Source organism: Lactuca virosa, chromosome 6, assembly GCF_052849685.1.
Source record: "Lactuca virosa cultivar CGN04683 chromosome 6, Lactuca_virosa_CGN04683_v6, whole genome shotgun sequence".
Taxonomy (NCBI): Eukaryota; Viridiplantae; Streptophyta; class Magnoliopsida; order Asterales; family Asteraceae; genus Lactuca; species Lactuca virosa.
In genome coordinates, this window is record NC_136431.1 from 92507956 (window position 1) to 92652134 (window position 144179).

The window sequence follows — 144179 nt, forward strand, 5'->3', positions numbered from 1 at the left end:
TCAAGAAAAACAGTTCAAGGAATATGTCATTTTTTATAAAAAGGACTAAAATTGCCAACTTTACCAAAATAAGGGGTTGAATAGGTCAAACTAATATTTTTGGTCAATTATGTTAATAATAAAATAATTGGGTCAAAATATACAAAACTTTAAAACTTATGGGTTTTAAATAGAAAAAAATAACTATTTTTATAAATCTATGAATCATTATAAAACAAATTCGTGATTTTTACGACATATCGATTAAACAACTCGCAACATTAATACTATACAAAACAAGTAAACATTCTAATGGTTAGGCTTGAGAGATTCTAATCATGCTTATTGGGCCTTCGTGACTCATTAACATGACTTTTGGGCCCAACATAAATAATACATGTTATTGGGCCTCCTGTGACCCAATTACATGCTTAAGGGACCCTCAATGGTTTTTACATGCTATTCGGCCTCAGTGGCCCATTAGCATTACTAGTAAGGTCCAAATAAATCATATGCGAAATGGGCCAACGCGCTTTTCGTATACTCGACAGCCTCAAATAACATACGAAATTAGTAGGGCCTAGTAGTCCTCTTCTCCTCGTCTGTTAGGCTTACCTTCTCTTCAAGTAAACTAAAATCAGGTCATTAATCAAGGTTAATCAAATTCATGCGGATTAAGTGAGTAATAACGGGTGACACCAATAAGTGTCGGTCATAGTCTGTAGTTGTAATCAAAGTCTCCTGGAGGGAGAGCGAGAGTTTGTGTATAGATCTATACGGGGGTGACTCCCCCACACCTAAGCTGTTCGCTACAGTTAGACTCGGCCAGTCTAGGGTGACAAAATCTTAAGATCAAATTTCGGTGTTCATTAGAATGCCAAGACAGACGAACTATTCATTATCCTGCATGGTTATAACGACTCACGTAGAAATCCGATATCATTTAAGTAATCAAGGGAAATCATATTCATTCGATGTAACGATACAATAATGCAAAACGATCAAAACTTTTTATCGGACGGGTGTTCCGGGGGAAACCAATCTTACTCATTTGTACTTTCAAAGACTATAATGCAAAACCTCTCATTTATTCACGTTTTGAAATCATTCACGCATATACTTACAGGATCATCACAACATTTTCAAGAAAAGCCTTAATACAAAAAATATCGGATTTTCTGGGTTTTACGAACGACATAAACTATTTTACATCAAACACACTTATGAACTCACCAACATTATACATGTTGACCGTTTTTAAAATAACTTGTATTCTCAGGTAATCGTTAGAACGAGGAAGCATCCAGTGTGTTGAAAGTTTCTTTTGTAGTAGCTAATCACCAAACACTTTATATTTTGGGATCATGTGATGTAAACCATGTACTTGATGTAAACAATGCCAGTTGTACTATGTAATGTTGGGTGATGAATGTGTTATGTTTCATGTATATTCATTGTGATGATATTTCAATTTAAGTCACGCGAGCCCTCGGACTTTTCCGCCGTCTGGTTCGGGGGTGTGACACAAGTAGTTTTGAAAAAGTGTTAACAATTAAGTTGGTGAGTTCATAAGCGTTTTTGTATTAGAATTGTATGCCTTTCTGTATAAAATAACTGTATTTGTTTCTAGAAAATCCAATATTTTCCATAAATGTGAGGTAGTTTGAGAAGTTCCAAAGACTGAAATGCATAAGTATTTTCCGTACTGAAAGTAGTATAAGTAGATTTATATATGTATATATAATCACTAAGGCGTTTGATAGCCCCGTAAATCAAAATGTTTTAATACTCCATGTGAGTTTTATTACCATGCTATTGACCCAGACTGCCTGTAACAACGTTCTTCAGGCGTTGGAGTGTTATGACGTTTGTCACCCCAGACCTGCCGGTCTAACTGTAGCTAACAGTTTAGGTGCGGGATTGTCAATCCCGTATAGATCTATACACAAGTATCACGCTCTCCCTACAAGAGATTATGGTTTATAATACAGGACTTGAAATGCGTACTTGAAAGTACGGTGAAGTCAAATGTCTCACGAAACTTAGTATTAATAGATTTACGAAACGAAAAGTCCATTTTTCTTGTAAATGTAAGTATTTCCTCTTTACAGTGTTTATAGTATGTAACATGTCATGAATAACTCGTAAACCATACCTATTATAGTTTTTCGAAAATGTGTTCCATTAGAGTGATAAAACTTGGTGTATTACTAACTTTGCATGTAAAGTGTAACATTAGTAGTAATATTGTTTAACATTCATAAACAAAAATGTAGATGAAGCATTTGAAAACATATGTAACGATTTGTATTTTAACATAAGTTTATCTTGTGTTTTACTTGTATTCCCCCCCCCCTAAAACATGGAAAAGACGTGAAAATGTAGGGGTATGAACTCACCTGGAAAGTGTGATGATTTGATGAAAACGAGACTTTACTCGGGCAGCACTTCGACCGGAAAGTGGTAAATTTCTCGGGAGTTTCGGAGTTTCGGGCCTTCGTCGAAGCTTGGATATGTAACCGGGGTGTCGGGGTAGTCTCGGGGTGCTTAACGCAGAGTAAAAGTGGGAGAGAGGATAGAAATGAGCAACTAAAACCGAAACCCTGAGTTTCTATTTATAGGGTGCAATTTCAGGACTCACGTCGTGAGCATGGGATGGCTCACGTCGTGAGCTTGGTTCTTATCTCTTCCGTAGACGCAACGCCTGGTAGCCTGACTCTGGCACACATCAGTCACAGGTTCACGTCGTGAGTTCCTGGCTCACGTCGTGAGTCTTCTGACAGTGTCGGTTTTTGTGCCCCGAACTTCAGAAATTCATATCTCTCGCTTACGAGCTCCGCTTTCGATGTTCATTATATCCACACATAGGTGAGATTATGCTCTACAACTTTCGTTTAGACTCCGTCGGCTAATTTTGAATTAAATTTTAATATTATATTTTTAACAAGCCGGGACAGGAAAAGTCCGTTAAAAATTCATATCTTCTTCATCTGACGTCCGTTTTCGTCTGTCTTTTTACCGTTGTAATACTATTGTCGGGATCTTTGATTCTCGTTAAGGTTGCATTGGCTAAAAGCCGCTCGATCTCTATTTTGAGTTTTTAGTTGTCTACTGTTGTATCTGAAACTTAGAAAAATCATAACTTCCTCATACGAAGTCAGATTTGGACGTTCTTTTTATGCACGTTTACGGTTTAACATAATCTACGACTTTCGTTTAGATACCTAAGGATAAAAAGTATTTTATTGAAATTTCACTTTTTACACTTAACAGGGTTTTACCGGTTTTGTCGCGATCTTTGATTGGTCATAACTTCTTCATTATAACTCAGATTTTTGTGTTTTTTGTATTTATGAAAATCATGATACGATATCTAACATATTATGTACCTCAACCAAGACTTTTGAACTTTTCATTTTAGACGCTATTTCTTTATTATATCAAAAATAGATTACAATACTTGACATTAGCACATTACATTGTCTTGAAATATCGGGTTGTCACACTAACGTCCAAACTTCAGATTCAAGTTTTAAAAAAAAACATCTAAGGCCATAACGTTGCAACCTTTATGCATTTGCATGGATACGATGTAACAAATCGTTATTTCAAACTTATGTAATAATATAGGTCAATGAGTATTTCTTTTTATAATAATAAAGAGAAATTTTAGCATAATGTGCATATTTACATAATTGACCCTCAAAAATAAATTATTTAACAATCTTGATTGGGATGAACCAAGTAATAGAGATTGTAACAAGGTTTCCAAAAACATAAAGAACACTAAAATCCGAGTTATAACGAAGAAGTTATGACCGATCGAAAATCCGCGACAAAACCGGCAAAACACTGTTCAGTGTAAAAACTGAATTTTCAATAAAAGGCATTTTAGCCTTAACAATCTACATGAAAGTTATAGTTTATGTTAAACCGAGAACTTTCATAAAAAGAACGGAAAAATCTGACTTCGTATGAGGAAGTTATGATTTTTCTAAGTTTCAGTATAGCTGTGTACAACTAAAAACTCAAAATAAAGATCGAGCAATTTTTATCCGACACAACCTAAAAGGGAATTGAAGGTCTCGTCGGTAGTAGTACAACGGTAAAAAGACAGACAAAAACTGACGTCGAATGAAGAAGTTATGAATTTTTAACGGATTCCTGTCCCGGTCTGTTTAGAATAACAATATTAAAAATAAATTCAAAATTAGCCGACGAAGTCTAAACAAAAGTCGTAGAGTATGCTTTTACCTACGCGTGCATATAAAGAACGCCAAAAACGGAGCTCGTATGCGAAAGTTATGATTTTCGCAAGTTTTGGCACAAAAATAAAGAAAAATAGGAAAAACCGGGGAATTCCGCATGCCACGTCAGCCTCGCACGTGGCGGCTGCTGATTGGACCGAGGCCATGCGTGGCACCTCCTGATTCGACCAACTCCACGGTCCAATCCCACTCGGACAGCCTCGCATGAGACACACCGGACCTCACCCTCGCACGCTCCTCGGATGCCCCCTTCACACGTGCTCTTCTCTTACTGGACCGAAGTTTGGTCCAATCCGAGCCTGCCACTGCGAGCCTGATGTCCGAAGCTTCGCCCCGTGGACCTCGCTGCTGATGACACGCGCCTAAGCTGACTCACCTTCGGACCGAGGCCTCGTCTTATAAAAGCCATGCGAGGGCTTCCGAGAAATGTTCACTTTTCACCCCAAATTTCATTCTCTTTCATATTTTCCACTTCGACAAACTCATATACAACCCCTAAAGCCCCGGTACCAAGTCTCGAACCCTAAGCAAGCCTCGAAGCCCCGATATTCCCGAGAAGTAACCTCTCTCCTGTCGAAACTCTGCCCGATTTGAGCCGGTTTCTCGACAAATAAACCCCTTTTCGTGAAACGAAACTCTGTCCGATTCACCATCTATCAAGTGAGTACATACCCCCGTATTTTCATAATTTCTACTGTTTTAAGGGGGCGGGGAATACAAGCATAACACAAGAACTTTGTGTTATAAAATCATGATTTCAAATCATGATAAAACAACATTAAATCATTAAAAATACTCAAAACATTAAACTCTTTTATAAACTTATATTTTTCCTCAAAAGTCATATTTGTCTATATATATATATATATATATATATATATAAATGAGATTTAAAAGACTTAGGACTGAGAACTCATTATGGGTCATTTTCCTTGTTTGGATGTGGGCTTAAAGTACCGGTTATTTGTCCGAGTGTCGTTTAAATTTTACTTATATATAAAATTGTATATGTATATAAATATAATAGTTATTTCATCAGCTTAACTACCTTTGTAACATGCTGAGCAAGGGATTACATGCAAACATGGTTAAATACACATTCAGAAAGTACATATAAATTATAATAGGTATAATTTATACATAGAACAATAATTCATGATACAAGTATACTAGAATACACAGTCTTACAAGAAACTAGGGTTTTGATACAGAACAAATCAAGGTTTACACTTATCAAATACATGTTTGGAATACTAATTCGAGAACATACTGTCAATCATTATTTCAGAATGATTGGGTTTTGATTCAAGAACATATTGTCAATCATTATTTCAGAATGATTGGGTTTGAAAACTAATATTAATGTAACGTTTATATGCTTTTTATGAGACACTCTATTCAGGTTGTTTAATTCACTTTAGACAACATAGGAAAAGTCCTCACATTATAACCAGAATCTCCAGCCGGGGATCGAAACAAGTGTGTGTAGATCTATATCGGGATTGACAACCCCGCACTCAGGCTGCTAGCTACAGTCAGATGAGTGGCAATTGTTATCACCAGTTTAAACGCCCACAAAGCGTTTGTTTCAGGCCATCAGTCATAGTATGGTTATAATAACTCATTAAAAAGATATTAACAACACGTTAGTGTATAAATAACTAAACGAAAGTACACCTTCAAAGTACCAGTTTACAGAATACAAAATACAAAGGTTCAATACAGTGTTCAACAACAGCTGGTGGAGCCAGGTACACTCTCAGTTACAAGTTTTCATAAGTAATACAAATACAAAACATTAATACACAGAGAACAGTTTTATGGGAATAAAACTACTTTTTATATACAACAGAAAATATAGGATTTTCTGGAACAAGTTACATATATAAGACACAGAGACATCCTTTAAACATAAACACTTATGCACTCACTCAACTTTATGTTGATACTCTCTTTTCAAATTACTTGTATTCTCAGGGAAATAATACACAGGTACTCCCCGAGCTTTTGAGAAGATGGAGCTATGTTGAGTCATATCTTCTTTTGTATAACTATATTTTGGTTCAATATACAATGATTGAACACATGTAAATACTTATACCTTTTAAATACAATGGTTGTTTGTACTTTGATTACTATGATGCATGTGTTGTGATACTGCAATTGAATTCCTCCACCCCCAGACGTTTCCGCCGTCTGGTTTGGGGGTGTGACAGATTGGTATCAGAGCATTGTTTATAGTGAACTCAGTATATCAATCCATAAAAGATATATACAAACTATAAATACATCGGGGCAAGGAGCTCTGACTACAAGTATACTTTTTAAAGATTTAAGTATTTTTATAAGAAGTATACTAACACTCATACCTACAAGTACAGTATCACAGTCATAAGAACACACTCATACTTACAAGTACAATATCACAATCATAAGAACTTAAAAGTATTTGGATGTTGAACACTATAGTCAAACCTGGGCAGTTATGTAATCATATCTGGAATTAATATAGCCTGATCAACTATATTGATTTGAGATATGACCAACATGTGTTTGGGAGTGATAGTGGTGTTGCGACATGTCTAAAACTTACCATACACCTACAGAAGAACTATAGAACATAAAACACAGACTAAAATACTACGGAAAGTATTTTACTAACCTTACTTCTAATACAAAACCTATGGCTGCACCCAATTTACCGGGAGACCCCTACAATCTACAGAATGCATGCTGGATCATAGACTCAGATGAAGAACCCTTTGAGGACAGCGAATCAAGTGGTACGGATACAGAGCCACAAGTTTGCAACCCTGGGGAGCGTCCCCTGAGGTAAGAGGAAGCAGAACCCATACCCGAGTGGGGCCAATACATAAACCATTGGAGTCGACAAGACGGCCAACGCCCTCCTTACGGAATGAAACGAGGTTTCTATAACGTCTCTAGAGGAGGAACCGCTGACAGAGCTCTTCCAGTTATAGTAAACAGAATAGCCCGACAGTTCGATCAATCAAGGATGTCGATCAACCGAATCCTAGAGGTGAATGTTGCTGCACAGGCTAACACTGCAGATATCCTAGTCTAAGACCGCGTTTAGAACTCGTTATGGTCATTACGAGTTTATAGTGATGCCATTCGGATTGACGAATGCACCTGCTGTGTTCATGGATCTAATGAACAGAGTGTGTCGTCCATTCCTGGACAAATTCGTCATAGTCTTCATCGACGACATTCTTATCTACTCAAGGAGCAAGGAGGAACATAGTCAACATCTTCGTCTAGTATTACAAACCCTTAGGACAGAAAAACTCTATGCGAAGTTTTCAAAGTGCGAGTTTTGGATTAAGAATGTTGAATTCCTAGGTCACGTGGTCAGTTCAGAAGGAATACACGTGGACCCTTCCAAAATCAAAGCAATTGAAAACTGGCCAGCACCCAAAACACCTACAGAAATCCGTCAATTCTTAGGTCTTGCTGGCTACTATCTCAGATTCATCCAAAATTTCTCCCGAATCGCTAAACCGCTTACCACCCTGACGCAAAAAGGTGTAACTTTCAGTTGGGAAGAGAAGCAAGAAGCAGCATTTCAAACGCTCAAACTAGCCTTGTGCAGTGCACCGATCTTGTCTCTACCCGAAGGGACAGAAGACTTTGTAGTGTACTGTGATGCTTCAAATCAAGGGCTTGGGTGTATACTTATGCAAAGAGGAAAGGTTATCTCCTACGCCTCACGACAACTTAAGGCGCATGAAGTCAACTATACAACACACGACCTTGAACTAGGAGCGGTGATATTTGCTCTGAAGATCTGGAGACATTACTTATATGGCACGAAATGCACAATATTCACGGACCATAAAAGTCTCCAGCACATATTCGATCAGAAAGAGCTGAACATGAGACAACGACGATGGGTGGAGCTACTGAACGACTACGAATGTGAAATTCTTTATCACCCTGGTAAAGCAAACGTAGTAGCTGACGCCCTTAGCAGAAAAGAATACTCGGGTCGCCGAGTAAAGTCGTTGACCATGACAATCCATTCACATCTGTCCACACAGATCAAAGAAGCTCAACTTGAAGCCTTGAAACCCGAAAACGTGGCAGGTGAAACTCTGAGAGGAATGGATAAGAACTTCGAAGTCAGGGATGATGGAGTCTATTATTTCATGAACCGTATCTGGACACCAAATTTCGGTGGTTACAGAGACGTGGTTATGAATGAAGCACACAAAACCCGATACTCCATTCATCCAGGTTCAGACAAGATGTATATGGACCTTAAGAAACTATACTGGTGGCCTAACATGAAGGCCGAAATCGCTACCTTTGTGGGCAAGTGCCTTACTTGTGCCAAAGTCAAGGTAGAGTACCAGAAACCTTCAGGTTTATTACAACAACCTGAAATCCCTGACTGTAAGTGGGAGCGGATTACAATGGATTTCATAACCAAATTACCCAAGACTTCGGGTGGTTATGATACTATTTGGGTAATCGTCGACAGATTAACCAAATCCGCACACTTCTTCTCAATAAAAGAAACCGACAAGATGGAGAAACTAACCAGAACTTACCTCAGGGATATTGTTAGACTGCATGGTGTACCAATATCTATTATTTCGGACCGAGATAGTAGATTCACCTCGCGTTTCTGGCAGTCTTTACAAAACTCTTTGGGAACTAGGCTGGACATGAGTACAGCCTACCATCCACAAACCGACAGGCAAAGTGAGAGGACGATTCAAACACTAGAAGACATGTTGCGAGCTTGCGTGATAGACTTTGGAAAAGCATGGGATATTCATTTACCCCTTGTCGAATTCTCTTATAACAATAGTTATCACACTAGCATAAAGGCTGCTCCATTCGAAGCCCTCTATGGCCGCAAGTGCAGATCTCCTCTGTGCTGGGCTGAAGTGGGTGACACACAGCTAGCTAGAGGTCAAACTCCTGACAGTCCTCTCACTGGTCCGGAAATCATTCGAGAAACCACCGACAAAATCGTACACATTCGGGAGCGACTTAAAGCTTCCAGAGATAGACAGAAAAGCTACGCTGACAAACGGAGAAAACCCTTGGAATTCCAGGTTGGTGACCGCGTCTTGTTAAAGGTCTCACCCTGGAAGGGCATGATACGCTTTGGAAAGCGTGACAAATTGAGTCCAAGGTACATAGGACCCTTCGAAATTCTTGCTAGAATTGGTCCTGTAGCTTACAAACTTCGACTACCCCAAGAACTAAATAACATTCATCCTACCTTCCACGTTTCAAACTTGAAAAAGTGTCTATCTGATGAGACTCTTGTAATCCCACTCGAGGAAATCGAGTTAAACGAGAGTCTCAACTTTGTGGAAGAACCCGTAGAGATTCTAGACAGGGAAGTTAAGAAAACCAAACAAAGTCGTATCCTGATAGTGAAGGTTCGTTGGAATGCAAAACGGGGACCTTAATTCACTTGGGAACGGGAGGATCAAATGAAACAAAAATATCCACATCTTTTTCCCTAGTCTATCTGAAATACTAATTTCGGGATGAAATTCTCTCTAACGGGGGGATAATGTAACAAATCGTTATTTCAAACCTATGTAATAATATAGGTCAATGTGTATTTCTTTTTATAATAATTAAGAGAAATTTTAGCATAATGTGCATATTTACATAATTGACCCTCAAAAATAAATTATTTAACAATCTCGATTGGGATGAACCAAGTAATAGAGATTGTAACAAGGTTTCCAAAAACATAAAGAACACTAAAATCCGAGTTATAACGAAGAAGTTATGACCAATCGAAAATCCGCGACAAAACCGGCAAAACACTGTTCAATGTAAAAACTGAATTTTCAATAAAAGGCTTTTTAGCCTTATCAATCTAAATGAAAGTTATAGTTTATGTTAAACCGAGAACTTTCATAAAAAGAACGGAAAAATCTGACTTCGTATGAGGAAGTTATGATTTTTCTAAGTTTCAGTATAGTAGTGCACAGCTAAAAACTCGAAATAAAGATCGAGCGATTTTTAGGCGAAACAACCTAAACGAGAATTGAAGGTCTTGTTGGTAGTAGTACAACGGTAAAAAGACAGACAAAAACGGACGTCAAATGAAGAAGTTATGAATATTTAACGGATTCCCGTCCCGGTCTGTTTAGAATAATAATATTAAAAATAAAGTCAAAATTAGCCGACGAAGTCTAAACGAAAGTCGTACAGTATTATTTTACCTACGCGTGCATATAAAGAACGCCAAAAACGGAGCTCGTATGCGAAAGTTATGATTTTTGCAAGTTTTGGCACAAAAATAAAGAAAAATAGGAAAAACCGGGCAATTTCGCATGCCACGTCACCCTCGCACGTGGCGGCTGCTGATTGGACCTAAGCCATGCGTGGTACCTCCTGATTCGACCAACTCCGCGGTCCAATCCCACTCGGACAGCCTCGCATGAGACACACCGGACCTCACCCTCGCACGCTCCTCGGATGCCCCCTTCGCACGTGCTCTTCTCTTACTGGACCGAAGTTTGGTCCAATCCGAGCCTGCCACTGCGTGCCTGATGTCCGAAGCTTCGCCCCGTGGACCTCGCTGCTGATGACACGCACCTAAGCTGACTCACCTTCCGACCGAGGCCTCGGCCTATAAAAGCCATGCGAGGGCTTCCGAGAAATGTTCACTTTTCACCCCAAATTTCATTATCTTTCATATTTTCCGCTTCCACAAACTCATATACAACCGCTAAAGCCCCGGTATAAAGTCTCGAACCCTAAGCAAGCCTCGAAGCCCAGAGATTCCCGAGAAGTAACCTCTCTCCTGTCGAAACTCTGCCCGATTTGAGCCGGTTTCTCGACAAATAAACCCCTTTTCGTGAAACGAAACTCTGTTCGATTCACCATCTATCAAGTGAGTACATACCCCCGTATTTTCATAATTTCTATTGTTTTAAGGGGGAAATACAAGCATAACACAAGAACTTTGTGTTATAAAATCATGATTTCAAATCATGATAAAACAACATTAAATCATTAAAAATACTCAAAACATTAAACTCTTTTATAAACTTATATTTTTCCCCAAAAGTCATATTTGTGTATATATATATATATATATATATATATATATATATATATATATATATATATATATATATATGTATATATAAATGAGATTTAAAAGACTTAGGACTGATAACTCATTATGGGTCCTTTTCCTTGTTTGGATGTGGGCTTAAAGTACCGGTTATTTGTCCGAGTGTCGTTTAAATTTTACTTATACATAAAATTGTATATGTATATAAATATAATAGTTATTTCATCAGCTTAACTACCTTTGTAACATGCTGAGCAAGGGATTACATGCAAACATGGTTAAATACACATTTAGAAAGTACATATAAATTATAATAGGTATAATTTATACATAGAACAATAATTCATGATACAAGTATACTAGAATACACAGTCTTACAAGAAACTAGGGTTTTGATACAGAACAAATCAAGGTTTACACTTATCAAATACATGTTTGGAATACTAATTCGAGAACATACTGTCAATCATTATTTCAGAATGATTGGGTTTTGATTCAAGAACATACTGTCAATCATTATTTCAGAATGATTGGGTTTGAAAACTAATATTAATGTAACGTTTATATGCTTTTTATGAGACACTCTATTCAGGTTGTTTAATTCACTTTAGACAACATAGGAAAAGTCCTCACATTATAACCAGAATCTCCAGCCGGGGATCGAAACAAGTGTGTGTAGATCTATATCGGGATTGACAACCCCGCACTCAGGCTGCTAGCTACAGTCAGATGAGTGGCAATTGTTATCACCAGTTTAAACGCCCACAAAGCGTTTGTTTCAGGCCATCAGTCATAGTATGGTTATAATAACTCATTAAAAAGATATTAACAACACGTTAGTGTATAAATAACTAAACAAAAGTACACCTTCAAAGTACCAGTTTACAGAATACAAAATACAAAGGTTCAATACAGTGTTCAACAACAGCTGGTGGAGCCAGGCACACTCTCAGTTACAAGTTTTCATAAGTAATACAAATACAAAACATTAATACACAGAGAACAGTTTTATGGGAATAAAACTACTTTTCATATACAACAGAAAATATAGGATTTTCTGGAACAAGTTACATATACAAGATACAGAGACATCCTTTAAACATAAACACTTATGCACTCACTCAACTTTATGTTGATACTCTCTTTCCAAATTACTTGTATTCTCATGGAAATAATACACATGTACTCCCCGAGCTTTTGAGAAGATGGAGCTATGTTGAGTCATATCTTCTTTTGTATAACTATATTTTGGTTCAATATACAATGATTGAACACATGTAAATACTTATACCTTTTAAATACAATGGTTGTTTGTACTTTGATTACTGTGATGCATGTGTTGTGATACTACAATTCAAGTCATCCACCCCCAGACGTTTCCTCCGTCTGGTTTGGGGGTGTGACATACGAGGAGCCCAACATCGAAAACCTAACTCATTCAACCATTTATAAATACATAACTCTTGCATGGAAAAAAACAAAGGTCCAAGCTTGCATGTTTATGACATAAAATATCATAAAACGTCTGAAATGATAGCTTAAAAGCTTTGGAGTATTCCATACTCACAAAGATCTAGGCTTTAGGAAAAAAATAGTGTAAATCTAAGCTTAAATAAGATCAAAAGAAATATGCATCACGGTTGGAGCTTTATACCTCCAAAAGATGCACAAGGATGAGAAATTATTGGATCTAAAGACATGAGAGAAAAAACACTTCTTTGATGATCTTCCCTCACAAACAAGAATACACAAAGCTCACTCAAAAGCTTCAAATTTCACTCCCAAGGCTAGGGTTTTCGATCCTAGGGGTTGGTGCTAACAACAAGTTTGAGGTCATAATGATCTTTAAAAAGGATCTAAACCCAAAAAATTAGGGTTTTTCCCCTGTTTGCGTACGCCCTGCGTACATGCACGAATGCCCAACGTACATGAGAGGCTCCCAATGACATTCAAGGTTCCTATGCCCGGCGTACCTGACTCATACGCCAACATAGGGATCAATTTGCCAACTTTTAAGAACTATTGCTAAAATGGAAAATTAGTTGGAACAATGGCTTTACAATATATTTTTCCTTGTTGGAGTCCTTCATGATGTCATTACAAAGGGCCTTTGTTTCTTCATGGTTATGCAAATTTCCAAAAAATGAGTTAAGGTCCATAGAGTTTATTTTCTCCTTGTTCTTGATGACATCAGTGTCAGATTCCCAACTTTTTCCCAGGGGTCGAAGAACTTTCGCAGCAACTGAGATGAGTGTTTAGTGGTGCCCAACATGCGCATATCATTCACTAAACAGTTAAACATGTCAATGGTTTGGGTTACTGTCTCGCCTTGTTGAGCAAAAAAATGCTCATATCTCTGGTTCAAGTTGTTGCTAGTTGTTGCTTGAAATTCTACAGTGCCTTTGTGAGCCACTGTCAGCGTTTCCATCATTTCTTATGTAGAGTCACAATTTTGAAATAGATGATAAAGGTGGTAAGGAAGATAAATTCCTATGATAGCCCTTGCCTTAACATCAAGACTTATGAGTCTTTTTTCTTCCTCGGTATAGCTCGATTTCGTCTTCTGCTTCATCCCACCAAAGGGTGCATATCAACCATAGGTTGATACATGGGGACGTGTGGACCAGGATTGATAATGTCAAGTATGTGATAGTCCATGGTTTCAAGAACAACCATGGCTTTTTCCTTCCAAATGTCAAAATTATTTTCATCAAACAATGGAATTTTGTTTGCCGCAGAGGATTTTGGATTCTATTGGGATGAAGAAGACATGATAAGTTGAATGTATAAGAAAACCTGCTCTGATATCACTTAAAGGTTCGTAGATTGGATACAAACATGTAAACGAACAATAACAATTAACACAGTGTTATCACAAAGATGATTGTACTAAAAAATGATTCTCACAAAGAGAATCAACATAAACCGGCGATTAGGGTTACAATGAGAGCAGCCCAATTACAAGAATATATACTTAAACTTTAAACAAGAAATCGCGTCATTAGGGGAATTGATTCTAATCTATGTATATAAATTGATCCTAATTACTAAGATTTTGGATCAGTTAGCTAAAAACTATAATTACATAACTTACAGAAACACTTTAGTACAAAAGATTACCCATTGAAGCTGAATCTTCTACGAACTTGCATTGGCGTTGGCGCTGGCATTGGTGTTGGTGTTGGCATTAGTGGACTGCATGTATTGGTACCAGGGTTCTAAATAACGTGCCATGGCGGCACCAAGGCATGTCATGGCGCCGAGGCATGGTAGAGCCGTCACGAATACGAACAAGGCATCTGGGTAAAGCTTGACGGTAAAAAAGCGTGGTAAGGCACGCCATTTTGAGATTTTTGGTATAACGCATTATGGGCCAGATGAATTTGGATTAAGCGTGGAGCCCAAATAATGTGTCAAGGCTCGCCTTATCGCGTTATGGCACGAGCTTTTTTCAAGGCGCATATTTTTTGTTTTTTTGTTTTTTCTTTGGGTTTTTTTGTTTTTTTCTGATTGGGCCTAAAATAATTAAGTAGTTGTTGATTTTTTTATATTAAATATTAATATAACACTTCTAAAAACTTGATATATTTGTTAAAATTCAATAATCATATGATTTATCTTTTTAATGTTTATAAAATACTCACGTCTTGAAAAACGTCATGGCTCGCCAAGGCTTGTTATGATTTAATTTTTACCTTGTCGTCAAGCCTATCCCTCAAGTTATTTAAAACCTTGATTAGTAGTTACATCATCAGATTATGGACTTTACAATTCTAAATTAATTTTTCCAAAATTTCCTTCATATTCCCCCAAAAGGATCTCACGTATGCACCAAAATAGGAATATATCTTTGTGACTCTATATTTTTATTAAAGATAATGAAATAATCGATACTATCTTCTTCCCCAACAGCGGATTATCCCTCCATTTATCTATCTTCTTTCTACCCAAAATTAGTCATCATATGCTACATATTTGGATCATTATACATCTGCACCAACCAGACATTTTTCTTCTATTCAACTTACGTTTTCTTTATATTTCATTGGCTTATGGTATTCAGAAGTTTGTTCGAAATATTTTCTTCTTGCCAACGATTTGTAGTTCTAGCTTTCTGAAATATTAGATAATATTAAATTAACACTTTGTATTTCTAACTTATGGTGTTAGCTAGTTCTAGTGTAACTTTCCTTTTTCTCTTGTTTTATCTTTAATAGATAGTTTAGGTGTGTATGTTCTAATTATGGTATTGTATCTTGCTTTCTGCTTTTATCTGGAGTTGTTTTTGTCTAACTCAGAGTTTAGGTGTGTATGTTCTAAAATTTGTTTATTATGTTTCGTCCTGATTGCTTCTTTTTCTTATTAAATGGATGTTCCATAGCAAAAAGAAACTAAAAATGTACAATCCTTTACACCTATGTGCAGTAATTATGTGCTCAAGATCGTTTAATAGTTCAAAAACAAGGTGCAGGTTGCAAAAAAAAAAAAGGCAATTAACACTAAAAACATACAATTTTAATTTATAATGGTTTTAAATATACTATTATTAAACAGAATACTAACATAGGGCGTGTTTAACACGGAACGTGTTTGAGAGCTTCTAACTTTTAGCGTTTGGTAAAACGCTCCGTTTTGAACAATAAAATCTTGTCGTCTGACACTACAAGCTTCTAACGTTTAGTTTAAAATAAACGTTTCAAATCTCAAGTGCTACTTCACATAGCGTTTAACAAAATGCTACCAGCTACCCGCTACCCACTACCAGTTATTTTTGCCGAACACGCCTATAACAAATTATTCAAGTTAAGATATCACATTCGGTACAAAAAAGAAACACTATTTATGAATACAGATGACGTTTTATCAACACATATTTCATCATCAGTTAACTACAATTTAAAAATTATAGATTTTATAAGAAAAAAAACATGACTTTTCTCTATCAATAAATTATGTTGTGATAAAAAAATATATCGGATATTACTCTTCTCCTCCATTAAAAAAGAAATGATAAATTTAAATGGACACAAAAATATAAGTTTTGTTTCTTGTAAAATACTATAAATCTTTTTCTCTTTAATGTACTTTTAGTTAAATAAAAACATTTTGGTAAATTTTGTTTGGGGTAAAGAGGGCACCAGCGGCCGATCTTTATTAGCGCTAGGGGTTGTGCCCCCCTCCCTTTGATAAATTTTGTTTGGGGTAAAGAGGGCACCAGCGGCCGATCTTTATTAGCGCTAGGGGGTTGTGCCCCCCTCCCCCCTATTTTTTGGTTAGAAGTAGCCCTTATAATTTAATCTTATACATATTAGGCCTCAAAATATAAAATTTAGGTTGTGCCTTCCTGCTCTCCGATTTTTATACATATTATATATCCGGTCCTCAAATCAAATGTTGAAGCTCTGCCCCTGTAAGATACTATGGTATTATTTGACTATAGAGTTATTGTGTGTGGACTATGGATAAATATTGATGATTAAAGACTATAATTATTTAAAAAGTGTTAAAAGAAAACGACTATGTTGAAAAATAAGAAGCTAAATAAATGAGCAATCATGTAGCAATTTGTAGGTATTTAACTTTCAATTTCTGGCCTAATTTACTTGATTAAAATGGCCCACAACCCACGCATAATCTACGGTGCAGTAAAAGGTGTCAAGTTGTGAGAAACCATAAATGGAGGATGTACATTAATGTATCAGTTCTATTAGCATGAGATACAACTGCCCGAATGAGAATAAAATCATTCACATTTTTTTGACTCCTTTATGGTCTTTATGAAAAATGATATATATATATATATATATATATATATATATATATATATATATATATATATATATATATATATATATATATATATATATAGAGGTAAGTTCAATTGAGAAAATAAAAAAGGTTGAGAATCGGAGAATCATTCTCAGCCACTCATTTAATCTAAGCATAAAAAGACACGGTGGCAAACTTGTAAATATAATAATAACCTTCAATCTCAAATACGTAACTGCAGAGAATTAGATAACAGTTCGTTCATCATCAAAATTTCTCCTCCAACCTTCAACAATCATCCAAATTTCTTCAATTAAACCATCATTAATGTCATTCAGTGTTAATCAATCATCGATCTTCGTGGCTGGGAGGTTCGTCGTTCAAGACAGATTCGCAACCCAAATTCATCAATTTCATCGATTTCTTTGTTGAATACTCCGAATGTTCGTAGCTTGCAAGCATTTGTTAAAGTTCATAACTGATTTGGAATTGGAATTTCCCAAATTCGCAAACGAACTCAGTTGGAATCGGAATTTCTTCGTTGTTCATGAAATTAGAATCAGAGTTCTGGACTCGCAGTCACAGTCGACATTGAAGGACTCGGAATCGGTACTCACAGGTTCCCAATCGGATTTTCGGAAATCAAAATCAAAATGAGAAATCGATCAGACATAGGATGTCGCATCTGAAGTCGAAATCGAAAGTATATGATGATTTGGAATTGATAACTTGAATCGGAAGTATCATGTTTTTAACATTTTTCAAATAGTTAACTTGTATGCACTCCAATTGTTTGATGAAATGCATAAACTAAATTATCATGTTATATTCACATATGAATATGTTTTCTCACCTGAATCAGTATATGATTATTAAAAACACAAAACAAATATGCAAGTCTGTATGTTATTCATATGTGAATAACATATAAAAATTATATATATTTGCGAAAATACCTTGTAATATTCATATATGAATATACTGTGTAATATTCATAAGTGAATATATCATTTAATATTCACAAGTGAATATACTATGTAATATACCATGTTGTCACACCCCCAGCCATCGGCGGAAACACCGGGTGGTGTAACGTCATTCTTCGTATCACAGTTATATTACATACACTGAACAGTACTAAAGAAAATACATACCTTTATTGATGATTGGAAGTTACACTATTGTTTTTCTAGAACCTATTACATAATATCCGACTATGGCATACTTCTTAATGAACAGAAAGGTAATAGTAAAACTTCTCCTGTTCGAATACATACCAGCTTTTCAAGTTCCTGAAAACACATGCATTTTAAAATACGTCAACATAAAGTTTGTGAGTCCACAGGTTTTGACTCCATATAAAAATAATACATTTTCCAAGTTCAAAAGTATAGTTTTGAAAGTATCATTTTTACTCTCCAACATTTAGTAAGTATATTAGGTATAATAGTTTACTTATCAATTACGTATTATACCTAAACATTCCTTAAACCTAAGGTATAAGCAGGGGGAAACTTATACTTAAACATTAATACTTGTATGCGACAAAGTATAATGTTTCTAACAATTTGCTACCATGAGCCTGTAACCGCTGCTATGACATAATACCTCTGATAAAACACACTCATGATTTACCATGAGAAACAACACATTCATGATTTACCATGAGAAACAATACACTCATGATTTACCATGAGAACAACACTGTACGCTTCATCGACGCCGGAACAATAACAAGTAAAAGGATAGTTCGTCACTTGCTTATGGTTGACTGTAGCTAACAATCACAAGTGGGGTGGTGTGACATCCCCATTTTCACGGCCAGAAAAGACCGATTTTGTTTATGCTACTTAAAAATCAGAGTACTTCTTTTAATAAAAATGTTGCGGAATTTGTTCCCAGTAAAACATGCTAAAATACGTTATCAAAGCATTTCCGAAGAAATGTATTTTTATTCATTTTTAAAACATTTGGGATGTCATCGTCAATACAGAAACATAAACATAAACATAACTTACATTCATTTACACTAGTGATCTACATCTCTTTTAAATCTCTCAGTGTAATGTAACTTCAAATCGACACCTGTGATAGAAATAAGCTGGAGTGGGTCAGGTTCGGAAACCTGGTGAGTACATAGGGTTTTCAACCCACAATAATATAATTATTATGTTTAAACATCAAACAATCAACCCAATTACCCATCCCCATTATCTTCTTTACTCTTAAGGATCTACCCTAAGAATCAACTATTCCTCATTCATTCATTCCTAAGGATCATCCTAAGGAATCGACACGCAGTCCATCGTCACCAGGGTTTAGGCACTAAGTCTGCATAGTCGCCAGAATTTATACAACAGGCACTAAGTCCGCATAGTCGCCAGGGTTTAGGCACTAAGTCTGCATAGTCGCCAGGGTTTATACAACATGCACTAAGTCCGCATAGTCGCCAGGGTTTTGGCACCAAGTCTGCATGATCGCCAAAGTTTAGGCACCAAGCCTGCTTGATCGCCATGGTTTAGAGTACACCGGGTGAACACATCGTTCACAACACCTACAGGTTGCGAGCATGCTAGTGTTCCACTGGACTGTCTAGAATAGTCTGTGGTTGTCATCCATACTCTGCTAGATGACGGGGCCAGCACTTGGGAACAAGGCTTCTCTCATCGTCAACCTCTCACCCTTACCTCATGGTCTATATCACCTCTCAACTCATCATCCAACTCATATTTCATCTACCCATGTTTTACCCAACATATTATGTAGATAAAAATACATATACAGTTTAAATCATATAAAACTTGTATAAAATCGTTCATCCAGCATAGATAGCAAGTATACAGATAATATGCACACATAGCACGTAATTTATATAAAATACTTCATATCTATGTGTAAGATGAAAGTAACTATGCACTCACTTGAAAAAGTGGTGACTCGGTACTCGGACAGCACTTCGTTATCTCAAAACAATTTTCCCTTGAGAAAACCTAGTATCAATACCACTAGGGTTTAGTCTAACGTTAACCGCGACTAATTAATAGTCTAGCTATTATTATTATTATATAAGTGTTAAACAACACTCTATATAACTAATAATAATAGCCCAAATAATTATTTTAAGGACCTAATAACATTACTATAATTATTTAAAAGCTATATTAAAAATTTAATAGGCGTAGCTCACTTACAGCGGATTTTAAAGAAAACCGGGCTTCGCTTGGAGCAGCGTTTCCGAACCGAAAGACCCTTTTTCTCGGGACTCCGGGAGCCTCGGGGGTTCCTTCGGGTGCTAGGGGGCTTACCTAGGCTTAGGAGGGGTTTAGGAACCTTTAGAGAGAGAAAGAAGTTAGAGAGAGAGTGGATTTTGGGGTGAAGAGAATGGCAGCCTCGGCCCTCTATTTATAGTGCTGGAACTTCGGACTATGTTGGGCGTAGCCTTCGGTTACGCTGGGCGTAACTCGGATAAGGTTGCCAGCTTCGCACAGCTGGCTCGCACTTGCATCGGACCCGGATAAGACCGAGGTACGCTGGGCGTACCCAACCTCGGACGCGGGGCGTAGAGCGAAGGCGATATGTCTTCATCTGGTGCGAGGCCTGATCAGCGATGAACGGCCCTAATGCTGTCACATCATTAATCTCGCAACAGGCTTCGCAAATTTGAGTTCCAACTTTAAAAATTCGTATCTTCCTTATACGAGCTCCGTTTCGATGTTCTTTATATCCACGCGTAGGCAGGAACGTACTCTACAAGTTTCATAATAACACTTCGTCGGCTAATTTTGACTTTATTTTAAATTTATATTTTTAACAGGCCGGGACAGGGTTGGTCCGTTAAAAATTCATAACTTCTTCATCCGAAGTCCGTTTTCGTCTGTCTTTTTATCGTTACGCTACTATTAACAAGATCTTCGATTCTCTTTTAGGTTGTGTCGGCTAAAAATTGCTCGATCTAATATTCGAACTTCGGGTTGTACACCGCTAAGCCGAAACTTCGAAAAATCATAAATTCCTCATACGAAGTCAGATTTGGGCGTTCTTTTTATGGACGCTCTCGGTTTAACGTTTTCTATGACCTCCGTTTAGATCGCTAAGGCAAAAAGTCGCTCTATCGTAAATTCCTATTTATGTTTCCCGGTGTCGTGCCGGTTTTGCAATAAAACTTCGATGGACCATCACTTCTTCGTTATAACTCGGATTTCGGCGTTCTTTATATGTACGGAACCCTTGTAACATATACTACCACTTGGTTAAGATTATTCCTTCTAAATGATCTTCCATCAAAAACTCATTTTTGATGCTCATTGTCTCTAAATTGACTAGCCCGGATCTACGGGTGTTACAATTATCTCCCCCTTAGGATGATTACGTCCCGGAATCATCAACGAAACAGGGTTGTATAATGACTCCTTATGTTATCTCTTCATCCTAGGTAAGAACCGTAACTTCTATGTTGCTTTGAACGAGTATTTAACTCTTGGACTCCTTGACTGCAGGCGGTGCTCGATCTTGCACCTGCTGCGTTAGACTCCAAATTATGGCCTTCAAGTCACAATCTCGATCCTTACTGGAGACTCCTTCTTCTTCTTAAGATAAGTTCTTTTATTACTACAATGGATCAATGTGTCATATTCTAATGACCTATCATCGTAGGTTGCAACGCTTAGACTCAGTCTCTTAGAGTTAAATTCCAGAACAGACTATACCTTCCTTCATGATCTAATGTGATATAATCACATCTTAAAAGGTAGCATTCCTAGCTACAAGCAACTATCGCGATACCTCTACTGATCGATTTGATTGTCTTTCACTTCAAGTTTCTAGCTTAAGTCAGATGCTACATCGGACTTGATTCTCTGAACCATTTAACATACTCGTCTTAGTCGGACTCAATTTGATATGACCGCTCGGCTCGGAATAACAACAATCTTCTTAGTCATTACCGAAACAATGGTAACGACATACTTGAATAAAATGGTATCAATTACTAGCTTCTTGGTAACCTTGTGACTTTCCCTGATCCAAGCGTGAGTCATGTGCTTCCGGTAGTATAGGCCTCTACTACCATTCACACCTACTCATACTCGTCCCAAGTATTGTCTCGTAGTTTTCCAAGTTACCATACAAGAAGATCACATAACAATTTAACACACCAGTTAACAAAACGAAGGTTTTATATTATTCCTTGAAATGATTACATAGGTGTTCAAGTTTACCCTAAACTATGCCTCTAGTAGGCTACATCATATGATACTATGGCTACTCCATAACTCGATCTTCGGATACGAACTCCTCATCCTCGATTTCTCGCGTCGTTTTCTGCCTCGTCGAGGATCATGTGGAATGCCCTTGGCGTTGGTGGCGTTTCTGGCCTTGATGCCTCGTTTTTCTTCGGGCAGTCTTTAGAAACATGCCCTTCTTTGTTACATCTGTAGCACACCCTCTTGTTGGATGTACACTTGTTGGCGTAATGCCCTGTCTTTCCACATTTGTAACAAGTCACCTCCTCGCTACATTTCCCGAAGTGTTTCTTTTTACACTTCTCGCACCACTTAGCTTCACCTCCTCCTCCTCCTTCAGTCTTCGAGAATTTACTTTCTTTGTTGGATTTTGAAGATCCTTCGTACTTCCTTTTCTCGCCAACTTCAGCTCTCTCCAGACCTTTTTCCCTAATCTGGGTCTCAACATTCCTGGCTGCTCTAACGGCTGTTTTCAACGTAGTTGCCATTTTGACTGTTGGGCCAAAGTCTGTGGGTAGTCCGTTAGCAAACCTATCGATCTTGGAGAGTTCAGTAGGCACCAAGTAGGGGAATAGCTTCATCCTCTCGGTGAATGCGGTGGCATACTCATCCACACTCATCTTTCCTTTCTTCAGGTTCTGAAATTCGTTGTTTAGGTCTATCAGATCTATCTCTGAGCAGTATTGCATTTTCAACTGCTCCACGAATGCTTCCCAAGACATTCGCATGGCTTCTCCGCGTGGCATTGTATCTGCCAACAACTTCCACCAACTTAGCACTACAGTCTTTAGTTGTGTGACTGCAAAGACGGTCTTTTGCTTGTCGCTACAGTCACGACTCTCAAACACCATCTCCATTTTGGAGATCCAGTCCATAATCTCAACCGGCTTCGGGCTTCCAGAAAGTCTTGGTGGCTTGACACCCAAGAAATTCTTATACATCCGCCCATCCTTGTCGTTTCCCCTCTCCGGGCCATTCCTTCGTTCCCCTTGAGTCCCAACTTGACTCACATTGCGGCTATAGTTCCCTTCCTCCGATTGCTCGGGACTCAGCTCGAGTTGCTCAACGAGCATGGTAGGTTCGTCCCTATTCAACATCTGCCTCATTTCTTCCCTTTGTTCCGCTAACATGGCCCGAATCATGGCTTGTACTCCAGCCATAGTGATTGGCGCGGGTGCAACTTCTACTACAACAGGTATTTGTTGAATCACTGGGGGTTCATTCCTATTCCCATTCGCATTCCCAGCTCCACTGCGGGTTCTTACCATCTTGATCTATACACCGAAGAAGGTGAATTTAGATCCTTATTTAGGATAGACGTTTAAATCATCCTTATCTCTCCGAAACGTTTACATGCTAGTTCTAATATCGTAGTCGTACGTTTAGAATCCTAAACACATAAGGTTTCCAGATCCGGTCGGCAACAGACCATAGATCCGAACAAATAACAGCGTATAAGGCATAAATCATTTAGCACATAAAGCATATTAGGCATTTTCCTAAATAAGCTAGTGCTTGTGTCTATTCAGGTGTATTACCTAAATTTATTAGACGCACTCCTCATGATCATCACTTAGCATTCTAAGTTTAAGTCTAGAAATAAATCCATATTCCTAGTTCGCTTAAACTAATGCTCTGATACCAACTGTGACATCCCCATTTTGACGGCCAGAAAAGACTGATTTTGTTTATGCTTTATAAAAATCAGAGTACTTCTTTTATTAAAAATGTTGCGGAATTTGTTCCCAGTAAAACATGATAAATACGTTATCAAAGCATTTCCGAAGAAATGTATTTTTATTCATTTTTAAAACATTTGGGATGTCATCGTCAATACAGAAACATAAGCATAAACATAACTTACATTCATTTACACTAGTGATCTACATCTCTTTTAAATCTCTCAGTGTAATGTAACTTCAGATCGACACCTGTGATAGAAATAAGCTGGAGTGGGTCAGGTTGGGTAACCTGGTGAGTACATAGGGTTTTCAACCCACAATAATATAATTATTATGTTTAAACATCAAACAATCAACCCAATTACCCATCCCCATTATCTTCTTTACTCTTAAGGATCTACCCTAAGAATCAACTATTCCTCGTTCATTCATTCCTAAGGATCATCCTAAGGAATCGACACGAAGTCCAGCGTCACTAGGGTTTAGGCACTAAGTCTTCATAGTCGACAGGATTTATACAACAGGCACTAAGTCCGCATTGTCGCCAGGGTTTAGGCACTAAGTCTGCATAGTCGCCAGGGTTTATACAACATGCACTAAATCCGCATAGTCACCAGGGTTTTGGCACCAAGTCTGCATGATCGCCAAAGTTTAGGCACCAAGTCTGCATGATCGCCATGGTTTAGAGTACACCGGGTGAACACATCGTTCACAACACCTACAGGTTGTGAGCATGCTAGTGTTCCACTGGACTGTCTAGAATAGTCTGTGGTTGTCATCCATACTCTCCTAGATGACGGGGCCAGCACTTGGGAACAAGGCTTCTCTCATCGTCCACCTCTCACCCTTACCTCATGGTCTATATCACCTCTCAACTCATCATCCAACTCATATTTCATCTACCCATGTTTTACCCAACATATTATGTAGATAAAAATACATATACAGTTTAAATCATAAAAAACTTGTATAAAATCGTTCATCCAGCATAGATAGCAAGTATACAGATAATATGCACACATAGCACGTAATTTATATAAAATACTTCATATCTATGTGTAAGATGAAAGTAACTATGCACTCACTTAAAAAGGTGGTGACTCGGTACTCGGACAACACTTCGTTATCTCAAAACAATTTTCCCTTGAGAAAACCTAGTATCAATACCACTAGGGTTTAGTCTAACGTTAACCGCGACTAATTAATAGTCTAGCTATTATTATTATTATATAAGTGTTAAACAACACTCTATATAACTAATAATAATAGCCCAAATAATTATTTTAAGGACCTAATAACATTACTATAATTATTTAAAAGCTATATTAAAAATTTAATAAGCGTAGCTCACTTACAGCGGATTTTAAAGAAAACCGGGCTTCGCTTGGAGCAGCGTTTCCGAACCGAAATACCATTTTTCTCGGGACTCCAGGAGCCTCGGGGCTTCCTTCGGGTGCTAGGGGGCTTACCTAGGCTTAGGAGGGGTTTAGGAACCTTTAGAGAGAGAAAGAAGTTAGAGAGAGAGTGGATTTTGGGGTGAAGAGAATGGCAGCCTCGGCCCTCTATTTATTATGTTGGAACATCGGACTACGCTGGGCGTAGCCTTCGGTTACGCTGGGCGTAACTCGGATAAGGTTGCCAGCTTCGCACAGCTGGCTCGCACTTACATCGGACCCGGATAAGACCGAGGTACGCTGGGCGTACCCAACCTCGGACACGGGGCGTAGAGCGAAGGCGACGTGTCTTCATCTGGTGCGAGGCCTGATCAGCGATGAACGGCCCTGATGCTGCCACGTCATTAATCTCGCAACAGGCTTCGCAAATTTGAGTTCCAACTTCAAAAATCTGTATCTTCCTTATACGAGCTCCATTTTCGACGTTCTTTATATCCACGTGTAGGCGGGAACGTATTCTACAACTTTCGTTTAGACTCCATCGGCTAATTTTGAATTTATTTTAAATTTATATTTTTAATAGGTCGGGACAGGATTGGTCCGTTAAAAATTCATAACTTCTTCATCCGAAGTCCGTTTTCGTCTGTCTTTTTATCGTTACGCTACTATTAAAAAGACCTTTGATTCTCGTTTAGGTTGTGTCGGCGAAAAATTGCTCGATCTAATATTCGAACTTCGGGTTGTACACCGCTAAGCCGAAACTTCGAAAAATGATAACTTCCTCATACGAAGTCAAATTTGGGCGTTCTTTTTATGGACGCTCTCAGTTTAACGTTTTCTACGACTTTTGTTTAGATCGCTAAGGCTAAAAGTTGCTCTGTCATAAATTCAATATTTACGCTTCCCGGTGCCGTGCCGGTTTTGCCGTAAAACTTCGACGGGCCATCACTTCTTCGTTATAACTCGGATTTCGGCGTTCTTTATATGTACGGAACCCTTCTAACATATACTACCACTTTGTTAAGATTATTCCTTCTAAATAATCTTCCATCAAAAACTCATTTTTGATGCTCATTGTCTCTAAATTGACTAGCCCGGATCTACGGGCGTTACAGGTGGTCAACCCGTATACTAATTATACACGACTTCCTCGCTCACACGGGATTAACGGTTACAGTTCAGAGGATTTCCGCTAAGATCCCTAATCTTAGTTGATGAATACAATTACTCATGTAGACTTCGACGGCTTCCTATAGCTCTAACAACAAAAGCATTTTCATGTCTAAAACCCTAAGTTACTAGACTATGCTTTTAAACAGTACTCCTAACTTCATAACATTTAGGCAATATAACAACTTTAACTTGAAGTAAAACCAGGTTTCATCTTAACATAAAACCAATAACAACAACATATAACATACCAAGTTTTATCTTGACATAAAACCAATAATAACACATACTTTATAAATTAACATATAGAACTTCCGAATACAACTTCGGAACTATATCGCACACAACATATATATAGAATCCTAAGTATAACTCAAGATCTACATTAGTATAATAACATGCTAACAAGTTGATAATAGTTGTATATGTTCAAAATATTGTATTTAAACAACTATATCCCAGTTATTATAACTATCTACGTTGATACTAATATACTATCATATAGACATAATAATAATGTATATACAATATTTAGCATGCGTTTTCCCCCAAAATATTAGAAAGTGGGGACGTGAAACTCACCCTAGTAGCGTGATTTTATGTAATCTAAGCAGAAACGGTCAGCGTACGAGGTCGTCGGGGCTCGGGATGCAAGAGGGCTTCAGCAAAGGAGAGAAAGGAAAGAAGTTCAGGTGTAGGAATAGCTGAAGTCGGACCTGCTATTTATAGTAAGATTTTTGGGCCTCACGTTATGAGTTTTATAAGACTCACGTCGTGAGTCTAGCATGATCATCTCATAGACTTGCCATTTGCGTCCCTAGCTTCAGAAGGTGGCCAGATGAGTCCTTACGTCGTGAGTTTTATAAGACTCACGTCGTGAGTTTGGATCTTATCCCTCCGTAGCCTCGTCACACACCTTCTAGATTACGATATGTGGCAAAATGACTCCTCACCTCGTGAACATCTATGCTCACCTCGTGAGTTCAGTCAGATTAGGGTTTCTAACAGCTGAATCTTCGGAAGGTCGTAACTTTCACATACGAACTCCGTTTTTGACGTTCTTTATATGCACGCGTAGGTATTTACGAGTACTACAACTCTATTTTAGACTCCAATAGCTAATTCTAAGACTATTTTAAATTCCTCTTATTATAGAGATTTATAGTGTTCGGTTTATCATAACTTCTTCCTGCGAAGTCAGATTCAGATGTTCTCTATATTTTTGGAATCGTATGGACATATACTTTGAGTTGCATCATAAAGAAAGTTCATATTTGTATTAGAATTTATCATGAACTACATAGCACTCTTATCACATTACTAGTTTAACAAGATCACATTACATGATTGGCATAATCACATGTGATTGTCTATTGACCTATTTTGACTAGTGTTACACATGTAATACTATGTAATATTCACATATGAAAATATCATTTAATATTCATAAGTAAATATATCATCTAATATTCACAAGTGAATATACTATGTTAATATTCACAAGTGAATGCATCGTCTAATATTTAAATATGAATATACTATGTTTATTATACGTTATATTCATATATGAATGATACTTAAATTGTAAAAAAAATTAATCAAACTTTTTATTCGTGAATAACGAATGTACTGTAATAAAAACCTGATACATTTTTATTCACTTATGAATAACGATAGCTGAAAATATAAAAAAAAATTTATTTTATCTTAAAACTATATCGATATGGATGTCTATTTGTAGAGAATAAAAAATCATGAATTTTGGGATATTTAAAATCATTTTTCGATAAAAATAGCTTCTTAAAAATAAAAAAAAACGAAAAAACTATGTGTTTGTATATATTAAGGTAATGATTAGCATGGTTTAAGGAAACATGTTTTGTTGGAAAACACATGTCTATTCCTTTCCCATTTCCGCTGGTACGACGGAGGCTTTTGCGGCAAAAATAAATTAGTGCTGAGAATGATTCCCCCATTCTCAACCTTTTTTTTCTCAATTGAACCCTCCTCTCTCTATATATATATATATATATATATATATATATATATATATATATATATATATATATATATATATATATATATATATATATATATATAGGTTATAGTATTCAAAGTAATTATTTTATGCATGTAAGATTAAATGTGAGTCAATCAAAATTGTAATTTTTAATACAAAGTGGTTAATATTAAATTAAGATAAATAAACTAAAAAAGGCGTCACATTTAATGAGAACGGGTGAATAAGGGTATTTGTGTACATTTCTCATCTCCATTAAAATAGGAAACTGCCTCGATTGATCACAACCGCCCGCATAATCCCTATAACATCGCACAAACCCGGATTGACTCCCCTTTCTATCGGAACACAAAACCGAAGAATATTTACTTGAATCAACAAAAAAAATCGGTAGATTATGTTATTGGTTTTGTATATACTCATCGATTCTATAAGAGTTGTTTACAGAAGTTGCGTTGTGACATTTCAAAGAAGAAAAATTGGTGTATAATGAGGAGTACAAGGTCGACTGCTTTCAAATCGAAATTTAAGAACACACAAGCAACGATGTTGAATCTAGATGAAGACGATGATGATTTCGTTTCTACACCGATAGGTAATTTTTTTGTTTTTTTTTTATTAAATTTTTACGGTTGAATACATAAAATTATGCTTGAATGGTTGAACAATAGAGTATTTCCATGTGTTTTTTAAGTTGTATTAAACAAAGTTTACAACAAAAATGCAAAAAAGGTATATTTTTTTGTTAGGGTTTTCTCAAATCGAAAAAGAAAAATATGTCAGAATGTTTGAATTTTAGGGCATACGATTGTGGTTTTGTAATAATAGGGGTTGTGATTGTTGTTTTGTTATGTGTTTTTGAAGAATAAAAAGTTAGTTTTTTTTATTATGTTACCGATTCTGTAAGTAGTATTTGACATGCAATTATTTAAGAATAATTTATTTTTACAAAAATTTCATTTTCTCATAGTCTAATCATGCAAATTCTTGTATGTGCTTGTGTTTCTGTGATAATAGGGGATGTGATTGTTGTTTTGTTATGTATTTTTGAAATATAAGAAATTAGTTTTTTTATGTTTTATTTATGTGATTTTTGGGGGTTTCCTTTATTGGTTATGTTATGGATTCCATAAGTAGTATTTGAATTTAAATTTTGTAAGAATTAGTGATCGAACATGTATTGCATTCTTACAGAATGAAAACATACGAAGTCTATTTTGTGGTTCAAGGGATTGAAGTATGGATGGTTATTTTGGAAAATGTTACTAAGTAACTGTAATCATTTGATTCATTAGTTGTTGCAGAAGCTGAGCAGGAGCCAATTAATGTTGATACTACAAGTGAAAAAAAATGTGAAAATGAAATATTGTACCAGATCAACACCCATGAAAGACAATATCATTTCTCCACCTGCATGTATTTTTCTTTTTTTGGTTTATGAATTATAATACCAATTATTTTAGAATATGTTATAGAGTTAATAAATGGTATTCTTTAATAATTAGTGCAATTTTTTTTATCATTCTAACAGAATCAATCATATGATTTGTACACTCTATTCACTTATAATGTAATGTTGAAAAAAGATATTCTGTTAAAATATGTTGAGAATATGTCTCTTTTTTTATTTGATGAAGCAGTTGGTGTACAAGGTGAAACGATTCATATAAATATTGTTGGATCAAGTAAATCAAGGGACAACAAGAAAAAATCTTCAAGATCAGAACATGTAAAGAACAATATAGCTTTCTGAAAATTCAGGTATTTCCCTAATTAGGTTTATTTTCTTATTTGGTGCAGTAAAACTTGTAATTGTATAATATATTATTATTATATTAAAATTGGTGTATAATTAAGTGCTCTTACATACTGGTTTATAATATATAATTCTGACAGAACTAATATACAAATTAAACTTGTATACTAGTTCTAGTATAACTTGACTTGTAATTGTATAATATATTATTATTATATTAAAATTGGTGTACAATTAAGTTCTCTAACATACTGGTTTATAATATATAATTCTGACAGAACTAGTATACAAATTATACTTGTATACTAGTTCTAGTATAACTTGTAATATAAGTCTAGTATAATTGGTATACAATTAAATATTATAAACAACTTAATTAAAAAACTTCTATTGTATATTTAAATAACTGTTAATGATTTATTAAATAATTATTATGTAGTAACAATGAGTAGAGCATAACTAAGTATGTTTATGTGATTCAGCAGTTGATAACAAAGCTAAACAGGAGATGGTACATATTGGTAGTACAAGTGTAAAAAAAAGGTGAAAAGGAAGGATTCTACGAGAACAACAACTGAAAAGGATAATAAGAATTCAGTAGAAGCAAGGGGTGAAAGAAAAAACCAAGAAGTTTAAATGAATTACTTGTGGAGAGTATGAGTGGATCAAAGAGAAAAAATGAAAAGGTAGACATTCGTATGGATGTGGAAGACAAGGAAGTTGTTGGTAACGCTAAAAAGGTAGTGAATGATCCACAAGCAAAGAAATCTCCACAGATAAAAAAAGGGAAATAGAACGTGAGAATGTGAATGTCAGAAAGATGGAGGGCAAGGTTACAAAAGTGAGTAAGGAGCATCCAGAAGTTTTAAGAAGACTTGCAACCAGAATGACCCCTGGAAGGGTTAGTGCAGGTGTAAAAGTGATGTTCCATGCACAAAAAAATAGGATTGTGTCTATGGGTTTTGGTGCACTTCTGAATATTGACATGGACACTAGTCCGGGGTTACTTAACTACTGTCTCTTAGATCATTATGATCCACAAAGTAGCCGTCTAGTTTTAGAGAATTGTGTGATTAAAATTATGAAAGAGACGGTGCATGATATGTTGGGGTTACCAAATGATGGGGAAGACTTCATGAACATGACTAGTTGTGAGAAAGATAATGAAATTCTGCAAGAATGGAAAAGTCAATATGAGAAAAAAGGGTTTAATGGTGAAGAATACCTAAAAAGGATAAAAAAAAACTCAAAGCAAGACAATCTTATGTTTCAGCTGAATTTCCTTACCCTTTTCATTAACACATTTGTGGAATCAACTTTGAGTGGTACAAATCAAATACATGTTGTTAATAAGTTGGTGTTGGTAAAAGACTTCTCGAAGATTGATTGGTGTAAGTATATTCTAGATTATTTGGTTAGCAGAAAACAACTGTGGTGTGACAACCTGAAATTTTGTCCGTTTCCGTTACGCGATTTCCGTTAATAAAACTTCGAATTCATTAACTTTTCCGTCAAACTTCTTGGTTTAGAAAATAATCTAGTTATATAAAATTAAATTATTTACGAGTTGGAAACAAAAATCGCGCGGAAACCCGAAAATCTCGAAAAATCAAACCATTCCGGCCAAAGTGAGTTTACGACCATAAACTCGTTTACGGCCGTAAACTCGTTTACGACCGTATACCCGTTTACGGCCAGCAAAGAGTGGACCCCCACCACCGACCACAAAACCCCTATAAATATGAGACTTCCACCCTCATTTGAACACTTCTGGCCGAAATTCTCTCCTTCTCTCTCCAAAAACCTTGACCGTAAACGCCTAAAACACCTTCAAACTTCGGGAAAGCATCGAGAAACACCGTTTGGAGTCACTTCGGGACGTCTGGAGCACTTATCTCTTCGAAATCAGCACCATTGTTCTTGAGTTTACGGTCCACCTTCAAAGACCGTAAACCCTGTTCTTGAGTTTACGGTCCACCTTCAAAGACCGTAAACCCTGTTCTTGAGTTCACGACCGTAAACTCACCAAGCCTTCAGAAACCGTAAACTGTCTGTCGACCGTAAACTCTTGTTCACGGCCGTAAACACCTTTCTAAGTAGTGCTTTTGGCTGAAAACCCACTTTCCTCGATTCGATCAAGTCCCGGTAACATTCCTCAACCGAACATAAGTGTTCTTTTAACACTTTATCTAACAAAATCGCTAATTTAGATACATATACATATTTATTTGATAATAGGATTTTGTTAAGTGTCACGTGCAACAACTCGAGGATCTTCATTTCAGTCAGCACTTTCACGCAACAACTGTGAGTTCATACCCCTACATTTTCCGTATTTTTAATGTTTTCGGGGGGGGGGGGGGGAGTACAAGGTAAACATACATGTTTTCAAAACTTATGCAAATCTCATACTTTAACCCTTTTGTACTATGTCGAGCATAAGGGACGTTTTCACTAAAATTGCATGGTTTTCCGGACACGCTATTCACTATACATGCAAACTATAATCGGTATAGTTTGGGATTCTTCTAAACATAACAAGTACATAAACTTTCACTACTAAACATATGCGCTAAGACAGAAACAGTTTACAGTTACCTCACTACCTTATCATGGTTTTCATAACTATAATTATCACTACATACGGTATACATACGGATTTTCACTATGGTAGAACACTACCACACTACATGTAAACTAGATTGTACGATACTGTGAGGTGCTACTTCACTACTGTACCCTTAGGTGTACAGGGATAAATCCTATCATAGTATAACTAGAGTCTCCTGGAGGGAGAGCGTGATATTTGTGAATAGATCTATTCGGGACTGACAATCCCACACCTGAACTGCTAGCTACAGTTGGCCAGGCATGCCTAGGATGACAAATGTCATTTAACTCGACGCCTGAAGAACGTTGGAAAGGTCTCTAGTCATATCAAGCATGGTTATACAACTCACAATATGTATAAATCACTTTTAGTTTACTACTTGACACCCTTCAACAGTTTTATTTACACTAAATAGAACTAGGACACACTACAACTGGAAAAGTTTCAGAGTTTACAAATAGAACTGAACATACAATGGTTTCACGTACGAAATACTTATGCATCGTGATTAGCATTTGCCAGTCACATGAAGTATTACTTTCGCGCATCACTACAGTTTTCAGTATCAAACATTCACGATTTCATACAGAATTGAGAACACTATATCTTCATTAAAGAAAATATCGGATTTTCTTGAAACAATGCAAAACACTTTTACGAACTCGTCAACGATTTTTATTACAAACCACCGCTTATGAACTCACCAACTTTATGCTGATACCCTTTCAAAACTGCTTGTATTCTCAGGAAATCAGTAAACAGGTACTTGCGGGATTTTTGTGGAACTGGAGCCATAAGAGTTTTATGTTTTTACTATACGTAGCTATTGGATGTAATTCAAACAAAGTTTCAGAAAAAGTTTCAAACTGATGTAAACATTTTTATTCACTGTAATGGTTGAGTTGCTATGATTGCTATTATTCATTGGTTGTGATGCTACACCTGACGTCCTCCACCCCAGAACGTTTCCGCCATTCCGGTTTTGGGGTGTGACAGATTGGTATCAGAGCCCTTGTTTATAGCGAACTAGTATACTGAACCTTACGTGGTATACAACTATAAACACTAAGGGGCCTAAGTGCTCTACGCTAAAAGTATACTTTCAAAATATAAAGTATTTTTATAAAAAGTATACGAGCATGCATACATAACAAAATTCGTGTTGCTAGTAGAACAGAACAAAAGTATTTGGATGCTGGAACGCTGCGGTTAAACCTGGGCAGTTATGTAATCATGTCTAGGGTGAATATAGCCTGATCAACTATATTTAGTCGAGACATGACCAACATGTGCTTGGGAGTGACTGTGGTATTACAGCAGGCCTAAAAACTTACCAAAATCATTCCACATAAAATACTATAGGAGTATTTTAGCTAGAGCCAAACTCAGTATACAGATTCACTCTAAGCGTTGCTACCTCTTCTTCCTTAAGCGATAACTTACTTGTGTTAGTAACATTTCTATGCTTATCGCTCTGTAGTATACTTTTATTATCAGGATGAGATATATCTTGTTTTATATATCTCGAGGACTTACCATCCTCTTCTTCCTGATTGATTTCTAGAACGAGATGCCTCCCCGACCAAGACCCATCAGAAGAAACGACGACACTCCGCCACCACCACCACCCCCTCAGTTCGATCCCGTCATGTTCCAGGCAGCAGTTACCGCCGCCGTGACTACAACAATGGCACAAGTGAATGCTGGTGGGGCTGGAGGTGGAACCGACCCTCAGAGACAAGATGGAAGTCAGGGACAAGAAAAAGAATGTTCCTATAAGGACTTCATGACTGCGAAACCCAAGTCCTTCGACGGAAATGGAGGTGTCATCGCCATGACTCGATGGTTCGAGAAGATCGAATCCATCTTCGAAATTTGTGTCTGTGTTGAAGCAAACAAGGTGAAATTCGCCGCCTGCACCTTCACCGACAGAGCCTTGACCTGGTGGAATGGTCGAGTCAAAACCCTAACCCTGCCGGTGGCTAATGCCATGGGTTGGGAAAGACTGAAGAAGCTCATGCTCGCGGAGTACTGCCCGAGGGGCGAAGTGCAAAAGTGGGAGCACGAACTCTGGAACTTGAAGATGAAGGGTTCCGACATCGCTGCCTACACCGCTAGATTCTGTGATCTGGCTCTCCTCTGTCCGGGAATGGTCACCCCGGAAAGCAAGAAAATTGAAAGGTACATCTGGGGACTAACACAACCAACAAAAGGGAATGTCTTGGCTGCTAGACCGATTACTTTTGAAAGCGCCAAGGATCTGGCACAGACTCTGATTGAACATGGAATCGATTTGGATGAGGTGGCAGCTGTCTCCGATCCACAAAAGGAAAGCGGTGGGAAGAAGAAGAAGTTTGGTAACAAACGGAAGGGTCAGTCTTCGCAGGAGCCCTCCAAGAAACAACAAACAGTGGCAGTTCATGCTGTTACTGCTCCTGCTGCTGCTCCCACTGCTGTTCCAACCACCCAATCTCCTACCGGTGGTTATGATGGAAAACTACCCCTGTGCAACAAGTGTAACTTCCATCATCACGGGCCCTGCCGTGAGTTGAATTACAACAGCTGTGGAAAGAAGGGACACACAGCCCGATACTGCAAGACACCGGCTCAACCAACCAACCCGGCTCCGGGAGCGGGCGCTGGTCAAACTTGTTATGGATGTGGAGAGGCTGGGCACTTCAGGAGAAACTGCCCCAAGGCAACAACTGGTGGCAATACAGGAAGAGTTCTGGTGATGGGCCAGGAGGAAGCAGTTGTTGATCCTACTGTTGTTACGGGTACGTTCCTCCTTGATAACTCTCATGCATGCATTCTATTCGATTCTGGTGCGGAGAGGAGTTTTGTTATTCATGCATTCAAACACCTAATCAAATGTAAATCCCAACCTTTAACCGAAACATTTACCGTCGAGATGGCTAACGGAAAGAAGGAGAGCACTAACGACATATTCATAGGCTGTACTCTTACCCTACACAATTATTCTTTTCCCATCGATCTTATGCCTGTGTCCATCAAGAGCTTCGAGGTCATTATCGGCATGGATTGGTTGAGTTCCAATCGTGCTGATATTCTTTGCTTCGAGAAGGCTATCCGTCTCAATCTTCCCTCTAGCGAAACCCGTATGATTTATGGTGATAAGCTCAGTTCAAACCTTCGTATCATTTCGTGCATCAAAGCTCAGAAGTATCTGCGGAAGGAGTGCCATGTATTCCTAGCTCATGTTGTTGACGAGACGCAAAGAGTTAGAGACCTCGAGAGCATCCCCGAAGTCTGTAACTTTCCTGAGGTTTTCCCCGAAGATCTCCCAGGAATCCCTCCCGAGCGCCAAGTCGAGTTTCGTATCGACTTAATCCCCGGAGCTACTCCTGTAGCTAAATCTCCTTACCGTTTAGCGCCAGCGGAAATGCAGGAATTATCCAGCCAGCTCAATGAGCTGATCAACAAAGGATTCATAAGGCCGAGTTCCTCACCCTGGGGAGCTACGATCTTATTCGTGAAGAAGAAAGACGGATCCTTCCGGATGTGCATCGACTACCGAGAGCTGAACAAGCTTACCATCAAGAACCGATATCCCTTACCCAGAATCGACAATCTCTTCGACCAACTTCAGGGAGCCAGCTATTTTTCAAAGATAGATCTAAGATCAGGATACCATCAGCTGCGGGTTCATGAGAATGATGTGCCCAAAACAGCATTTCGAACTTGCTATGGACACTACGAGTTTGTAGTAATGCCCTTTGGTCTAACCAACGCACCGACAGTATTCATGGACCTGATGAATCGGGTGTGCCGCCCTTTCTTAGACAAATTCGTGATTGTGTTCATCGACGATATACTTGTCTATTCGCGGAGTGAGAATGATCATAAACAGCACTTAAGGTAGGTGTTGGAAACATTAAGGGCAGAAAAGCTATACGCGAAATTCTCGAAGTGCGAATTCTGGATCAGGAAGGTAAATTTCCTTGGACACGTGATTAGCAAGGAAGGAATACACGTGGACCCGTCCAAGATCAAAGCGATTGAGAATTGGTCTGCACCAAAGACACCCACAGAAATCCGTCAATTATTGGGTCTCGCTGGCTATTATCGTCGGTTTATTCAGAATTTCTCCAAAATCGCCAAACCTTTAACTACTCTGACACAAAAAGGTGTAACCTTTAGTTGGGGAGTTAAGCAAGACACTGCATTTCAAACCTTGAAACAGGCTCTATGCAGCGCACCTATCTTGTCCCTGCCCGAAGGGACGGAAGATTTTGTAGTCTATTGTGATGCATCTAATCAGGGCCTAGGGTGTGTGCTCATGCAGAGAGGAAAGGTCATCGCCTATGCCTCGAGGCAGTTGAAAACACACGAGGTCAATTACACAACTCATGATTTGGAGTTGGGAGCAGTGGTCTTTGCGTTAAAAATCTGGAGACACTATCTCTATGGAACCAAGTGCACTATCTTCACCGACCATAAGATTTTGCAGCATATTTTTGATCAAAAGGAGTTAAACATGAGACAACGGCGATGGGTTGAGCTACTCAGTGACTATGAGTGCGAAATTCGCTATCATCCCGGAAAGGACAATGTGGTAGCAGATCCCCTCATTCGAAAGGAGTATTCAGGACATAAGGTGAAGGAACTAACAATGAGCATCCATTCCCATTTGTCCGCGCAAATCAGAGAGGTTCAGGTGGAAGATTTGAAAGCAGAGAACGTGGCAAATGAGTCACTGTGAGGAATGGACAGGAACTTGGAGCTCAAGGGAAACGGAGTGTACTACTTCATAAACCGGATCTGGACCCCAAAGTACGGTGGTTACAGAGAAGTTGTCATGAACGAAGCTCACAACACTAAATACTCCGTTCACCCAGGTTCGGATAAGATGTATCTGGATCTCAAACAACTTTTTCGGTGGCCAAACATGAAAGCGGAAATTGCTACCTTCGTGGGCAAGTGCCTGACTTGCTCCAAGGTGAAGGTCGAATATCAGAAGCCCTCAGGTCTACTTAAGCAGCCGGAAATACCTGAGTGGAAGTGGGAAAGGATAACCATGGATTTTATCACCAAGTTACCTAGATCTCCGAGTGGGCATGACGCCATTTGGGTAATTGTCGATTGGTTGACAAAATCCGCCCACTTCCTACCAATCAAAGAAAACTTCAAGATGGAGAGACTCGCCCGAATATACCTTCGAGAAATAGTTCGCCTTCATGGTGTACCTGTATCCATTATCTCCGATCAAGATAACAGGTTTACATCCAGGTTCTGGCAGTCACTACAGTAGGCTCTTGGAAATAAGTTGGATATGAGCACGACTTATCATCCGCAGACTGATGGACAGAGTGAGAGAACAATTCAGACATTGGAAGACATGTTGAGAGCCTGCGTCATCGACTTCGGCGCGACATGGGACACTCATCTTCCTTTGGTTGAATTTTCTTACAACAACAGCTACCATACCAGCATCAAGGCTGCGCCGTTTGAAGCCCTCTATGGCCGTAAGTGCAGATCCTCTCTGTGCTGGGCTGAGGTGGGCGACACGCAGCTAGTCATGAGTCAAGACCCCGACAGTACTCTCACTGGTCCTGAGATCAACCGAGAGACAACTGAGAAGATAGTACGAATCCGGGAACGACTGAAAGCCTCACGAGATAAACAAAAGAGCTACGTCGATAAGAGACGAAAGCTCTTGGAGTTTCAAGTTGGTGACCGCGTCCTTCTGAAGGTTTCACCCTGGAAAGGCATGATACGCTTTGGGAAGCGTGGAAAGCTAAACCCAAGGTACACTGGACCGTTTGAGATCCTTGCTAGGATCGGTCCCGTAGCATTCAAACTTCAGTTACCGCGGGAGCTCAGCAACATCCATCCTGTCTTCCACATCGAACCTAAAGAAGTGTCTGTCTGATGAGACACTTGTGATCCCTCTCGTCGAGATCGAAATCAACGAGAACCTCAACTTCGTGGAAGAACCGGTCGAAATCATGGATAGAGAGATCAAACGAACGAAACAAAGTCACATCCCGATTGTGAAGGTTCGCTGGAACGCCAAGCGGGGACCTGAATACACTTGGGAGGGCGAAGATCAGATGAAACAGAAGTATCCGCATCTCTTTTCTGATCCATGATTTGTATTCTATGTTCGAATTTCGGGACGAAATTCCCTCTAACGGGGGGATGATGTGACAACCCGAAATTTTGTCCGTTTCCGTTACGCGATTTTCGTTAATAAAACTTCGAATTCATTAACTTTTTCGTCAAACTTCTTGGTTTAGAAAATAATCTAGTTATATAAAATTAAATTATTTAAGAGTTGGAACCAAAAATCGCGCAGAAACCCGAAAATATCGAAAAACCAAACCATTCCGGCCTAAGTGAGTTTACGACCATAAACTCGTTTACGGCCGTAAACCCGTTTACGGCCAGCAAAGAGTGGACCCCCACCACCGACCACAAAACCCCTATAAATATGAGACTTCCACCTTCATTTGAACACTTCTGGCCGAAAATTCTCTCCTTCTCTCTCTAAAAACCTTGACCGTAAACACCAAAAAACCTTCAAACTTCGAGAAAGCATCGAGAAACACCGTTTGGAGTCACTTCGGGACGTCTGGAGCACTTATCTCTTCGAAATCAGCACCATTGTTCTTGAGTTTATGGTCCACCTTCAAAGACCGTAAACCCTGTTCTTGAGTTTACGGTCCACCTTCAAAGACCGTAAACCCTGTTCTTGAGTTTACGGTCCACCTTCAAAGACCATAAACCCTGTTCTTGAGTTTACGGTCCACCTTCAAAGACCGTAAACCCTGTTCTTGAGTTTACGACCGTAAACTCACCAAGCCTTCAGAAACCGTAAACTGTCTGTCGACCGTAAACCCTTGTTCATGGCCGTAAACACCTTTCTAAGTAGTGCTTTTGGCTGAAAACCCACTTTCCTCGATTCGATCAAGTCCCGGTAACATTCCTCAACCGAACACAAGTGTTCTTTTAACACTTTATCTAACAAAATCGCTAATTTAGATACATATACGTATTTATTAGATAATAGGATTCCGTTAAGTGTCACGTGCAACAACTCGAGGATCTTCATTTCAGTCAGCACTTTCACGCAACAACTGTGAGTTCATACCCCTACATTTTCCATATTTTTAATGTTTTCGTGGGGGGGGGGGGGGGGAACAAGCTAAACATACATGTTTTCAAAACTTATGCAAATCTCATACTTTAACCCTTTTGTACTATGTCGAGCATAAGGGACGTTTTCACTAAAATTGCATGGTTTTCCGGATACGCTATTCACTATACATGCAAACTATAATCGGTATAGTTTGGGATTCTTATAAACATAACAAGTACAGAAACTTTCACTACTAAACATATGCGCTAAGACAGAAACAGTTTACAGTTACCTCACTACCTTATCATGGTTTTCATAACTATAATTATCACTACATACGGTATACATACAGATTTTCACTATGGTAGAACACTACCACACTACATGTAAACTAGATTGTACGATACTGTGAGGTGCTACTTCACTACTGTACCCTTAGGTGTACAGGGATAAATCCTATCATAGTATAACTAGAGTCTCCTGGAGGGAGAGCGTGAGATTTGTGAATAGATCTATTCGGGACTGACAATCCCACACCTGAACTGCTAGCTACAGTTGGCCAGGCATGCCTAGGATGACAAATGTCATTTAACTCGACGCCTGAAGAACGTTGGAAAGGTCTCTAGTCATATCAAGCATGGTTATACAACTCACAATATGTATAAATCACTTTTAGTTTACTACTTGACACCCTTCAACAGTTTTATTTACACTAAATAGAACTAGGACACACTACAACTGGAAAAGTTTCAGAGTTTACAAATAGAACTGAACATACAATGGTTTCACGTACGAAATACTTATGCATCGTGATTAGCATTTGCTAGTCACATGAAGTATTACTTTCACGTACGATTTCATATAGAATTGAGAACACTACAGCTTCATTAAAGAAAATATCGGATTTTCTTGAAACAATGCAAAACACTTTTACGAACTCATCAACGATTTTCATTACAAACCACCGCTTATGAACTCACCAGCTTTATGCTGATACCCTTTCAAAACTGCTTGTATTCTCAGAAAATCAGTAAACAGGTACTTGCTGGATTTTTGAGGAACTGGAGCCACAAGAGTTTTATGTTTTTACTATACATAGCTATTGGATGTAATTCAAACAAAGTTTCAACAAAGTTTCAAACTGATGTAAACATTTTTATTCACTGTAATGGTTGAGTTGCTATGATTGCTATTATTCATTGGTTGTGATGCTACACCTGACGTCCTCCACCCCAGAACATGTGGAGGTGGGATGATAAGACATGCTATTATAGTGGACCTTTACTCGTTTTGAAGGTAATATTGTTGTCTTGAGTAGATTTATACTTTAATGTATATTGAATTATATATATTGAATTAATAATTATACAATTTTTTTGTGATGTAGCTGGTGTATGTGTATAACATGAAGTTCTCAGGTTTGAAGATAGTGAAAAGGGTGTCGTTTGTCAGACATGTTACGGGTGATGTTCTTGAAAAAATAGAGAAGTTGGAGATTAGTATTGGAGGGTTTGGAAGGAAACTACGGGAGAACTTTGAAGATGTTGATGTTGATGATGAAATGATGGATGAAGATGAAATGTCGGATGGTCTTAAGCGAGATTATGGGGATGAGGAGGTAGAGGTAAAGTTATAATAAAAAATATGATACATTCATAATTTCCACTAAAATAGAATATCATTTTTAGGCAAAAGTTTAAAATAATGGGAACAATTATAATGTTGACAACTACTTCTATTAGAATTTTGTTACTCATAAGTTGGTATTAAATTTTCAGGCTTACGTGGCTGTTATCGAGCATAGCTATGGAATAATCTTGTCCGAAAAGAAGACTGTGGAATTGGATTTGAAAGCTGGAATGGAAAAATTCCCAGATAGCATGATGTTGAGGGAGTGGTACGAAAAAAACATGAATTGTTCAATGAAGTCAAGAATGAAGGAACTGGAGGAATGAAAGATAAAGAACATGGTTTTGATGCTGATAGTAACAAAGCAACGGTCGATGGTGGTAATGAAGGTGGAATCTCTTCGGTTAAAGGATTGGTGGTTTATGGGGATAAAAAGGATGATGGTGGAAGTTTTAATACGCCTAATGTGGAAAAGGTGGATAGTACGGACCATCTAACCTGTTCACAATTCTTGGAGCATCCAGAAGTGTTGGCAAAAGCCATAGAAATGACAGATGAGGCTGTGTTGAACAATTATAGAAAAGAAAAGAAAAAAGGAAAAGAAATCTTGGAAACAGTGGCAGTAGGTGTGGAAGATGATGAAAATGGAAAAAGAGGGAAAAGAGGACAAAAGTTACTTGTATATGAAAAATCACCCTTTTTTGAAAGGATTGTTAGAATGGGTGACAAGGTGAAGAAGGATGAGATGGCATTATACAATTCAATTTTTGCATCAAAACGAGATTATTGGTAATTGAGATAATATATTTTAGTGGTTTGCTTATAAAACATAGTTGTATAATTGATTTGATTAAAATTGTTGAGCTGGGACGAGATATGGAACATTGGGAGCGGTCATGTGTGCATCAAGAATTTGCATATCATTTTAAAAGAGACGCGTTTATACATGCTATAATCATTGACTGTTGGACATCATTACTCAACAAAATGTACGAACTAAGGGTTGTAGGATCGGTTGGTAGAGTTTTCTTTGATACAAACTTTTTGGTACGTAATAAAATTAAGTTTATTACTAAATAATAACATGTGTTATATGGTGAGTAATTCATTTTTTCATTTATGCATACAGGAAAATGAGATACTTGATGCATTTGTTGCATACGATAGAACCCAATCATTATTTGATTCGATGCTGAAACTCGACATTAGAAGTCTACCAATTAAACAAAGTCTCAAAGATGTTGGACTAGTAATTTGATTAATAATTGTGTTATATGTTATAATGGCATACTCTACAAATATAGCTTATTGTTATAAATTCTGTTGTATACCAGGTTTTCTTTCCAGTAGTTGTGGGGAGTAAATATTATTTAAGATGCTTTGATCTAAGGGTACCCACATACTACATTATAGACCATGTTAACCGAACAGGCACTGTTGAAGATATATATGGCAGGAAACCAATTCTTGTGGTAAGATTAAGAATTACATTTCAAAATTTTTATATGACTTGTTTTTGGTATTGTTACAAATGATGTATAATAAATGGATTCTATTGTATCTCAGAAAAAATTGCTTGGCAACTACTTAAAAACAGAGAATTACCAAAAATCAATTGCTTTCAACAAAATTAAACCTCGTGTAATGAAATTCACATGGAAAGTAGCAAAAGAAGGATCAGACTGTGGAGTGTATCTTATGAGGCATATGGAATCATATATGGGGGAAAGTGAAGGGCGTTGGGATTGCGGTTTTACAAGTAAAAAACAAAGTGATGTAATTGCTTTAAATAATTTAAGAATCAAATAGATGGCAAGGCTTATGAAATCCGACTACAACAAGTATAAAAGTATTTTGGAGAGAGATGCAAAAGCGCATGACAGGCTTGATCCATTAGAGAAAATGGTTCTGATGAGTGAAGTGAAGGAAACTTGGGAGAAGTAGATACGTGGAAGGCATCGTTATTAGGATGGACATTGTGTTTTGATTAATTAATTCTTGTAGAATGGTTTACGTTGGAACACTTATGGTAGCATGTTTTATTTTGGTCTAGATTTCTTTATTTAGGAAACTGTTGGAAGACTCATGGTAGCATGTTTTATTTTGTTCTAGTATTCTTTGTTTGGGAAACATTAGAAAGTGACTGATGTTGGAATGTGTTAATGGATATGAAATTTGTGAAATTAATTAGTGTTTTGAAGTTTAAATGTTTAAAGGTCATGTTCTTTAATGTTTGAGCAAAGTTTATAATTTCACTTTATTGTAATGAAAATATATCAACATCATGTTTGTGTGTTCTGTTATATTGTTTTTGTAGGGGTTTAAAAGTATAAAAAACAAAATGATATGCCATTGTTCTGAAAGAATGAAAATAATAAGAATACAATTAAAACATGGTTATTATCATGAGTTGTTTATGTTGTTATTTACCAACATTATTATTATACAGTTAAATTATGTTTTTGAATTATTAAATTCTGATATGCCATTGTTCTGGAAAAATGAAAATAATTATAATAAAGTTCAAATCAAGTTATGAATTGTCGTCATTCTGAAAGAATGACAATAATAAGAATAAATTTAACTTCTGCTGGAATGTTTAAAGGTTATGTTCTTTAATGTTTGAGCAAAGTTCATAATTTCAAATTATTATAATGAAAATATATTAAGATTATGTTTGTGTGTTCTGGTATAATGTTTTTGTATGGTTTTAAAAGTATAATTTTACTAAAATGATATGCGAGTGTTCTGAAAAAATGAAAATAATTATAATAAAGTTCAATTCAGGTTATGAATTGCCCTCATTCTGAAAGAATAAATTTAACTTCTGCTGGAATGTTTAAAGGTTATGTTCTTTAATGTTTGAGCAAATTTCATTATTTAAAATTATTATAATGAAAATATATTAAGATTATGTTTGTGTGTTCTGGTATAATGTTTTGATAGGGTTTTAAAAGTATAATTTTACTCAAATGATATGCCAGTGTTCTGAAAGAATGAACCTAATTAGAATACAATTAAATGATGGTTATTCACATTGATTGTTTATGTTGTTATTTATAAAAATTATTAGTATACAGTTGAATTGTGGTTATGAATTGTTAAATTATGATATGCCATTGTTCTGGATAGATGAAGATAATTAGAATACAGTTAAAATTTGGATATGAATTGTTAAATTATGATATGACATTGTTATGAAAGAATTGAAATAATTGGAATACAATAAAATTCTATTAGAATATACTATTGTGTTGTTGAATCAATGTTTGAGATATATTATGTTGTTGGTCTTACAAAATACTTGTGGAAATTAATGATTATAAATGACTCTAATGTTGGTGTAACAGGCTTGGATAATAAATGATAACAAAGTGTGCAATAGTGCATAACCATATTTAATACTTTAATAAAAGACACGCAAAATTGAAATCAATGTCACTAATATACGTGAAATAAAAATGTTACTGTAATATAACAATTTAAAAAACCTATATAAAAATTAAACTACTTCGGCACGTTTTTTAGAGGACAATTTCGTTTATCATGGTTAGCCATCTGTTTACATGAAGCGCACTTTCGCTTAGGCTTCAAACTTACTTTTTCCAGCATTTCTTTTTTTTATTTTAATCTCTTACCACGACTGCCAGTTCCCTTATTTCGAATATCTGATGGATTCTCAATGTCAGACACATCATTAGTTAAGTCCACAGCTATAATCTGGTTGCAGAATGATTCTCTTGATGGCATCTCGGGGGTTGGACAATCATCTATAATTTTTTTTTCAACTTATTCAGCTTTTCAAGGTATGACTTTAACTTAGCAGCATCATGACTCAAATATGAAACGCAATGGTCTACATTTGAAAAAATTTCAACAGAAGTCATGACAGAATTTGAGTCAACCAAAGAATTAGAGAAACGCCTCTTAAGTAATTTTGTTGGAATAACATCCCGATGCCAACGTCTCATAATGTATTCTTCAGGAATCTGTTCGATACTGTAAAACTTAAATACATAGAATATGTGCCTACACAAAAGACCGACATGTTCAAAATGCATGTGTAAGTCCCCAAAAACGCTTTGATGTATCAATTGGATTCACTTGATGGTGAGGAATCTCAATCAAGTGAATGAACCAATAAATAAGATGAATAAGAACAATATAATCAATCTTCAATGCACACTATTATAGATGAATAGTCGGGTACATAAGATTCATGATTTCACACAGTTTTCTCTTGTTTTCTCTCTAGATCTCGTTCCTAGAAATATGGCAGCCCCTAGAACGTCCAACACCATTTTCAAGGGTAAAATAAAGCTATTTATACCTAGAACTAATAACAAAGCCCAAGCCCAAAACCCAAACAAAACAATATTAAGCCTAACCAAAATCACATGTGATTTTGGTCCAAACAACACCAAAACATGGTGTTTTCAGTCCTAGACCGAGAACTCTAAAAGCTTATGAAAAGCAAAGTATAAACCACAATATATGACCTAACAATCTCCCCCTTGGTTTATAGCTTTCTTTTCACGTACAATAAACCATAATTTAGTCCTAACAATCTCCCCCTTAGTTTATTGCTTTCTTTTCTTTTCAGTCTTCGCTTTGTTCTTGGCTTCAGCTTTTGTCTTCGATTTCTTCACAACTTCAAGATGAACATATGAATATTCATGAATAAATTCATCTTTCGTAGTTGGGCTTTTCTTCAAAATTTGACTTTGAACGCACATTGGGTGTAGAGGCTTCTAGTAAGGATTCTTGAAAATCAGAACTTGCAGCTTTAAGAATCTTCAGAGAAAATAACAGAGAGACCAATTCTTCTGGATCACTTCAGCAAGTTCATATATAGCAGCAAATTGATTGAGGAGGCTTCAATGCAATCTGTCACATAACTTCAAATACAGCTTCACCTTGGTTCTGGGGTTGAAAGAATGAATGTTGAAAAATAATCTTCACTTCTTGTGCCTTCGAATGAGTATTCTTTAACGATCAACGTTGCGCCTTGAAAAGTTATCATGACTAAAAAGTCCCTGTGGATCACAGAATCATAAACACCCTTCTCACCACAGTTGTTCAAGGACCCAGCCTTGGCTCAGAAGGAGACTACTCGCAGTATTTGTGTGAACACGGAGGAACGCACTGTGATTTGTTGAGTATCGGAGAACTACTCATGGCTAGTTTTGATCTTAGCCCCTGTATATCCTAAATCAAAGATCTTAATACGGTTTCTCAAGTTAACAAGTTAACTTGGCTCATGGCGAGACATTCAGCGATATATGTTTCCCTGTTGGGTGAATCGCCCTGGTGCCATGACAGTTCTTAGGTAAAGAAAGCTGACAAGACCAATTTGACAATTTGTACAGTTCCAGGCTTTCAATTCCTTAAATACGACAGTTCTTATAAAGAAACTACCTAACTGACATTTTGTAGAGTGTCACACCAGGTATGAACCATTATCTGTCAATTTCATGGGTGAAAATATCTAGAACATTAAAATGTTCACCGTCAATTCAGAAATGGATGGATTTCGGATTTTGGGTTTCACTTAGAATCATGGTGACAATGACTTTTAAGATCATGAACACATAATTTTTGGTAACCGTCAGCCGAGTTGTTTTATACTCGGACCTCAAGGGGTACCGATACGTGGAAATGATTTAATGGAGAAAGTTTAGATATGGGTGAAGAATGGTTGGGTGTTTCACATTAGTCATGGTGAAAATGACCTTTGATCATTAACATTTGATGCGAAGACTCCTATTAAGAATGATATATGTCTCAATATGGAAGAGTCTATCATTCACATTTGAATCCTCCGTCAATTCCTTTCCAAGTTTCTTCTCATTGCTCAGAAAATTTCGATACAATCTCCTTGAGTCTCTTCTTCTTAAGAATTCACATTTCAAGACAAAAGAAATTTTGAGATAAAAACAAAAGTAAAAATAAACTTATCACACAATAGAAATAACTAAGAAAAGAAAATTAAAATTAAAATACACTCAAAAGTAAAAAAATAAAATATTTTTTTTATTTTTCTCAAGAAGAAATGAAAAACATAAGTAAACATATTTTGTAATTTTTGAATTTTATGAAAACAGAAAAAAAAACATATTTTTGTAATTTTTGATTTTTTAATTTTTTTTTAATTCTCCCCCTAAATTTGTGCATATAATAAAATATGAACAAATTTAACAAAAAAATAGAAATAAAATACAAAACGTACAAAACAAAAAACTTTTGGGATCAAAGTTGTCAAGCAATTTAACTTGCCATTTATCACTAAATCTCATATCACTTCCCAAAAGTACTTACAGGAGAAAACATCTTTTCGAATTTTTTTTTAATTTTTTAATTTCTCCCCCTAAATTTGTGCATAGGGGAGAAAGGAAATAAAAGCGCAAATATAAACAAACAAAGATAAAAATTTGTCTTTGAAACGAATCAGTTGAATAAAACTCAGGAGTATCGAAAGAATTCAAACCATATTTCAGCAATTTAAGACACATTCAGATGACTTAATAACAGCAAGCAGATGCAGCAACATGTTCAGCCTCTGTTATGTTTCAACTCCGGAACGAAGTTAGGATATTCAACACGCCTATAAACACGATCCCCATTTGTGATCCTTTCCTTTCTTCCTTCCCGCAAAGGAGACATGTTCTCAATTAAATCTCTGAATGTAATGTAGTTGAGAGATGTCTCCTATCATGTGCCTGGAACAGCCACTATCAACAAACCGAAGTCTGATAATATTCCTCCATAGTTGCCCCGACACATAGTGTAGGATTAGTTGGTCTTTGGAACCCAGTCCATTTTGAAGCTGGGTTGACCATTATCATCTACACAACGTACTATCTCCCATGACATATCCTGTTTGTCACATACAGAAGATGAAGAAGTATTAGAATCATTAGATGATTTGGGAGAGTGAACCTTTGGTACCCATATATAGTCGGGTTTAACCTATTTCCTGTTTGATCGGATGGATGCCTTATCACTTGCTTTACAACTTGAAACCGATCGCCGAGATGACTTCAAACTAACCGATCTTTGTCTAATAGAACCATCTTTTGAATATGGCTTCTTGTCCGACATTCCCTTCCTGTCCTTGGGAGTTTGATTCTTGCCCTTCTTAGCATTCCAGTCACCATTGCGCGATTGTGACCTCGAAGGATTTCTTTTGGAGGATCTCCCTCTTGGCGCGTTCTGACAACCTTGTTTGTATTAAGGAACGTATGCACGATGTGGGTAATTTCTAGCAATGTGTCTAGGTGTTCCACAGTGAAAACAAGTCTGTTTCTCCACGTAGAAGTTTTCTATGCCTGTCCTTGGTAGCATGCCCATGCCTTGTCTCTGATTGTTCCAACAAGCACACTTACACCAAGCAGTCTGTTTCGCTTGTTTTGGTGACCTATACTTACCAACAGTAGGTTTATTAGAATTAACTAAAGTAGAAGCAACATATTCAGAGTTCAAGGAGGTATTGGATTGACAATCAACAGAATCAACAGAATTAGAATTATTTCTGTTCTCCTTGTTCTCATCTTCCACTGCTTTACCTGCACATGAAGTAGAAGCATCATTATCCTTCACCTCAATATTTTCAGTTGGGCCTGATTGTTCAGTATTAACTAAAGCTGGCACAGGGGGCGAACCAAACTGAGCAGGTGTCTCTTCCTCATTGTGTCACACCCCCAAACCAGACGGCGAAAACGTTCGGGGGTGGATGACTTCATTTGTAGTATCACAGCACATGCATTATAGAAATCAAAGTACAAACAACCATTGCATTAATAAGTGTAAGTTATTTCATGTGTTCAATCATTGTATATTGACACCAAAAATAGTTATAACAAAGGATAGAAGACATTACTCAAAACAGCTCCATCTTCTCAAAAACTCGAAGAATACATGTCTACTGATTCCCTGAGAATACAAGTAATTTGAAAAGAGAGTATCAACATAAAGTTGAGTGAGTGCATAAGTATTTATGTCTGAAAGTATGTTTTCTGTTTCTTGAATATGTAAACTGTTCCAGAAAATCCTATATTTTCTGCTGTATATGAAAAGCAGTTTTAATCACATAAAACCGTTCTGTTTGTAAACCAGTATTCTGTATTTGTATTCTTTTTTATAATCTGTAAAAGTGGGTGTGCCTGGCTGATGGGTTTTGAGCATTCTAACACTCCTATGGTGTACATGCAACCCTAGAAACCTTGGATCTATGTTTGACAAAGATACATGCAAATAATTATTTTTCCAAGGTTCTTATCCTATCTAGCATGGCATGGGGAACTTGAATCAAATAAAGCTAGTAGAATTACTTACCTTGTAGTTGTAGTTGATTGCTTGGAGTTTTAGAGCCTAGCACCAATAGTGTGGATGCCTCAAATGGAAATCACAAATCACCACAAACTTGGAATTTTGAGAGAATAGTAATCACCTTTCTTGAAATCGGCCCTCTTACTTTACTCACCACAACTAGTGTGATTTCAAGAACCAAAGCCTCCTTTATATAGTGTGGTGGATTAGGGTTACATTCATGTAAACCCTAATACCCATGTCTTTTCATTTCCATGAGATCCATGGGTTAAAGCTCCATGGAGTATCCATGGACTTTCCATGCAAGCCTAGCCCATTCCAAATAAGCATTAGCCCACACTATATAAATACAAGAGCCCATATTTAATTAGTCATACTTTTGATCTCTAAATTAATTCTAGATTAATTATAGATCAATACTAATTAAATAATATGATTTTATATTAATATATTAGGACTTATAATATATTAATAAATCATAACTTATACTATTCTCAAACGATTATCCATAAATTGTTCGGGTGAAGTGCAACCCAAATGGACCATGCCGGGTCGGGTCAAGTACATACCAAATATAGTTATGGACTTAGACACTATATCCAACAGTCTCCCACTTGGATAAGTCTAATAACTATAGTTGAAAGTATGACTTCAGGAACCGATCAGCAATCGTAGCTCTTGAAACTCTGTTGAACTATGAAGCGCCATTTTAGATAAGTGATCATATAATCCTCTGTTCTAGATATCAGCCGGACAAATACATGGAACATGGTCTTGCTTATTGTCCAACATTTGTTTCCCGATTTCCGATTTGTTTGACATAGAACTTAACTGAACACATCAATTTAGTTCTGACCGGGCCCGGTACATAGGTCAAAACAAAATCATCGAGGGGCCCAGATATCGCTTCTAATCCTAGAAGGAACAGATAAACTTCGACTCATATGTTTGCTCTACTACTTTTTGAATTACACACAAAAGCACGGTTTATAACATCGAGTTACCAATGCGTTTATAACTCGAGATAAATTCCATGAAGTGATACAAGTGAGCGTGGGTTGAATCCAATACTCAGAACTTATGAGCACTCATGAGTGCTGTAGCCCCGCTTTGTCTAACATCTTAGACCTCTACAAGCCAACCCATGACAGTCTTGATTCATATCTACTTCCAACATATGACCGACTGTGGAGAGTTTGAATAATATGATATAAACCATAACATAATTATTCTGGAAGTCAAAACATGCAAAAAGAAATAATAGTAAACGATTGACAAGAGATAGCAACACTTTACTCATAAATAACAGCTTTTATTTATCATCAAATGTCAATTACATTTTACAAATTTCAAGATTATCTAACTACTAAAACTAATATCATCCTTCAGCCCTATGCTCCGAACATGCTGGAGATACTTAGCCCGAGTCAGTCCCTTCGTGAGGGGATCTGCTGGGTTCTCATCCGATGATACCCTCTTTGCCACGAGGATTCCTTCTTCTATTCGATGTCTAATGAAGTGATATTTTCTATCAATGTGTCTGGATCTCCCATGATCTCTTGGTTCCTTGGCTAAGGCAACCGCACTATTGCTGTCACAGAAAATCTCCATTGGCTCCTTTATAGCTGGTACAACTCTAAGGTCTCCGATGAAGTTCTTTAGCCATATAGCCTCCTTTGCTGCCTCGCTTGCTGCTATATACTCTGATTCACAAGTGGAATCAGCCACTGTCTCCTGCTTGGAACTTTTCCAAGTAATTGCCCCTCCGTTTAGAGTAAAGACCCAGTCCGACTGAGAGCGGAAATTATCCCTGTCAGTCTGAAAGCTAGCATCACTGTACCCTACAACTCTCAAGTCATCACTCCCACCGACGATAAGGACCCAGTCCTTAGTCCTTCGCAGGTACTTGAGGATATTCTTTACCGCAGTCCAGTGTGCCTTGCCATGGTTCCCCTGATACCTGCTAACCATGCTCAAAGCAAAGGCTACATCAGGTCGAGTACACGTCATAGCATACATGATCGATCCTATAGCTGAAGCATAAGGTATTCGACTCATTTCTGCTATCTCAGCCTCAATACTAGGGCTTTGTGTCTTACTCAATCTGGCGTTACTCTGGATGGGTAACTCTCCTTTCTTGGAATTATGCATGTTGAACCTTTTCAACACTTTGTCCACATAGGTGCTTTGACTAAGTCCAATTAGTCTTTTACTCCTATTTCTCAAAATCCTTATCCCTAGGATATAGGCAGCTTCTCCAAGGTCCTTCATAGCGAAACACTTCCCAAGCCAGGACTTTACTTCCTGCAGGGTTGGGATGTCATTTCCTATGAGTAGTATGTCGTCCACATACAGTACCAAAAAGCTGACTATACTCCCACTAGCCTTGATATAGACACAAGATTCATCTTCACTCCTTGAAAAGCCAAATTCTTTGATTTTCTCATCAAAGCAAAGATTCCATCTGCGAGATGCCTGTTTTAATCCATAAATGGATTTCTCGAGCTTACACACTCTACTGGGGTACTCTGTACTGACAAAACCCTCTGGCTGAACCATGTAAACATCTTCAGCCAACTTTCCATTAAGGAAAGCAGTTTTGACATCCATTTGCCATATTTCATAATCATGAAATGCAGCATTGGCTAACAGAACCCTAATAGACTTAATCTTGGCCACTGGTGAAAAGGTCTCATCATAATCAACTCCCGGAGTTTGAGAATAACCCTTTGCAACCAGTCGTGCCTTATAAGTGTGTACATTACCATCCATGTCGGTCTTCTTCTTGAAGATCCATTTGCACCCAACTATCTTACGATCAAGTACATTGTCAACCAAGTTCCAAACTTGATTGTCATACATGGACTGTATCTCGCTATCCATAGCCTCTTTCCATTTAGCAGCCTCAGGGCCTGCCATGGCTTCCGTGTAGCTGTTAGGCTCATCCAGATTTACCAATGTGTTATCACTGATAAGTGTCTCACCTTCTGCAGTAATATGAAAACCATAATAATGCTCAGGTGCATTCCTAACTCTGGTGGAACGCCTCAGAGGTATAGATTCTTCAGTCGGCTCAACAGGAGTTTCCTCCTCAGGTTGAGGGCTAGGGTTTGAGGTTCCTTCACCACTTGACTCTTGAATTTCCTCAAGGTCAATTTGCCTCCCACTGTCTCCTTGGCTCATGAATTCTCTCTCTCGAAAGAATCCTCTTCTTGCTACAAAGACCACATTATCATTGGGTCTGTAGAAGATGTAACCAAAGGATTTTTGTGGGTAGCCGATGAAAATACACCTTTCGCTTCGGGGTTCGAGCTTATCGTGAGTCTCGCGTCTCACGAAAGCCTCGCAACCCCAAATCTTGATGTGGTCTAGATTGGGAACTTTTCCAGTCCACACCTCGTGAGGTGTTTTGGCAACCTTCTTTGTAGGGACTAGATTAAGGATATGGGCGGCAGTCTCTAAGGCATACCCCCAAAATGAGATTGGTAGCGAAGCTCGACTCATCATGGAACGAACCATGTCCAACAAGGTCCGATTGCGCCTCTCAGCTACACCATTCAACTGTGGTGCCCTAGGAGGTGTCAATTGTGAGACAATCCCACATTCCTTAAGATAGTCAAGGAACTCAGTACTAAGATACTCACCACCACGATCGGATCGAAGCATCTTAATGTTCCTGCCCAACTGATTATCCACTTCTTGCTTAAACTCTTTGAATTTCTCAAAGGTTTCTGACTTATGCTTGATTAAGTAGACATATCCATATCTACTAAAATCATCAGTAAAAGTCACATAGAAACGATTAGCATCTCTTGTGGCAGTTCTGAAGGGTCCACACACATCCGTGTGTATGAGGTCCAACAAACCTTCACCCCTAGCACAAGTGCCAGTAAAAGGTGACTTTGTCATTTTACCAAGCAAACAAGATTCACAACTATCATCTGACTTTAGGTCAAATGACTCCAAGACTCCATCCTTTTGGAGTTGGCCTATGCGTTTCTTGCTTACATGTCCAAAACGACAATGCCATAAAGATGCTTTATCTAAGCTAGTGGAAGAGTCAATACACAATACATTATTTCCTAGATTATCTACAACAGATACAGTTTCATACACGCCATCACAAGGTAATGCTTTAAAATAAAGAACATTATTAAAGAAAGCATCAATACTACCATTATTATTATCAAAATAAAAGGTAAAACCTTGTTTATACAATGCATGAAAGGAAATAACATTTCTTGCCATTTCTGGCGAATAATAACATTTATTCAAATCTAATGTAAACCCACTATTTAGCACTAAGGAATAAACTCCTATCTTGGTGACAGGTGAAGCTTTCCTGTTTCCCATGATCAAGTTTATCTTTCCCTGCTCCACATTCTCACTTCTTTTGGTCCCTGCAAATCACAACATATGTGAATACCACAACCTATATCAAGGACCCAAGACTTAGAATGAGGTGAGTTATTAGACAATATAGTGTATATACCTGCATGGTTGGGTTTTACTTTCCCACCCTTCAAATCTTGCTGGTACTTTGGGCAGTTTCGCTTCCAGTGCGACTTTTCATGGCAATAGAAGCATTCAGCCTCATTAGGGCTAGCAGAAGGAGTGACAAAACCTTTCTTGGTTTTGCTTGAAGAGGAGCCTTCAAGGGTCTTACCCTTGGTACCCTTAGAAGGGTTCTTTCTCTTCTTCCCTTTGCCATGCCCGATTGCCAAGACATTGGCCGCAATTGGAGTAGGAGTAGGAGTAGTAACAATCGACTTACCCTTTAGACCACTTTCGGCGGTCTTCAAGAGTCCTTGAAGTTTGCTGAGGGTGACTTCTTCCTTGTTCATGTGATATTTCATGCGGAATTGATCATAACACGATGGCAAGGAGTGAAAAATGATGTCTATTGCTAACTCCTCAGGGAAGTTCACATTCAGCTTCAGTAAACGGTCCACATACCTTTGCATTTTCTGCATGTGGCCCGTGATGGGTTCACCATCCTTCATTCGGGTTGTTATCATGGAGGAGATTATTTCATATCGCTCTTGACGAGCACTTTGATGGTAGCGGTCCATCAAGTCCTGGTGCATCTCAAAAGGATAATAGTCCTCATAGGACTTTTGGAGCTCGGCTGTCATGGTGGCCATCATGATGCATGCCACTTTTGTAGCATCTCTTTCATGTACCTCATATTCAGCAAGCTCTTCAGGAGTAGCAGTTGGCTCGGGTACCTTCAGCTCCTTGTCGAGAACATATTCTTTGTTCTCATACCGAGTGACCATCCTGATGTTTCTGATCCAATCTGTAAAGTTGGACCCATCAAAGATGACTCTCCCACAAAGATTCATGAGAGAGAAGGAGCTAGTAGGGTTTGAGCCAGAAGCATTGTTATTGGAAGACATCTGAAAAGAAGAGGGAATATATTAGATTAGATATAGAGATAGTCCTTAACAAAACACCCAAATGTAATATTAAGGCTAGGACCCAACACAATATTTTATAACTTAGAAGAGGGATGCCGTAATCTAAGCTATAAGATATTTGAAGGTAGGTGAATGACGATTCACCAATTTCCACAATGAAAAACGAAATATTTAATTAGGTTTTAATTGGTTTAGAAACTCCTAGATTCTTTGAGATTCATTGAACTTTCTTCAATGGCATGTTTCAATCTCGAGTGTGCCCTTCAAGTTTTGTGACTGGGATGCCGAGGATCACAAAAAAGGTGTGAAGTAACCATGCAAATTACTTGGTACCCTTAATGTATTACCCCTCAATCGATGTGCCGGTTAACCACACACGCTCCATCGATACTATGATAAACATTAAGTCACCCTTTACCTACCTTGTTAAGTTCAAGTTAGTGTGCCGATTAACCACACACGCTCCACTAACGACTTAAACAAAGTGTAAAGTGTAATTTCATGGATTAGCACCTTATTCACATTTTCCTAAAATAACTAAGATTGGGAATTCAATAAAGTTTAGTTACTTTAGTATTATCATTATACTTTTAATGAGAATTTATAAGTCCTTGTCCTACCCGTTCGGCTAACGACCCTCCACCGATCAAGGAAGTGGTGGGTGAGAGTGGACACCCATTAAGTTGCCATTTTATAGGCAACAACCTTATACCCCCCTTATAGACCGGCTTCGTGAATGAGGCGTACTAGCGGTAAGACGACTTGATCTTATACATATATAAATATTATTAAACTTATAATATTATAAAGTATAAGGGTTGAATTTTAACTTTTAAAATTCTAGGGGTTGAAACTAAAGTTTTTAATATGACTTTACATGTTCCAAAACTTGAGGGCAAGTTTTGTAAACTTTCAAAACTTTTCATTTCTCATAACTTATGAGTTAATGGTTATTAAAAATGAAGACTCTTCATTTTTTGTAACCTATATGTTCTTTTAATGGTTATTTATAAATGTGACTTTTGGTTATCCATGACTTAAGAACTAGTTATGGACTCCATTAAAACACATAAAGATCAAGAATTAATCTAATCAATTATTAGCACATAATTTCAATGATCTTCTAAACTCATATGTTTATGAATGTTCATATCAAAAATTTCTAGAATCATAAGTACATATACAAAACTTGAAAATTTGATACGAGCTTTTGAACAAAACTTCGATTTTCAAGTTTTTTTTTTTTTTTTTTGCATCAAGTATCAAATAAACAAACCTGGCTCTGACACCACTGATGGGTTTTGAGCATTCTAACACTCCTATGGTGTACATGCAACCCTAGAAACCTTGGATCTATGTTTGACTAAGATACATGCAAATAATTATTTTTCCAAGGTTCTTATCCTATCTAGCATGGCATGGGGAACTTGAATCAAATAAAGCTAGTAGAATTACTTACCTTGTAGTTGTAGTTGATTGCTTGGAGTTTTAGAGCCTAGCACCAATAGTGTGGATGCCTCAAATGAAAATCACAAATCACCACAAACTTGGAATTTTGAGAGAATAGTAATCACCTTTCTTGAAATCGGCCCTCTTACTTTACTCACCACAACTAGTGTGATTTCAAGAACCAAAGCATCCTTTATATAGTGTGGTGGATTAGGGTTACATTCATGTAAACCCTAATACCCATGTCTTTTCATTTCCATGAAATCCATGGGTTAAAGCTCCATGGAGTAGCCATGGACTTTCCATGCAAGCCTAGCCCATTCCAAATAAGCATTAGCCCACACTATATAAATACAAGAGCCCATATTTAATTAGTCATACTTTTGATCTCTAAATTAATTCTAGATTAATTATAGATCAATATTAATTAAATAATATGATTTTATATTAATATATTAGGACTTGTAATATATTAATAAATCATAACTTATACTATTCTCAAACGATTATCCATAAATTGTTCGGGTGAAGTGCAACCGAAATGGACCATGCCGGGTCGGGTCAAGTACATACCAAATATAGTTATGGACTTAGACACTATATCCAACACTGGCTTCAACAGCTGTTATTGTAAACTGAGATGTAATACTGTAAAATTGTATTTTAGTAAACTGGTACTTTGAAAATGTACACATGTTTAGTTAATTATACACTAACCGTATTGTTAATATCTTTTTAATGAGTTATTATAACCATACTGAGACTAGATGGCCTGAAACAACGCTTTAAAGGCGTCAAAACTGTTGATAACAACTGTCACTTATAGGCGTGTATGCCCGGCTGTAGCTAGCAGTCTGAGTGCGGGGTTGTCAATCCCAATATAGATCTATACACACTTGTTTCGATCCCCGACTAGAAATTCTGGTTATAATGTCAGGACTTTAACTATGTTGTTTAAATGAATCAAACAACCTGAATCTATTGACTCATAAAAAGCATATAGACGTTACGTGTATAATAGAAGTGAAAACCCAATCATTCAGAAATAAATGATTGATAGTATGCTCCTGAATTAGTATTCTTAACATGTATTTGAAAGATGTATACCCTTGATTAGTTTTGAATCAAACCCTTGTTCTTGTAATATGGTGTACTCTAGTATACTTGAATCATGAATTAATGGTCTATGAATCATAAATTATACCTATTATAATTTATATGTACTTTCTGAATTGATACTAACTGTTCATGAATGCAACCCCTTACTCGACATGTTACAAAGGGTAATGAAACTGAATGAAATAACTTTTATATTTATATACATATACAAATATATATAACTAAAATTTAAACGACAGTCGGACAAACAACCGATACTCTAAGCCAACATCCAAACAAGGAAAAGGATATAAAGCGAGTTATCAGTCCTAAGCCCTTTAAATCTTATATATATATATATATATATATATATATATATATATATATATATATATATATATATATATAGGGCTATGTTATTTTGTTTCTTACATTTATTGTGTGCTAGAATGCAGCAATAGGAATTTTGTAAATAAATAATTATTTAATTAAATAAATATAGATATTAAATGATTTCCATAATTATATGTATATGAAATGATATCCATAATTATAATTCTCTTTTTATGGAAACTAATTAAATCTTTATTAATGTCAGCAATAACATTCTTTCACAATAAATTCGCATCTAGGTTTTTATATATGAGTTTGTATTTTGTTTCAGGACTCACTCAATTAAAATACAATAAAGTTTCATGGAATATGAAGAACGAGAGTGTATTCTACTAGAATACACTCTCATTCTGCTGGAATACACTCTCATTCTTCTAGATATGAATTCATTCTGAAAGAATATTAATGTTGACATTAATGACGAATTTAATTAGTTTCCATAAAAATGAATTATAAGTATGGATAACATTTAATATACATATAATTAATACTAAATTCTTATTGGTGCATTATAGCACACAATAGATGTGAGAAACATTTGAACCTACCTCTATATATATATATATATATATATATATATATATATATATATATATATATATATATATATGATTTTTGGGGAAAATATAAGTTTATAAAATTATTTAAAGAGTTTAACATTTTGAAATACTTTTGGTGACTTGATGTCATTTTAACACAATTTGAAACTATTTGATTTGATGATAATTGAAATCCATTTTGGTGAGATATTTGGAAACCATTTGTTTGTAACACAAAATCCTTGTGTTAGACTTGTATCCCCCCCCCCCTCTTAAAACTGTAAAAACTATGAAAATACAGGGGTATGAACTCACCTTTTAAAGGGTGATTCGATTGATGATTTGATATAGGATGTTTACTTCCACAAGTGTAAGCTCGTAGTAAAACAAGTCCTATATAGTGATTTGTATAGCATATATGTAACCAAGTAGCTAATATAATCATAAGAATGATTAGAAACTGAACTAATTTGTAAGTATAACTTACAAATAGGAGTGTTAGAAGCTAAAATGGAGGCTGAATGGAGTTCACGGCCAAGAGAGGTGTTCACGGCCCAAGAACATGAAAGGTTCACGACCATGTGTTCTTGATGAATGAACAACACCTGATGATCCTAAGCAAGTTTCTAAGAATATTCAAAGGTTTTCAGATGGGTATTCTTCATGTTCTTCACGTTTTCTTCGTGTTCTTCGTGTGTTCTTCGTGAAAACTAGGGAAATTAATGGATTTCAGCCTAGTATAAGAAGATTGAAGTATGTTCTTGAAGTGATAATAAGATCAAGAAATGATACCTGTTAGATGTTATGAAGAACTAGTGATTATTACTTGAATATGATGAGAAAGGATGAATTTAGTATGTTCTTTAGGAGAGAGGTTGTTCTTGGCTGATGATACTTGAGAGAAAAAGGTTGGAATTCAGTTTGAAAGTGTAGAAATGAGCTAAAAGTCGGCTGAAATCTATATATATGCGAGGGTTCACGGTTCGAAGGGGTTCACAGCCGTGAACCTCGTTTCGCGGCCTTATGGCGGTTTGCGAGATTGCGGTCCGAAGCCGTTCACGGCTCGAGGTTCTCGGTCCTGTTCACGGGTGCGAGGCTGATGTCCGAAGGGAAAAGAAAGAAAAGAATGCGAACGTTCTCGGATTTTACTTATTCCCTTCTTAACACTTATAAAACATTAATCTAATCCATTTAAGATAGAATAAGATTTAAGTTGACTTTAGTTGACCGATGTTTGACTTTGTTTGACTAGGGTTGACTTTACAAGAAGAAAATAACAGAATGTTACACATTGATTTCAATGGGTGGGGTATAGTTGTTATTGAAGTGAGGTGGAACACTATGATACCGTAGACCCTTATTCTGATTATCTTTAAATTTTAACTGCTTTTCAATCATGGACTCAACTTTCTTACTTGACACATCAAACTTTTTAAAATTAAAGTCTGCATTTACAAACTTATTTTTCAACGTGTCAAGCTCGACAGTTAGATTGGCAATCTCTACTTGAGCATAATTATATTATTCACATTTAATACTATATTCTTCCTTAATTCTTTTAAGGCCTTTGGTTTGGGCCTCTAATTGTACTTTTAAGGGGTTTTAGGCCTTTCTGAGAGTGTATCATTCATATTAAAGGTCCTCAACTTCCCTAATTAATAAATCAAGTTGATCACGATAAAGTTTAATTGTAGCTTCACAGGACTGAGAGCATGAAGCTTCATTAACCTTGGTGATTGAAGAACTCATTATTCACCAAAAAGAATGATTTACCCAAAAATAGAACTGATTGTGAAACCCCAAAAAAAATTCTTCTGACTTGAAGCCTTGAAAGTCAAACTTCAAAAATCAAACTTGAAAGTCAAACTTGAAAAATCAATTCTAAAAGTCAAAATTGAAACTCTAATTTGAAGGTCAAATGTGAAAACTTGAAGGTCAAAGGTCAAATTTGAAAGTCAAAAGTCAACTTTGGAAGTCAAAGGTGAAATTCAAAATTCTTTGTCCAAAAAGAATAACCTTGACTGAAAAAAAAAACTTTCTAAACCGAAAACGAAAATTTATAGACCAAAACCGTGAGTATTTGACCAAATACGAGCCTTTTTACCCAAAAACGAAGACTTAATATCGAAAACGAGGCTATAATGCCGAAAACTTGATTTTTGGACCAAAACTGTCAAAAATCCAAAATTAGCACCGAAATTGCGAGGGTTGAGGATCCATGTCACACCCCCAAACCGGAACGGAGGAAATGTTCGGGGGTGGATGACGTCATGTGTAGTATCACAACAGTTGTATCATAGCAATCATAGTAAACACAACCATTACATTAAATACATATATGAAAAGGGTTTACATCTGTTTAATTCTTGTTTTTATACATCAAAAGTATAATCAAAATAGAAAGACGTGACTCTATACGCTCCGTCTTCTCAAAACTCCAGGAGGCACCTGTCTACTGATTTCTTGAGAATACAAGCAGTTTTGAAAGAGTATCAGCATAAAGCTGGTGAGTTCATAAGCGATGTTTTTGTAAGGAAAACCTGTTGATGACTCTGTAAAAATGTTCGCATGGTTCCAAGAAAATCCAATATTTTCTTTAGTAAAAGTGAAATAATATCAGTTCTATCTATAACCACTTAGTTCATGCAAGCCACGTATAAACCAATATCGAACAGACAGTTGACTATGTCAATCTGCCCTAAATCCACAACCAAACAAGGAACGGGAAATGAGGCGGAAACCATACATCCCACAGTCTATCGAATATGCTCCATACGTAACTCTGATGCCTAAACTAAGGAATTATAGAATTAACTATGAATGTTTGTTACTGTATTCTGTTGTAGTATAGAAAAACGTTAGTTTGTATGTCTAGTTACTATCAACCGTAGTATGTGTGTATTCTTGTACAAAAACCTTTGTATAGTATGTTCTGTATGAAAACCCCGGCCTATTATCAGTATGTAAAAGTAGTTTCAGTACTTAAAATAAAACCAATGAAGAATGGAATCCTGTAAACAAATGATTAGTTTATACTATTGTGAATCGTAAAACCATGCTTGATATGACATAGTGACCTTTACGATGTTCTTCAAGTGTCGGTTACATGACATTTGTCACCTCAGCCATGCTTGCCTAACTATAGCTAGCAGTTTAGGTGTGGGATTGTCAGTCCCGAATAGATCTATTCACAAATCTCACGCTCTCCCTCCAAGAGACTCTAGTTATACTATGATAGGATTTAATTCAGTACACCCAAGGGTACAGTTTTTAAGTAGAGTCTCACAATTCTGTATAATCTAGTTTACGTGTAATTCTGTAGTGTTCTCTTGTATTTGGATCCGTTGTATAATGTTTAAAGAAATAATTATACTTAAATAATTATTAAATGTTGTACTCTTGTAGTAATGTATATCATAAACTAAATATGTCATAGTTTATATGTTTACCCATGTATGTAATCTGAATTGGTAAAAGTTGTGTATTGAATTCCCCAAACTATACCCATTATAGTTTACTTGAAATGTTATGTACTTGGTTTGTAAACTGTTCTGAAGACTATGAAATTGTGTTTCCAAAATAAAAGTGTCCCTTATGCTCAACATAGTACAAAAGGGATAAAATATCTAAATATTTTATAAAACGTGGAAATCGGTTGACTGTATCAATTGCATAAGTTTAAAACTTGTTAAAATCATTTGTATTTGGCTTGTATTCCCCCCTGAAAACATTAAAAATCGTAAAAGCGTAGGGGTATGAACTCACTGTTAGTAGTGTGCAAACGTCGAATCAACGAATTGGAATGAAGACCCTCGAGTTGTAGCGTGTGGCACTTAACGGAATCCTAATAACAATTAAATACATCTATGTATTTAAATTAGTGATTTCGCTAGATAAAGTGTAGAAAAACACTTGAGTTTGGTTAAGGAATGTTACCGGGACTTGATCGAATCGAGTAAAGTGGGTTTTCAGTCTAAATCACTGCTTAGGAAGTGTGTACGGCCGTGAACGGGGTTTACGGTCGTGAACAAGGTGTACGGCCGTGAACAGGGTGTACGGACGTGAACTGGTGTGCGGACTTTGAAGGTGTACGGCCGTAGACTGGTGTACGGTCAATGAACTTGAAGGTGTACGGCCGTACACTCAAGAACAAGGATGCTGATTTCGACGAGAAACGTGTTCTAGATGCTCTGAAATGACCCCCAATGGTGATTCTCGATGTTTTCCGGAAGGATAAGGGTGTTTTTAGGGGTGTACGGTCGATAGTCTAGAGAGAGAAGGAGAGAGTGTCCGGCCAGAAGAATGTAAATGAAGGGTAGGGTCTCATATTTATAGGGATTGTCGTTGGTCGGTGGTGGGGTCAGCCCGACGCCGGCCATAAATGAGTGTACGGCCGTACACGGGTGTACGGCCGTGAACTCAAGTCAGGCCGTGAACTCGGTCTTGTTCGAAGGAATTCCCGAAATTTCACGTGGTTTTGGTTCCGACTCGAATATAGAACTTAAAATATACAGTTAAATGATTTTCCAAAGCGAAGGAAGTTGACGGAACCCAATAAAATAAAATTTTATTAACGGAAATTAATTAACGGAAACTAGAAAAATGTTTGGGTTTTCACATCATCCCCCCGTTAGAGGGAATTTCGTCTCGAAATTCAGACACAGAATACAAATCATGGACTCGGAAATAGATGAGGGTACTTCTGTTTCATTGAATCTTCGCGCTCCCAAGTGAATTCAGGTCCCCGCTTGGCATTCCAGCGAACCTTCACTATCGGGATACGGCTTTGTTTTGTTTCCTTTACTTCCCTATCCATTATTTCTACGGGTTCCTCTACGAAGTGTAAGTTCTCATCTAGTTCGATCTCATCGAGGGGAATCACAAGTGTCTCATCAGACAGACACTTCTTCAGGTTCGAGACGTGAAAGACAGGATGAACGCTGCTAAGTTCTCGTGGTAGACGAAGTTTGTATGCTACGGGACCGATCCTAGCGAGGATCTCGAATGGTCCAATGTATCTCGGATTCAGCTTTCCACGCTTTCCGAAGCGTATCGTGCCTTTCCAGGGTGAGACCTTCAATAGAACACGGTCACCAACCTGGAACTCCAAGGGTTTTCGTCTCTTATCGGCGTAGCTCTTTTGTCTATCTCTTGAAGCCTTTAGTCATTCTCGGATTTGTATGATCTTCTCGGTAGTCTCGCGGATGATTTTTGGGTCTGTGAGAGTGCTGTCGGGGACTTAACCCTTGACTAGCTGCGTGTCACCCACCTCAGCCCAGCACAGAGGGGACCTGTACTTACGGCCATAGAGGGCTTTGAATTGCGCAGCCTTGATGCTGGTATGATAGATGTTGTTGTAGGAAAATTCGACCAAGGGCAAATGAATGTCCCACAACATGCCAAAGTCGATCACGCAGGCTCTCAACATATTTTCCAATGTTTGAATGGTTCTCTCACTCTGCCCATCGGTCTGTGGATGGTAAGTTGTGCTCATATCTAGCTTAGTTCCAAGAGCCTTCTGCAGTGACTGCCAAAATCTCGAGGTAAACCTGCTATCTCGGTCGGAGATAATGGATGCAGGTACACCATGAAGGCGGACTATCTCTCGAATGTAGATTCGTGTGAGTCTCTCCATTTTGAACTTTTTCTTGATTGGTAGGAAGTGGGTGGATTTAGTCAGCCGATCAACAATTAGCCAGATGACATCGTTCCCACGCGGAGACTTGGGCATCTTAGTAATGAAATCCATGGTAATCCTTTACCACTTCCACTCAGGTATTTCTGGCTGCTGAAGTAGACCAGAGGGCTTTTGATATTCCACCTTCACCTTGGCGCAATTCAGGCACTTGCCCACGAAGGTAGCAATCTCTGATTTCATGTTCGACCACCAATAGAGTTGTTTGAGATCTAGATACATCTTATCTGAACCTGGGTGAACGGAGTATCTAGTCTTGTGAGCTTCGTTCATGACAACCTCCCTGTACCCGCCGTACTTTGGGGTCCAGATCCGGTTCATGAAATAGTAGACTCCATCACCTTTGACCTCTAAGTTCTTTTCCATTACTCTCAAGGCTTCGTCCGTCATGTTCTCTGGTTTTAGGGCTTCCAGCTGAGCCTCTCTGATTTGTGCGGATAATTGGGAATGGATGGTCATTGTCAGTGCCTTCACTCTACGACCTGAATACTCCTTTCGGCTGAAGGCATCCGCTACCACATTGGCCTTGCCCGGATGGTAGCGTACTTCGCACTCGTAATCACTGAGTAGCTCTACCCATCGTCGCTGTCTCATGTTCAACTCTTTCTGATCGAAGATATGTTGTAGGCTCTTATGGACGGTGAAGACAGTGCACTTGGTTCCGTAGAGATAATGTATCCATATCTTTCATGCAAAGACCACTGGTCCCAACTCTAGATCATGAGCTGTATAATTAACTTTGTGTGTTTTCAGCTGTCTCGAGGCATAGGCAATAACTTTTCCTCACTGCATGAGCACACAGCCTAGGCCCTGATTGGATGCATCACAGTATACAACGAAGTCCTCCGTCCCTTCGGGCAGGGACAAGATAGGTGCGTTGCATAGGGCCTGCTTCAATGTTTGAAACACAGTGTCTTGCTTTTCTCCCCAACTAAAAGTTGCGCCTTTCTGTGTCAGGGTGGTTAAAGGCTTAGCAATTTTGGAAAAATTCTGGATAAACCTGCGATAGTAGCCAGCGAGACCGAAGAATTGACGGATTTCTGTGGGCGTCTTCGGTGCTGACCAATTCTCAATCGCTTTCATCTTGGAGGGGTCTACGTGTATGCCTTCCTCGCTAACCACGTGACCAAGGAAAGTTACTTTTCGGATCCAGAATTCTCACTTAGAGAATTTCGCATATAGCTTCTCCGCCCTTAAAGTTTCCAGCACTAGCCTCAAGTGCTGACTATGGTCTTCCTCGCTTCGGGAATAGACAAGTATATCATCAATGAATACTATCACGAACTTATCCAGGAAAGGGCGGCACACCCGATTCATCAGATCCATGAATATTGTCGGTGCGTTGGTTAGACCTAAAGGGCATTACTATAAACTCGTAGTATCCATAACGAGTTTGGAATGCTGTCTTGGGAACATCATTCTCATGAACTCGCAACTGATGGTACCCTGATCTTAGGTCTATTTTTAAGAAGTAACTGGCTCCCTGAAGTTGATCGAAGAGGTCGTCGATTCTGGGTAAGGGATAACGGTTCTTGATGGTAAGCTTGTTCAGTTCTCGATAATCAATGCACATCCGAAATTATCCGTCTTTCTTTTTCACGAATAAGATCGGGGCTCCCCAGGGTGAGGAACTTGGTCTGATGAATCCCTTGCTGAGCAACTCATTGAGCTGCCTGGATAACTCTTGCATTTCTGCCGACGCTACACGATATGGGGATTTACCTACGGGAGTAGGTCCGGGGATTAAGTCGATACGGAACTCGACTTGGCGCTCGGGAGGGATTCCTGGAAGATCTTCGGGAAAAACATCAGGAAAGTTGCAGACATCAGGGATGCTCTCACTTCCTGCTTTTCATTAACGACATGGGCTAGGAATGCATGGCACTCCTTTCGCAGATATTTCTGGGCTTGGATTCATGAAATGATACAAAGGTCTGAGCTGAGTTTATCACCGTAAACTATGAGAGCTTTGCCCGAGGGTAGATTGAGACGGATGGCTTTTTCGTAACAAATGATATCGGCACGATAGGGGCTCAACCAATCCATACCAATGATAACATCAAAGCTTTTTATAGAAACTGGCATAAGATCGATGGGGAAGGAATGATCGTTTAGGGTAAGGGTACAGCCTATGAATATGTCGTTAGTGCTCTATTTCTTTCCGTTAGCCATCTCGCGGTAAATGTTTCAGTTAAAGGTTGGGATTTACATCTGAGTAGGTGTTTGAATGCATGACTAACAAAACTCCTCTCTGCACCAGAATCGAAAAGAATACATGCATAAGAGTTGTCAAGGAGGAACGTACCCGTAACAACTGTGGGATCAACAACTGCCTCCTCATGGCCCATCGCCAGTACCCTCCTTGTTTTGCCAGCTGTTGTTGCCTTGGGGCAATTTCTCTTGAAGTGCCCAACCTCCCCACAGCCATAACAAGCTTGACCGGCGCCTGCCCCAGGAGCCTGATTGGTTGGTTGGACTGGTGCCTTAAAGAATCGAGCTGTATGTCCCTTCTTACCACAGCTGTTGCACAACAACTCCCGACACTGCCCATGATGATTGAACTTGCACTTATTGCACAGGGGTAGGTTTCCAGCATAGCGGTTGGGGGTTGTTTGAGTAGTGGGAACTGCAGCTGGAGTAGTAGCAGCGTGGACTACCACTGTTTGTTGTCTCTTGGAGGGCTCCTGTGAAGACTGGCCCTTACGCTTGTTCCATAATATCTTCTTCTTCCTACCACTCTCCTTTGGTGGTTCAGGAACAGTCATGGCTACATCAAGATCAACCCCGTGATTTATTAGGGTCTGCGCCAGACACTTGGCGCTGTCGAAAGTGGTAGGCTTAGCGGCCAAGACATTTCCTTGAGTTGGGGCGTCAATCCCCAAATGTATCTTTCTATTTTCTTGCTCTCCGGGGTGACCGTTCCCGGACAGAGAAGAGCCAGATTGTAGAATCTAGCTGTGTAAGCGGCAATGTCGGAACCCTTCATCTTCAGGTTCCAGAGCTCGTGCTCCAACTTCTGCATCTCGCCCCCCGGGCAGTACTCGGCGAGCATGAGTTCCTTTAAACTCTACCAACCCATTGCATTCGCTACCGGCAGGGTTAGGGATTTGACTCGACCATTCCACCAGGTCAATGCTCTGTCTGTGAAGGTGCAAGCGGCAAACTTTACTTTGTTTGTTTCGGAGCATGCACAGATCTCGAAGACCGATTCGATCTTCTCGATCCATCGAGTGAGGTCAATGACACCTCCATTGTCGTAGAAGGATTTGGGTTTCGCGTTCATGAAGTCCTTATAGGAACACTCCTTCTGGTGTCCCAAGCCTCCACCAAGATTTTGGGGTTCTAGTCCACCTCCTGATCCACCCGAGCCACCCAGCTTAATTTGCGCCATTACTGCAGTCACGGCGGCTGAAACTGCTGCCTGGAACATGGCAGGATCGAACTGAGGAGGTGGTGGCAGCGGAGGGTCGTTTTTCTTCCTGTTGGGTCTCTTTCTGGGAGGCATCTTGTTGCAAGTAAACTATCTCTAGGAAGAAATAAGTAGCAACACTTGGAATGAATCTCTATACTGTATTCGGCTCTAGCTAAAATACTCTTATAGTATTTTAAGTTGTATGTTCTGTTCTATTGATATCTTGATGAATATAGCTTGGTAAGTTTTAGACTTGCTGCAACACCACGATCACTCCCAAACACATGTTGGTCATGTCTCAAATAAATATAGTTGATCAGACTATATTGATCCCATACATGATTACATAACTACCCAGGTTTAACCGCAGTGTCCAACCTCCAAATACTTTTGTTTTGTTCTACTTATGATATTGTTTTCTGGTACTTATGGATACTTGTATACTCTTTATAAAATAGTTATGTTTTAAAAGTATACTTTTAGTTCAGAGCGCTTCGGCCCCTTAGTGTTTATAGTTGTATGCCATGTAAGGTTCGGTATACTTAGTTCACTATAAACAAAAGCTCTGATACAAATCTGTCACACCCCCAAACCGGAACGGCGGAACCGTTCGGGGGCGGATGACGTCATGTGTAGTATCACAACAATTGTATCATAGCAATCATAGTAAACACAACCATTACATTGAATACATTATGAAAAGGGTGTACATCTGTTTAATTCTTGTTTTTATACATAAAAAGTATAATCAAAATAGAAAGATGTGACTCTATACGCTCCGTCTTCTCAAAACTCCAGGAGGCACCTGTCTACTGATTTCTTGAGAATACAAGCAGTTTTGAAAGAGTATCAGCATAAAGCTGGTGAGTTCATAAGCGATGTTTTTGTAAGGAAAACCTGTTGATGACTCTGTAAAAATGTTCGCATGGTTCCAAGAAAATCCAATATTTTCTTTAGTAAAAGTGAAATAATATCAGTTCTATCTATAACCACTTAGTTCATGCTAGCCACGTATAAACCAATATCGAACAGACAGTTGACTATGTCAATCTGCCCTAAATCCACAACCAAACAAGGAACGGGAAATGAGGCGGAAACCATACATCCCACAGTCTATCGAATATGCTCCATACGTAACTCTGATGCCTAAACTAAGGAATTATAGAATTAACTATGAATGTTTGTTACTGTATTCTGTTGTAGTATAGAAAAACGTTAGTTTGTATGTCTAGTTACTATCAACCGTAGTATGTGTGTATTCTTGTACAAAAACCTTTGTATAGTATGTTCTGTATGAAAACCCCGGCCTATTATCAGTATGTAAAAGTAGTTTCATTACATAAAATAAAACCAATGAAGAATGAAATCCTGTAAACAAATGATTAGTTTATACTATTGTGAGTCGTACAACCATGCTTGATATGACATAGTGACCTTTACGACGTTCTTCAAGTGTCGGTTACATGACATTTGTCACCTCAACCATGCTTGCCTAACTATAACTAGAAGTTCAGGTGTGGGATTGTCAGTCCCGAATAGATCTATTCACAAATCTCACGCTCTCCCTCCAAGAGACTCTGGTTATACTATGATAGGATTTAATTCAGTACACCCAAGGGTACAGTTTTTAAGTAGAGTCTCACAATTCTGTATAATCTAGTTTACGTGTAATTCTGTAGTGTTCTCTTGTATTTGGATCCGTTGTATACTGTTTAAAGAAATAATTATACTTAAATAATTATTAAATGTTGTACTCTTGTAGTAATGTATATCATAAACTAAATATGTCATAGTTTATATGTTTACCCATGTATGTAATCTGAATTGGTAAAAGCTGTGTATTGAATTCCCCAAACTATACCCATTATAGTTTACTTGAAATGTTATGTACTTGGTTTATAAACTGTTCTGAAGACTATGAAATTATGTTTCCAAAATAAAAGTGTCCCTTATGCTCAACATAGTACAAAAGGGATAAAATATCTAAATATTTTATAAAACGTGGAAATCGGTTGACTGTATCAATTGCATAAGTTTAAAACTTGTTAAAATCATTTGTATTTGGCTTGTATTCCCCCCCTGAAAACATTAAAAATCGTAAAAGCGTAGGGGTATGAACTCACTGTTAGTAGTGTCCAAACGTCGAATCAACGAATTGGAATGAAGACCCTCGAGTTGTAGCGTGTGGCACTTAACGGAATCCTAATACCAATTAAATACATTTATGTATTTAAATTAGTGATTTCGCTAGTTAAAGTGTAGAAAAACACTTGAGTTCGGTTAAGGAATGTTACCGGGACTTGATCGAATCGAGTAAAATGGGTTTTCAGTCTAAATCACTGCTTAGTAAGTGTGTACGGCCGTGAACAGGGTGTACGGCTGTGAACAGGGTGTACGGCCGTGAACTGGTGTGCGGCCTTTGAAGGTGTACGGCCGTAGACTGGTGTGCGGTCAATGAACTTGAAGGTATACGGCCGTACACTCAAGAAAAAGGATGCTGATTTCGACGAGAAACATGTTCTAGATGCTCCGAAATGACCCCCAATGGTGATTCTCGATGTTTTCCGGAAGGATAAGGGTGTTTTTAGGGGTGTACGGTCGATAGTCTAGAGAGAGAGAAGGAGAGAGTGTCCGGCCAGAAGAGTGTAAATGAAGGGTAAGGTCTCATATTTATAGGGGTTGTCGTTGGTCGGTGGTGGGGTCCAACCGACGCCGGCCGTAAACGAGTGTACGGCCATAAACGAGTGTACGGCCGTACACTCGCGTACGACCGTGAACTCAAGTCAGGTCGTGAACTCGGTCTTGTTCGAAGGAATTCCTGAAATTTCGCGTGGTTTTGGTTCCGACTCGAATATAGAACTTAAAATATAGATTTAAATGATTTTCCAAACCGAAGGAAGTTGACGGAACCTAATAAAATAAAATTTTATTAACGGAAACTAGAAAAAGGTTCGGATTGTCACAATCCAAATCCGAGAGCAGGACCGAGAAGCTGAAGATCTGAACCGAGAAGAAAGAACCGAGTATCTGAAGATCCGAACCGAAAACATGAGGCCGAGAAGTTACGACTGAACTCTTGCGAACCGAACACCTGCGAGTCCGAAGTCTTCGAACCGAGAACCTCGCACCGACCGAGAACTAGTACTGCTGACCGAAGACCAAAGCTGGCCACCGAGAACCTCTTAGGGTTTGACCGAATGCGAGAATATCCACCTAGATTTCACAAATTTTGACCTAAAATGCCCAAAACTTGCCAAAAACACGGGATTGTCAAATTTTTAATGCCAAACTCGATCTAAACTCCAAAAATATGAAGAACAATGGCCAAAAATTCATAAAATATAAATCAAAAACACCTAGAAACTCCAAGAAAAACCGTTTGCAATGACCCGATTCATACCGATCCAAGCTCTGATACCACTTGTAAGCCCAAAAACGCTTTGATGTATCAATCGGATTCACTTGATGGTGCGGAATCCCAATCAATTGAACGAATCAATAAATAAGATAAATAAGAATAATATAATCAATCTTCAATGCACACTATTATAGCTGAATAGTCGGGTACATAAGATTCACGATTTCACACGGTTTTCTCTTGTTTTCTCTCTAGATCTCGTTCCTAGCAATATGGAAGCCCCTAGAACGTCCAGCTCCCTTTTCAAGGGTAAAATAAAGCTATTTATACCTAGACCTAATAACAAAGCCCAAGCCCAAAACCCAAACAAAACAATATTAATCCTAACCAAAATCACATGTGATTTTGGTCCAAACAACACCAAAACATGGTGTTTTCGGTCCTAGACCGAGAACTCTAAAAGCTTATGAAAAGAAAAGTATAAACCATAATTTATGACCTAACAATCTCCCCCTTGGTTTATAGCTTTCTTTTCACTTACAATAAACCATAATTTAGTCCTAACAGCATGCAGGTACACTTGAATGAACCCTCTATTTTTGAATGGGTAACCTGGAATATGTATGATAGTATATGACTATACATTAGAAAGTCTTATTATGTGATTAAAAAGAAATGATTATATAATGAAATCATAACATACCGTGTATTGGGTATCCTTTGTAAGATAATCGTAATGGTATTCCTCATGTTTGTCATCAACAACAGGACTTGTTGGTTACACTGTGCTTATGTTCCTTTGCTTCTCCAAAACAATAATAGTGTCAACACCATTGCAAGAAGTAACACTCATTTGGAAATAAGTATTTTCAGAATCTGAAATCTCTTTCTGAACCTGATAAAATATTTTACGAGTATAGACCTTTGAAACATGTGCTTCGTTTGGACTAGATGTGATGAATCTAGAACTGTTGTAGCAGTGTTAAAGTCATTGACAAATTGATTACTTCTTTGACGTTCCATTACACCCTCAAATGTCATCATAAACATTAAAAGATAAGAACCGCTAAGGGTGTTGTTCTGAAATGACCAATTTTGGCCTTCGGACAATGATGTAGTTCTCATAAGACCAAACATTGGTATGTCCTTGAAAAATGCAGGTACCCAAAGTCTCCGCAACCCATACATCTCTTTCATCCACTTGTTATTCAAAATGTTAAACTCATCTAAACAAGATTGTCATGCGTTATCAAAATCAAGTGGTTCCAGCTTAGAATTCCAAATTATAGAGTGAAAACGCTTCCGAAAATCTGAGTTTGTGGCTAGTTGGGATGTTATCTGAATAAATATACATATAAGCCATTTTAGTAAAAAATGAAATGTTGGTGTAAGTCGTATAAGGGAGACGAATATAAGATCACATGTATTCTGTTAGAATAATGGTCTAATGATTCTATCAGAATTACATTATAAAAATTCTATCTTAATACTGGTAGTTCTTATTCTAGCAGAATTTTATTCTGAAAGAAAGATATGTATTAAGAAAATAAAACTATTAACAGTATTTTGGTAAAAAAAATTCACCTTGTTTGGAAACTTTTTTGTAATATGCCACATACAAAACCTATGTGATGACATTGGAAAAACTTCATTTTGTTTAAAGCTAGATCTTGATCTGTAAGAACAAGCGTAGGTTTTTTTTTAATGCTTTCAAGAATGCTCTAAGGAGCCAAGAATAAGAACTACCATCTTCTCTACTCAAAAGTACATCACCAAAAGTTACACATTTCTTATGGTTATCTATCCCAGTGAACGGTACGAAAACCATATCATACCTGTTTTAAAAAATTAAAAGTAGTTACCATTATTGGAAGTAATAAAAAAATTGAAATAACATTACAAATTTAAAAAATACTTATTCATGTTGTATGTGGCATCAAGGGATACAACGTCTCCAAAAGCATTGTAGTTATACTTTGCGGTCTCGTCAGCCCAAAAAAGCGCATTCAATTTTTTTGCACGACTTTAAACTCGAAAGAAAAGGTAGGGATATATCTTTAATTTTCCAACATCTTGACTACAAGGAATTTTGCATCCCTAGAACCTATGTAAGAATTCAGATTTCTTGTACTGTTCTTGAAATCGGAAACCAAACCACCTCGAATGTCAGACCCACCCTAAAGTCCGATATACAATTTGTGTGCTCTTGAAGCACCAATATTTTTCTTTGACAAGTTGTGAATAAACATCTCCTGATAATAATCACGTTTCCTCTTTGTACGAGACAAAAACATGTTGTCCTTACCAAACAACTCATGAGTATGTTGTTCAACAAAATCATCAACAATATATTTATTAGTACCATGTAGTAGAATAAAACAATTTTTTCTTTGCATTCGCACCTAAATGAGTCTTTCCTTCTTTGAATCTTACTATGTTGAGGGTCTAGAGTATCCACTTTAACGGTTCTTGGTTTACCTTCCCGATTGCATAGCAAATGTTGTTGTGTGATAATGTCGGATTTGGTTGTTCTAATTGTTCCAAGCCTGACATCAAAACCTGCTTCTGATGCATAATTTTTATACATTGATAATGTTGCACCATATGAGTCAACATCCAATAAGGTGATTTTATACATTGATAATGCTGCTTCTGTTGAGTTGATTTTAGGTTTGATGTGGTCTGAAACAACAGGAATCCAATAAGGTGAGCCACCAGGAGAAACATAATCATGTGTAACATGTGATTGTTTTGCGTAAAAAAACATTAAATTATATACCACATAATACATACAGAGTGAAACAAATGAATGTCGTCGATGTGCAAATCGTAAACAATCGCAACGAATTAATCTAGTTTTCTAAAATATTTTGTTATTAGTGTACTAACCTTTCTGTAAGTTAATATTATCATCGGCTATAATATCATCTGACTCATCATCAATGAACTCGTTTTCGTTTTCTGCATCTTTTAAATAGAATTAGTGTAATGGATAATTATATATATACAAAACAAATAAATGATTACAATACATCACCTTGGTTATGATTACTACTTTCACCAAAATGATAGTCAGAATTGACATCGATATGATTTTGAATGTGTTCTAATGGATCCTCTGATGGGTTTTAGGTACAACAAATAAACTAGAAAAACAATTCCTAAGTTCACATGCAACCTACTTTGGATCTATGTTTTAACTATTGAACATACAACTTTGAATTGCAAAACAAGAACCCTAGAGGAGAGACGCTAATTTCGAAATTAAGAAACTAGGGTTTAGGATTTACATACCTTTCAATTGTTATAGCAAACAATTGATAATCCTCTTGATCTTGATCTTGATCTTCTTGGAAGCTTTAGCACCACAAGTGTAATGCCTCTAATGGAATCACACCCAATGACTAGCAAGAAGGAAAGTAGAAGAAGAGAGAGGGGAGGGAGTATGCAATTTCGGCCAAGGTATTCTTCCAAAGAATTCAGTGTACAAAATGTGAGCCAGGAGGCTCCTTAAATAGTTGAAGGAACTAGGGTTTAGGGAAAACCCTAGTTATCCTTTGCTTAGGGCCTAAGCAAGACCCAAGGCCTTATCTTGGACCCCTTGGACGAATTCTCTAGGGTTTCCCCTAGGGTTTTCGTCCACCCCCTTCCAAGGGAGTTCTGGATCCTTCCATTCAACTATCAGTTAATTGCAAACTAGTCCCTGCACTTTATAATTAATTCTTTTAACCCCAAAATCAATTCTGATTAATTTCTGGCTAACAATTAATTAAACATGATGATTTCTAATTAATATATTAATCCATTAACATATTAATAAATCATTTATATATATTAATTTATTAATCTTATAAATTAATATCTCTCCTTTCATAATTTCCTTGTCCAGTTGCTAGGTTGAGGGCAACCCAAAAGGACTGTGCTGCTATCAATTCAAGTACATACCAATTATAGTTATGGGCTTAGACACCTAATCCAACAGTCTCCCACTTGGATAAGTCTGTAACTATAATTGCTTGTATGCCTTCTAAATTTGACCAGCAAATTGTAGCTTCCAAAAGCTGTTGTCGAACTCTGACCCAGTCAGTTACGTGTCCTAAGATAAGTGATCATATAACCCTTCGTTCTGCTTGATATCCCCAGACAAAAGACATGGAATGTAATCAATCTCTTTGTCCAGAATCTATGTTTCCCGATTCCTGATTTGTGATGATGAAGGACTTCTAATCGAACACATCAATTTAGTCCTGGCTGGGCCCAGCACATAAGTCAACACCAAATCATCGAGGGGCCCACAGATATCGCTTTTCCTGTTAGGGCAAAAGGAACGAATAAACGTTGACTCATATGCTTGTATCTTTTACTCATCAAATTATGCATGACAATACATTTTATAACACCAAGTTACTGATGCGTTTTCGTATCACCAATGCACAACCGACTTGTAAATTACAACTCATATATCTTCGTTTCAAGATTATAAGATATTATCGTCTCAGTATTACTCGTGATGAATTCCATGAAGTAATACTCTGAGCGAGGGTTTATCCAATACTCAAATCTCAATTTCTGAGTACTCATGAACGTTGCAGCAATTCTATTGTCATGTCTATCCTTAGACAATCTGCAATCCAATTCATGACAGTCTTAATTCACTACTTACTTCCAAGAGTACGAGCGACTGTGGAGTTTGAATAATCTCATTATTCAGGAAGTAAAACATGCAAAAATCAAACACAATAATAAACCATTGACAAAAGGTAGTAGCCAAACTTATAAATAATACTTTATTATTTAATCACCAAAAGTCAATTACATTTGCTTTGTTACAAGTTTCAAAAACTAATCTAACTACTAAAACTAATATCATCTTTCAGTCCTATGCTCCGAGCATGCTGAATATGCTTAGCCCTACTCAGACCCTTTGTGAGAGGATATGCTGGGTTATCTTCAGATGACACCCTCTTTACTATAAGATGGCCTTCTTCTACTCTATGTCTGATGAAATGGTACTTTCTGTCGATATGTCTGGTCTTACCATGATCTCTCGGTTCCTTTGTCAAGGCAACCGCTCCTTCATTATCACAGAACAGTTCCATAGGCTCCTGGATGGTTGGAACAACTCCGAGATCTCCGATGAAGTTCCTCAACCAAGCTGCTTCTTTCGACGCTTCACTCGCTGCTATGTACTCTGATTCACAAGTAGAATCAGCCACCGTATCGTGCTTGGAACTTTTCCAAGTAACTGCTCCTCCATTCAGTAAAAATACCCAGCCTGATTGAGAACGGAAGTTATCCCTATCCGTCTGAAAGTTGGCATCACTATAACCATCTACTCTCAAAGTATCACTGCCACCAAGCACAAGAACCCAGTCCTTTGTCCTTCGCAAATACTTGAGTATATTCTTAACTGCTATCCAATGAGCTCTACCTGGGTTTCCCTGATAGCGACTCACCATGCTCAAAGCAAATGCCACATCAGGGCGAGTACATGTCATAGCGTACATGATCGATCCGACAGCGGAAGCATAAGGTACACGACTCATGTCATCTATTTCAACATCTGTACTCGGGCATTGAGTCTTACTCAATTTGGTATTGCTCTGGATAGGTAGCTCTCCCTTCTTGGAATTTTCCATACTAAACCTCTTTAGTACCTTATCCAAGTATGTGCTCTGACTAAGTCCAATTAGTCTCTTCTTTCTATCTCTCAATATTCTAATCCCAAGAATATAGGCAACTTCTCCAAGGTCTTTCATGGCAAAACACTTTCCAAGCCAAAACTTAACTTCTTTCAAGGTTGGAACGTCGTTACCAATGAGTAATATCTCATCGACATATTACACCAGAAAAGTTACTATACTCCCACTAGCCTTGATATACACACAAAACTCATCTTCACTTCTAGAGAAACCAAACTCTTTGACTTTCTCATGGAAGCAAAGATTCCAACTGTGAGATGCTTGTTTCAATCCATAAATGGATTTCTCAAGCTTGCACACTCTATTGGGGAACTTTGCATCAACAAAACCCTCTGGCTGACTCATGTAAACATCTTCAGCCAACTTCCCATTAAGGAAAGCAGTTTTGACATCCATCTGCCAGATTTCATAATCATGAAAGGCAGCTATGGCGAGCAATATCCTAATAGATTTAATCTTAGCTACTGGTGAGAAGGTCTCATCATAGTCAACCCCTAGGGTTTGAGTGAAACCTTTTGCAACCAGTCGAGCCTTGAATGTGTGCACATTTCCATCCATGTCTGTCTTCTTCTTGAAGATCCATTTGCACCCAACTGTCTTGCGACCTGGTGCACTATCAACCAAATTCCAAACTTGGTTGTCATACATGGACTTAATCTCGCTGTCCATTGCCTCTTTCCACTTGGAAGCCTCTGGGCCTGCCATTGCTTCCTTATAAGTGATTGGTTCATCTAAGTTTACCAGTGTTCTGTCACTTATGAATGTGTCACCATCTGAAGTAATATGAAAACCATACAACTCAGGTGGCACACTCACCCTAGTGGATCTTCTAAGAGGTAATGAGTTATCGATTGGTTCAACAGGAACTGTTTCCTCTGGTTGAGTGCTAGTGTCATCTAAGGTTCCTTCATTGGCTGACTCTTGAATTTCTTCAAGGTCAATAGTGCTCCCACTGTCCTCTTTGAATATGAGCTCTCTTTCAAGAAAGACTCCTCTTCGTGCTACAAAGACCACGTTCTCACTAGGCCTGTAGAACAAATATCCAAAAGACTGCTTTGGGTAACCAATGAAAACACATTTCTCACTTCTAGCTGCTAGCTTGTCGTGAGTCTCTCGTCTTACGAAAGCTTCACAACCCCAGACTTTAATATGTGCTAACGAGGGAACTTTCCATGTCCACATTTCGTGAGGTGTTTTGGCAACCTTCTTTGTAGGGACAAGATTGAGGATGTGGGCGGCTGTCTCTAAGGCATACCCCCAGAAGTGAATAGGAAGCGAAGCCCGACTCATCATAGAACGAACCATGTCTAACAAGGTTCGATTGCGCCTCTCAACTACACCATTTAACTGTGGTGTCCTAGGAGGAGTCAATTGTGAGACTATCCCACATTCTTTCAGATAGTCGTTAAACTCGATACTAAGATACTCCCCGCCTCTATCGGATCTAAGTATCTTTATCTTTCTGCCCAATTGATTTTCGACTTCATGCTTAAACTCTTTGAACTTTTCAAAAGTTTCTGACTTATGCTTGATCAAGTAGATATATCTATATCTGCTATAATCGTCAGTGAAAGTCACATAGAATCGATTAGCATCTCTTGTAGTTGATCTGAAGGGCCCACACACATCTGTGTGTATGAGATCCAACAGACCTTCACCTCTTTCACAAGACCCTGTGAATGGTGATTTTGTTATCTTTCCCAAAAGACAAGATTCACACATATCATCTGACTTTAGGTCAAATGATTCCAACACTCCATCCTTTTGGAGTTGGGCTATGCGTTTCTTGTTAATGTGTCCAAGACAACAATGCCACAAGCATGCCTTGTCTACACTATTAGACAAGTCAATATTAAGCACACTATTTCCTAGGCTATCAACACAAGTCACTGTTTCATACACACCATTACAAGGCAAAGCTTCAAACATAAAAACACCATTCTTATAAACAGAAATTGAACCATTCAAATCATTAAAAGAATATGTAAAACCTTGTCTGAACAATGCATGAAATGAAATAATGTTTCTCGTCATCTCATACGAATAGCAACAATTTATTAAATCTAATCTAACATCATTACTAAGCAGAAGCTGATAAACTCCGATCTTGGTTACTGGTGAAGACTTTCTGTTTCCCATGATCAGGTTTATCCTTCCTCGCTCTATCTCCTCACTTTCCTTTAGACCCTGCAAATCAGAACAGATATGAAAACCACATCCTGTATCAAGGACCCATGAACGAGAAGATAATGAGTTATTAGCAGAAATAGTGTAAATACCTGCCGAAGATGGCTTCACTTTGCCATCCTTGATATCTTGCAGATATTGTGGGCAATATCTCTTCCAATGCACCTTTTGGTTGCAGTAAAAGCAAACTGCCTCTTTTGGATCAGAAACATGGGGAGTGGAACCATTGGGCTTAGCCTTTGGGCCATTACTAGATGACCCAGCTTGAGCCTTGCTCTTCCAGCTTTGCTTGGGAGGACCTTTCCTCTTTTTCCCCTTTCCCTGTCCAATAGCCAAAACAGGGGCACTCGTAGGTGTGGAGGGTATACTTTTACCCTTCATCCCTGCCTCAGCTGTCTGCAACAAGTTGTGCAATTGGGCCAAGGTCTGCTCAGTATTGTTCAAATGGTAAGTTAGAATAAACTGACCATAACATTCAGGAAGTGAGTTCAAAACCATGTCAATGGCCAATTCCTCATCAAAGTGAATATTGAGCTTGACCAAACGCTCTATGTAGCGTTGCATTCTTTACACATGTGACACAACCGACTCCCCATCTTTCATCTTGCAAGCCATGAGTGACTTGACTACTTCGAACTTTTCTTGACGAGCTCGCTTATGGTACTTTTCCATAAGGTCCTTGTTCATCTCGAAAGGCCAGTAGTCCTCATAGTACCTCTGCAGTTCTGGGGACATAGTTGCCACCATGATGCATGCCACTTTGGTAGCATCATCGTAATGTTTCTTGTAGGCAGCAAGATCTTCAGGAGTAGCTTCATTCTCATCAAGCTCTTTGATCTCCTTTTCAAGAACATATTTTTTGTTCTCGAAACGAAGAGCCATCTTGATGTTGCGCATCCAATCGTTATAGTTTGAGCCATCCATAACGACTTTGGAGCAGATATTGAGCAAAGAGAAGTTTTGGTTGGAGGAGGACGAAGCAGAAGTGTTTCCAGGAGTAGACATCTGAAAAGAAAGAAAGTTTTAGTTAGATTTCAAGATACCTTAATAAAATAACCCAAAGATATAATATCAAGGTTAGGATCCAACTATGAAGATTCACAACTTAGAAATGGGATGCCGAGATCCAAGTGCAAATTTCATAAAGGTAGGTGAATGACGATTCACCAATTCCACCATTAGACGAAACAAACGAAGTGAAATTCCTAATTCTTTTGAGATACATTGAAACTATTCAATGGCATGTTTTGATCTCACATTATGCTCTTCTATTTGTGACTGGGATGCCGAGGATCACAAACAAGATGTGAATAACCATGCAAATGTGCTTGGTAACCTCATTGTCTTTATCATTAACTATTGATGTGCTAGTAAACCACACACGCTCCATCAAAATGACAATTATGAGATACCCATTACTACTCTTTATTGGTGCCTTTTAGTGTGTTGGTTAACCACACACGCTCCACTAACAACCAATAAAGCACAATGTGCAATTTCATGGATTAGCATACTTTTCACATTTTTTCTTAAAGTAACTAGAGTTGGGATTTTGTAAATTATGTTCTAGTACTTTCTTTAATATCATTATACTTTTAATGAGAAGTAGTTGTCCTTTCAAATCCGTTCTGCTAACGACCCTCCACTAATCAAGGAAGCGGTGGGTGAGAGTGGACACCCATTCAACTACCATTTTATAGGCAGTTTCCTTATACCCCCCTTATAGATTAGCTTCGTGAATGAGGCATACTAGCGATTTGACTGACCATATTCTTATACATATATAATATTAAACTTTTAATTATAATATATATATATAAGGTGTGTTTTAAAACATTTTAAAACTTCAAGGGTTTATAAATTTCGAAATTTAAGCTATTAAATTTAAATTTAAATAAACCAATTAACTAGATTTAATATTTATCTTTTAATTAACTATTAATCAAATTATTAAATCTTGTAAGGATTATCTAATTAAATTAATCCATTAATTTTATCCTAATCCTTATCCCTCTAAATTTCGAAAAATAGGGTAAGGATAATTATCCAATTAATCTAATTAAGTAACAATTATCCAAAACAAGAAACCCTAGTTATCCTCTAGCATATTTCGAAATTTACAAGGGAGGAGGCTAGGGTTTTCAAAACCCTAACCCTAATTTCGATTAGGGTTCTTTGGAGGCTAGGGTTTTCGAAAAAACCCTTTGATCCAAAACCCTAGAAATCGAAAATTTGGCCTTTAGGGTTTAATAGCTATAAACCCTAATTTGCAATTCAACAATTGTAGCAATTCAATTTAAAACAACAATGGCTCTGATACCACTGATGGGTTTTAGGTACAACAAATAAACTAGAAAAACAATTCCTAAGTTCACATGCAACCTACTTTGGATCTATGTTTTAACTATTGAACATACAACTTTGAATTGCAAAACAAGAACCCTAGAGGAGAGAGGGGAGGGAGTATGCAATTTAGCACCACAAGTGTAATGCCTCTAATGGAATCACACCCAATGACTAGCAAGAAGGAAAGTAGAAGAAGAGAGAGGGGAGGGAGTATGCAATTTCGGCCAAGGTATTCTTCCAAAGAATTCAGTGTACAAAATGTGAGTCAGGAGGCTCCTTAAATAGTTGAGGGAACTAGGGTTTAGGGAAAACCCTAGTTATCCTTTGCTTAGGGCCTAAGCAAGACCCAAGGCCTTATCTTGGACCCCTTGGACGAATTCTCTAGGGTTTACCCTAGGGTTTTCGTCCACCCCCTTCCAAGGGAGTTCTGGATCCTTCCATTCAACTATCAGTTAATTGCAAACTAGTCCCTGCACTTTATAATTAATTCTTTTAACCCCAAAATCAATTCTGATTAATTTCTGGCTAACAATTAATTAAACATGATGATTTCTAATTAATATATTAATCCATTAACATATTAATAAATCATTTATATATATTAATTTATTAATCTTATAAATTAATATCTCTCCTTTCATAATTTCCTTGTCCAGTTGCTAGGTTGAGGGCAACCCAAAAGGACTGTGTTGCTATCAATTCAAGTACATACCAATTATAGTTATGGGCTTAGACACCTAATCCAACATCCTCAACTTTGTAAGTTAAAGTTTCGACATAATGCAAATAACAATATACAAGTTCAACATTATTGTTATAAAAATAACAAGTAGAAAAACTTATAAAGGTAAATCACCTATATTTAGATTGCTATTATCGCCTATTTCAAAATTGATATTATGTAGAGAATCATGATCAGCCAACCCGGAATCTTCATCATGGTCTGCATAATCAATAGAATATTCATGTTGGTCATGACTATGATCGTCACCAGCTGATATTGTATCATCCATAAAATAATTTACAGCACGATTTAACACCAGATGATTGGAGAAAGCAGAGTAAAAATTAATCTTCTAAGCTTTGAGCCAATTAACTACATATTAAAAAAGGAGAAACCGTATGATTGATATGTAACTAAAAAGGCGTGATATCTGCAGTCATTGTTATTATTGATTTAATTTTTTTATTTTTTAGAATCATTATAAAGATAAGAATCAACACCAAATCCTATTATTGATCATGATATTGTTATTATTTGACAAATTCATATTCCAAAGATAACACTTTCCATAAATAAGACTTTACAAAAGATCATCTTCCGTACATAAGACTTTTCAATAATTTATTCAGCAAATTTTAATAAAAAATTATTTCGTATGAATTTACATATGATTACTGATTAATTATGACATAAACACAGATACTAAGAATACAATGAACATACAACTCTCTTATTCTGTCAGAATATGTGAAACAAGAATAACATTAAATGATATCTTTCAAGGACGGGTTTGCATATAAACATAAAAGTTTGTTTATTTTAATAGTTTATTAAAGTGTGTATTTGTTTGTTCTGGATATTGTAATACACAATAGCATTCTGCAAATTTTAATAAGAACAATTCTAAAAGAATTCTTTGCATAACCAATACTTATAACACAATTAGGCACAATTATGCTATACGAATAGAAAAACAACATACATTTAAAACAAAAAATTTGTCATGATCAATAACAAATTGTATCCAAATAAATCAACATCAAAATTGATTATAAAAATAAATAATGAATATGCTAATGAATAAACAATAACATATATCAAAACATCATATATTATTAATATTTATTGAATGAATACATAAACTTACAAGGAAAAACCCTTAAAATTCATGAATCCATATCATTATTATACTGAAATAAAACTCCATAAGAGCTTTTACGCCTAAAATGAAAACATTATTGAACTTCTAATCTCTCTTGGCGAATTGAACTTCTACTCTCTCTTGACTAATGCATGTGGACAGTTCCTCCTATCATGACCAACATCAAAACAAATCTCACATCTTCTTTTTTTCTTCAAATCTTGATTCACTTTGGATTCCTTGACATTCCGCCCATTGTTATCAGAAAAGTCCTTGTTATTGTTATCAACATTATCTTTGTTCAGAAAATCAAAACAAGTATAATTAAAACAATGAATTTCATCAACAAGAACCATGAAACGAAAAATAAATAAAGAATAATATATGAAAAAGAAAAAGGTGAAGAAAAAAATACCTCCATTAACGAAATATCAGAAAAAGAAATTTGATATGAAGATGATAAATGAATACTCTGCAATAGAAGAAAGAATATGATGTGTGTGTGTGTGTGTATATATATATATATATATATATATATATATATATATATATATATATATATATATATATATATATATATACACACTAGCCGTTACCCGCACAAAGCGGCGGCGGCGGCGAATAGTTTTTTTCGGCAATATATTTCTTTTACAAAAATGTTATGTTCCAAAAGAAAGTACATGTCAAAGACAATTGAATCCAACTTTGATGCTATTTTTGACACGATACATCAAATAACCGATAAAAATACACGGTTAAAGCCGACACAAAATATAAATTGTGTAAGTCCTGCAATCAAAAATAATAGAATTGTATAAGAATACATCAAATATGGAAATGTGTAAAAACACATAACTGCTAATACATCATTAATCTCGCAACACTTCTTTATATATCAGGTTTGTTGTATAGACTTCATCATCTTTGGAATTTTCGTTAGGCTTCAATAACAATTTTGTTTATCATAATTTTTAGAGAAGCACAATAACATATAATCATAAAAAACAAAAACACCAAATTAATATATGAAAAGTAAACAAAATAACAAAATAAGAGTTATAAACTTAACACTAATAAAAGATTAAATGTGAAAAAATCATAAATTTCAAAAGTTTCATAACCAAATTTAAAGTACTGAAAATTTAAAATTCATCTGATCAAGTCCGCTTCATCCATTACCGGTTCCACCTCAAAGTCAGATAAAGAAGTAGAAACCAAAACATTACCTAAAACAATATGGAATATGTAGAATACATTTAATAATGCATATTGACATTTTGGAATAGGTTGATATTAATATAAGAAAATTATTGTTTCTCATATATAACTTACCTAAATTGTTGTGGATCAACTTCATACGAGAGACGTAGATTATAGATTTATGATGTATTGCAAGAATAACCTTTATCATAAGGTTATCCGGTATGCGATACAACTTCAACATTATTACGTTCCTCCTATTAAAACATAATGTTGTTAACACTCTTAAAATGAATGAAATCCGGTTAATATATTTACAAAAAACCATTGTATATTTAATATATATATACTTACGTCTCATCTTGGAGAATTAACTCAAATGCCAATAAATGTGTTATTCGTTGGCCCCATGCTATTTTTCCAACAACATCTAAAAAACAACATATATGTATATTTTTTTTGTTACAAAAAATATAATAGATGATATAAAAATAATTATTATAAAAATAAAAGATGTAAATATACCAACAAACATTCTTCGATTGGTATGGTCTTTCGCAAGAGTTGTGACAGTAGACACAAGCGGATATAATGAATAACCAACGACAACATGGTTGGAATGTCGAGTAAAAACGGTCGCATGATTTATAATAATCGCCTTATTACTCCTGCTGATTTTATAACGATGGTACCTCGGGTGGTCTAAGTGGAATTCCTCGACTCGGAAATGTTTAACAGAAAATACATTTCTTTTTAGATTCATATTACGATATAGAGGCACCTACTGGCCTTGGACGATTGCTAACATTTTCTCTCTCTGATTTATAACAGATAACAATAATGATATTATTTGCAAAATTAATCTTTAAATCAAAGATAAGATATTTTTAATTGGAAAATGACTTGCCCTCCTATCTATCATCCAAATGAGCATTCTGTTGTTTTCAACATCCTCCCAAACACATAAAACTCTAACGGTCGATATGTTCCACCATTCATATCCGTGACCCAAAGCCAAAAATTCATGAACATTTGTATGATAAATATCCATTTCAGCTGAAAAATATAAAGTTACAAGTAAATAACAACTTTGTTATTATTTTATTTTGCAATTATTTGTTTCAAGTTATAAGTAATTATGTAAATTACGCTACCTATAAGATTAGTTATAAAGTAGTACATATAATATACTAAAAATTATAATTAGAAGTTATATATTAAATTACGAAGTACAAGTAATATTTAAGTCATTGAATAGTTATAGTTATCTCAATTAAATTGAATTTAACTTTTTGAAACTTGGGAATCGGTAAGGGCTTTTTTTTAAAAAGGGGAATATGAAACGAACCAATACATTAAACACAAGCATTTGAGTCGACGAATCTCTTAGTCTCTCTCTTGCCTCGTGTGTATAAATCAGTGATGCCATCACACCGTATTTTCTCTATTACTCTGGTTTTGCCCTAAAATCATATCTACATATCTGGTTATGCTTTCTACAAATTGAGAGATGCATTCATCGATTACACATCTCTCGATTCACTTCCTGTGGTTGATATTCTTTCGATTGCTCTCGATTGAGGGTTTTAGGGCTTTAAGTGTTGGCTTTAATTCATGTTTTATTCAACTGTACTCATGAAGAAAGGGGTTCGATGGAGAATGGTTATGAGCGAGATGACGAGGGATCAGAAGAGGATCATTGGTCGGATATTGGAAGAGGACGGTCAGATATATCTAGGTGTATGTATGTCGCCGCCTTTATTATTTGATGAGTGTATGAAAAGTTATGCATTTCTCTTCAATTTATCTTTCTTATTAGTATTTACACACGCTGTTCGTATATTGATTCTTTTTAAAAATTTGTTTTTGTTATTACAGAATTGAACAAAACCCAAACTTATTTATGTTCTTGTGGTAACGTGAATGGGTTTATACCGATATGAGCATGGGTTGTCGACAGATCTCGATTTTCTGATATTTCACTTCGTAGATGAAGATAGTTACATGGATATACGACAAAGGTAACTAAATTTATGAAGTTGTTTAAATGTAAATTTATTGTTCTTTAGCTTTGTGGATTTTATGGTGATTTTGTTTTTATAAATCAATGTTGGAATTGGAGTATGGATTCTTCTAGCATATAAAATATTTTGAGTATCATGTTACCAATCATACATACATATATATATATTACGCATAGTATGTTTGATATTTCTATTATATATGATTTTTTCAGGGAGAATCAACAACTTTGTAAGCATAGAAACTAACTGCAACAAACCTACGTTTACAAGTAAGTGTCATTTTCTTGGTTTCAAAAACTCAATCTTAAATTTCTTACTCAATCAGATATGCTTTAATAACTAAAAGTATAATATCAATAATACTGCTTAATATTTGTGTAATTACTACTTAAACTCAATAGCAATTACAAGCAATTATGCAGTTCTTCATTGCTAATACATATTACTTTAGTAAGAGATAATCTAAAGAAAAAGAAACATACCTTTTTTTATGATGCATGTAGAATAGATGGTTATTATGAAGCCACGTTGTTTATGCATGTAGAAAGAAAAACACAGTTAATTAATATTGTGTATACATGAGTAAGTAAAAAATATAGTTTAAGAATATGGAAGACATACGTGTGAGCAGACTGTAGAAATGGTGAGGGTTTTCTCTCTTAATCTGAATTACAAAATCTGTTTTTCCACAGAAGAAAGTTGTATATTTTTGATCTGCCTGTAAAAGACTTTTCTTGAAATAAAAACAATGTTTGATCATAAGTTTATGTAACTGATTTTGTTTTTTTTGTGAAAAGATGATTGTAATGATGTAATCGTACCAAATGATTGAGCAATGTTGAATGTCGTGGGCAGGTTGCTGTTGGTGATAATCGATTTTTTCCACAGAAGAAAGAAGAAAGCAACTGGATAATAATGATATCTAGGCACGTGAGAAAACTTAATATTTAAATTTCAAAAGTAATGTTGAGTCATTCTAGTAAAAAAGTATTGATTTTTTTTAAAATTTAAATCCTCTATATTGGGTAAGATAAGGATGTAGGTTTGAATGTTTCAATATTAATTTTACACTTGTACTTAATGCATTGTATTTTGTAATTTGTGGATAATTTGTTGTATTATTAGCTTAAACACTTGGACATCTTAAATCTATTTTTGGAAATAGTAAGATTTGTATAATAATATAGTAAGATATATTATCGTTGATGAGATCCATAATTACTAGCCTGATATTTAGGAATTTGATTGAAATCATTAACATTTTAATTTAATCCGGATAATATTAATTATATGATAATATTATACTAATACCCTTTAAGAATGATTGACTGATATTAAATCCTACACCCACACAATAATTACTTTGAATACTCTCTCTCTCTCTCTCTCTCTCTCTCTCTATATATATATATATATATATATATATATATAACCATATTCGTTTAATTCTAAAAATATCTAACATCACAAACGATATTGCAATAAAATCATAAATGACCAATTCCCTCCGGTGCGAAGCGCGATATTAGTTTTTAGTTTATTTTAAATTTGAAAGAGAAAATCATAAATAAAAACATAAAAACATAATCTAATAAAATTTGAAAAAAAAATCATATAATTATTGTAAAGTTGAAAAAGAAAATCGTAAATTCAAAAATTATAATTTATTTAAATTTTAAAAAAGAAGTATAATTTATTTAAATTTGAAAAAAATGGAATGCTACGAATATTATAATTCTCTATGAAATACTAAGAATGAGATGGTGAAACAAAAATAATAAGGTCACACTTAGAAGAGATGATATAAAATGGTAAGAGTATTACCGGTCCTCTAACTTTAAACATATAATATTTTAATTTTTATATCGTCGAAAAAATTAAAAATGAAAACAACTTTTTAAAATAGATAAGATAAAAACACAAATAAACTCCAAATTTGAAACGATGTTAATTAAGATGAAAATAATAATAATAATAATAATAATGGTGGGAACACAAAGCCTCTTCTTGGATTCCATTGCTGATGCTGGCCTAAACATAGACAAACAGATACCATCAATCTGACACCATGATCTCACCTCCTATTGAAAACAACAACATTCCAATTAAGTCCATTGTCTCGACCCTTTGTTTATTCTCTTAAACAAATTTACTCTTTTACCCTCCTCTCTCCCTCATTCATTTACTTATTACCTGCACCCAGTCGCCCTTTGCAGTTCATTAAAGATGACACAAGAACTACACAGAAACCTTTTAATATAAGAAAACCCCTTTTATACCATTCTTTTCCAGTGTATTGATTAAAGCCTCAAAAGTTTTGTGAAGGGACCATTAATTCCTAGCACTCTTGGCTGTATGGTGTTCCTTTCATAAAGAAATCACACCTATGTATTATATATACATACATACGTGTACATATATAATATACACGCACATACAGATATTAAGATAAGTTTAATTATTATTAGCTTTAGGTATCTTGTGTAAAACGTTAATTTTAGTTTCTAATATTTACTAACTGGATGTGTTTGTCTTGCTATTTTTAGGTAAATGAGTAGCAACAACAAGTGTCAAACATGCAACAAGCCATGGATCAAAGGCAAAGTCAAATGGATTTGCACATGGAACAAATGCGAAATGACATGAAATTGAAAGTGCAAGGACAATTGGCTGCTTTTATGAGACAATTCGACCCGTCTGGTAATCCACAATGTAGTTCTTAGTTTTTGTCATGACATTGTAATGGTATTTTGAGTATTTGAATGTATGAATCTTATGTTATTGACTATTTTAACGGCAATGAATGTAATGGTATTTGACTATTATTATAATTTTGTTTGTGTTTTTTTTTATTATTTTTTTGCATTAATTTTTAGCAGAAAATTTGGATTTGTTTTAAATTATAAATTTAATATAGCAACAAAGTTTTGTCAGAATTGTATTCAATAAAAACTGGCAAAAAAATCATAGAAAAATTTGTAGGAAATAAATATTCTGTAGGTATTCTGTAGGAAATAAAATCCAATAAAGTTTGTAAGTATTAGGAAAAGCAGTTGGTAGGTATTTTGTAGGAAAATTAGTTGGTAGGTGTTCTATAGGAAAATAATCCGTAGGTACTTTGTAGGTGATCCGTAGCAAATAAACCCGTAGGTACTCTGGAGGTACTCCTAGCAACCATGTTCCGTAGGTGTTCCGAAGGTAAATTTGTAACAAAATATTCCGTAGGAAATGCGTAGGAAAGCTTGTAGGTGATTTGTAGGAAAAAATTACCCACCAGGGTTTTTCCTACAATCCGTTTTTTGTAGGAATTCTGTAGGTAACGGCTTTGCCAAACTGATTTCCTACAAATACTGCCGTAGGTAATTCCCCAGTTTTCTAGTTTTCTAGTAGTGGATCACATGAACCATGCATACGCCACAAGTATATGTATATACGTAATATATATACATACACATGCATCAAGATAAGTCTAAAGGATTAGACAATACCTTATCTATAGTATCTCACACAACGAATATATATAAATTAAAAAGCTTCCTCGTGAAAAGGTTCAGTAAATCCAGCAAAGAATAACGCCATATGTGTGAGATTGAGCAAATTTTATTATCTAAAACATATTGATCACCTTGCAGGATACAAACCTCTTGTTTGAGTATTTATGCTAGCTAGCTCTATATTGAACCAAAATGAACCGAACAATTATATAGATGTTAAGATGGTCAAGAATTGAAAAAAGAAAAAGAAACCATACTTCTCTAATATATATAATCCAACCATATTTTGCACTCATGCTCAAACTTTAAAAAGTTAGCAATACAATTAGGTAGCTTAACTTCATAATGATCAATACCCTACCACTCAAACTGATCAAGAACACAACTTAAAAAAGTTGACTGCTCGTTCTAATAGAAACCACACACGGTTTCCCAAATTTTCACACGCTACAACATATATCTCTTTCTCTTTCTCTATCATTAAAGAGATTCAAAATAACATTAAAAAGGAAAAGCCAAACCTCTAATTTATAACTCCGGCTAGCCATTACTAATGAAGGAAAACTAAAGTAATTTGCTAGACTCTAGAGGGTGGTGATCATCTTACATGGGTATGAACATGTTTATAAATTGATGCCAAGTGTGAAGCAAAGAAGAGCTCTATATCTGGAGGATCAAAGAAAGATATCGGAGTTCTCCTCAATGTACAACTCGAAACAAGCCTTCGCTTCTTCGGAGCTGGTGGGCATGTTGAAATCTCTGGTATTTGGTACTTCTGTGCTTTAGGGGTTGTACATCCGATACTGCTAAGCTCATCCATCTTCTTCAACGCTGAGTTATCAGAACATGATTTAACCGGCGAAGATGAAGTACTGTCTACTTTCGTTTCAGCAGCCCTAGATATCAGCTTCTTCTTTACGATTCTTCTTGGTTTTCTTGCACTTTTTCTTGATGGAGCCATTGAAAGAAAGGATTTTGAGTTGTCAGAGAAGGTGCAAACAGTTGGAGAGGGGGAACCAAATGGAAATCTTTTCTATATTTGGATATAAAGGAGAAGCGCGAAAATCGTCATTTCAAGAAAAGAATTTGTAAGATGGAAAACCCAATAAAATTCTTTGACTGAAAAAGTAGATAGATGATGTAAGTGCTTTTGGAAGCCCACAAAGAAGTACTTCCTGCCGCTGTAAATCGGAAGAAAAACAAGAAAATAACGAGTGGAAATCAAGAGGATCTTGAAGAAAAGAGAACAAAGATTCGCTTCTAAATCTGCTCAGCCTGTTATATAGCCAGAACTCACGCAGAAATCCTACGTACGAGAAAGAAGGAAACGAGGAAGAAGATATACGCGTAAAAAAAGCACGAACAGAAACCCTAGAGAGAGATGGGAGAGAGAGAGAGAGAGAGAGGCGGGCTCGTTGTGAGGTAGTGGATATATATAGTGATAGGGACCTGGGTCGTGTGGCCTAGCCCCGGAATCTCTCTCTCTCTCTCTCTCTCTCTCTCTCTCTCTCTCTCTCTCTCGGTCAAAATGTCAAATGGTTAATAGGACGTGATCGATTTAATTATTAAAGTTTTCAACGATAAATAATTATTTTGTTAATATATTACTAAAAGGTGGCCCTTCAAATTAAAGGGAGACAAGCATTTCCTTTTAGTGGTAATTATTTCTTTTTCATTAATATAATCTGTAATGTTTAGAAGTTAATTTGCAGTTTTGCTGATTTTACATTTGATCTTTTAGTTAAGCAAGAATCTTTTTCCGGTGTTGATTGCTGTTAACAGGAAACTACCTTTTCAGTGGTGTTTGTGTGCTAATGAGATTGGTCAAGATTTTAAGGTTGGTTAATGATCAGGGTTTTTTGGTTTGTTCTTTATGATGTTAGTTCATTCATGTACTTCAACTTATTGGTTTGTAAGTGATTATTACTAAATTCCTCGCGTCCCATTAATATTTTGTGCAGATCCATGGATTTCGTAGAGAAAGTTAAAGTGGCCGTTTGTTAATAAGAGCATCCACAATGGGAGAGTTGAACGAGATGACAAGTCTATATGTCATTTAATGAATGAAACTCTACCATTGTGAAATGTCACATTGGCATTCAGTGGATTTGAAGTTCAATGATCATTGAACTTTTCATCTTTTCATCTTTAAGCTTGGATGGCTTTACTTTAATTTCAAGTACTTCAATATTTTTGGGCAACAACGTTTTCATGTGTGCTAAAGTTTTTAAAGGCTCAAGCATGTTTTCCCACATGATACAATTCAATAGACCCACTACTTTAATTGGCTGTTACTCATCTTGAAAATGTCGTATTGTGGGCTAAATTTATTGAAAAAATATCTTATGTAATTCAAATTTGACTTTGAAAAAGCTTCAATTCTTCCGGTTTAAATAGAATTATCCTGAGTCCATTAGAAGGCAACATAGGCTTTATGACTAAATAGACATGATAATGGTTCCCTTCAATCTTCTTTTGCATTAGTTGTAGTCAACGGTTCCACTGCTTAAGAGTTCAAAATTAATAACGGCCTCAAACAACGTCTCCTTTCCTATTCATCCTCATTGTTGAAGGTCTTCATATTTCCGTCTCGAAACCCGAATCTAAAGGTATGGTTAACAATTGGCGACGTTTAAGTATCTAGTTTTGCAATTGTTGTTTTTTTTCCTTGGTGAATTGTTTGTAGGCACATGTAACATATGGTTATTCGTAACATCTATTACCTCAAGAGATATATATCATTATGAGATAAGTAAGAGACATAAAGCCTTGAGTTGCTTTCAATTGAGAAGTGATATTTAGAAAAAGATAGTTAAGGATAGTTGTAGATCATGTTGAGGGGATTATGTAGATATAAAGATCATCGAAAACAGAGTCAGTATGAGAAAGTTATGACCGTTTGAAGATTGAGATAAAATTACGTTGCTATTTTGAGAAAGTCAACGGAAGTCGAGTCAATGGACAACCTTTGACCACCACGACGTGGAGATATATTTGCCACCACGTGGCAATGAGTGAGGCACTGAAACGCATGTCGACCGGAGAGTGACATGTGGCAATTGATCCCCACGATGTGGAAGAGGATCCCCACGATGTGACATGAGTCGAGGCACCTGGTAGGAGAGTTTGACACGTGGTTGAACTGGGCTATGTTTGATTACCACGATGTGGCACATATGTGTCCACGACATGGCCATGCCCAGGGTATAAAAACGAGTGTCTTGTCTCATTTTGAGAGATTTTGGCACACGTGATCAGAGATGTTGCTCGGGTGACGTTTTCAGGAGATTATGTCAGAGATGTTATACCATTGTACTGGTAATACGAGGCCGAGTAAGAGATGCGTTGAGGTATCTTTTACCCTGTTAATTTATGATTTTGATATGTAATATTTATTAAGATATATTAGACTCAAGTAAGGGTTACGGGTATTCATGATATGGAGTTGGTATGAACCCGTTGGTGAGATTAGTGAGAAAACCTCATGATTAGATATTGAGTTTGATTGATGTGGGCTGTAAACCCCAATATTTGCGAATTACGTGTTATGAGAGATTTATCTAACAGCTTACGGGTTAAGCCTATTATGATTATATTATGAGATATGATTATTGTTGTGACGAGTGCTCATTGAGTATACCTAGTAGTGAGTTAAGACAGGTTCTGAGAAACTTGTTATATGATGACTAGGTGTTACCATGTGACGAATTGACAGGCATCGAAGGATGGAAATCGAGATTGGAATTAGTATCTCGACTAACCAGGTGAGTAATACTACTCTAAAATCCGTAGTTTGGATATTTATACTATCCATTATGTGAAATATAATTTATGATCAATGTGATTGATTATTGCATGAGAGATTGATGAGTATTGAGAAATAGAGTCTGATTATCTTCATAGATTGAGACTTAATTGATAAATAGAGCTTATTAATAGATTGATTGATCTTGATTGATCTTGATTGATCTTGATTGAGAGAGATAGATCTTTGATTAAGAGATTGATTATTGATGATACAGATTCTGATTGAGATAGATAATGATTGATAGATTGATGTTGATTGAGATGAGAGAGATAGAGAGGGGGAGAGAGATCATGACTAAGAGATAGATCATAACTGTTAGATAGATTATTCCTGAGTATTAGATTTTATTAGATCTTTGATACATGATTTATATCATATATGATTTATCTGATTATGTTATTGTAGCTGTTATTCAATAAACCATGAGGCTTACGTTTTGTGATGATCTGTTTTGCAGGTAGATTATTTGTGACCCGACTCAATCTTGTACTTGTGGCAAGTACGATCCTTGTGATAACTTCTTGTATACCAGACGCCAGTGTACACCAAAATAAATTTTAAATTTTAAATGAGAAAAAAGAAATTTTAGTGTGTACCTGGTATGAAAACCTGGGCGTTACAACATACAGATAACATCATTCGAATCCTCGGATGTTTCTAATAACCATGGGATTGAATGTGAACCCAACTAAGATCAATAATATTATGGACACCTTCTTAGAGTTAAATAGAAGCCTTTAGTCTTCAATTTTTGTATATTGGCCTCTATATTAGAGAAAACATGTCTTTATATGTAAGTTTTAGTTCCCAATTGTGGATAACTTTTATAATAAGTTATATTGTTCAGAAATCTTACTCGTTATCTTCTAGTTGGAGATTTACTCACATAAAATTAGTATTAAGTAGCCTTTGAATGTACTACTACTCCTTTCCTACCTCTCTCTCTCTCTCTCTCTCTCTCTCTCTCTCTTCAAATTGTTTTCCAAGGATCCTAAAGATGGTAAACCATCACCTAAACGGGAAGGCCCTTATCTCATCGATTCAAAAGCATGAAATGAGGCATATTGGTTGGCTACTCTAGAAGGGAACCTCTTGCTAAGATCATGGAACGTTGTACACCTCAAGGCATATTTCGTGTAAGTCAAAGCCATAATATTTCGTTATGACAAGTATAAGGTACGTAATTACTCCTTACCTTCACTTTCCCATTTTGATAATTTTTTCTCTCAAAGATCATTACCGACTTAATCATCGCAGAGGCGTTAACTAAGCTAACGCCCACCCCAAGCTAACGTTTGCAACGTGCAAAAACTCAAGGATCCTAGCCACTACGAATAGAGATTGATCATCTCTCCTCCGATCAAGGGTACTTAATCCCTTTTAAGGTTTAAAGAGTTACTAACCTCTTTCATCTGTGTTTAGGTTTCCACACCTCGCTTGGACGCACGATGTATAACTATGGAATGTGAATAAGGGGATCATTTCATGATTTAGTGACTTGGAAACCCTCTTATTTCTGAATATATCTTAAGATCCTAAACTATTAACCTACGGTTTATAACATTATCATGTTATCTTACGATTTGGGATCTTGCCCAGTAAACTCTAAGTAGGGATGTTCCCCAGTAAAATCCTAAGTTGGGATCTTCCCTATAAAATCTAAGTTGGGATCTTGCCTAGAAAAATCTAAGTCGGGATATTTCCCAATAAAATACATGTTTTGGTCAAAAATTACACAAGTACTAATCAACCAAATTGAATGAGAGGTTGTGATGTTCAGATTGTGTAATAGCAAGTAGTAAAAGAAAAGTGATACGATGGTTTACAAGGAAAGCCCTTGATCCTTGCTAGGATCTCCGGCATAAAACCTTGGGAGGTGATAATGATCACCTGCCTTGATGATTTTATTGATATAAAGTAAATATTACAATGAGTTCTTAGTAAGAATGAATGTAGAAATTCATAGAGTGAGCTTAGACTAAGAATTCGTGTCTTGTGTGCAGATTACAAGTGTCAATTTATAGTCTAATCTAGCCAACAATATGTCCGATATTTCCGGGATCCTCTATGACCAGCTTCTTGAACGTTATTTAACCAAGTATTCTGGGTCTTTAGCATAGTTGAGATGATTTTTCGCTGAGAATTGGTCTTCCTTGACTACTTCTGCACACGTGTTAGTTATAGACAAAATATGACCGTTATAAATATTAATAATAATAAAATTAATAATGGTAATTAGTCGGGATCCTGATGTTGCTGAGGATCCTGGATATAGTAAGGATCCTGGTCCCAACAATTTCCCCAAAGTTATTCCTGAAATATTAAAGGAATAACTTAAAGTAAATAGGTAAAAGATTTTAAATTTAATCTTGGGTTTAGGTCATTTTTGGTCACTTAATTTTTTGTTTTGTGCTCATTTGATCACTTAACTCTTCTTAAGTTTTAAAAGGTCATCAAACTTTTGGCTTTGTGCTGATTTAGTCACTTAACTTTTGGTTTGGTCACATTTAGTCACCTAACTTTTAAAACTATGCTAATTCAGTCACTAAACTTTTAAATTTTTAAAAAATTTAGTGACTAAATGAGCACAATTTTAAAAGTTAGGTGACTAAATGAGCACAAATATAAAAGTTAAGTGACTAAATGGGCACAAAGTCAAACGTTTGATGACCTTTTAAAACTTAAAAAGAGTTAAGTGACCAAATGAGCACAAAAGTAAAAGTTAAGTGACTAAAAATGACCTAAACCCTTTAATCTTTAAGGGATAAGTCTTATCTTTATTGAGATAATCGAGAAATGGTCAAATCATATTTGTCATCTTTTCCTAGCTATAAATGAGGGCTTTCGGTAACTCCTCTTTTTTACTTTTCCAAGTCGCCATCATCTCATTGTGAAGGTAATGTTTTTTTTCCTTTCATTCGTTCTTCCGTTGTTTTGATTTTCCTTGTCATGGCTAAGAAAATTAGTCGTTCTCGAGCTGGCATTGTTATTCCTTCCGAGAAAGATTTTAATGATCAAGGAATCTTAACCTATGACGAGGTTTGTTCTTTTGACAATGAAGACACAGAATCGTTGAAAGCCATCGGGGCTTTCCCTCTGACATGGTTTTTCGTCCTTTCGAGGCTACCGTTCAACCTGATTTTGTGTCTCCAATGTGGGTTTGTTTTCCTGAATATCCATTCACTCTAGGTCTGACTTATCCTTTTACTGGTATTGTCCGTGATTTCTTTTTGTGTACCCAAATCTCCTATATCCAAACTATGCTTGTGGTTCGGAGGATCCTCTTTTGGATTGATCACCTGAATCAGTCCAAAAATATGGACATTGGATTACCTGAGTTGGCTTCTATCTATGATCTTTCTACTTTTGATTCTTCTCGTTTCATGTTAAGAGTAAAGACAAATAAACCCCACCTCATTCTAAAATCTAAACAAAACGGTGGCGCTTGGAAAGAAAATATTTCTTCATGAGGCGCGATTCGATTCCTGAGGGGGATTCTGTGCCAAGATCTTGGGTTAAAAAGGGTAGGAAACAAATTTAGATATCAAGGATCCTGAAATTTACTTCCCTTATTTTGTTTGTTTTGATGCAGCATTTAGGTTTGAGGAGCTAATTCCTGCCGCTGGCGATTCTGACGACAAGATATCCAAATTCCTCACACTTCCTGCAGTGGAGAGGTCATTCACGCTTGAATATTCTAGTCTTCAAGAGGGTTCCTCCACTATTGCTTCTATGGCCACTGGTAACATTATTTTTCTTGCATATGTCTTTTCATAGGAACCTGACTTGATAGGGATCTCTGGTAGGTTCTGAGACTACCCGGTCCAAGGCCCGCTTTGGTTTGGCAAATCTTGAAGATGATATGACCAGTGGTTCAATCAAAGCTAAACAGGAAAAAGGTGCCATTCTCCCTCCTCCCAAGAGATCTCATATAGATCTTACAGTTAAGGCTTCAGGATCCTGAAAATGAAAGACTTCTGAGGATGTAGATTTCATCTTAGAGAACCTCAACATCGAGGATGCTCTCGGGAAGCTATCTTCGTTTTCTCAAGCTGTAAGAATAGGCACTATTCATATTAATTTATCATACCTGTTGTTTTTCATGCTGATGTTTATGTTTCTTCCAGGTCTTCGCTCATGTTTCTCATGTTACCAACGACCTCAGGGCCCGTGTTGATAAAGCTGAGTTTGTTCTAAAAGAGCAGGAGAAGACATGGAAGGTCACCAACGAGGATCTTCTCCAAAGGGTGGAGTTGTTGAGCAATCAGAAAGTCGAAAAGGAAGAAGAGCATCTGGCGGATCTCGAGGAGGTGATTGTTGATGCCAAGACGAGCGCTGCAATAGCTATTCTGCATGCCAAGATCAAGCTAGCTGAGGATCTGGAAAATGCGAGTTCCTAGGACGTGGAGGGATGGCGTGAGGCGTTGGCCAAGATGATCGATAAGCCTGTTGTCGCCAATCATGATCTTGTGTTGATGTTGACCGGAGGAGAGGAGAAGGAGGTTACGGCCGATGATGAACAGACTAAGGTCTAGGCCTGCAAAAAATTGGTTTGAGTAGTTTTTGCTTTTGTTAGTGATATAAGACAATTAACCTTTTGGCTATGTTGATATGCAACTCTTTTTTTCTTTTGGATGAAATGGTAGCATTTTCCTTTTACATCTCTCTTATGGTTTTTCTGCATGGCCGATTGTCTTCGAGTTTCTCTTTAAGCTTCATGAGTCTTTGAATTTTAGAATTTACTGAGGATAAATTCCAACTTAGGAGAGAACTTTGGTCCGACGTTGGGAATGAGGTCCCTTACCAAAGAAGGTCGATGAGGATCCTTAAAGGCGAGGATCCTTACCATCAGAGATCCTACAAAAGAAAGATCTTTGATCTTGTAAGGGAAATTTCTCCTTAGGATGATCCTGTTTGGATTATAGACTTAGACAAAATAGATAACACGTTAATGTTATATTCTGGGGAGGATCCCTACTTGAGATATAATTCATTGGGTAGGTAACATGAAAATGTTACAATTTGACCGTGTTCTCTGGGGGACATTCCCAACGTGTGACAATATGAAAATGTTATCGACCTTATGTAATTTCTGGGGAAAATTTCCAATCTTTGATAACATGAAAATGTTATAAGCCTTAAGTAGTTACTGGGGCAAAAACCTGATAACATGAAAATATTATAAACGTGGAGTAATCACTGGGGTAGGATCCTGATTTCTGGATAACATGAAAATGTTATAAACCGTAAGGATCTCAACTTGTATTCAAAGATAAGAGGGTTGCCAAGCCACTGAATCGTGAAATGATCCCCTTACCCGTATCCCACAGTTAGATATCATGTGTCCAAGCGAGGTGTATAAACCTTATTTCGTGTGAAAGAGGTAATTAGCTCTTTAAACCTTAGAGGGGATTAAGTACCCTTAGGCGTGGGAGAGATGATCAGTCTCTAGCTTGTGTACATGATAGTTTAGGGATTATATTGTTAAATATAATAGAGTTTACCAAGTATTGGGATCTTTATGCGTCAAGATCCTTGTACTTCAGGGTGTTCAAACTTGAGGATCCAGACGTTCCAGGATCTTTGATTGTGAGGATCCCGATGTTTCAGGATCTCCACTCTTGAGGATCCTTACCTGTATGTTATTCTACATAGAAAACGTTAGCTAAGGGTGGGTGTTAGTCTAGCTAACACCCCTCCGATGCTTAAGTTAGTAATGTATTCGAGGAAAGAATCAATAATAATAAAAAATTTCAGGTAAAGAACATGTGTACCTTGGTTTTGTTGTGGATCACTGGATCCTACTTACATGTAGTATGCTTTGAGGTGTATGACATTCCAAGATCTTGGTAGAACGTCTCCTTCGAGTGTTGCCAGCCAGTATGCTCCTTTTCCTGCTTCAGCATCTATAAGGTATGGTCCTTCCCATTTGGGAGCCAATTTTCCTGCACTAGGATCCTTGGTGTTTTGGAATGTTTTCCTTAATACCATGTCTCCTATTTGTAACCTAATGACCCTTATATTCCTATTGTAAGCCTTGGTGATTCTTTGCTGATGAGCAACAATGCGTATTTTGGCAAGATCCCTAAGGTCGTCAATAGTGTCAACATCATGTGCTAGGATCCTGTCATTATTCTCTTGGTCTTGCAGCAAGTATCTTGCCGTTGGGATCACTACTTCAGCAGGGATTACTGCTTTTGTCCCAAACTGAGGAATAGGGGGTCTAACCCGTGGCTACTTTGGAAGTGGTTCTATCTGCCCACAAAATGGAAGGAAGTTCTTCTGCCCATCTTCCCTTCTTTTTATCCAGCCTTTTCTTCAAATTGTCTACTATGATTTTGTTGTTGGACTCCGCTTGACCATTAGCTTGGGGATGAACAGGAGTGGACATTATCATTTTGATACCCTAGCTTGTGCAAAAGTCTCTTGTTCTTTTGCTAATAAATTGGGATCCATTGTCGCATATGATTTCAGCCGGGATCCCGAACCTAGTCAGGATATTACGTTTAATAAATGATACTACCTCTTTGTCTCTTACATGGACGAAAGCTTCAGCTTCGATCCATTTGGAGAAGTAATCAGTCATCACCAACATGAAGACTTTTCCTCCTGGGGCTACTGGCAATTTTCCTACGATATCCATCCCCCATTTCATTAATGGCCATGAGGAGATAATTGGATGTAGAGGTTCTGCTGGTTGATGTAGGATGTTGTTGTGTCTTTGGCAAGCATCACACTTTTGAGCATGTAGAAAGGAGTCTTTCCTCATGGTTGGCCAGTAGTATCATGTTCTTAGAATTTTGGAGCATAAGGATCTGCCCCCGGTGTGATTGACACAATCTCCTTCGTGTATATCCTTTAGGACTTCTGCAGCTTCAGGATCTTCCAAGCATCTTAGGTATGGTCCTGCCATGGATTTTTTGTAAAGTTTACCTTGGATTAATACGAATTTCGAGACTCTCGTCCTGAATGCTCTTTCACTTTTTTCTTCTGTCGGGATTTTGCGATTTTGGAGATACTCCATAATGGGTTGGTCCATGATCGTAGATTTCTTTAAGGATCCTGTTCGTCGGGATCCCTTTGAGGAAGGATCCTAGGTCAGGATCTTCAATAACTGCTACGCTTGTCGGATGCTTAGGATCTTCTGATTTGTTGGAGAGGGTTTCTATGGCTGGGGTTATTATGTGAGTTATAGGAATCTTCATCTCTTGTGGGATCCTAAGGGCGGATCCTAAATTGGCTAATGCATCTGCTTCTGTGTTTTCCTCTCTGGGAACTTGGGTTAGGCTAAACTTTTCGAAATCAGAAGCTAGTTTTTTGAGTATCTCAAGGTATAATGCTAAATTCTCACTTTTCACTGCATAAGATCCATTGTAGTGATTGGTTAGTAATAAATAATCAACAAATACCTAAAGATCCTGACTTGAAGGTCCTTAACTAATTATAGTCCCATGATGAGTGCTTCATATTTTGCTTCATTGTTGGTAGTGTTGACTTCACAACTAACTGCCTGGGGTATGATGTGTTGGATTAGGTGTCTAAGCCCATAACTATTATTGGTATGTATTCGACCCGAGAGTAGCATGGTCCATTTGGGTTGCATATCATCAAGACAATTTGTTAGGATGGACATTTGAGAGAAGAGGTTGTATATGATTTATTAATATATTATAAGCTATAATATATTAATATGAAATCATATTTTTTAATTAGTATTAATCAAGAATTAATTTGGAATTAATTTAGTGATCAAAAGAGACTAATTAAATCTATGGGGACTAATTATGGTAATTAGTGATAATTATATGTGTTGGGCTTATGATCCATTTTTGACCTAGTTTATGTATGGATACATAAAGATTTGGTCCACATGAACCATGGATCATAAAACCCATGGGGATGGTTTTGGGTTATACCCATGACCCTTGAAATACCACACATATAAATACAAGCATCTTGACCTAAAACCGCCACCCTTATGTGTGTGTGCATGTTCTTGAAGTTCATGAAGGTTTTAGAGTGCATGGAAATTCTCTCTCAAGTCCTACCTTTGTCCTTGATGTGTTGTGACTTCATTTGAGGCTTCCACACTAATGGGGCTAAGCTCTTAAGGCCAAATACATCAAGACTTCCAGCCACATAAAAGGTATGTTACACTAACTAGTATCTTATGTAGTTTACATCTTTGCATGCTAGTTATAGGCTTAATGCCTTGGAAACACTATTGCATGTATAATTAGTGAAAACATAGATACAAGGTATTTAGGGTTGTATGTGCACCATAGGATGTTGTATTATACCAAAACCCGTCAGTGGTATCAGAGACAAATGCTTGTTTTCAAGTTATACTTGTTGAAATAGCTTAAAATCAAAAATTCTAACTTTCTAGGCACTGGACTCGCCGAGTCCACGAAGAAATTCATCCTACTCGTCGAGTAGGTTCATACACTCGACGAGTAGGAGCCCCTGGCAGTATATTTTCGACTTTTAAGGCTGGAATTGGACTAGGAACATTACCCTAAGCTGTTTTTGAACTTATAAACCTGTTTTTGATGTGGTAATGTTCATGCTAATCCAATTTCAAAGATAATTATCAATAGATTCATGTTTTGTATTAGTTTAATGGTTAGGCTAATTACATGAAAATTGTTTGATATGAATTATCATGTTCTTATGAGTTAGCTTAGATTGATAGAAAAGTTATGTGATAATGTGTTTTCAATCCAAATTGATCTAAAAGTTGTTCATAAAATGTGTTTTTTGTAACTTGTCCTCAAGTTATATGAAAAGTCACATTTATGATTTTTAAAACTCATAAGATCTCCATAAGTTATAAAAATGAAAAGTCTCATTTTTAAAATGCTTTAAAGTCTTCCATAACTTGTCCTCAAGTTATGGGAACTTGAAGAGTTTTTCATTAAAACTACTTTAAACTCATAAGTTATGGAATTGAAAAGTTTTTTGAATTGTTCAAAACTTTCCCTCAAGTTTTAGAATTTGTAAAGTTTCCCCATGAATACTTTAATTTCAAGTTAAACCCTTAGATTTTTAAAAGTTAAAATTCAACCCTTATACTATTATAATATTAATAGTTAGTAGTTATATATATGTATAAGAACAAAGTCAGTCTTACCGTTAGTAGGCCTCATTCACGAAGCCGATCTATAAGGGGGGTATAAGGTTACTGCCCTATAAAATGGTAGTTTAATGGGTGTCCACTCTCACCCACCGCTTCCTTGACTGGTGGATGGTCGTTAGCCGAACGAGTTTGACAGGACTATAATTCTCCCTTCATTAAAAGTATAATGATAAAACTAAGTAACTAAACACTTATAAATTCCCAATCTTAGTTACTTAGGAAAATGTGAATTTGGTGCTAACCCATGAAATTACACTTTGTACCTTACCAAGTCGTTGGTGGAGCGTGTGTGGGTAACCGACACACTGAGATGGACTAGTAAGAGTGGCAAAGGGTGACTTAATGTTTATCATAGATCGATGGAGCGCGTGTGGGTAACCGGCACATCGATTAGGTGATAAATATTAAGGGTACCAAGTCAATTTGCATGGTTATTCATACCTTGTTTGTGATCCTCGGCATCCCAGTCACAAACTTGAGAGGGCACAATCGAGATTTAAACATGTCATTGAATAGTTCAATGAATCTCAAAAGATCTAGAGTTTCAAACCAATTAAAACCTAATACCTATTTCGTTTTTCATGGTTGAAATTGGTGAATCGTCATTCGCCTACTTTCAAATATTTTATAGCTTGGATTACGACATCCCTCTTCCAAGTTATAAAATATTGTGTTGGGTCCTAGCCTTAATATTTCATATTGGTTGTTATATTAAGGACTTAAATCAACTAACTTGAATATCTCCCATTGTAGATGTATGGTTCAGACAACTATGATCTTCCCAAATCTCTTGGAACAAGCTTTCCTAATGAAGATGATGTCCTGCGATTGGATCATGGAAATCATACTTCATTTCCTCCACCTCCTCCAATTATTCTCCCTAACCCACAAGTTCTTGAAAAGTTCAAGGTCACTCAAGCCCTATTGGCAAGCAAAGTCTATGTGTGCTCACATCTTGGAGATAAAGTCACATATTGACAAGTCGGGAGAGTTAGGTGTCAAGGTATTGACGAAGTTGGTTGTTGACTAGGCTCTTCAATCACTTTCTAAGTCACATAGTGAGTTCCTTTAGGACTGCTACATGACAGACCATGACATGACCCTTAATGATCTTACCTATTTGCTTGGTGCTGTTGAATCAGCAATGATTTGGAGCACTGGTAAATCAATTTTGATTGGAAGATCGACTTCCCAAACTTCCATGGACAGTGACAATGGTAACATTGGAAATCCAGAAAAACTTTCTCTTTCCAATAGAAAGGGATAGGCCATAGTCAACTCGGTTGACCAAATGGTAAAGAGAAAGGCTAAGTCTGAGATAGTCCCATGTACCATTACCAAAGAGTTCATATGTCTCTATTGCCAAAGGAAGGGGCATTGGTTGTGAAGCTGCCCCATTTACCTGAGAGATCATAAGGATGGTAAAGTCAAAAGTTTGACTCTACTTCGGGTAAAATCCACTATCTAACTCTATTAAGTTCCTATTTTGAGATTCTTATTACATGATGTGACTGGGTCGCATTTTGATGTTTTAAGAATCAAAGAAAAAAGAGGAAGCTTAAAGGAAGAATATGCTGATTCTGATCGCGAAGATGGATTTCGATCGCATGGTTCGGTGATCAGAATTTTGAACTGTTGCTTAAGAGTTGTGATAGATTGCTTAGGAATTGATAACAACATTGTTTTCATATAGATTTGCATTGTAAGGATAACTTTTTCCGCAAGCTTTAAAATAAAGGAAAATTTTTTGATTTTATTTATTTTAAGTATCCTTACAATGGAATTTGTGGAAATTGTTGTTTATATGATTCCGTTGATAGAAATATTGGAAAATGGATTTAATTTTTCGTTTGTGGTAGTGTCATAATTTACCAAATAAGGAAAGATTCTCATCACCCAAGTTTCAATTGGATAGAAAATTGGAATCATGCAAGTTGTATTGTATGATGAGTGAGAATTTTCATCTTTGGAAAATTAAGATTAATTCCTTGTTCACATGTATATGTGAGTCAAATGAAGGACTGGGAGATCGGGTACACTTGGTTGTACGTTGGTCAGGTCCACCACAAAGATCGATAAGGGTATTCGTCATGATTTACTAAAAGTTAGTAAAGATGGTTACACTTACAAGTTTAAGTGTAATTCTGAAACATTGGAAAAGTTTCAATGTATGGCAGAACGAATGAGAAGAATCAAATTAGGCAGAAATATAAAAGTTTCTCCAATCTGAAAAGATGGGAGAGTACTTTAGTATCGTGTTTTGTGATTATATTAGTGATTAAGATACCATTTCACAATTGATTCTCTAAGGACATCTTAGTGCATTTGTTTGACTAAGAAGAGGAATCATGAACTGTTCCAAAATTGAGTCTTAGAGTAATACTCCAAGATTGTAACTTGAGTGACATAATCTTAAGAAGGTTTATAACACTTGTCAAATGTAGAGTAAAATGTTTTCTTACTCTTGAACATTTGAAGTTGGTAAGCTATGATGTTTTGGATAAAACAAAGACCAACTAAGGCCAATTGTGTGAAGTGTTTGTCTTCATAAGAATCCGCACCAACTCTTGAATATTTGCTTTGTCAAAGAATGGTTCTCGACAAGAGAATCTTATATGTCAAGAGTTTAGTGGGAGTCTTAAAGATCCTGAAAGAGTTTCAAGAACTAATCAATAATAAAACCTGTTGTTTATCACTAGCACACGCCTTGAGGTTTGTAACCTATCGTGTTGACATATTCTTGTTTCTGTGCCTATTCCAGTTAAAAGTTATCTATGCATGTGAGTTCTATGAGTTCTCAGTTGTCTGCATAACTACTTGGAAGCAGTGGTAGGCCCTTGTGCTGCCAAGTGGCAAGAAGTTAAGATTGCACAAGTTCAGTCCATATGGGTTTGGATTTGTCACTAACCTCCTCTTGTGGTTATGAAAAATTCACATGGATAGGAACACATACACCATAAAATCTAAGTTCCATAAGGTTTCTCTCCGATTCATGAAAATGATGGTGAGGAAACGCTTTCACTAAGTAGATTTTAAGTAGATAGCAATTGTGATATTTGCATTCTCAAAGTCGTTAGTGGAGCGTGTGTGGTTAACCGACACACTAACATGGACGTGTGAGAAATGGAAAAGGTCTAAACAATTGAGACTATGATTACGACATCCCTTTTCATAGTTCTAAAAATTGTTTAGACACACATGTGAGCTATCTAAGGAAAGGTGTATGATATTGATAAAGTCTTATCGAAGCATCTCGTATCAAAAATCTGAACTTTGGTGAGAAAGTCAATAAAGTATTGATTTCTAAAAGTCCAACTGATTTCTGAGTACATGTCAAAGCTAGTGGGAGCATAATGGTTATTCTAGTAATTATTATGCTGGTGGGAGCATAATCAATTATGATACATGTTGCAAGTTAACAGTGTTAATTATAGAAAAAAAAAGTTTCAATTGGGAAAAGTTGTTTTGCTATAATTAAGGGAGAGGACATTATACTTCATTTAAATTCTAAAAGCTTAGATTGAGATTTTAATCATCTGTAGTCAAGGATATATATATATATATATATATATATATATATATATATATATATATATACATATATATATATATATATATATATATATATATATATATATATGAATTTTATATTGGAATGGTTCAACATAAAAAAATTCTATATATATTGCGTTCTCAAAAAATTCGATTATGATTACGACATTCCTCTTCATATTCGAATTATGAAAACATGGCAAATAAAAATATTGTAGCAAAAGACTGGTCTAGGATCATGTCTTTATGTGAGACATCATGAATTGTGTCCCATATGCTTCGGATATAGGATCGATTACATGTGTTATAATATTTATCCTTTCTAAATTTTCCAAATGCCTAGGGCATTAAGTGGGGAAAAGGTCCAGAATTTGATATGACTAAAATGATTAAGCAATTGTCGAGGACAATCTGAGGTTTACCAAAGATTGGTTGCTCATAGACAGTTGGAAGTATAGTGTAAATTTTGGAAGGACCATATTGACATATTCTGAAAAAAGGAAACTCTTGTTCAGAAGTGATAGTCAAAAATGGGAATATGGAAATGTTCCTATAGGTGGAAGTTATTCATTAAATCTGGGTAAGATTAGAAAACTTAATGCAAGAAGGATGTTCAAAGGAATGTACTTTGAATGTGAGACTTCGTTTCCATTGAATTGCTCTCCATTGGAATACTCTGTAATGTCTGTTGACAAGTCTTGTGACTTTGTGCATAGTCATTACAAGAGGATCAATGCATATAAGTTTAGAATCTAACAGATTTCGGTAAATGGCAGGAATTTGGAATTCTTACATTTACGATTTGGTTTGGGGATTGTGAAATGAGAATCATTGGAATCATGTTCAATTGGTCTATTTCACAAAGTAAAGATCATAGATAAACATAGTGTGTATACTTGGAGTATGGCATAACTATTGTTTGGACAAACATGGTGTGCATGCTTGGAGCATGGCATGATTATTGTTTTGATTCAAGTATAAAGTTGATTATTTGAAACATTATACAATGAGTAATGAGTAATCAATATGGTGTTTAAATAAAAGGTGTTTTATTTACTCTCAAAGGTGCTTGGGGCCATATAGGATTAGTATTATTTGTGTGTTTCACTTTGCATGTTTTGACTTCCCGGATAACTAGGTTATTCAAACTCTCCACAGTCAATCATACGTTGGAATTAGGTATGAATCAAGACTGTCATGAATTGGGTTTGTAGATGTCTAAAGTGTTTAGACATAGCAAAAGTTGCTGCAACGTTCATGAGTGCTCCTGGAATGAGATTCGAGTATTGGATTAAACCCACGCTCATTTGATTCACTTCATGGATTTTGTCATGAATGATCATGAGACGATTATATCTTATATTCTTCAAACCAAGAGATATGAGTTGCGGTCTACAAGTCGGTTGCACATTGATTATGTGAAAACACACCAGTAACTTGGTGTTATAAAACGCATTTTTGTGTGTGATTTGGTGCATATATAGAGCAAGCATATGAGTCGAAGTTTATCCATTGCTTTTACCCTTAGAGGGATAAAAGCGATATATGTTGGCCCCTCAATGATTTAGTGATCACAAACGTAAGTGCTCGGCCGGGCCTGGACTAATTTGATTTGCTCAATTAGTCAGTCGTCATAAATCAGAAATCGGGAAACAACAAATGGGCAGAGAGAATGATTATAATCCATGTCTCAGTCCACATGATATCTAGAATGGAGGAATATATGATCCCTTATCTAATGGACATGTTATTGAATAGGTCAGAGTTCGACATCGGCTTTTAAGAACTATGATTGCTAGTCGGGATCTTGGAGTCATACACAATAATAGTTTTAGACTTATCCAAGTGGGAGACTGTTGGATTAGGTGTCTAAGCCCATAACTATTATTGGTATGTATTCGACCCGAGAGTAGCATGGTCCATTTGGGTTGCATATTATCAGGACAATTTGTTAGGATAGACTTTTGAGAGAAGAGGTTGTATATGATTTATTAATATATTATAAGCTATAATATATTAATATGAAATCATATTTTTAATTAGTATTGATCAAGAATTAATTTGGAATTAATTTAGTGATCAAAAAAGACTAATTAAATCTATGGGGACTAATTATGGGAATTAGTGATAATTATATGTGTTGGGCTTATGATCCATTTTCGACCAAGTTTATGTATGCATACATAAAGAGTTGGGCCACTTGAACTATGGATCATAAAACCCATGGGGATGGTTTTGGGTTATACCCATGACCCTTGAAATACCACACATATAAATACAAGCATCTTGACCTAAAACCGCCACCCTTATGTGTGTGTGCATGTTCTTGGAGTTCATGAAGGTTTTAGAGTGCATGGAGATTCTCTCTCAAGTCCTACATTTGTCCTTGATGTGTTGTGACTTCATTTGAGGCTTCCACACTATTGGGGCTAAGCTCTTAAGGCCAAATACATCAAGACTTCGAGCCACATAAAAGGTATGTTACACTAACTAGTATCTTGTGTAGTTTACATCTTTGCATGCTAGTTATAGGCTTAATGCCTTGGAAACACCTTTGCATGTATAATTAGTGAAAACATAGATCCAAGGTATTTAGGGTTGTATGTGCACCATAGGATGTTGTATTATACCAAAACCCATCATGATGTACCCCTATGGTGACTTTAGTATGATCCCTATGCATGTTCCTTTCTAATTTGAAGCTCCATATGTGAACAACGTCCATCTTCCCAGGTGTTCATCTTCTAGGAGTCACTTGGCTTCCATGTCTACTTCGTTTTGTAGATCATCACTAAAGTCAGCCACAAAATTTGCTAGTGCTTGTGATTTTATGGCGTATCTTGGTTCGTATCTGATGTCAAATGTGCTTAACTTCACCGACAATTTTGCCATCCTTCCTGACATTTCTGGTTTTCTCATGACATTCTTGATAGAATAGTTAGTTTTTACATGTATAGTGTGTGTTTCGAAGTAGTGTCTTCATTTGGTAGAAGTAGTTACGAAGGCAAGAATTACTTTTCATGGTAAGAGTACCTGCTTTCAGGATCTAGGAGACTTTTATTTACATTGTAGATAGGATGTTGATCACCGTTAAGATCCTTGACCAGAACGGCACTTACCGCATTTGAGGATACCGAGAGGTAAATAATAAGTGGTTCTCCATCTATAGGTTTTACTAGTAGTGGGGCAGAGCTTAGATATTTTTTCAGTTCCTGGAAGGCTTTCTCGTGTTCCTCCTTCCACTCAAATTTCTTATTCTTTTTCAAGATATCGTAAAAGGGCTTACCTTTCTGAGGATCTTGAAATGAACCTATTGAGTGCTGCTACTCTTTCGGTTAACCTTTGGATGTCCTTTGTTGAAGATGATGATCTTAGTTCCATGATGGCTTTTATTTATTTTGGGCTTTCTTCTATCCTTCTCTTGGTTACCATGTATCCAAGGAACTTGCCTGACTTCATTCCAATGTGACATTTAAGTGGGCTCAGCTTCATATTGTACTCGTCCAGGATGTCAAATGCTTCCTTCAGGTCTCTAAGGTGATCTTCGGCTTTCCTTGACTTCACTACCATGTCATCAACATAAACTTCCATGGTGTCCCCCAACTTGTCTTTGAACATCCGATTCACCAATCTTTGATATGTCGCACCTGCATTTTTAAGACCAAAAGGGATTGCGGTGTAAAAATATATACTTGTTGGTATTATGAATGTAGTATCTTCTTGGTCTGATGGTTCCATTTGGATTTGTTGAAATCCTGCTGAAGCATCCATGAAGGTCAAGAGTTCATGTCCAGTCGTTGCATCTATCATAGAGTCAATATGTGGTAGGGGAAAGGATCCTTAGGATAAGACTTGTTAAGATCTGTGTAATCTACACACACTCTCCATTTGCCGTTTTTCTTTTGTACGACAACCACATTAGCTAGCCATCTTGGAAATTTTACTTCCTTGATCATCCCTGTTTTGAGGAGCTTCTCTACTTCTTCTTGGATGATTTGATTCCTTTCGGGTGCGAACTTCCTTCTCTTTCGGTGTATTGGTCTGAAAGAAGGATCAATATTAATTTTATGAGTAATAATACTCTTGTCTGTACTTGCCATATCTTCGTGTTTCCATGTGAATGTCTTGCTTCTGGTTCTTAAGAAATTCAATAGATCTTGCTCGATCTACTCAGGCATTGAGGATCCTATGAGGACTTTAGCTTCAGGATCCTTAATGCCCAGGGGCACTTCATTTATGTCTGGTTCCATTGTCTCTAGAACATGTCCTGCCCCCTTCCTTAATTGCTATGTCTTTTGGGGTTTGGTCGTAGATTTCATAGAGGTTTTCTAGCATTCTTTCGATTCTTGTTGATCTCCCATGATGTTCACTGTCCCCCAATGAGTAGGAAACTTCACACACTGATGGTGTGTTGATGGAACCGCTTTCATCTCGTGGATCCATGGTCTACCTAGTATCACATTATAAAAAGATAGGGTGTCAATGACACAGAAATTTTGTATGGAGTTTACCCCTTCTATGTATATTGGTAGCTTTATTTCTCCCATTGTGTGTTTTGTTTCCCTGCTAAATCCTATGAGGACTGAGGATCTTCTGACTATCAATGATTATGGGATGTTTATTCTCTTCAGGGTGTCTAGGAGTACGAGATTGACCGAGGATCCTCCATCAACGAGGATCCTTGTGACGAAATGGTTGGCCATATACAGTGTTATCACGAGTCTGTCATGGTGAGGATCCTGAATTCCTTTCCTGTCAGTGTCGTCGAATGTGATTTCTTTTTCACTACTCACCATGGTTTTCTTTCGTGGTCTATCCTCCTTTTCTGTTTTGGAGACCTTGGCGTGTCTTTTAGCCTGAGAATAAGAGGTACCACAAATGTTAGATCTGCCTGAGATAACGTTAATTATCTTAGCGTCAGAGGGTGGAGATCCTGGTTTCTTTGGGATCATGTGATCGTCTTGGCTGTTCTCCTTGGATTTTTCTCTTTTTCTCCCGAGGATCTCTTTGAGGTGTCCTTTGCTAAGGAGGTAGATGATTTCTTTTCATAGGGTTATGCAGTCCTCCGTCATGTGACCAAAGTCTTCGTGGTAAGAACACTAGTTAGACTTGTCTTTCGAAGCGGTGGATTTGCTGCCTCTCTTTGGCCATTTTGCTTTATATCCCAGATCCTTCATGGCATGAATTATACCAGAAACATCCATAGAAAAACAATAGTCAGTGATTTTAGGAAGCTCTTCTTCTTCTCCTGCATCTTCAAGGGCATTAACCCTGTGATGATCTGGTTTGGAAAGGTCTTCGATTTGTAGGATCTCTGAGTTAAGGATTCAACCTTCCTGTTGGGGTTCTAATATTGATCCAAAGGGTTGCTTCTCTTCTGGATCTCTCTATCCTCTTCGAGCCTTATGAATCTCAATGCCCGGCACCTGACTTCGTCCAATCTTTTGCATGGGGTCATCACAAGGTCTTCATAGAAGGGTGAATCCTTTCTTAATCCCATTTTAAAGGATTCCACAGCGGTGGCCATGTCGATGTTGGGGATGCTCAGAGCTTTTCTGCCAAATCTGTTAACAAAGTCCCTAAGTTTTTCCTTAGGATCCTGAACCACCCGGTAGAGATCACTAGTGATCTTCTCGAAGGTTCTACTGCAAGAAAACTGGTTATTAAAGGTATTGACTAAGTGTGTAAATGAAGTAATAGAATATGGGGGAACGTTTAGCAGCCATTTGAGGGCTGATCCCGTAAGGGTCGAACCAAAGCCTTTGCATAGGCAAGATTCCTTCAAGTTCCCTGGGATGGGAATGATCTCCATCCTTTCTCTGTATTGCGCTATATGCTCTTCAGGATCTGTAGTTCCATCGTATAGCTTCATGCTGGGAGTTTGGAAGCGCTTAGGAATATCGGTATCGGCTATCGCGGGAGCAAATCTCGAGATCATGTGGCTTGTAGGAGATGCTTATGGTATTGGTTGGACCACTCCGGGTACACTGGCGATCACTTGTCTTAATTGTTCAAGTTCCCTAGCCATGTTTGGGTTTATTCCTGCATCAACGTTAGTATAGTTAGTATTAATAGTATTGTTGTTTAAGAAGTTACTAGAATCAAGGTTTCTAGTAGTGTTGAAAGGCTCATTGAGATCATTGATCATGGACACTCAGTTGTCCATAGTTTCCCCCCAGGGTGATGCCACATTGGTAGGAATCGTATCCTTCTGGCGATTTTCTGAGGATCCTGCATTATTGAAGTCCAGGATCCTTGATTGCACAACTGTGGGCGTAGTTTCCTGAGATTTCTGAAATTTGGCCTTCATCCTCTCTACTTCTTTGAGTAGTGGTCTATTCTCCTCCTGCTATTAGGTCACCTGTTGCGTCATTTTCCTCATCATAGCGAAAAGTTCTGCAGTAGTGACTGAGGCGGTTGGATCGTCGAGCCCTGAGGATCCCAAACTTCCTGGATTAGCGATTGAGGGGGTGCTTTTCTTGGAAGTGTCAGGCGTTTTCCTCTGAGTGGGGGGTCCACTCGGAGGAGGTGGTAGGTTTTTGGATGGAACGGAAGGAGCATAGGATGAAGAGGGGATCGGTTGTGTAGACATGATGTTTTCTGAGGATTTTTGAACACCACGACCCCACGGTGGGTGCCAAATTGTTTTGGTAAAAAATTACACAAGTACTAATCAACTAAATTGAATGAGAGGCTGTGATGTTCAGATTGTGTAATAGCAAGTAGTAAAAGAAAAGTGACACGATGGTTTACAAGGAAAGCCCTTGATCCTTGCTAGGATCTCTAACATAAAACCTTGAGAGGTGATAATGATCACCTGCCTTGATGATTTTATTGATATAAAGTAAAGATTACAATGAGTTCTTAGTAAGAATGAATGTAGAAATTCGTAGATTGTTTTGGTTAAAAATTACACAAGTACTAATCAACCAAATTGAATGAGAGGCTGTGATGTTCATTGTGTAATAGCAAGTAGTAAAATAAAAGTGACACGATGGTTTACAAGGAAAGCCCTTGATCCTTGCTAGGATCTCCGACATAAAACCTTGGGAGGTGATAATGATCACCTGCCTTGATGATTTTATTGATATAATTAGAGATTACAGTGAGTTCTTAGTAAGAATGAATGTAGAAATTCGTAGAGTGAGCTTAGACTAAGAGCTTGTGTCTTGTGTGTAGATTACAAGTGTCAATTTATAGTCTAATCTAGCCAACAAGATGCCCGATATTTCCGGGATCCTCTATGACCAGCTTCTTGAACGTTATTTGACCAAGTATTCCGGGTCTTTAGCATAGTTGAGATGATTCTTCACTGAGAATTGGTCTTCCCTTGACTACTTCTGCACACGTGTTAGTTATAGACAAAATATGACCGTTATAAATATTAATAATAATAAAAATAATAACGGTAATTAGTCGGGATCCAAATGTTGCTGAGGATCCTTGATATTTGAGGATCCTGAATATAGTAAGGATCTTGGTCCCAACAATACCCAAGTAGGGAGATTCCCCAGTGAATTCCTAAGTTGGAATTTTTTAAGAAAGACTCTCCTCGATACAAGCTTCGAGATCATATAAAACTGAAGAACTTCCAATACAAAACTTCTCCTAAGTCAAAATTCAGAAGGAAAGTTCAAAAGTTCAAATCCAGACGAAGCCTAAGGAAAGATCAGAAGGTTTTATCTATCCTAGTTTCCTAAAAAGTTGTTCTTATAAAAGATCCTCCTACTTTTTAAATCAATGTTTATCTTTTTTAAACCAAGGATCCCAACTATTTCAAGACACTAATCATGTGATTAGCTATCTCAGATTTTTAAGATCCTAAGAGTTTTGGTAAAACCTAAACTCTTTAGGATCCTGATCATCTACAGATCCTTGGAAAAATCTGCCTCAATCCCATTTCTACAATCACATCAACCACGCAAGAGAATAGATAAGCATCGAAAAGCATAAAGATTAAAGGGGTTTCCCCCCAACCCCGCAAAAAAAATTGTTTTACTGACCCAAAATATTAAACTGTTTTTCAAATTTATCAAGCCTAATTCTAGGTCTGATCACCCCCAACCAGGGTCACCTCTTCCCCCTTCTTCTTCTCCTCTTCCTCTCTCTTCTTCTTCTTCTCTTCAGGATCCTGAATGGCATTAACAGGCTTGCGAGTTAAATTGGACAGGGCTTCACGCCAACCAACCATATTCCAGGATCCTGCGTTCTTCATATCCTCCGTGAGCTTGATCTTCGCCTCCCAGACAGCCTCAACGACATTGCTTTTAACCTCCGCAATTACCTCCTCGATCTCCAAGACATTCTCTTCCTCTTTCTCCATTTTCTCCATGATCATCTTCTTCACCCTCTCCATAAGATCCTTGTTGTTCCGTTTTTGCTCCTTCAATATGTGTGTTGCCCATTCAGCCCTGTCCTTTAGATCTTCAGTGGATCGAGAAACATGATCAGTGACCTATAAAATATTATAGTAAGTAAACTGAAGTCAAAAAAGAAAGAAAGCAAAAGTACTTACAAACTGAGAGAAAGATATTAGATTCAACAATGCCCCATCTACCCCCAGGTTCTCTAGGCTAGGATCCGGAGCCCTATCTGACTTTCGTTTCCGGGATCCTGGAGTCTTGATGGTCAAATCTATCACAACTCTCTTCAAAGGAAGAGAAGATGAGGCCTTATCCTTCTTGACCACAAGTTGGCTACTGGACATGGCAAATTCAATATCAGCAAGGGTGAATTGGGCACTAGAGCATGTGGCCTTGGATCCTATATGTGACAAAGGAATTCAATAAGTTCAGGTTCCTTCAAATAAAATAAAACAGAAAGAAAAAGGATCCTTACCTGTCGACATTGGCACAATAGCAGTTGAACTCTCTTTGAAGTTGGGTTGTTCGAGCATGAAGGATCTTTCGGCCTCGGGCAAAGCAAGAAAGCTTTCAATCTTCTCCTCGGTATCTTCAGCAACCAAAGCAATGTCCTCAAACTTGAAAGCCGCATCAAAACAAACAAAATAAAGAAGCCTGAATTTCAGGATCTTGAATATGACAAAATAAAATCTTACCCTTTTTAACCTAGGTTTTTGGCAGGAGATCTCTATTGGGGATAGAGTCACGCCTGAAAAAGACATATTTTATTTCCAGGCACTATCGTTTTGTTTTGATTTGAAAATAAGATGTGGTTTGTTACTTTTGACTTTGTGTAGGAAGCGAGAATTCCCAAAAGTTGAAAGATTATGGGTATGGGCTAACTCGGACAAACGAATGTCAAGATCCATAGAATGATTCAACCGGTAAATCCAGAAGAGAATCCTCCAGATCACTGGCATGGCTTGGATATAGGAAATTTGGGTGACCTCAATAAATTTGGACATGACGCTAGAAAAAGGGGTAAGTCAAACCTAGAGAAAAAGGGTACTCATGAAAGCAAACCCAAGTAAAAGAAGTGAAATCTGGCAGGACCAGAGCATCAAAAGATTTGAAGATGGTGCCGATGGGAAAAGCCCCATTTGCCTTCAAAGATTCGATGTCTTCACTATCAAAAGAACAAGTCTCTTCATAAGACAAAATCTTTTGATCAATGAAATCTTCATCAGGAGGGGCAATGATAGTGGCACGAGAGCGGAGTGCTTTTTTGCACATGGTCAATGAGTAGAAAAAATAAGAAGAAAGAAGCAGGAGGATTACCTTCAAGATAACCAACAACGTCTAAAAGAGAGCTAGAAGAAGTAAAGAAGAACCGGGAACCCCAGTGCCCTGTTTATTAGAAGATCACAGAAGAAAGAGAAGTGATTTGACAAATAATCATGCCTACACTAACGACTACAATTCTATCCGTTAGGGTTTGAATTTCTTTATACGTTAGAGTTTTGGAATCTTTATTTTTAATTAGATGATAAAATTATACTCTTTCAAATATTCGGAATTAACCTAAAATAATTTGCAGGTACAAGTTGTGGGCACCTGTTAGGGGTCAAGATCCTAAACCCTATCTAGGATTCCGTATCTTAAAGGATTTTAAGGATCCTAAAACATACACGAGGATCCTGATCATTATCATTATTGCTAATAAATATTAATAGCTATATTTCTTGTTTATTCTTCGTTTGTGCAGAAATAGTCAACAAAAGACTCATCTATTCTGGAGAATTACTTTAAACTGGCTTAAGACTCAGAAATACCAAGTCAACGCAATGTGAGAATACTTATTCAATAGGATCTCGGGAATATCAAACTTCTATTTATTCAGATTATACTATAAATACACATGTATAATTCACACTACACGTACACACACCTAGAGCTACTCAAACACTTATATTTGTATTCATATTTGTAACTAGCATTCAAATCAATAAAATCAAACAAGGAAGGCGATCATTGTCACCTCCCAAGGTTTTATTTTGGGGATCCTATCAAGGATCAAGAGTTTTCCTTGTAAACCACTTGTGTCATTTTGATATCAATTTGATACTCATAATAGCTACACCACCATAGCCTCTCATACAAATTGGTTGATTTTCATTTGATTGATTTTTGACCAAAATAGTATTGTTGTAGGAAAACTCCACCAAAGGAAAATAAGTATCCAAACTCCTTGTATACTCAATAAAATATGCTCGTAACATATCCTCAAGAGTCTATATTGTCCTCTCGTGTTGCCCATCAGTCTGAGGATGATATGATGCACTCAAATGCCCTCTCGTACCCAATTCCTCCTAATGTTTCTGCCAGAATCCCGAAGAAAACCGACTATCACGATCTGAAATGATAAGTAGTGGTACTCCCATGTCGTGTAACTCTCTCTCTTCTAATTACATCTTGGTCAACTTTTATAACTTCACGTTCCCCTTGGTTGCCAAAAAGTGGACGTTTTTCGTCAACCGATCCACTATCACCCAAATCATGTCATTACCACACAAGGTCTTTGGTAACATTGTAACAAAATCCATCGTAATTTTATCCCATTTCCACTCATGAATATCCAGTTGCTGCAATTCACCGTAGGGTTGTCGGTGATCAACTTTGACTTGCGCACAAGTCACAGGTTCTAACACGTACTTCGCTATCTCCCTCTTCATAACCGACCACCAGTAATTGGATTTTAAGTCTCGATACATCTTCTTCTTACCTGGATGGAACAAATACTTCAATTTATGCGTGTCTCGTAACAATGTGTCATGAACACCACCCACCTTAGGGATCGATAATCGCCTTTCAAAGGTCCTAATTCCTTGACTGTCCTCAACCAATCGCGCTTGCTGCTTAACCATTCCCTCCTCTTTCACATGGTTTCCCTTCAAATCCTCATTTTGAGCAGCCCGTAACTGCTCAAATATACCCGGTATCACAACCAATGCCATAGGCTTCAAGTGATATGACATCATCGGCTCCTTACGACTCATAGCATCAACTACCACATTTGCTTTTCCCGGGTGGTAACTAATCTCATAATCGTAATCTGAAAGAAACTCTACCCATCATCACTGCCTTATATTCAGCTCTTTCTTGTTCTGGATATGTTGCAAGCTCTTATGATAAGTATATAGCATGCACTTCGTTCCAAACAAGTAATGTCACCATAACTTGAGTGCAAATACCACGGTTGCCAACTCCAAATCATGTACTAAATAATTTCGCTCTGTGCTCTTTAGTTGTCGGGAAACGTAAGCGATCACTTTCCCCCATTGCATGAGTATACAACCCAATCATGAATATGATGCATCACTAGAACCACAAAATCCTCTTTTCCCTCGGGAAGGGATAAAATAGGAGCCTTACATAAGAGTTTCTTCAATTCCTGAAATGCGTCCTCCCTCAACCAAAATGCGCATTTGGAGAACTTTGCGTAAAGTTTCTCCCTGCGTAGAGTCTCCAAAACTTCTCACAAACGCCTTTGATGATACTCGACACTCCACGAGCATACCAAAATGTCATTGATAAATACTATAACCGACCTATCCATAAATAGTTGACATACCCGATTCATCGGGTCCATAAAATCGCAGGTGTATTCGTCAAACCAAAAGGCATTTTCAGGAACTCATATTGCCCATATTGGTTCCTGAAGGAGGTCTTGGGAACATCCCTCTCACAGAACTGCACCTGATGATACCCCGATCACAAATCTATCTTCAAAAAGTGACTAGCTCCCTGCAACTGATCAAAAAGATCATCAATCCTAGGGAGTGGGTACTTATTCTTCATGATCACCTTATTCAGTTCCGTGTAGTCGATGCACATCCGCATAGAACCATCCTTCTTCTTTCCAACGAGAACCGACGCTCCCCAAGTTGAGGAACTCGGTCTAATAAAATCCCGCTCCAATAACTCCTGAAGCTGAGTCCTTCGGCAAGATCCACTGCCTTCCTTGGACTCTCGATCGCATAAGCCAAGAAGACCTCACATCCTCTCACCAGACACTTTCATTCCTTCATCATAGAAATGATCGGTAAGGACACCATATAATTTTTCTCCCAATTTATAATAACTCCTTCCCTCAGCGAGCTTGATTCAAACACCCTTCTTAAAGCATAGAAACTCAGCTTGATTGGCAGATAACCAATCCATACCCAGGTCAACATCGAAAGTTTTGATTCTTATTGGAGTCAGAGTCGAAGGAAAGGTGTGATCAAGGATTCTAATCGAGCACCCATCAAATTTTCTCCCGCACCAGAACAAGATTTCCAACTATACTTCCGTACTTAATGTAGATCTCAATGGAGTACGAGGTATCACGAGTCAAGCACAAAAACAACACCAAAAAGGTCTACCATACCACCCTACGTTCTACTTATGAGTACTGTCCACCATGTCCTCGAGTTTCCTTCTGGTTCCTCTAGTCAAAAACATATATCTAGTGCTCACACTAGTACGCGCCCAATACTATTGTTCACACCTATATATGTTTTCTTCTAGAATTACCATGAGGTCTCATTTCTCCTCGATTTAGGTTAGAGGCTTGAACACCAATTTCTTTTTCCAACTTCCAAACCAAGCTAGAACCCTTAGACTATATAAAGGTTCTCTTTCTACTCTAATGTCGACCATTGATAGGCCAACAACTTACCATGCTTGTTGAATTTGTGCATACCAAGCATCACCCTAAGGTGATCTTCCATTTCCACGATACGTGCAACTCCAGTTGAATTACAGACATTCCAAGATAACTAGCTTGTGGGTCACGAGCATCTTGAGACATTAAGAATGCAATCTGCCTCAATCCACTTTGGTAATTAGACCACCCCTTGTTTCTCCTCGATTTTTGTTCCTTAGAGATGGAGCTCTTTCCTTTAATGTTGAGCCATATTAACGATTACTGGATCCACGAGAAAGAAGAAAGGGTAGTTCGACATCGGAAATAAATAAGTGTCCTAAAGGTGTAACACTTGGATAGTAGTAAGTTTCTTATTTAGCCTTTTTATCAAAAAGTTTGCAAAATGGTCCCTCAGCTAGTACGCAGGGCGTACTGGAGTGGTACGCTTAGCGTACTAGCTTTGCATGGACACGGAGCTCATCCACGTACGTTGGGCATACATGGGCAGATTTGAAACCGTAATTTTTGGGTTTACACCCTATATAATCCATGTAATAGCCTCTTTTGAACATGTCTACTCAGCCACTTTACCCTTAAAACCCTAATTTTATCCCTTAGCCTTGTGTGTTGCCTTTGGAGCTCTTGTGAAGCATTTTTGGTGTGTTTTGTGCATTTTGAAGAGGAAGGAGAAGGTTGAAGACTCATCCTTTGGAGAAGAGCTTTGAGATCCAACTTTAGCATCTCCATTTCCTGGCATTTGAGGTATAAATTTCAAAGCTTGTCAACTCATTTCATAGATCTATTAATTGGCTTGTTTTAGCTATTTTGGTCCCTTTTGGTTGGCTCTTTTGAGCTAAGTTTGTTTATCGAGCTTAGCCTTTTAGATTTGGACATATTAAGGGTTCCTCAAGCTTAAAGGTGCGAACTTTATGGTGTTTATAGACTCATGCATGTGTTAAGTCATTTATTAAGCTGTTTTTGAGCTCTAGATCCCCATTAATCCATGCATGCATGTAAAGCTTCCAATTTTACGTGATAAGCCACCTTAGGGAAGTCAGATCTAAGTGTTGGAGTGAAGTATTAATCAAATAAGTGTTGAATGAAGAAAAGTGGCTAAGTTGGGAGTACGCTGGGCGTACAAGCTGGTACGACGCGCGTACAAGCCCCAAAGCAAGTACGTTTAGCTTGCAAGCAGCAGATGGGCTTCAAATCGTTTGGGCTCACGGTGTTGGGCCATGTTTGGACTCTTGATGGTTAGGGCCTTGTTGGGCCATCAGAATATTGGTTTGGGCTAAGGATATTTATTGGATCCTTGGTTGAAGGCCCATGAAGGGAGGGTTTGGGTTCAATTTGAGAAATTGGTCCATATTTGGGCCTTGGATGATTATTTTGGAAATTTGGGCTCTTTGGACATTTGGATTGGGCTTTGGCCTTGGGCCAAGTTAGGGAAGGGTAAATAGGTCCTTTACCCTAGTTTGGACTCTTAGTGTGAGTCCGGATCTAATTATTAATTCGATGTTATTTTGTGATAGCATGGGGATTTTAGTGGGCCAACAGCCAGGGATTATTTCTGTGAGATTCAGTAGTGCGAGGTCTAAGGCACCAACGTCGGCCCATGATCAGTTATGCTAGGATACTAGATGGTTGTGTGACTCTTGTATGTGTATATGCTTATATGATGTGTATGTGGGCGAGGCCCGTTATGAGAGTTTGGGCGGGGCCCGTTATACTCAGTGGGTGAGGCCCAATATGCGAGTTTTGGCGGGCCCATTATACTCAGTGGCCGGGGCCCGTTATGCGAGTGTGGGTGGGGCCCAATACACTCATTGGTCAGGGTCCATTACGTGTTTGTTCATGTTGGTATGTGGTATTTTAGGGAACTCACTAAGCTTTGTGCTTACGGTTTTCAATTTATGTTTCAGGTACTTCTGGTTCCAAAGGGAAGAGCCCGGGATGATTGCAGAGCACAAACCACTCAATTTTTCATTTTGTGATTTACTCTGATGATTGATGATGTATTGAAACAATTTATTTACTTTGGTTTTATGACAATGATGTGGTTTACTATTTTATTAATCTAAAAATGAAAAAATTTTGGTTCTTATTTTTGGGACGTTACAAGCTGGTATTGGAGCCTAGGTTTGAGGGATTTGGACATACTCTCGGGTGTGTCTGAAATCAAACTGAGGATTTGGTAAAGTTTTTCAAAAAGAAATGTTTTAAAGAGAAAACCAAGTTTTCTAATACAAGAAAGGGCATAGTGCATGCAATCGACCGAGCTCAAGTAAGTTTTCCGAAAATACCCATACATGTTATCTGACATGATTTGAATTGTGAATCTGTGAATCGCATGCTAGTTAGGGCTAAGGATCTGCTCAATATTTTCATGATAGAATGCGAGGAGAGATGCCTTTGTGTGCCTATTGTATAAGCTTGTAGACTTGCATGCTAGTACTGATCAGTCGGTGATAGGGTAGCCTTATTAGGTTATTCTTGGTTCTGGTTACTTGATGCCTGAATGATGCTTGCTTTGTGCTTTTAGGAGTTATAACTAGCTTCAACTAACTAGTAAGCGAATATGCTAAGTTACATATTATGGGAACTAAATAATTTTAGAAGGCTAGGTTATAACTCTATCGCGCAGCTCTTGTTTGAGTCCAACCGTTGTACTGCGAGACCTCTCACTCGAAGAACTGTCTGGTTTTGGTGATATGTAATTATATTCGTGAGCTAGTTAGAGGAAGTTAGCCGGAGTTCCTTCTGCAGGTGATGGTGGAAAGAGGTGTGGAGTTGCCCTAGGAAAACCTAGAAAGAGATTTAGTGTTGGGGGCCTTATCTTGATGAGGGTTGATTGTATGGATATAAAGTGACTTGGATGATTCAAGGAAATCCTTGAGAAAAGTACTGATAGATGTGGAAGGTAGTATGGGCCCGTACTACTGGAAGCAGAGGATCCGTACTCAAGTCAAGGAGAGCTACGATGAAACCAGGAAGCTTGTAGAGTTTGTGATCCCTCGATATATTTTGATGCTTATTCTAATGGTTTATATGGTCTATTTGAGTATGGTGACTCTGCGAGGTAGGCCTATTAGCAGTTTAGGTGCTGGAGAGGGCTCGGGCTCAGGTTCTAGAGCCAGGCAGTTGGATGATCAGATGAGGGAGTTCATTTCGTTTGATATTACACGTTGCATTCTTGATCAGACTCCTGTGATCTTTGGTACGGTCAAGGAGGGCATTCTGGAGATTTTCGATGAGCAGTTGAGCTCGTTTCGCTCTGAGATGGTGGCCTTCGTGGGAGAGCATTCCTTGACTTTTAGGGAGTTTTGGGCATGTGGAGATCCGTACTATCACGGTGCGAAGGACCCGATAGCGAGCAGGAGGTGGTTAGCGGATGTTGTTAACACCTTCCGCATCAGTAGTTGCCCCGAGGGGGCAAATGCCAGACTTGCTTCCTATCTTCTAAAGGATAGGGCACAAGATTGGTGGGAGGAGATGGCACATGCAGTTGGCGATCAGGTTGTTGATACGATGACATGGGATGATTTTGTGACCAGGCTCAGGGTTAAGTTTGCACCGGTGATTGAGGTGCAACAGTTGGCACGAGAGTTTCAGGATCTCCGCCAGACTACGGAGATGATGTCTGAGATCACCGCGGTGTTTCAAGAGAGGGCACTTTTGGTTCTGCAGTATGTGGCGGATGAGGAGATGAAGAAGGCTAGGTATCATGAGATGTTAAGGAGTGATAATCGGCAGTTTGTGAGTCGATCCAGCTGCATGACACTGGAGGATATGATAGCGAGGGCTAGGGAGAGAGAGAGAGAGAGAGAGAGAGAGAGAGAGAGAGAGATTAATGTATAGATGGAGAGGAAGAGGAATCCGGATGAGGCCCAGGTATCAGGGGGTTTGGGAAAGAAGCCCAAGGTTCTTGATGCGATAGGGAAGGGCCAGCAGGGTCGGGGCCGCTGTGGCAAGTGCGGCAGGATGCACGATGGGGCATGTAGGTTGGGTGGTTATGGATGCTTCAAGTGTGGCCGGACTGGTCATATTAATAGGGATTGCACTACTACTACCACCACCACCCCGATATCTGATCTGATTTGCTTTCATTGCAATCAGAAGGGCCAGAAGAAGGCCCATTATCCGAGTTTGGCTGCAACAGGACCGGTGTCAGCACCCGCTCCTGCAACTCTTGGGATTATTGATGGCCTCCAGGGTCGGGCGGATGCACCTGTGGTGAAGAGTAGGGCTTTTCAGTTGACGGACGACGAGGCTCGTACAACTCCCGACGTGGTGACGGTTATGTATTTTCTCCTTATCTCTTTATTTATACTGATTTTGTCTGCTTATATTTATGTGTTTTATTTTAGGATCGTTCCTCGTGAACGGTATTTCTGCTTTGGTGTTGTTTGATTCGGGGGTTACCCAACCCTTTGTATCTCTTGCGCTTAGCAAGAGGTTTGTTGGAGCTCTGGGGGAGTTGGATTGTCCATTAGATGTCGAGATCGCAGATGATAGATCTGTTCGGGTTGCGAGGGATCATCATGTTTGTACTCTTCAGTTGTTCGGTGAGGGGTATTCGATTGATTTGGTTCGCATCCCTTGTGTGGGAACAAGGTTATTGTGGGTATGGATTGGCTAAACCATAATGGGGCGATGATCGATTGTGAGAAGCAGTTAGTCCGAGTTTGAAACCCAAGTGGGAGAGAGTTAGTGGTTCAGGAGAGGGAGCTTAGAGTGGGTCGTTATTGTGTTCAACTGCGAGGGCCAGACGCTACATTCAGCAGGGTTGTTCAAGATTTACCGCCTATGTTATGGATACCTGGGATAAAGGTAAGGCGACCGTGGATGATGTGTCGATTGTATGGGATTATCCCGATGTGTTTCCAGAGGATTTGCCTGGGGTGCCTCCGAAGACCCAGGTTGAGTTCAGGATTGATCTGGTTCCAGGTGTGACTCCGATAGCCAAAGCACCATATCGGTTGGCTCCTCCCGAGATGCAGGAGTTGTCTACACAGCTGTGGGAGATGTTAGAAAAGAGATTCATTCGACCGAGCAATTCTCCACGGGGAGCATCGATCTTGTTTGTGAAGAAGAATGATGAGTCTCATCATATGTGCATTGACTACCAGGAGCTGAATAAGGTAACGGTGAAGAAATGTTATCCAATCCCGAGGATTGATGATCTTTTTGACATGCTTTAGGGTGTATCTTGGTTTTCCAAGATTGATTTGCAATCGGGTTATCATCAGATGAGGGTTAGAGAAGAGGATGTGCAGAAGACAACTTTCCGGACTCATTATGCTCATTAGGGGTTCGTGGTGATGCCTTTAGGGCTCACCAATGCTCTAGCCGCGTTCATGGATCTCATGAACCGCGTGTGCAGGCCGATGCTGGATCGATCTATGATTGTGTTTATTGATGATATCTTGGTCTATTCCAAGACTCAAGAACAACACGAGGAGCACTTGAGGGAAATGATGGAGACTTTGAGGAGGGAGAGACTTTTAGTAAAGTTCTCCAAGTGTGAGTTCTGGTTGCGTGAGGTGTAGTTTCTGGGGCACCTTGTCAACACGAATTGTATTCTGGTCGATCCTGTTGGGTTATGAGCATTCTAACACTCCTAAGTGTACATGCAACCCTAAATACCTTGGATCTATGTTTTCTCTATTATACATACAATTATGAACATCCAAGGTATTATCCTAATCTAGCATACAAAATAATAAATATAACAAGATAGAATACATACCTCTTTGATGTAGAATGTCTTCATGAAGCTTGAGTACCTAGTGCCCCAAGTGTGACACCTCAAATGGTTCACACAACACCAAATACACTTGGAATAACTTGAGAGAAACTTGAACACTCCTTGAAATCGTCTAGCCCTCACACTCACACATTAGTGCACGATTTCTTGAGCCATGGGATTCTTTTATATGGTGGCTATTAGGGTTACACCATGTAACTCATAACTTTACCCATTCCTTATGCTCCATGGATTTTAACCTCCATGGAGTATCCATGGGTCACCCCATGGACTTAGTCCAACATAAGGAATCTTGGATCACAAGCCCACATATATAAGAATGAATGATTTACACAATCAACCCATATATTTAATTAGTCTCCTTTTGATCACTTAATTAATTCCAAATTAATTCTTGATCAATACTAATTAAATAACCTTATTAATATATTAGAACTTATAATATATTAACCAACCTTAAGTGTTATTTCTCTCATTATAGTCTATCCAAATGCATGATGCCATGCAACCCAAATGGACCATGACGGGTCGGGTCAAGTCTTACCAATTATAGTTATGGACTTAGACATTAATCCAACAGTCTCCCACTTGGATAAGTCTAAAACTATTATTGCGTATGACTTCAGGAACCGATCAGCAATCGTAGCTCTCAAAAGCTTCTGTCGAACTCTGACCTTGTCAATGAACTCTGACCTTTGTCAATGACTTGTCCATTAGATAAGGGATCATATATTCCTCCATTCTAGATATCATATGGACTGAGACATGGATTATCAATCATTCTCTCTGTCCATTTGTTGTTTCCCGATTTCCGATTCATGATGACTGACTGATTGAACAAATCAAATCAGTCCTGGCTTGGCCAAGCACTCACATGTATCATCTTTAAATCATCGAGGGGCCCACAGATATCACTTTTATCCCGAAGGTAAAAGGAATGGATAAACTTCGACTCATATGGCTTGTTCTACTACTTGTTGAATCATACACAAAGGCACGTTTTATAACATCGAGTTACCAATGAGTTTTCGTGCAATCAATGTATAACCAACTCATAGTAACAACTCATATCTCTAGGTTTGAAGAATATAAGATATTATCGTCTCATGATCACTCGTGATAAAATCCATGAAGTGATTCAAATGAGCGCGGGTTGAATCCAATACTCAGAACTTATGAGCACTCATGAGTGTTGTAGCACCACTTTGTCCACCAACTTGGACCTCTACAAACCAACCCATGACAGTCTTGATTCATATCTACTTCCAACATATGACCGACTGTGGATGGTTTGAATAACTTAATCATTCAGGAAGAGAGACTTAGTTATTCTGGAAGTCAAAACATGCAAAGTGAAACACAAGAATAAATGAATCAAATATGGTATCAAACCCTATGAATATAAATAAACACTTTTATTTATCACCATACTGATTACTCATTATTCATTGTTTCGGTTTTATCAACTTTATACTTGAATTTAAAACAATAGTTGTCCCATGCTCCAAGCATGTACACTATGTTTTCTAAACACTAGTCATGCCATACACCAAGTATGCATACTATGTTTGTCTATGATCTTTACTTTGTAAAATAGATCAATTGAACATCACTCCAATGATCCTCTTTTCACAGTCCCAAATCCTTACTGCAAATGCAAGAATTCCAAATTCATGTCATTTACTGAAATCTGTTAAATTCTAAACTTATATGCATTGATCCTCTTAATGATTATGCACGAAGTCAGAAAGACTTGACAACAATCATTACAGAGCATTCCAAAGGAGATCAGCTCCTTGGAAACATCCTTCTTTCATTAAGTTTCCTAATCTTACACAGATTGAATAAAAAATTTCTAACTTTGAAACATTTCCATATTCCATTTTGACTATCACTTCTGAACAAGAGTTGCCTCCTTACAGATTATGTCAATATGGTCCTTCCAGAATTAACATTATACTTCCAACTGTCATTGAGCAACCAATCTTTGGTAAACCTTAGATTGTCCTCGACAATTGCTTAATCATTTTAGTCATATCCAATTCTAGACCTTTTCCCTTCATAATGTCCCAGGCATTTGGAAAATTTTAGAAAAGGATGAATATAACACATGTAATCGATCCTAAATCCGAAGCATATGGGACACGATTCATGATGTCTCACATAAAGACTAAACCAGTCTTTTGCTATAATATTTCCATTTCAATTTGCCAAGTTCTCAAAATTCAGATTATGAAAAGGGATGCCGTAATCATAATCGAATTTTAGAACGCAAATAATGGACCCATATATAGAATTTCCTTATGTTGAGCCATTCCAACATGAAATTCATATATATATCCTTGATTAAATACGATTAAAATCTCAATCTAATCTTTTAGAATTGAAATGAAGTATAATTTCCTCTCCCTTAATTATAGCAAAACAACTTTTTCAACCCCTGCAACCTCACGAATTGAAACTTTTGTTTTCTATAATTAACATTGCTAACTTGCAACCTTTGTCCTAATTATCATGCTCCCACTAACATGATGATTATTAGCATAACACTTATGCTCCCACTAGCTTTGACATGTACTCAGAAATCAGCTGACTTTCTTACCAAAGTTCAGATTTCTGATACTAGATTGTTTTGATAAAACTTTATCAAAATCATACACCTCTCTTAGATAGCTCACATGTGTGTCTAAACAATTTTAGAACTATGAAAAGGGATGTTGTAATCATAGTCTCAATTGTTTAGACCTTTGCCACTTCTCACAAGTCCATGTTAGTGTGCCGGTAAACCACACACGCTCCACTAACGACTTTGAGAATGCAAATATCACAATTGCTATCTAGCTAAAATCTACTTAGTGAAAGTGTTTCCTCACCATCATTTTCATGAATCGGAGAGAAACCTTATGACACTTAGATTTAACAGCGTATGTGTTCTTATCCATGTGATTTTGTCAAAACCATAATCACAAGACAAGGTTAGTGACAAATCCAAACTCATATTGATTAAACTTGTGCAATCTTAAATTCTTGCCATTTGGCAGCTCAGGTGCCTGCCATTGCTTCCAAGTAGTTGTGCAACCAATTGAGAACTCTCAGAACTCCTATGCAAAGCCAACTTGAATAGGCACAAAAATTTCAACACGATAGGTTATAAACCTCAAGTCGTGTGCTAGTGAAGGACTTTAGGTTTTATTCTTGATTAAGCCTTGAAACTTTCAAGAGCTTTAAGACTCCCACTGTCCTCTTGACATATAAGACTCCCTTGTCAAATATTCAAGAGATAGTGCGGATTCTTTATCAAGACTAACACTTTACACAATTGGCCTAAGTTGGTCTCTGTTTTATCCAAAACATCACAACTTACCAATTTCAAATGTACAAGAGTAGATAACCTTTTACTCTTACATTTGACTAGTGTTAACAAACCCTCTTTAAGATATGTCACTCAAGTTACAATCTTGGAGTATGACTCTAAGAATTGTTTTGGAACGAAGTATGACTCATCTTTTTGATTTAACCATTTCAACAATTCATGACTCCTCTTCTTAGTCATAAGAATGCACTAAGATGACTTTAGAGGACCAATTGTGATATGGTATCTTAATCATTAAGATGATCATAAACATGATACTAATGTACTCTCCCATCTTTTCAGATTTGAGAAACTTTTATCTTTCTGCCATACTTTGATTCTTCTTATTCGTTCTGTCTCACATTGAAACTTCTCCAATGCTACAGACTTATACTTAAACTTATAAGTATAACCATATTTACTGAACTTAAGTAAATCATGACGAATAGTCTTCTTGATCTTTTGTGGTGGACTTGACCAGTGCACAAGAATGTGTACTCGATCCCTTAGTCCTTTCCTTATTCACATAAGGAATTAGTCTTAATTTTCCAAGCTGAAAGTTCTCATTCATCATACTATACAACTTGCATGATTCCAAGTTTCGGTCCAATTGAACCTTGGGTGATGAGAATCTTTCCTTATTTGGTAATATTAGACACTACCACAACCGAAAGAATCAAATCCATTTTTCCAATATTGCTATCAATGGAATCTTATAAGCAACAACTTTTCACAAATGCCATTGTAAGGATACTTAAAATAAACAAAATCAAAACCTTTTCCTTTTATTTTAAAACTTTGCGGAAAAACTTATCCTTACAATCCATATGAAAACCTTGTTGTTATCTATTCCTAAGCAATATAAATATCATAACTCTTAAGTAATAGCCCAAAATTCTGATCACCGAACCATGCGATTGAAATCCATCTTCGCGATCAGAATCAGCATGTACTTAATAGAGTTAGACAATGGACTTTACCTGAAGTAGAGCCAAACTTATTGACTTTAACATCCTTAGGTAAATTTGGTAGCTTCGTAACCAATGTCCCTTCCTTTGGCAATAGTTACCTATGGACCCTTGATAATGGGACTATCTCAGACTTCGCCTCTCTCTTTACCATTGGGTCAACCGAGTTTACTATGGCCGATCCCTTTCCATTGGGAAGAGAGAGCTTTACTGGATATCCAATGTCATCATTGTCAATGTCCATAGCGTTTTAGGAAGTTGATCTTAGCAAATAGATAAGATCATTAAGGGTCTTGTCTTAGTCTGTTTCATAGGATTCCCAAAAGAACTCACTATGTGACTTAGAAAGTAGTTGAGCCACCAACTTTCTCAAGACTTTGACACCCAACTCTCCCGGCTTGTCAATATGTGACTACATCTCCAAGATGTGATCACACCTAGACCTTACCTTGCCAATAGGGCTTGAGTGGCCTTAAACTTTTTAGGAACTTGTGGGTTAGGGAGAATAATTGGAGGAGGTGAAAGAAGTATGATATCCATGGGACATCATCTTCATTTAGGAAAGCTTGTTTCAAGAGATTTGGGAAGATCATAAATGTCTAGACCAGACATCTTTTTGGGAGATATTCAAGATAGTTGATTTAAAGTCCTTAATATGACACCCAATATGAAATATTAAGACTAGGACCCAACAAACTATTTTATAACTTAGAAGAGGGATGCCGTAATCCAAGCTATAAAATATTTGAAGGTAGGTGAATGACTATTCACCAATTTCCACCATGAAAAACGACATAATTTATTAGGTTTTAATTGGATTTGAAAGCCCTAGATCTTTGAGATTCATTGAACTGTTCAAAGGCATGTTTCAATCTCGAGTGTGCCCTTCAGGTTTTGTGACTGGGATGGCGAGGATCACAAAACAAGGTGTGAATAACCATGCAAATATACTTGGTACCCTTAATATTTACCCCTTAATCAGTGTGCCGGTTAACCACACACGCTCCACCGATACTATGATAAATATTAAGTTACCCTTTACCTACCTTGTTAAGTCCAGGTTAGTGTGCCGGTTAACCACACACGCTCCACTAACGACTTAAGCAAAGTACAAAGTGTAATTTCATGGGTTAGCACCAAATTCACATTTTCCTAAGTAACTAAGATTGGGTATTAATAAGAGTTTAGTTACTTAGTATTTATCATTAATACTTTTAATGAAAGGAGAATTAAAGTCCTTGTCCTACCCGTTCGGCTAACGACCCTCCACCAGTCAAGGAAGCGGTGGGTGAGAGTGGACACCCATTAAACTGCCATTTTATAGGCAGTAACCTTATACCCCCCCTTATAGACCGGCTTCGTGAATGAGGCCTACTAACGGTAAGACTGACTTTACTCTTATACATATATATAAATATTATTAACTTATAATATTATAAAGTATAAGGGTTGAATTTTAACTTTTAAAATTCTAAGGGCTAACTTGGAATTAAAGTATTCATAAGTGAAAACTTTTCAAATTCCAAAACTTGAGGGAAAGTTTTGAAACTATTCAAAACTAATTAATTCCATAACTTATGAGTTTAAAGTAGTTTTAACTAAAAAAAAAAAAACTCTTCAAGTTCCATAACTTGAGGACAAGTTATGGAAGACTTTAAACTAATTAATAAAAAAAATAACTTTTTTTATTGTAACTTATGGAACTAATTAAGGTTACACTTTTTTTTAATTTAATGAAGAGACTCTTGAACCACCATAACTTGAGGACAAGTTATGGAGTCATAAAACCATTTAATTAGAACTAGACTCTTCATTTTGTAACCTTTGCCAACTTTTATGAGTTTTATGATTCTTAAATGTGACTTTTCATATAACTTGAGGACAAGTTACAAAAACACACTTTGGAATCAACTCTTAGATTAAAATGGATTGAAAACAACTATTTCACACAACTTTTCTATTAATCTAAGAACCTCATAAGAACAAGATAATTCAAATAATCAATCTTCAAGAAATTAGCATGAACATACAAACTAATACAAATCTTGAAATTATGACAATTATCTTAGAAATTGGATTAGCATGAACATTACCACATCAAAAACAAGTTTATAAGTCCAAAAACATCTTAGGGTAATGTTCCTAGTCCAATTCCAGCCAAAACAATCGAATATATGCATCCAACTCGATTTTTCAGCTACTTTTGCAAGTATAACAAGAAAACAAGCCTAGGCTCTGATACCACTGTTGGGTTATGAGCATTCTAACACTCCTAAGTGTACATGCAACCCTAAATACCTTGGATCTATGTTTTCTCTATTATACATACAATTATGAACATCCAAGGTATTATCCTAATCTAGCATACAAAATAATAAATATAACAAGATAGAATACATACCTCTTTGATGTAGAATGTCTTCATGAAGCTTGAGTACCTAGTGCCCCAAGTGTGACACCTCAAATGGTTCACACAACACCAAATACACTTGGAATAACTTGAGAGAAACTTGAACACTCCTTGAAATCGTCTAGCCCTCACACTCACACATTAGTGCACGATTTCTTGAGCCATGGGATTCTTTTATATGGTGGCTATTAGGGTTACACCATGTAACTCATAACTTTACCCATTCCTTATGCTCCATGGATTTTAACCTCCATGGAGTATCCATGGGTCACCCCATGGACTTAGTCCAACATAAGGAATCTTGGATCACAAGCCCACATATATAAGAATGAATGATTTACACAATCAACCCATATATTTAATTAGTCTCCTTTTGATCACTTAATTAATTCCAAATTAATTCTTGATCAATACTAATTAAATAACCTTATTAATATATTAGAACTTATAATATATTAACCAACCTTAAGTGTTATTTCTCTCATTATAGTCTATCCAAATGCATGATGCCATGCAACCCAAATGGACCATGCCGGGTCGGGTCAAGTCTTACCAATTATAGTTATGGACTTAGACATTAATCCAACAGATCCGGCCAAGGTCGAGGCCGTGATGCAGTGGGAGGTTCTGAGATTCAGAGTTTCCTTGGTCTTGCTAGTTACTACGGAGGTTTATCCAGGATTTCTCCAAGATAGTTGTTCCTTTTACTCAGTTGACAAAGAAGACGATTACATTTCGCTGGGGGCCTAAGCAGCAGGCAGTTTTTGAGACCTTGAGACAGCAGTTGTGCGAGGCATCGATTTTGACCATGTCAGAGGGTGTTGAGGATTTTGTGGTTTCTTGTGATGCGTCGACGCATGAATTGGAGTTGGGAGCTATGGTTATCGCCCACAAGATTTGGCGGCATTACCTCTACGGGGTCCGTTGTACCATTTACACGGATCACAAGAGCTTGAGATATCTGATGGATCAACCGAATCTGAATATGAGGCAGCGCCGATGGTTTGATGTGGTGAACTATTATGATTGTGAGATACTTTATCACCCAGGGAAGGCTAATGTGGTGGTCGATGCTCTCAGCTGCAAGGCGGTCAGGGCTCCGATCAGAGACATATGTTTGAGGATGACCGTGATTACTCTGCTGTTGGAGCAAATTCGTGAGGCTCAGGTCGAGGATATGAAGGAATACCACTGGAAGAGTGAGTGTATTATGGGTTAGTAGGCTTCCTTCGATTATGACAGTTGTGGGTTGTTGCCTCTGCATCGGCGGGTTAGGGTTCCGTATTGGGGTGGTGTGCGCCATGTTCTGATGGAGGAGGCGCACAAGTCTAGGTTCTCCATTCATCCCGAGACGACAAATATGTATAGGGATCTTCGTCCTGATTATTGGTGACCTTGTATGAAGCGGGATGTGGCTTCGTATGTGGAGCGGTGATTGACTTGCAGGAAAGTAAAGGTACGAGCATCAATGACCCGACGACAAGATGCAGCCATTGGAGATTTCCGTATGGAAATGGGAGGATGTCACCATGGTTTCATCACGAAGTTACCCCGGACTGCGCGCGGAGTGGATTCGATTTGGGTCATCGTGGATCGGTTGACCAATAGCGCACATTACATTCCGATTCAGGAGGGTATTTTTGAAGATAAATTGGCTGATATTTATATCAGGGAGGTGGTGACACGTCATGGGGTTCTGGTTTTAGTGGTTTCTGATAGAGATGTACGGTTTACTTCTAGGTTTTGGAAGAGGTTCCATGACGAGTTGGGCACGCTTCTCCATTTTAGCACATTGTTTCATCCGCAGACCGATGGTTAGAGCGAGCGGACGATTCATATATCAGAGGATATGCTCTGAGCGTGTGTTTTGGTATTTGGTTGGAGTTGGGATACATAGCTTCCGTTAGTGGAATTTTCGTATAACAACAGTTATCACGCTAGCATTAATCGACCTCCTGTCGAGATGCTCTACGGGAGGAAATGCAGGACCCCAATTTGTTGGGGCGAGGTCGGTCATCGGGTTATGGGGAGTACCGAGGTGGTACTCAAGACCACTGAGTTGATTCAGCAGGTTCAGAGTTGGCTCTGGACAGCTCAGAGTCGGCAGAAGAGTTATGCTGACAGACGCCGATCGGTCTTATAGTTCCAGATGGGGGATATGGTTCTCCTAAAGGTGTAAACTTGGAAAGGTCTCATCTGACTCAGGAAGAGGGGAAAGCTGGGCCCCAGGTATATTGGACCTTTCAGGGTTTTGGCTCGGGTGGGACGGGTTGCATATCGCTTGGATATTCCAGATGAGCTAAGTTATATTCATCGCACAATCCATGTCTCTTAGCTGCGGAAGTGCTTAGTGTATGATTCCGCAGTGGTACCGTTGGAGGATATTCAGGTGGATGACCACCTGAATTATATTCAGAGATCGGTGGTGATTCTTGATTGGAAGACAAAAACCTTGAGGAACAAGGTTTTTGAGTTGGTAAAGGTTTAGTGGTAGCATCGCAAGGGTTCCAAGTCGACTAGGGAGCCGGAGGATGAGATGAGGGAGCATATATTATCCGGAGTTATTTGGAGCAACGAACTTAGAGGACGAAGTTTGATTCAAGTGGGGGAGAATTGTAACACTTGGATATGAGTAAGTTTCTTATTTAGCCTTTTTATCAAAAAAATTGCAGAATGGTCCCTCAGCTAGTACTCGGGCCGTACTGGTGTGGTACTCTTAGTGTACTAGCCTTGCATGGACGCGGAGCTCATCCACGCACGCTGGGCGTACGTGGAGTACGCATGGCGTACGTGGGCATATTTGAAACCCTAATTTTTGGGTTTGCACCCTATATAATCCATGTGATAGCCTCTTTCGGACATGTTTACTCAGCCTCCTAACCCTTAAAACCCTAATTTCCTCCCTTATCCTTGAGTGTTGCCTTTGGAGCTCTTGTGAAGCGTTTTGGGTGTGTTTTGTGCATTTTCAAGAGGAAGGAGAAGGTTGAAGACTCATCCTTTGGAGAAGAGCTTTGAGATCCAGTTTTAGCATCTCCATTTAATGGCATTTGAGGTATAAAGTTCAAAGCTTGTCAACTGATTTCATAGATCTATTCATTGGCTTGTTTTGGCTATTTTGGTCCCTTTTGGTTGGCTCTTGTGAGCTAAGGTCGTTTATGGAGCTTAGCCTTTTAGATCTGGACATATTAAGAGTTCCTCAAGCTTAAAGGTGCAAACTTTATGGTGTTTATGGACTCATACATGTGTTAAGTCATTTATTAAGTTCTTTTTGAGCTCTAGAGCCCCATTAGGCCATGCATGAACGTAAAGTTGACAACTTTGCATGATAATCCACCTTAGGGAAGTCATATCTAAGTGTTGGAGTGAAATCTTAATCGAATAAGTGTTGAACGAAGAAAAGTGGCTAACCTGGGCGTACAAGCTGGTACGCCGCACGTACAAGCCCCAGAGCAAGAACGCTTAGCGTACGAGCTGAGTACGCCCCACGTACTCAACAGATGGGCTTCGAATCGTCTGGGCTCACGGTGTTGGGCCATGTTTGTGCTCTTGATGGTTAAGGCCTTGTTGGGCCATCAAAATATTTGTTTGGGCTAAGGATATTTATTGGACCCTCGGTTGAAGGCCCATGAAGGGAGGGTTTGGGCCCAATTTGGAAAATTGGGCAATATTTGGGCCTTGGATGATTATTTTGAAAATTTGGGCTTGTTGGACATTTGGATTAGGCTTTGGACTTAGGCCATATTAGGGAAGGGTAAAGGGCTCTTTTACACTAGTTTGGACTTTTAGTGTTAGTGGGGATCCAATTATTAATCGGATGTTATTTTGTGATAGCACGGGGATTTTAGCCGGCCAGCAACTAGAGATTCTTTTTGTGAGATTCATCAATGTGAGGTGAGTCTCCTCACCATGTTTAACGGGTCTAAGGCACCAATGCCAGCCCATGATCAGTTATGCTAGGATATTATATGTCTTTGTGACTCTTGTATGTGTATATGCTTATATGATTTGTATGTGGGCGGGGCCCGTTATGCGAGTTTGGGCGGGGCCCGTTATACTCAGTGGGTAGGGACCGATATACGAGTTTGGGTGGGGCCCATTATACTCAGTGGGCGGGGCCCATTATGCAAGTGTGGGCGGGGCCCGATACACTCATCGGGCGGGGCGCATTATGTGTTTGTTCATGTATGGTATGTTGTAATTTGGGGAACTCACTAAGCTTTGTGCTTACGGTTTTCAATTTATGTTTCATGTACTTCTAGTTCCAAAGGGAAGAGCCCGGGATGATTGTAGAGCACACACCACCCAATTCCGCATTTTGTGATTTACTCTATTGATTGATGATGTATTGGTACAATTTGTTTACCTTGGTTTATGACAATGATATGGTTTACTATTATATTAATCTAAAAATGAAAAAATTTCGGGTCTTATTTTTGGGACGTTACAAAAGGCATATAGCAAATAACATATAACTCTCAGCACACACCCTCCCCCCTTAAGATCCTAAAGCACTTAATTAAGCCAGCCTACAATGTGAGTCTGAACATCGACCTCTGTATTCAGTTCACTCACAGCATGGATATGATACCAACTTGTAACATCGTGATTTTTCACCCAAATTTTTTCTATTATTTTTAATAAATTCTAATCAGAAAACATTAACGAAAGTCTTATTAAGAAAACACCACCAGTGTTACTTGAAAATCTTCATAATAACCCTTCATAATAAAAAGTTGTACAATTCGAACAAAAACAAATACCAAACCAAATGTAAATGAAACATCACGTCAAGTCTCAAACTGATATCATCACGAATATCAAACTATAACTACCCAAAAGATCCCAACCTTAGCAAGCCATCAATGTCAAGCTACTTGTACCAATGCCAAAGCCACAACAACAGGCAAGAAGGAAGTGTCAACATCAGCACAGTGAGTCAGTCTTAAGCACATAGCATGGAAACAAAGCATACATATACATTATGTTAAAACATGCAATTACATTAATCCATGCATCATTCATCGACAATTACTAATATATAGTTGCATATATTAATCTGGACATTCTCTTCATCGTATTAATTATTAATTTAAGCAACCCTAGAGACTACCCAAAGTCTCAGTGGGCAAACAAAACGCCATGTGGGTTATCAGCAACCCTGGAGACTACTCGAAGTCACAACACACACAATATCACATATCAATGTAACAACAATAAGACCCAGTTGGTCAACATGTATATACTACCACACAGGCAAGCATACAAGAGTTACAGGGACAGCAAGCATCCTACATACACAATTTAATGCGCCGACATTAGTGCCTTCGACCCACGAGCACAGTCAGAAGACTCACAAAAATCGAAGAACTACGAAACATTACGATACGATCCATTTTCTGCATTGCTTGCACCTTCGAATCCACTAACACCAGAACTAGATAAAATCTTGACTAATATCCCAAAATCATCAAGTTTGACCCAAGGTCAAACTTGGTCAAAAAGTCAATGGTCAACGGAATTCAAAGTCAACAAGTCAAACTTCAGGCTGAGTACAGCCAACGTACTTAGCTTGTACGCATGGCACTCTCACCATCTAGAAACGGGACTCCATACGAGTACGCGCAACGTACTCAAAGATACGCCCAACGTACTCGGCCAGATGACACTTTTCCATTAAGTGCTTATTCTCTTAAGTCCTTTCATCCAACACTCAAATCTACACCCATAACATCATTCTAAGTCATAAAGTTCCCACCTTTATGACTTTCCATGTCTAGAAAAGGTTCAAAATCCAAAACGCTAACTTATTAATCCATTAAGACATCATAACTCTTGCATGGAAGAGATAGAAGGACCAAGATCACATTTTTATTGTCCTAATAGCTCCATAATGGATAAAGTTTCGAACTTTATCCATTAGAATGGTCCAAACAACTTAGATCTGTACTTTATGCATTAAAGTGACCAAAAGCTCATAACACCCAAAACTAGCTAGATCTAACAAATGCATCATCAAGATTCAAGATTTATACCTCCAGAAGAAAGATCAAGGTCAACAAGGTCTGGATATACAAGCTCCAATGCAACCAACACTTCTCCAATGAGTTCCTTCTTCTCCAAGATGCACCAAGAACACTCAAAAACACTTTCTTTTAGCTCACAAGGTGTCACACCCTGGCCGGCCGTCGGCGGAAACGCCAGACAGTGTGACGTAGGGATGTTGGTTCTCTGTCCTTGAACATATATTGAACAGTACAAAACAGAATATGTAACATAAACATTTGTTTTATTTATAGATAAAACGTTACATCAGATTTCTAGGGTTCCTATTACAGAAGGATGTATTAACATATAGACATGAACGATAAACTATAGGGGTTTCCTAGTTTCTTCCTCCACCAGCTGCTGCTTCCGGGTGTGTAGGATTCCATCTCACGACTTCCTAGCATTACATGCTGTTTTGAAAACATCAACGTAATGTTGGTGAGTTCACAGGTTTTTAGAGTTTTCAATTTTGGGTAACTTTTAAGAATCCTTTTTAAAAAAAAACCTTTCTTAAATATTTCATTAACCTATCTTTCTATCTTTTAAGATATCTTTTATTTATCTTAAATGACTAACTTTTCAGGATATCCAACGATCCTATCTTTTATCTTATTATGATATCATTTATTAATCCTAATTTATGATCCTAACATATTTTAATTACCATTCCAGGCATCCCTAATGGTAATCTAAGCTCTAAGGTGAGTTTAATGTATTACCATGAGCTCCTAACGATTATAGGTATTCGGCAAATGTCGAATTTAATCAAGGCTTTTGGACAAATTATCAACTCACTAACGCATTGAATTTAGGTATTTATCTTTTATCTTTTAATCTTTTATCTTTATCTTAATTACCTCCTACACACACACACACACACACACACACACACACACACACATATATATATATATATATATATATATATATATATATATATATATATATATGTATATATATACATCACACTATCTTTGTATATACCTCTTCCGGGTATATATCATCAAATGATCTCTGCGTATATATATATATATATATATATATATATATATATATATATATATATATATATTGTCATATATATACCCTAATTATGGCAGGATATTTAGACATCATAACAATTAATTATAGTGCATATCCTAAATCTTGTCTAGCATAACTCCTAGGTACTTATAGTTTCCTAGGGATTTGGTCATTATAATATTTAGGTAATACTTAATCCTAGATTATCGGGTATCATATATTTTAGACACAGATCATAGCTTAAATCTAGACATAGTATCTATAGTTATACTATCCTAAGGCCTTTTACTTATAACATCTAGGTATTATCTATTCCTAGACTATCATAACTCTTAGGTATATCATAGCTTACAACTAGGCATAGTATCTATAGCTACGTTATCCTAATGCATCTAGCTTTATTAAATAATTTGATATTTATAACATGAACATTTTTATGAAACCATTTGATAAGCATATATTCCCCTCCCCTATATTTTATAAAACGATAGAAAAGGGGCCGTGAACTCACTTGTAAAGTGTGAAACCACTGAAGTAGGGTAGAATCGGGACTCAGGACTCAAAGATCGCCTCGGGATTGACCGAACTTGAAAGTATATTCACTGATGGCTAAAATGCATAAATAATAAATTTTCTAAGATTTTAGAAACGAATTTCGAAGTAGAGAACGAGAGAAAGGAAACAGATTGGAGTGAGGAATAAATGATCAGCAACAGGCTCTATTTATACTGAGAGCGCGCCGTGCAAAGGAGGTGTGCGTCACGCCCTTGCAACGTAGCTCCATTTTTTGTATGACACGTGTTTGTTTCCTTCTAGTGCATCCTATCACCTTCTAGAAGCATGTGCGCGCCGTACGTATCTTTGGCGCCGAGCGCTCCTCGCAAAATCTCAAAAATCCATATCTCCTTCATACGAGCTCCGTTTCTGACGCTCTTTATATCCACACGTATCTCTCAACGAGTACTACAACTTTCCTTTTGGTTGTTTTGGCCGGTTTTGACTTTCATTTTCCAGTCCAATGGGGGTAAAAATTAATGATTTTATAAAAATCATAACTTACTCATATGGATCCCGTTTTCGAAAAACTTTTTCCTAAAGTTTATATCTCGAGTAGTACTTTGAAACTCCTTTTTGCACTTTTAGTCAAAACTCAACCAATCTGTAAATACTGTTTTGATGAATTAATTTTAACAACGCGGTTGATTAATAATTTATAAAATTCATATCTCCTACATATGAATTCGGATTTTTATAAAATTTATATTTTTGGGATCGGGATTACGCGTACTTTCTAGATATATAATAACAAATATATGTTTCGGCGCACTAATTTTAACGACGTACGGACAATTTGGTTGATTTTCACTATTTATTTTAATACGAAACTTTATGTTTTTATCGTATGTTGATATATATAACGTATTAAGCCTATTAAACTCGACGTTGACCACTTTTCGTTAATAACGATCAGTGCCAAAAGTCGCAATTGTTACACAATGATCAAACTAGGGTTAGGGTTTCATGGGAGGACGTTGGAAAGGTGGAGGCTAAGAATGGTAAGGGTTTGGGGGAGTTAAGGAGCTTAAATAGAGCTCAAAACCCTCAAATTAGGGTTTGGGGTCTGATCGCATACATCCATTATACTCCTGGTACGTCCAGCGTACTAGGTTGATCCCCCACGATGCTCCTTGCCTAGTACGCCCAGCATACGCGGCTTAACCCAAAATCATCATAACTTCAAACGGTTGTAATTTCTTCGTTTTAACTCCAATTTCGACGATCTTTATATCCACGGAAAGGTATTGAAGAGACCCACAATATTATCTAGATATCTTGGACTAAAAACCTCTCGAAAAAAAATCCATATTTCATGCAAGACCCCTGACCCATGATTTTCCTTTTTTACCCTTCGGCCCAAAACACAATTCAAATGTTAAGATATCACACTCATTACCCCCATCTACAAGGACTAATCTTTTCCTTCTTGAGGCCCAAAGCCTTTACACAATCGACTTCTGGCCCATGGCCCTGAATCACAAAATGATCCAATCAGGGTGTTACATAGTTTTATTTCAAAGCGGATGTATGATAACATTCTACAACTAAAGCCAAAGTCAAAATTGACCAAAAAAAGTCAAAGTTCACTAAAGTTTCAATATTTTCGACCTTTTTTATTTGAGCTTATTAATATAAGCCACAAGTCAATGTTCAAATTAGTATTGTTTTATTTGGTCTAGCATATTCTCATATTTTGATGTTTTATAATCTTATTTCGATCATAAAAGTTGGGAGCATATGACTGTAGTTATTCGAAAGAAGAATGAATTTTTTTTCAAAACTGTTATTTTTTATTAAGCTTGAGAAAGGATTGTTGAAGTTGGGTACTTTTGGGTCTCGTTGAATTTAGTTGAATCCAATTATGACTATGACCATGGCGATTTGATTGGCTCGACTTTGATTCCTTTTTAACTTGTTTGATTGAGAATCACAATTTTAATTTTTTACGTTGAGTTTTTGGGTGATCATGCCTTAGAAAATGTTCTTGTATTATTTTTAGATCGATGTAACATTAAAGGGGAGTTTTTCATGGTTAAGAAGTGATCCAAATGTTTGATTTTGAAGTGTGTTTTCATAGTGGGTTCAAATTTTATATGCTTGTTTTGGGATTATTTTGGAGTTAAAATCTCAGGGTTCAGCTTGGAGACTACTGAAAATTCGAGATTTTAAGTCGCTTCGCTATTATATCACATTTGGATATGATTTCTCTAGTTGTTGGTCTTGATCTTAGAGCCTTATTTTTGGTTATTAGTATCATATCTTCCCAACATTGAGGGGAAGAATATAGGAAAATAATACTTTCCATGGGAGATGACAAGGAGGTGTAGAATATTCCCTTGTGCTTTTGGATAATATTCTGTTTTGCTTATGCAGTGATGCTCCTCTATGTATTGTCATGTTATATTCATTAGTAGAGTAGATTTCCATGTATTAGGAGTTGTTTGGTTGGGACATTTTTACCCTCTTAATTGGTTAGATGTGGCAAAAAAATGATCTGGATCGGTAAGCCATGTATATAGTGAAACATTTGTGATCTCAAAGTTTGAATTGTTTCAATGACATGGCACAAATGGCACAAAAGAGGCGTAAAATTAATTGAAATAATTTGAAGGTTTAAATTTTCATTTTCATCATTAAGAGACAGATATTTAGATGTCTAACGAAACATTAGTTTATGATTCAGATAGAGATTCATACAAAGTCTCTACATCATTCCGGTCTCTACATCATTCAGATATGAATTATCTAAATGCTACCAAACAGCCCCTTAGAGCCATATATAATAGATATTAATTTTGTTTTGTGTTTTAGAATAGTTCGAGCTAGATATCTATTCTTTTTCTAATACTCTCATCATTTATATAGTTGAGATTAAATGTTAATTTGATCTTGTTGCTTATCTTATTCGTAGTTTTGTACTGTCAAATTTGGAGTTCATGTTCTAGCAATATCCTCTAAATTTGGCAAGAGTGACCCAAGGTGACATTCTATTTAACATACTAAGTCCTGCATCTTCTACATTTTGATGGTACCGCCCGCCCACTAGACTATGTAGCCGATGTTACCGTCCTTAAAATGCCATCAAAATCAACGACTCCGTCCACCCTTATGATTTTGTTAGACAAAATAAGTAATATCGAGTAGCATCGATGAACCAGAAATGTTTATTTCCTAAAAAGTATTATACTACAAATCTTAAAATGGATAAATAAGTAACGTTAAAGCTCAAATATCTTTAAAACTACTTTTTATAAATTAATTATCTAAAAGATTGATACCCGGGAAAATAGAAAGACAAAATTTAATTGGATTTTTAACGTTCCACAAAAAGACACTAAAATCCCATCCATAGTAGTAGTATGATCCAAAGACCAGAAGTGTAACTGCAAATGAAGTGTATTTGGTCTTAAATAGGAAAGAGACAAATAGTAAAAATCTATCATTAATAATTTTGAAAGAATAGTTTATATTATGTTTAATATGGAGTATCTTGAGACAAGTCTGCCCTCTTCCTTCTTTAATGCCAGCTTATTCTTAAAATAAATCATAAAACCAACGCTAATTAATTTTTTTTAAGGACAAATACGATAATATATTAAACTACTCCTAAATTATTCCACCAATGTCCACAGTGGGACTTGAACTCATGACGTCAAGGAAAGAAGACAACACCGGATACCGCTGGGCTAGAAACCCTAATTAATTAGTAATTTATCTCAACTCTAATTAATTGAGGTCTGTTGTTTGATTTTTTATCACATGGACATGGACAGGCAAGTTTGAAATTATTGGATACCACTGCCATTAGTTAGGGCACATAATCCTATGACATAAAATATATATAAGGACACGCTTTTAAAAATTAAATTTAAAATATGTATTAAATTTAACATATGTGTTTTTCAGCTGTTTATCCATTAAAAAGTATTTAAGGTTAGCTCTTTATGTTAGGGTAATATTTAAACTGATGATAACTTAAATAATTTTAAACTGGTGATAACTATAATATTCTTTTTAATTATCTTTTATCTTCGAAGGATTGGATAGAAATATTATTAGGGTAATATTTAATTTCAGTATTGCTTTATGATTATAGTGCAATAAAAGAAAATTAAAAGTATCTTGAATACTAAACAAAAGGTTGTTGTAAAATTTTGTTATACGATTAATCATTCGTACTAAATGGTCTTTGGCGTAACGGTATCAAGAATTGCATACCAAATGGTCTTTGGCGTAACGGTATCAAGAATTGACGGATAGATGCTTAACAACCAAATATTAAATTTTCAAAACTCACTTGAAATGGAAGAGTAACTA